The 144,179-nt window shown below is 36.2% G+C and overlaps 10 protein-coding genes and 1 long non-coding RNA gene across 19 annotated transcripts in view; 6 read left to right on the top strand and 5 right to left on the bottom strand.

The window, feature by feature from the left end:
- LOC140756641 (cilia- and flagella-associated protein 144-like) overlaps positions 1 to 267 on the top strand; it is a 14,224-nt gene extending 13,957 nt beyond the window's left edge. Inside the window, exon 3 of the mRNA XM_073092188.1 lies at positions 126 to 267. Within this exon, the coding sequence (XP_072948289.1) occupies positions 126 to 180 (55 nt within the window). The 3' untranslated portion in view covers positions 181 to 267. The remainder of the gene's footprint in view (positions 1 to 125) is intronic.
- Positions 268 to 539: 272 nt separating this feature from the next.
- On the top strand, positions 540 to 5,055 carry LOC140756692 (uncharacterized). Its single transcript, XM_073092248.1, has 4 exons — positions 540 to 766; positions 1,284 to 1,442; positions 4,161 to 4,297; positions 4,643 to 5,055. The coding sequence occupies exons 1-4, from the start codon at positions 587 to 589 to the stop codon at positions 4,788 to 4,790; spliced, it is 624 nt and encodes a 207-aa protein (XP_072948349.1). The 5' UTR covers positions 540 to 586; the 3' UTR covers positions 4,791 to 5,055.
- Positions 4,884 to 18,450, top strand: LOC140756673 (uncharacterized). Its single transcript, XM_073092226.1, has 15 exons — positions 4,884 to 5,116; positions 6,055 to 6,262; positions 7,278 to 7,452; positions 7,994 to 8,137; positions 8,474 to 9,207; positions 9,802 to 9,892; positions 10,896 to 11,059; positions 11,685 to 11,836; positions 12,110 to 12,198; positions 12,880 to 12,958; positions 13,835 to 13,940; positions 14,834 to 15,813; positions 16,654 to 16,759; positions 17,750 to 17,852; positions 18,268 to 18,450. The coding sequence occupies exons 2-15, from the start codon at positions 6,089 to 6,091 to the stop codon at positions 18,411 to 18,413; spliced, it is 3,243 nt and encodes a 1,080-aa protein (XP_072948327.1). The 5' UTR covers positions 4,884 to 5,116; positions 6,055 to 6,088; the 3' UTR covers positions 18,414 to 18,450.
- Positions 18,451 to 20,195: 1,745 nt separating this feature from the next.
- On the bottom strand, positions 20,196 to 21,773 carry LOC140756392 (uncharacterized). Its single transcript, XM_073091868.1, has 3 exons — positions 21,551 to 21,773; positions 20,907 to 21,079; positions 20,196 to 20,401 (listed from the first exon to the last, which is right to left on the bottom strand). The coding sequence occupies exons 1-3, from the start codon at positions 21,665 to 21,667 to the stop codon at positions 20,263 to 20,265; spliced, it is 429 nt and encodes a 142-aa protein (XP_072947969.1). The 5' UTR covers positions 21,668 to 21,773; the 3' UTR covers positions 20,196 to 20,262.
- Positions 21,774 to 22,477: 704 nt separating this feature from the next.
- LOC140756675 (uncharacterized) lies at positions 22,478 to 51,339 on the bottom strand. Of its 4 annotated transcripts, XR_012103910.1 has the most exons (17): positions 51,211 to 51,339; positions 49,534 to 49,684; positions 35,725 to 35,828; positions 34,935 to 35,039; positions 34,096 to 34,202; positions 33,422 to 33,563; positions 32,766 to 32,894; positions 32,242 to 32,404; positions 31,409 to 31,570; positions 30,637 to 30,722; positions 29,850 to 30,017; positions 28,491 to 28,601; positions 28,012 to 28,129; positions 27,236 to 27,417; positions 26,682 to 26,834; positions 25,493 to 25,658; positions 22,478 to 24,240 (listed from the first exon to the last, which is right to left on the bottom strand). XR_012103910.1 is itself a non-coding variant. In XM_073092233.1 (16 exons), exons 1-16 carry the CDS (start codon positions 51,250 to 51,252, stop codon positions 24,226 to 24,228), a joined length of 1,938 nt encoding a protein of 645 aa, XP_072948334.1. In that variant the 5' UTR covers positions 51,253 to 51,339; the 3' UTR covers positions 22,478 to 24,225. The 4 variants fall into 4 exon arrangements, 3 of the variants coding, with proteins under 3 accessions (XP_072948334.1, XP_072948335.1, XP_072948336.1); XM_073092233.1 differs by lacking the exon at positions 25,493 to 25,658; XM_073092234.1 differs by lacking the exon at positions 25,493 to 25,658 and having other exon boundaries at positions 34,096 to 34,172.
- A 649-nt stretch (positions 51,340 to 51,988) lies between these two features.
- Positions 51,989 to 78,117, top strand: Psi (P-element somatic inhibitor). Of its 6 annotated transcripts, none has more exons than XM_073092232.1 (16): positions 51,989 to 52,214; positions 52,489 to 52,619; positions 54,084 to 54,232; positions 59,850 to 59,988; positions 61,481 to 61,616; positions 62,096 to 62,224; positions 62,914 to 63,081; positions 65,483 to 65,613; positions 66,092 to 66,167; positions 66,535 to 66,688; positions 67,116 to 67,276; positions 68,301 to 68,462; positions 69,460 to 69,610; positions 70,406 to 70,578; positions 74,465 to 74,727; positions 77,605 to 78,117. In XM_073092232.1, the coding sequence occupies exons 1-15, from the start codon at positions 52,131 to 52,133 to the stop codon at positions 74,720 to 74,722; spliced, it is 2,202 nt and encodes a 733-aa protein (XP_072948333.1). In that variant the 5' UTR covers positions 51,989 to 52,130; the 3' UTR covers positions 74,723 to 74,727; positions 77,605 to 78,117. The 6 variants fall into 6 exon arrangements, with proteins under 6 accessions (XP_072948333.1, XP_072948332.1, XP_072948330.1 ...); XM_073092231.1 differs by having other exon boundaries at positions 70,391 to 70,578; XM_073092229.1 differs by having other exon boundaries at positions 66,532 to 66,688; positions 70,391 to 70,578.
- A 4,636-nt stretch (positions 78,118 to 82,753) lies between these two features.
- Positions 82,754 to 100,404, bottom strand: iav (transient receptor potential cation channel subfamily V iav). Its single transcript, XM_073092274.1, has 24 exons — positions 99,964 to 100,404; positions 98,762 to 98,916; positions 97,901 to 98,041; positions 96,893 to 96,974; positions 95,866 to 95,961; positions 95,338 to 95,555; positions 94,648 to 94,873; positions 94,259 to 94,374; positions 93,624 to 93,872; positions 92,901 to 93,052; positions 92,419 to 92,549; positions 92,256 to 92,341; positions 91,462 to 91,623; positions 90,964 to 91,152; positions 88,540 to 88,655; positions 87,724 to 87,857; positions 87,018 to 87,278; positions 86,511 to 86,659; positions 85,813 to 85,948; positions 85,296 to 85,392; positions 84,565 to 84,648; positions 84,138 to 84,241; positions 83,646 to 83,745; positions 82,754 to 83,112 (listed from the first exon to the last, which is right to left on the bottom strand). The coding sequence occupies exons 1-24, from the start codon at positions 100,094 to 100,096 to the stop codon at positions 82,962 to 82,964; spliced, it is 3,468 nt and encodes a 1,155-aa protein (XP_072948375.1). The 5' UTR covers positions 100,097 to 100,404; the 3' UTR covers positions 82,754 to 82,961.
- Positions 100,405 to 102,163: 1,759 nt separating this feature from the next.
- Positions 102,164 to 106,921, top strand: LOC140756359 (uncharacterized). The gene is made up of 2 exons (XR_012103882.1): positions 102,164 to 102,325; positions 103,106 to 106,921. It is a non-coding gene; the product is annotated as an uncharacterized LOC140756359 (long non-coding RNA).
- A 1,386-nt stretch (positions 106,922 to 108,307) lies between these two features.
- PheRS-m (Phenylalanyl-tRNA synthetase, mitochondrial) lies at positions 108,308 to 110,660 on the bottom strand. The gene is made up of 3 exons (XM_073091938.1): positions 109,995 to 110,660; positions 108,998 to 109,642; positions 108,308 to 108,515 (listed from the first exon to the last, which is right to left on the bottom strand). Exons 1-3 carry the CDS (start codon positions 110,502 to 110,504, stop codon positions 108,348 to 108,350), a joined length of 1,323 nt encoding a protein of 440 aa, XP_072948039.1. The 5' UTR covers positions 110,505 to 110,660; the 3' UTR covers positions 108,308 to 108,347.
- A 293-nt stretch (positions 110,661 to 110,953) lies between these two features.
- EndoG (endonuclease G, mitochondrial) lies at positions 110,954 to 115,305 on the top strand. The gene is made up of 6 exons (XM_073092032.1): positions 110,954 to 111,260; positions 111,574 to 111,776; positions 112,190 to 112,313; positions 112,964 to 113,076; positions 114,324 to 114,504; positions 115,131 to 115,305. The coding sequence occupies exons 1-6, from the start codon at positions 111,060 to 111,062 to the stop codon at positions 115,224 to 115,226; spliced, it is 918 nt and encodes a 305-aa protein (XP_072948133.1). The 5' UTR covers positions 110,954 to 111,059; the 3' UTR covers positions 115,227 to 115,305.
- A 1,034-nt stretch (positions 115,306 to 116,339) lies between these two features.
- Positions 116,340 to 138,908, bottom strand: LOC140756724 (uncharacterized). Its single transcript, XM_073092273.1, has 13 exons — positions 138,759 to 138,908; positions 134,002 to 134,257; positions 133,499 to 133,676; positions 132,803 to 133,146; positions 132,174 to 132,339; positions 131,332 to 131,474; positions 129,927 to 130,094; positions 128,319 to 128,400; positions 127,695 to 127,737; positions 127,140 to 127,347; positions 125,509 to 125,513; positions 124,642 to 125,451; positions 116,340 to 123,780 (listed from the first exon to the last, which is right to left on the bottom strand). The coding sequence occupies exons 2-13, from the start codon at positions 134,145 to 134,147 to the stop codon at positions 119,708 to 119,710; spliced, it is 6,366 nt and encodes a 2,121-aa protein (XP_072948374.1). The 5' UTR covers positions 134,148 to 134,257; positions 138,759 to 138,908; the 3' UTR covers positions 116,340 to 119,707.
- Between the last annotated feature and the right edge of the window lie 5,271 nt (positions 138,909 to 144,179).

Genomic DNA, 144,179 nt, shown 5'->3' with positions numbered 1-144,179 from the left:
CAACTTAAGACTATTTATTCGCCGTCCACAACACCTATATTATAAAAAAAAAACATTAAGTCGTGTCTGCTTGGTACTTACTTGGTTCGTGGAAGTATGCTCATAGTTCATAACCTATTATGCAGATACATTCATCGTTATTCTGACCGCGACCAGCTGTTGGTGCTTCGCGGGCTATGAACTATTTCAAGGATTCAATGCGACGTATCTCGATGTCACTACCACAGAGATGGCTCACCATACTTCTAGCAGTGTGACAACTTCTCAAAAGGTAAATTAATTTCGAATATAGCAGCTGGCACTTGATTCCGATTCCGAGGCCGATTTTGATAAAAACTAAAAGTACATAATTCGTTTTTTAAAATATCTTTTTACTTAGCCAGGAATCGAACGAGTTCATTTTGAAAAAAAAATACACCTCTATATTATTCCACTATCTGATAGTGTCGTTTATAAGGATTTAGGCGCACTTACAAAAAAACTAATAATTACTCTAAATAGAGATTTAATCTACATCAGGTAATTGTGTTCCCAGGCCAACACCACGAATACTACATTTGATACACAAGATCCAATTACAACAAACATGACCTCTACAACCACAAAACAACCATTCAAATGTGTTGAAGAAGAACGCCCTTCTAACATAGGACCTTACGAGGTCCCAACCCAACAGGACCTGGTCCTATTCACCAAGAATATGCTACTGGAAACCTTCAATAGTTATAATACAGATGCGTTCTATTTACTAAAAGATATAAAAGAGGTACACCTACAATTTACGTCTTCATCATGTCTTTATTCATAATTGCTTGAAATCATGGAAATAGTTGTGTCACTTTATATGTTTTATTTTGTACCTAATGTTTAAAGATTTTGTACTTATAATAAAAATAGATAAAACATCAATAATTATAAGTTATGAGTGATTATTTTGTAATTCGCGCTAAGTTCATTTAACGTGAATTTTATTTTTACAATAATAGCGCCTACTAAAATGATGACAGCAAAAAATAGTTTTTGTGACCCTGAGAACAAAGTTATTAATTCAAAACTATAAACTGTTAATGATAAATATTTTTAGCTGCTACTCAATAACGAACTAACAAAATTAACTAATAATACATACTTACTAACTAATATTATAAATGAAAATGTAAGTTTGCTAACTGCATAATCGATTGTCTTGAAATGTTGTACACACGTCAAAGATTCAGAAAAGAACATTATAGTAACTTTTATCCCCAAAAATTACATCCTTACCGGTCAATTTGTGTTTACAGGTTACAAAAACATCTATGAACATAGAAAACAAATGCCTTCATAACAAGCTAATGTACAGGCGATGTGTAAAACGTATTAGCACCCAATGTGAGCAAATTACTAAAAATCTTGTTAAAAACCTAGAAAATCAGAAACAGGAAATTTCTGAACTTACCGAAGTAAGTATCACATGAGTTTATGTCGTTTCTTTTTTTTTGGGGCAGGGGAGTAAATAAAGAACTCAGCTTCTTCTCACTCTCTCAAAATCTTTATTATTTTCTTTTGTTTTTCACGTTAATCCAGTACAAATTGAAATTAATATATATATCTTTACATACCTACCAATAATCTCTCCCGCTCTTATTGTTACCTCTCCTTTCTTTCTTTATCTTTTTATGGCACTGAGATATTCCAATTTTCGTAGTAAGTATACTTATTTAAGAATGCATTACTTCAATTTATTTATTTATTTATTTAATTATTACAAAATCCACAGCTCTTAAAATCATACAAATACATTTCTTATATAGTATTTCTTACAGCCAATTACGGATTTACAATTTTTAAACATAACAGCACGAATAAGTAAGTTTTATAGATAGGTATTAATATATATAAATACAGGTATAAATACTATAAATATATAATTAATTTTAAAGATAAACACACACACATGTATAATAATCTATATACTAAAGATGTTAATTATAATTTATATACCTACTAATAATATTTCAATTGTACGTTTACTTAGTCACTAATATGGAGATTATTAAGGACTTTATGTACCTCTTTTTTAAAACTATTTTTACTTGTATTGAAAATGTCTATTGTGTTAAATCTTTTATTATAATTTTTTTGTAATCTAATGACTAGTGAATTTTGTGCATAATTACTTCTCGTCTGAGCGACAGCGAATAAAGATTTTCCCGCGTGCCTTGTACGCTTTTTTGGAACATTAAAACTCAAAAATTTTGATAGCAAAGCTTGACAGTCTATGTACCCATTCCAAATACCATGCAAAAAGGCCATATCAATTACATTGCGCCTACACTCAAGAGGCATGAGATGATGATATAAACATGAATCCTCATAATTTAGGAATGTATGAGAACATCGATAGTTGAGGTGTTTCATAAATTTGATCTGAATGTTCTCTAATGTTTTAATATAAGTTACATAACTAGGATTCCAGATAGGACTACAGTATTCAAGAATACTTCTTACGTAAGAGTAATATAAGATTTTAAAACAACCTAAATCAGAGAAGGGGCGACTTACTCTTAGTATGAAGCCAAGGTTTTTATAAGCCTTATTTACAACTGTATCTATGTGGTCAGAAAATGTTAATTTGGAGTCAATAACAACACCAAGGTCCCTAACAGAGTAATTTTTAGTAAGGTCGACATTGTTTATTTGATATGAATAGTTAATGGGATATCTTTTTCGTGTGAAGCTTACAAAGGAACATTTATTTAAATTGATACCCATTCGGTTTTTAACGTAGTAACGACCCAATCTATTGAGATCATCCTGTAATGCAAGACAGTCTGTAATATTTCTTACGTTCATGTAAATTTTAGTGTCGTCTGCATACATAAGCAAACTTGCATTTTTAGTACAACTGTTAATATCATATAAATAAGACACATACAGAAGAGGACCGAGAATAGAACCTTGCGGTACTCCTGATGATATTTCAATAAAGTCCGAGCGAGATCCCCCTACTACGACTGCTTGGGAACGATTAATGAGGTATGACTCAATCCACCTGAGAAGGTTACCGTGTATACCCAATACTAATAATTTTCGTAGCAGTATAATGTGATCTACACGATCAAACGCCTTCTCAAAGTCCGTGTAGATCACATCAACTTGATGTCCATCATCCATGCCACTCGACACATGGTCAATGAACACTCCTAAGTTAGTGACTGTTGATCGACCTTTCATGAAACCGTGTTGTTCATTAGGAATAGAATTAGCAATAACTGGATATATATGTTTATAAACAACTTTTTCACACAATTTGCTAAGAACATTAAGGATAGATATTGGGCGATAATTTTCTATTGATGTTTTTAAACCTTTTTTGTGTATGGGTACAATATGAGCTTGTTTCCAGACTTTAGGAAAGTAACCATTCTGAAAAAATCTATTAAACATAGAAGCTATAGGGCTACATAAGACTTCAGCACATTTTACAAAAAATATAGGCGAGATGTTATCACTGCCTGAACTCTTTGATGTGTCCAATTTTTTTAATAGTTTAAGAATATATTCACTTGTTACATTAATGTCATGAATAGTGATTGTTTTGTCGTCTTCACCAAATGAGTCGAATTGGTATGTACTAGCTTGTTCGGTAAAATTTCTTTTAAAAAACTTATTAAACGCGGTACATATATCTGATTGTGTATTTAATAATATATCGTCATATATCATATGTTGAGGGTAGTTACTGTCATTTTGCTTTTTAGATTTTATATAAGACCAAAAGAATTTTGGATTACGTTTAATGTTTTGTTGTGAAAAAGTTACATATGAATTATAGCACTTTGATTGCAGTTCTTTAAGCCTTGATCGTAATTCTGAGAAATGATTGTAATCAATTGGATTATGGAAACTTTTCCAATTTCTATGAGTTTTATATTTTTCTTTTACAAGTTTAATTAATGCTTTACTATACCAAATTGGATATTGATAGGTGTTAGAGCAGTGGATTAACGGAACGTGGTTTTGTATGCAATCGTTGAGAATTGAGTAAAAAATATTTATTATAATATCGTCATCATAACTACTGTCATTTATAAAGGACCAGTCTTGTTTACTTTACTTCATTTCAAGTAATGAAATGTTTATATTAATATGCTTGTAAATGTAATTTTGAATTATAGGATAGAATATGTAATCTGGCAGATATGAAGACAGATCCTATACAAGTCATGATGTCATTAGCTCAAGAAAAAGTTTCCTTACAGTTTGCATTACCACGTTTTCTACGACTGCTAAGTGGTTGTTCTACGTATTGTGTGTAAGTATATAACGTAATATGTAATAAGTTGCAAGGTAAATGTTGATTATCTTATACATAGATTAGTAAAGATTACCCACTCCTAACAAGAAAATGTACCCAGTTTTGAGAATTGAGAATTGCGTAAAAAAGTTTTGCCACGTCTCCGTGCTAAAATGTCCCTAAAATATTTGAAATAATTATTATGTAAATTACGCAGCATTAGTTTATTATTCGTAAATTTTCTCTTAAAATGTTTTCATTTGTCAAGAATTCAAAAAAAGAACTTACTAATAAGCCGTTTGTGGCTTCATTCAATTTCAAGGCGGCGAAGTATCTTTACTAATCTATGATCTTATATTATTTTTATTCTAGGATAACCAATGAATACAAAAATAAACCCATGCGGCACATGACGGATCAAGACCTGGTTATTAAGCATTTTCTTACACATAAAAACTACCTCGAACTCATAATGGATTCCAGACACAAAACTATGGCGAATTCAAATTAAGAAGTGGGTGCGTTCATCCAGCGACGGATGTGTTCAAGAGACAACGATCGATCGAGCTTTCGCTTGTTACGCATACCATTCGCTAGATGGCGTGACGGCTTGTGAACTTTTGACGTGAACTTGATAGAGCCTACAATAACTTAACCAAAATATTTAAGCTTTTTGTACATAATGTGTTGTAAAACATGTAAATAGTTGTGTAAAATACTTCACTTATAGTAAAATAAAAGTTTGTGTGAGTTACGGTTATTTTAAAAGTTAGAAATGGTGTTTTATATGAAGTACAAGTGAACACTTTATAATCCAAAGAATTTCCCATGATTACGGTAAGTACGAATTGTTTTAAATAACATTAAGCGTATGACTCAGAAGATTCCTTTGACGGGTGCATAGTTTCGTGGGATTCTCAAAGGAGAAGAGTATGTAAACTTATCCCATTCAACTTTCTATTTTTTGGACAAAATCTGGGTGAACTTGTATATCAACTTAGTGCATCCTAACTTTCTCATAACAGTTTTTAATTATTATTAAACCATTTTACCTAAAAAGTTTATTTACTTATTAAAATATTAGTTTCTTATTCTAAAACTAAGTTGGCACAAAATCCATCCTGCCTCCTTGCATCCTTGCCTCCTGGAATGTAGTTATCTAAATTAAAAAAATGGAGAAATCACATATTTCAAAAATGGAACTCCGTTTAGTTTTAAATGCTTAGGCCATCATGGCAAAATGTAGAATGTATTTAAACCACCGCTCACACTTTTCTTAACATTCATTTTTCAAAATAAACTATTTTAAAAGGATTGAAGTAACACACAAGCACTGCCTCCCATGCACATCTGTAATGAACTACATATAGAACAGGTGTCTTGAGTCATTGTTAACTCTGTCACACTGAAGAGCACAGGTCTCTTCTCAGCATGAGAGATGTTTAACCCTTAGTCCACCAGGCTGATTAAGTGCAGATAGGTACACATAATTGCATGCCTAATATAACTTAATGTAACCGTACCGTTTTAAGCCAGACTCAACCTGTTATTTGGCTGTAATTCTGGGAGACATACTTTTCCAAGGTGACCCAGCTTAGTCCTCCGGAGTAGCGGCTCATCTGTGGCCGATCTCAAGTAGGAATATCTGGGGTTGATTACAGATGTCCATGAGTGGCAGTAGCCACTTACCATCATGTCGACTGATCGTCAACTACTCCTATATTATAAAAAAAAACCGTAACCACAAATTTTTTGTCAACTAATTTCACCTACAGATGAGTACTCAACACCATTAAGCAATGTACCAAAATGGCGGAGTTCCTGCCGTTGTGCGACGTTCTGTTCAACGTGATATCGCTGGCGGGGTACTTCTGCGACGTGGTGTTTGATGTGGTCATGGGGTATGCACTGCTGGAACGAGGATACAAGGCCACCTTCGCTGCCACCATATCTATTGTGCTCACGTCTCTGCTCATATCACAGGTAAGTTTTTAATATTCAGTGCACAAATTGCTAACTAAACTTATAAAAATAATAATAGTTTAAAAACTTAAAACCCCGCGAAAATTGCACAAGGAATCGTTAATCCTGATTCCTAACGATCCTGATGTAGTAAATGGGATATCATTATTTAAATTGTGTATTGTCATTGGTTCTTGATAATTTTTCAAAATTTGTAATTAATTGGACCGATCAAAGTGGGTAAAAATAGAGTTCAAAGATTCAGTTACATACATACATACAGTCAAGTTAATTTATTATGCATGCTTTTAAGCATGGTAAAAATATGAAAAAAATACTGTATATTCAAAAGTATTATATTTTTAAAAACCTTTAGGTTATATTCATAAGTATTATATTTATAAAAATTGGAAAAGTCCCAACAATAAATGTTAAAACCATTATTACAAATGACAAAAATTCCGTGACTACTGAATTATAAATAATTTATTTCAAGAGTCATTTTTAATGTTAATTATTGTAAAAATGCAATTCAAATGCATTAAGAAGCAATGTATGGTGACCGAGAATTTATTTGTGCCTATGATAGGCCGTCAACCTATTACTACCCCATTACTGGGAACGGGTCTCTTCTCACAAAGAGAAGTTAAGCTATAATTCACCGCGCTGGCAAATCAGAGGTTATGCTTCGGATTCGAACCTTGCGCCCCTCAATACTATCTGTGATATAAGGTTATGCCTAGGATTTGAACTTTGGACCCCTCAATACCATCTGTGATAAAGCTACACAACCGCTAGGCATTATAGTATACTTCGATCACAGCCACCGGGGGGGCGGTAAAAGTCCCACATAACCCCGTTTCGCTCCCACAGCACTGGGTACCTTTAGAAGGCTTCCCCTAAAAAAAAAAGGTATTATAGTATAATAGAATCACTGAAAATTCTAGGTTTATCATGCAAACCAGAGTTACACATCTCATCTCGACAAACAAATGAAGCCACAGAAATGTGTAAATATTTATTTCTTTTTCCTCAGGTCCTCTCCCTCAAATGGTACCTCCACGTATGGTGGGCGAGCGAGGGTCGCAAGGACCGTCCACCCTGGCTTCCCATACTGCTCCACTGTCTCCAAATGGGGGTGCTGTGGCGGTATGCGAGGCTACTGGTACCAGTCGAGCTTAGGAGAGTTAAACATCAAGTTCGGGATCTTTGTAAGTTTTGATAACAATCCTTTATCATCACTATCAAAATTATCACCATATCACCATCACCATTATCAACCCATCCTTTAGAGGAGTCTTTGTTTAGATTTTTTTTATAAATAATATAGGAGTAGCAGACGAGCATGCAGTCCACCTGATGGTAAGTGGCTACTGCCGCCCATGGACATCTGTAATCAACTCCAGATAGGATTAGGTATTCCTACCTGAGGTCGGCCACAGATGCGCCGTTCCCTTAAAGACTAAGCTGGAACGCCTCGGAAAAGTTTTAACAATCCTTTATTATCTCTTTCAAGATTATCATCATCAACATTCTCTATCCATCTTCAAAGGTGGTGGAAATCTCTGTGGTTTGATTTCAGAGATACCACTGTCCCACCTATTACTGCCTTATAGCAGCAGTGTTAAGCGCTGCTGTGTTCCACTTAAAGGGTTTGGTTAAGTTAGGTTAGGTTAGGTTAGAAAGCTTAAGCTTAAGAAATACAAGTAAGTTTTGATTACTTTGATAAACTCCGGTACATTTTGTTCCCAGGTATGCTCCGACTGGTTCACGCGTTCTGTGAGGCGGCGCCGATGCTTCTCCTGCAGCTGCACATCTTACTCAAAGATGCGGAACTAAGGGAGACTGCACACGAGCTCGGTGTCACACCAGAACCCAGTATCGACGAGCCGGCCGGTATGGAAATATATTAATTAAAATTTCTCTTAAAATAATTGTATTTTTTTTCTTTTGTTTTCTAGTTGTGTGTAAAACCTAACGACATGACGGTGCGTTGTGGGACAGGCTGTCGATAAGGTTCTACCATCATATCAAATTATAGTTATTTTTCATCATTATCATCAACATCACCATTGTTTAAATAGGCCAACATTTTTTTTTGTTTTGCAATCAATATATTTTTTGTTTTCGATTCATTAATAAAAAAATGTCTGTAATGATTATGGTCGATTGTGTACCAAACGGCAAAGAGAAGACTTAAAGGTAATTTGATATTTTCTTCAATTGTTCCAGCGAACAAAGCATTCGCGGAGCTGAACGTGATATCGGCGTCGCTGTCGCTGTTCTCGATGTGCTGGGCGCTGGCCAGCTTCAGCAAGAACGTGCGGCTGCAGAACGTGCACCGGCTGGTGCTCACCTGGCTCGGGGTCATCTTCCAGGTCTGTCTGTACCCCCACCTGGCACGGTGCTCCAGCAACCAGCACTCGCTGGTCTCGATGTGCTGGGCGCTGGCCAGCTTCAGCAAGAACGTGCGGCTGCAGAACGTGCACCGGCTGGTGCTCACCTGGCTCGGGGTCATCTTCCAGGTCTGTCTGTACCCCCACCTGGCACGGTGCTCCAGCAACCAGCACTCGCTGGTCTCGATGTGCTGGGCGCTGGCCAGCTTCAGCAAGAACGTGCGGCTGCAGAACGTGCACCGGCTGGTGCTCACCTGGCTCGGGGTCATCTTCCAGGTCTGTCTGTACCCCCACCTGGCACGGTGCTCCAGCAACCAGCACTCGCTGGTCTCGATGTGCTGGGCGCTGGCCAGCTTCAGCAAGAACGTGCGGCTGCAGAACGTGCACCGGCTGGTGCTCACCTGGCTCGGGGTCATCTTCCAGGTCTGTCTGTACCCCCACCTGGCACGGTGCTCCAGCAACCAGCACTCGCTGGTCTCGATGTGCTGGGCGCTGGCCAGCTTCAGCAAGAACGTGCGGCTGCAGAACGTGCACCGGCTGGTGCTCACCTGGCTCGGGGTCATCTTCCAGGTCTGTCTGTACCCCCACCTGGCACGGTGCTCCAGCAACCAGCACTCGCTGGTCTCGATGTGCTGGGCGCTGGCCAGCTTCAGCAAGAACGTCAAAATACATATTTCATACGAGATCGTGTTTATATAAGTCGAGATTCTCATAAGCAAGAATCTCCTTACTATAATTTCGTCGTGTAAACAAACAGGCAATTATCGCCGGGCGATAAATCATATGTAAGTCTCGTATGACATAATCGTAGGCGAGATTTTATTTCTCGCCTGTGTGTAAACATTTTGATACGATTATGTAATGGCGATTATTGCTTGTGATAGTTGCTTACGATTTCTCGAGCCGAAACGTGCGAGAAACTCTCTCCATCTAGAGCCATCTTTAGTCTGAATGAGATCCCATAAATAACCAATCAATTCCAACTGGGGTTAGAATCATAATCTGAGGTCACCTGCAGGTGCATAGCGATGCAGGGTAGCGACCCTTGTGGACTAAATTAGAATGCTTTGTGTGTCTCTCTCACAACACACTCTTCAAGGATTCTACCAGGATAATGAATCAAAATTTTGTATGTTATATTAAATTTGCATCATTTTATTTCAGTTTCTATGGCGACTTGGTACCATATCGGCGAGGATATGCGCGCTCACAGTGTATGCTCTAGTCTATGAATATTGGGTCTTTTTAGTTATAGGTGAGTAGAATATTATGACGAATACATAATTATTTGCCTAATAGGTCCATGGTTGAAATAACTTCAGTATCTTAAATATATATAACCCAAAGGTGACTAACTGACATAGTGATCTATCAACGCACAGCCCAAACCACTGGACGGATCGGGCTGAAATTTGACATGCAGGTAGATGTTATGACGTAGGCATCCGCTAAGAAAAGATTTTGATCAATTCTACCCCCAAGGGGATAAAATAGGGGATGAAAATATTACTTCGTAACGCGAGCGAAGCCGCAGGCAAAAGCTCGTTAAGTAATAAAACTTATTTGTGTAGAGAAAAAATCAACAAATTTGAATAGTAAGTCTGCTTTACTTTCAGAATAGAGCTGTAATTATTCCTTGCGGTTTTCATTGGGTACTTATTTTTAATATCGAAGTAGCAAATGAGCTTTGCCTTGGAAAAGTATGTCTCCCTTACCACACCTCAAATCCTGAACATAGCAGCATTTAACACTGCTGTTGTTAGGCAGAAATAGGTGTGGCGGTGGTTCCGCTGGAGTCGAACCATAGAGGCAGAGTGATAAGCGTTGATGTGTTCTGGTTTGAAGGGTGTGGTAAGGGAGACATACTTTTTCCAGGCGTTCCAGCTTAGTCCTCAGGGGTAGCGACGCATTTGTCGTCGACCTCAGATAGGAATATAATCTTACCTGGCTCGTCACAGATGTTCATTAAGGCAGTAGAGTCCGCGTCAAACTTATAGTTCGCTCTGAATATAGAACTGAGTCGTGTCGCAACAGCAAATTGTAGATATCAGCGAGACGTGCCCTTACGTTGCTACGAAGTATATACTTGTAATTGTAGTCAACCGCATTGGCTCTCTGACAATACCTGTGCGCAACAACTTCAAACCGGACTAGAAGTTTGGCGCGGACTATACTCACTTACCATCAGGTGGACTGCATTCTCCTCTGTTACTCTTATATTATAAAGAGATACAAAGCTTAATTATCCTTTTCCTCAGGTCTTCACTGGGTATCGATGTTCCTCTGGCTGATCTCGCCGAAGAACGTTTTCCATGGGGAGCGTATCAGCCGTCCCCGTAAAGCGTACCTCTCGGCTCTCATCGCCTTCGTCTATGTCTTCGCGTACGTTAACCTGCAAGAACTCAATCATAGGCAGAAGATGGTATGTATATCATGTTGTACTGAGACTTAGTGAACAGTGGTGTAACGTGGTAGTCGACTGAGGCGTAGAAAAACATTGTTGTGGCCTCGGAAATAGGTCGGAGAAAATATAAGCTATACAGTACGAAATATAATTAATGTTATTTTTAATTGAAATTTTATTGTTTTTTTATTTTATTGAAATTATCATTTTTTATAATGTTATTGTTGCAATTTAAACATAGCTAGTAATTGCGAAATTTGGGACCCTTTAAAAAGTGCCGTCCTAAAGCACTTCGTGCTAAACTTAATATTGTTTTTAAATATTGACATAATATTTCAAATTTACTAGTTGATGATGTATTTATGTCGACTAACACAAGCCACATATTATTCCACTCATGCGCACACACGCATAATCACGTACGAACGCACGTACGCACACACATACGTACGCATGCGCACACACACATACTCACGTACGTACGTACGCACGCACATACGTACGCATGCGCACACACATACACACGTACGTACGCACGTACGCACACACATGCGCACGCATACGTACACACGCACGCGTACGTGTATTATTCACGTGCGCACCAAACCACATTGCAATCACATGTTCCATATCGCGCACGCAGGTGATATTCTACTGCGTGATGATGGTGGAGAACTGGGTGCTGGTGACCGCGTGGTGGTGGTCCGGCCGCACGCCGCCGCCCGCCGCGCCGCTCGCCGCCGCCGCCGCCGCCGCCTTCCTCGCGGGGCTCGCCTGCATGCTGCTCTACTACCGGTAACTACCCTACCCGCATGCTACTCTACTGCCGTTGCGTACCCCGCCCTCGCCGACATGCTGCGTCACTACCGGTGCGTACCCCGCCCTCGCCGACATGCTGCGCCACTACCGGTATGTACTACCGGTACGTAAAGTCTCGTTTAATAGAATAAATCTGTGGCACTAGGTTCCCACTATCTATCATAATAAAATAATACATTTTGCATGTTACACTGTTATTTTTATTACGTCAGCGGAATCGATATTAAACTATCAAACATTCAATTTCAGGTACTTCCATGTTCGGAGACTCGGCTACATGCTCGGCGAACACCAACAAGGAACGAACAGCACTAATGCCTCCTCGCAAAACAAAAATGGTAACTATTATTACAACTTAAAATTTAAAAAAAATAGTTTTCTTCAAATTCAACTGTTCTTCCGGTTTACCATTCATCCAGTAATGCGGTTTTAGTTTTATCAAAATCGGCCTCGTAAATCCTTACAGCATTGTTCACTACCCTCGCACTTTTCAAAAATTCACTCTGAATAAATATGGGTGGGACTTTCCGAAAAAGATCGATTCTTGAATCGATTCGAATCGAAATGTGAAAAATCGATTCTTCGATCAATCGATCCCAAATCGCCATCCTAGAATGAACTGTGACGCAGTCGGTGTTCGACCGTCGACGCAAACGGACATGTCGATGTATTAACTAAATAAAATTGTGTTGTTATTGGTATCGGAGACACTACCTTTAATTTGTCACATAATATTACTTCCCAGAATTTGATCCTTATAAGCGACACTATCAGATAGTGAAATAATATAGAGGATGTATATTTTTTCAAAATGAACTCGTTCGATTCTTGGCAAGGGAAAGAGATATTTTAAAAAACTAATGAAGCAGTTTTAATTTTTGTCAAAATCGGCCTCGTAACTCCTTTCAACATTTTTCGCTAATCCTTATAGTTTCCGATTTGGCCCTGAAGGCGTATTTGAAAAATTCACCCTGTATATATTTTATTTATTTATTAACATTTTGTATTGCGTTTAACAGGAAAACACGGAAACCAAACGGATAACGCAGCTATTCCCGGGGTATTTAATTGCAGATTCTCCAACCCAGTTAATAACAGGTAAGAAATATATAAAACAACATTTTGTTATTCTTAACTTTATACTATGTCTTACGCTACTATATATTATAAGGTGATATAAGGTTTCACCGGGAAGGTACCACCCTCATGTCTAGTGCGAAGCAATTCCGCCCTTGGGTGACGAAAGATTTTTTTTTTTTTTTTTTTTTATAATATAAGAGTAGCAGACGAGCATGCAGTCCACCTGATGGTAAGTGGCTACTGCCGCCCATGGACATCTGTAATCAACCCCAGATAGGATAAGATATTCCTACCTGAGGTCGGCCACAAATGCGCCGCTACCCCTCAGGACTAAGCTGGAACGCCTCGGAAAAGTCTGTCTCCCTTACCACACCCTTCAAACCGGAACACAGCAGCGCCTAACACTGCTGTTATTAGGCAGAAATAGGTGTGGCGGTGGTGCCGCCGGAGTCGAACCACAAAGGGTTCTACCACCTTTAAGTGGATAAGATGTGGATGTCAGCGTCATTTTAACGCAGGTGGTCTTGTATTTGTATTGGAAAATACTATTAGCTGAGTTACGTGTAAGGGACAGCCCTACACGTTAAGGCTGCATCGCGCCAGCCCTACACCGTGCTCACGCTGCATCGTGTCTTCGCGGAACGGTCAACTGACGAGGCGCGTCCCACGTGCAGGTGGCCGTCCGCCATGGGAACAGTTCACCTCCATCGCGGAAAGTGACTCTATCTGTCATATATATTTTGTTAAAAAATTGTGAAAAATTTAAATAATATTATTAGTACATTAATGTAAATAGACTTTTCGATTGTTTCCTCGACGCCCAGCACCCATAACTGCTGGACTGTATGTTTGTTTGCTTCTTCAATTGAATAAGAAATGTTTGTTTGTTCCCAGCGCGGCGGCGGCCCGCAAGAAGAAGAAGCCGACGTCGTTCGTGCCGCCGCCCGCCGCGCCGCCGCCCGCCTTCTGGCGCCGCCCGCTGCCCGCGCACCACCACCACGTAACTGCACCGCACACACCGCACATACACACACAGGCACACACACACACACACACGCGTGTAGAAACGTGGACACACCACCACGTAACTACACCGCACACACACACACAGACACAGGACAAACACAGATATACACATAGACATGTGTAGAGACGTGCACACACCCTTACGTAGAGACGCGCGCTCACACGCCTACGCCATCACATCCGCGTCACCACCGCGTATTTACCTCACATGCACACACACCCACACACACACACACACACACAAACACACATGTAGAGACATGTAGATATGTGCACTCACCACCACGTAACTACTATACGATTGTATAGTGTGTACATAGGAGAGGTTGCATTCAACCTCTCCTATGTACACACGTACATATACTGACACACTACCGCGCGTGCAAGAATAAATGTAACATAAGTATAATCCGCGCCAAACTGCTAGTCCGTTCTGAAGTTGTTGCGAGCAGATGAAGTCATACAATTTACTATGGCGACGCGACTTATTTCTATATTCAGAGCAAACTAGCATAGCGTCTAGTCTCGCGCCTTATTTAGACTTAACTTCCCACTTACCTATTCCTTACATAACACCTCACTATAATCCCCTACTTTACTTTAGACTCAAATTTCAAACCCGCCTTATACTCCTCTTTGTATCGCCTCTCTTTCTGATCTCATCACACTCTTAACTTATATCGCAAAATCACCTCAATGTCTCACTTCTGGATTTGAGACCAAACCAAGCTAGCTTACTTTAAAAAAAAATCTCACCCTAAACGAATCTCATTCACTCTCCTGGCTGTCGTTTCTTCTATTTGTGACACAACACAAATTTAAAGGCTTTTTAAAATCCCACTGAAATAAAAACACTTTTACCCACAGGGCGGTTCTTCAGAAAACGAAGGCTCGAGCGTGGGCTCGCGGGTCAACATCCAACAGAAGTTACAAGAGAAGAAACAGAAGCAGCTCGCGGAGTTGAGAGTTATTGAAGAGGAGATCAAACAGGGCAAGTTGGCGAAGACCACGCCAGTTGCAGCCGAAGAAATCTACAGCAGTCTCCAGCGTCAGCCTATACCACGAGCCAAGACCCATGCGGAACCACCCGCCTGGCCGAGCATCGAAATGACGCACTCCTACCAAAACTACCCCGTCCTACCCCACACATGCAATCCGTACCCGACTTACACGGAAATTAAACCGGAGTACACCGTACAGAACTTTGCGACGGATACCGCAACGGCGAATGATAAACGAATGCCGATATATAATCAGGACGCGAGGACGTTTTACGAAAATCCAGCCAATCTCAGAGAGAACAGAGGGCCGATGCGCTCACCGAACTACTTAGCGTTGAACGAAGCTAGGAATTACGAGGCGAATGGGTGCAGATCGCCTCGTAACGTCCTAAATAGTAGCCCGAGAACAGCGTACATAACAGATGTTACTACAAATAATTATGAAACCACAGCGCTGGATAAGACTCGCTTACCGACTCAGAATAACACGATTTACTCGGAGGACCACAGACAGAATCTAGGGGAATTCTCCGGCTATTGTGACGGTAATAGTCAGAATGTGTACGGGAAGTATGGTGAAACGAAGGAGTATGTATCCGCGTTACAGAATGCCCTAGCAAATGTTCAAGGTATGGACAACATTCGAGGTATTTACAACGAAGTGGGCTCGTGTAACCAGTATAGCCAGAATTGTGAGAGGATGTTCCCGTATCCTGCCCTAGGGGTGAAGAAAATGGAGCAAATGCGAAAGATGCAGAGATGCAGGACGCCGGAGATACTATTGGCACCGCATTACTTGGAGGGTTGCAATCGACAAGTCTGCTGCCATTGGGGTGGATCCTACACGTGAGTTTATTTTGAATTTCTTTTCTGTTTTGTCATTTTCCTATTTTGGCGCGTTTGAGAAAACAAATCAGAGTGGATTTAAAAACGTGGATTTAGATAACATATAGCCATGTATCCACTGATTTATTTGCTTTTGCTGGAATCAGCGCCATCTACTTTATTAATATGACGATCCGCGTAGCGGAGCGGTCACCATCCCGATGTAACGCGTAGTGTCCCGGATTCGAGCCCCAGCCGGGCAGATACCTGGATGATGAATGTAAATTTCTGTTCTGTTCTTTCAGTGTGAGGATGTGAATGTAGAAATCATCTCTATATGAAAATAACAAACGTGTCTGCCTGATAGTAAGTGGTCACTGCAGCCAGGGCCGGATTTAAGAGGGCAACCGGGGCAGCAGCCCCGGGACCTCCACAAAAGAGCGGCCCCCACAATAGAGATGTCGGAATTTTCTTTTTTAATTCCGACTAGTAAACACTTGTCAAAAAATATATCTTTTCCTTTGATATTTTTTTCGCTGTTTTACCTTTATCTACAGTACTTTGTACATACATGAATACTAGAAGAATCTTACATGCGTTTCATAATAAAATAATTATTGAAAAACTCATCTGAAAAAATTGTTCATTTTATTCGAAAAATAATTTGGGGCCAGGGGGCCTCCACTCCTTTGTTGCCCCAAGGCGTCTAGACCTCTAAATCCGGCCCTGACTGCAGCCCATGGATATTTATAATCAAATTCAGTTACCATTTATTAATTTTTTAATTTTAGATAAATACTTTGATGAATATTATATTCCTAACAATAAGAAGAATACATATAAATTTACTCTTGTTCATAGCAACAGAAAGAAAGAAGATGGTGTAGGAGGAAGTAGCGGTGAAGAGTCCGCGCCCGACGGACCCGCGCGGGATACGCCCAGACCGCCCAGCGATATCGATAGCCAGGTATACACATACATAATTATAATTTAGGAGTAGCAGATATTAAGAAATATATAAAGAAACTAGTGGTAACCGCGGCTTCGCCCGCATTTTAAAGAAATAATATGACATACATAGAAGGGAAAATTTGTACCTGCATTGGAATGACAGTGGTGCCATCTGTCGAAAATTGATCTTACCAACTCCCAAACCCTCGTAAAGCGTACTTGCTAAAGATCATCACGTGATCAAATGCATAGTTTCCGATTCTATAACTACTTACGAATTAAAAATTAATTAAAAAAAACCTTTTTCCCACGGACTAAATTGTGAATTTAAACCATTCTCAAGTCCCCTTGAACACACAAAACAAATTTCATCAAAATCAGTCCAGTGACATACACACGCACATAAGAAATATATATATAAAGATAAACAATATTACCAGAGCATGCAGTCCATCTGATTGTAAGTGGCTCCTGCCACATATGGACATCTGTAATCAACCCCAGATAGGATTAGATTCCTAGAGGTCTGCCACAGATGCGCAGCTACCCCCGAGGACTAAGCTAAAATGCCTCAGAAAAAATATGTCTCCCATACCATACTCTTCAAACCAGAACATAGCAGCGTTTAAAAAGCACTGCTGTTATTAGGCAGAAGTAGGTGTGGCGTTGTGGTCGTCGGAGTGGAACCACAAAGGGTTCTACCACGTTTCTTATATGGTAACTTTAATAAATAAAAAACAATCACTTAAGCTGTGTAATTATATTTCCAGACTAGCAGCACCCGCGGCTTTTTGTTCAATCATAATAAAATATAGCCTATAGCACTCCTGAATAGTGTAGCTTTCTGATTGTGAAAGAATTTTTATGTTCGATTCAGTATTTGCAAAGATTATCCTTTACAAACAAACAATCAAAGTTAAGTTTGTAACTTTATAATATTAGTATAGATGTGCAAATTATTCAAGAAATGAAATTAATAACTTAATGTGTGTGATCTTTTTCCCAGATATCGTTGCCCCGTTCGTACACGCTGCCGCGAGAGTTCAGGTACTGGCGGCGGCGCCCGCGGCTAAGAGACTCGCACGTGCCCAGCAATAATAGTAGCGACGGTAAGTATTTAACAATATTGTAAAGAATATTAACCGGGCTATTTTTATAATATAGGTGTAGCAGACGAGTATGCAGTCCACCTGATGGTAAGTGGCTCCTGCCGCCCATGGACATCTGTAATACACCCCAGATAGAATTAGATATACCTACCTGAGGTCGGCCACATATGCTCTACTACTCCTGAGGACTAAGCTGGAACGCCTCGGAAAAGTATGTATCCCTTACCTCAACCTTTCAAAACAGAACACAGCAGCGCCTAACACTGCTGTTAGGCTATTAGGTAGAAATAGATGTGGCGGTGGTGCCGCTGGAGTCGAACCTCCTTCATTTTTCAAGATTCTCTTAGTGGTTCCCCTTTCAAAGCGGACTAGAAGTTTGGCACGAAGTCTACAGATGTAGCGTGTGTTGTTGCAGGGGACGTGGACAGCGGCGACAACGACAGCTCGCGGCGCTCGAGCTGCTCGGTGAGCTCGCAGCTCGCCAGCGGCTCCTTCGCGCGCCGCGAGCCCGAGCGCCGCCGCAACCCACGGAGACCGCACAAGCCCGAGACCAAGCTGTAGCTGAGACCGCGCGAGCCCGAGACCGAGCTGTAGCAGCGGAGACTTACCTGGACCGCACGAGCCCGAGACCGAGCTGTAACGCTGGAGAGCTGCCTAGACCGAGAAGACTACACAAGCCCGAGACCAAGCTTTACCTGAGACCGCACAAACCCGAGCTGCCTAAGCGACGTCGCAACCCACCACGACTCCACAAGCCAGAGACCAAGCTGTAGCACTAAGGAGCTGCCGAGACCGAGTAGACTGTATAAACCCGAAACCAAGCTGTAGCTGATAGAGCGTTACTTAGACCGTCTCAAGCCCGACACCAATCTGTAAGTGGTGGAGAGTAGCTTAGTCTACCTGCCGGAGCGGCACCGCAACTCACGAAAACCGCACAAGGGCGAGACCAAGCTGCAGAGTAGCAGACATGTGGTCGAACTCCGGTTTCTATAGAAGTCAGAGACCAAGCTGTAGCTATTGTTAAGTAACATCGCCTAAACCTGTATCAACAAGTAACTGATATGCGACGTAGTCGGCCTCCACCACCCTCAGAGACCTATAGATGATGCTGGATAATATTGTAGAAACAAGAATGAAAACGTAGTGGTCACTTTAGAACAATGTTGGTGTAAAGAATGATGGTGTGAGGTATTCTAGAGGAAAGTAACTAGATATAACAACGATATAGAATTCAGAATAAAATTCGGAAAATAAGGAACAATGTAGACAATTCTCCATGGCACCAGTCTCAACACTATTCGAGAAACATGTATATTGTATACGCGGCTTTATACTAACATAACTAGATAATAGGTAAATAAGTGTATTGTGTTCGTAATAATTTAAAACTGTACTTAACATTACAAGTGTAAAATTTGTATTATTGTATAATACTGTATATTTTTATACTAATCGAGTGTACATAGGATAAGAAGAGATATAAAGAGACATTCCAAATATTGTTTTTGTATTACCATCCAGTCATTTTCGTTACGTAAATCATAACTTCAATACTCTTTGACCTTTCAGTGCGCGTATAGAAAGTTTTACTTAAAAAAAAAACAAATTAATATAGTCTGACTGATCTGGATATGTGGGTAGATGTAAAAATCCATTAGTCTTCTACTGTCGTATTTCGCGACCAGTCGTCTTGCGCTCGGCGAGTTTACTAACGTTTTGTGTGTGCTCTCGTTCCTGTTTTCCACGACTACCGTGATAACGCGTGTCTGGTGAAGTGCATAGAGAATTGAAGACTACTTCTCAAGAAGACCAGGCCGTGCCTACTTCTTTGCACGATATAGCACCGTCGCACGTTATCCCTGGCACGATTCCAGTCGGCAAATCGACATTAAAGGCAAGTTTGATAGATTTATTTACGCAAATGCTGGGAGGATGTCATACCTCTTAGAATTCTATGCTTAATACAGTCCACTATATCGTTAACACGCATGCGAGGCTTGTGTGTAATGATAAATATAATAGTTTTCTTCTTCTTAGGTATAAAGACAATCTAGCAAACCAACTTTTCTGTGTTTGCGACAAGGGGCGAAAATTCTGACGAATCTGTTATTTTTCTACCTTTGCTGCATGTTTAATATTAAATTCTAGATATACACTTATCATGTGCCACTGTGTTCTTACACCGTAATTTCTGAAACATCTCAACTGATTTTAAGAAAATTTTCAATTTAGTAAGATTGACTCTGGATTGAAAAAAGGGCTGATTTTTGAATGAGACTGTTCTATTCTTGTTAGTTTCATCAGAATCTGATGGAAAAATTATTTAAATTTCAAACAAAAAAGCAATCCTTAAAAACAATTTATTCAGTCATTTAAAATTACATAATTTTATTACAACAAAGAAAAGTACTCATTTTTTACTTTTCTTGTGTTCTTTGTGAGATTTCTTCTTTTTTGACTTTTTCTTGTGCTTCTTTTTCTTTCTTTTTGAATTCGAATCACTGCTGTCTGAGGAACTACTGCTCGAACTTGATGATGTACTTGATGATCTGAAAATATAGATAATATTGAATAGTGATAAACTTACCCTACTTAAAATTTTGGGTAATTGACATATGCTTACACAACTCATGAGATTTTGCAATATTGAATATGCAGTATAATATATCATTTTTAATTAAAGTGGCAGGACCCTGTGACTTGACTTTTTAGCACCATCGCCACATATATTTCTGCTTAATAGTAGAAGTAATAAGTGCTGCTGTGTTCTGGGTGTGGTAAACAAGACATACTTTCTTGAGGCAGTCTAGCTTAGTCCTCAGGGGTAGCGCATCTGTGACTGACCTCAGGTGGTAGATGGCAGTAGCCACTTGTAGACCGCGCCCAATTGCTGGTCCGCTCTGAAGTTGTTGCAAGCAGGTGTAGTCATGGAATTTACTATGGTGACACAATTCATTGTTATATTCAGAGCGGACTAGCAGTTTTACACGGACTATACCATCAGGTGGACTGCATGGTCGTCTGCTACTCCTATATTATAAAAAAAATACAAACCTGGATCTTTTTCTTTTCTTACTCTTTTTCTTCTCTTTAACCTTTTGAAGCTTCTCTTGCAACTTTTGTTTCAACTCCGCTTCTCTTATGTTTTGTAGTGGAGTGGCATACTCATCCTCACTGTCACTACTTGTACTACTTACATCTAGAACCAACTCCTTATTTGGATCTACCTGTAAAGGAAGCACAATTGAAATTCACCATAAAGATATTAATATTTGGTCTTGTATAGTCTCACCAAACTGCTAGTCTGGTCTGAAGTTGTTGCAAGCAGGTGTAGTCATACAATTATGGTAACGCGATTCATTTCTATATTCAGAGCGGACTAGCTCTTTTACGCCGACTATTCTCTATATAAAGATATTTATTGCTTACACTATATGTATAATTTTCACATTTATTTGAATTTTTATGAATTAGTACAAAAATAGACCAAATTTAATAGAAGAATGTGCGACTAACATCAGGAGTATTTGTACTTTTTGAAGTTCGTTCTAAGTAAACATGGGCTGCATACTGACTTGAATACTTTCTATTACTGTAACATAACAGTGCATTCTATACCAATATTATTTACTTTTTCGAAATTAGATACAAATTGTAAACAACATTTATAAGTTTGTTTTTGTTAAAAATAAACTTACTTTGATAAAGTTTCGACACTGAAAAGTAAGGTGTCCGGCGTAACCACACTTCTTGCAGGCCGCTCGCGAACTTTCCTTGCCAATTTTACTAACAATATCCGTGTAATTATTAGACATGTTTGAAGTTTGAAAATAATCCTTTAAAAATAACTTTTAGAACGGGAAATTCTCGCATCTTACATTGCCAACGTGAGTGTCAATGTCAACTGTCAAAATGCCAATGCCAAATTGAAATGACTTCAACGGCCACAGACTGTTTATAACTCTGTGCACAGATTGCTTAGGGTTTATTAATATATACTACTTATGCAACATAACAGTACATACAAGACCAATATTATTTACAGTAAAGGTATAAGGTCTAATATATCAACAATGCTGGAAGGAATAACTAGGCTGATTTTGATAAAAACCAAAACTGAATCATTAGATTTTTTAAAAACCTACTTCCTAAGTCGGAAATCAATTGAGTTGATTTTGAAAAAAAAAGAAAATCGACACGTATTATTACACCATCGACCGATGGTGTAATAATGAGTGTCGCTTAAAAGGATCAAATTCTGGAAAGTAATAATACATGACAAACTTAAGAAAAATTCTTTCGAAGAAAATATATTTTATCCATATTATTATGATGTTTACAGCAAAGTCCCAGTCATTTTTTTAAATATTTAGCTTTTTAAAATATTTGTGGCATAATGTTTAATCATACAAAAGAAATGCTTTGGGACTCCCAGAATTAATATTTTGGTCAGGAGAAATAAATGCAACTGTGATCGACTTACGCATGGTAACTAAAAATCTTCTGAAGTACTGCAGACTATATAGGTTTCATTTTATTCTGCATTATTTACTTTAACTATCAATTATTAATCTAGTGTACTTATCGTATTTTCTATAGGGTGAGAGGATAAATAAAATGAGACATTCAAACTTTTATTTACTTTATTATCTATTTTCCAATTGTAAAAGGGAACCAGTCACTCTATCACTCCGTGTCACTACTTCACTACTGATCTCAGCCATTTACACAATATAAAGAAACATCAACCAAAATAAGGTTAAAATTCACAAATACACATTTAATGTTGATTAAAACTATCTTAGAATTATGTGGTTCGGACGTGCCGAGAGATTTTGAAAGGACATTGAACGTAAACATAACTCATTGCATTCGCTGCAACCCCATCATTTAGAGATGGGGGTGATATGGCAATCGAATGAATTCCCAAATAGAGATTATATCGAATATAGACATTAACAGGCCATCTCTATATGTGAACCCATTGGATTAAATAAGTCTAGGCGCGCTCGAACCCAGTAACCTAATACTAGCTCATCCACGGACATAGCGACAGTTCGGCCACAAGATACACCATGAAAAAATACAGTTCGGCGTAAAAAGCACCTAAAATTAATCAGTGAAAGAACAGACTGATTCAAAACTAATTTACACTGCTTCAAGTAATAAAATGTGGTTCGTGAAACACTGTTAAGCTAGGAAGATCACATACACTGGTGATTCTTCATAAAATTGAACATTCAGATTGTATTATATTGCACAAGTTAGTAAAGTATCTCCATTTACTAAGATATCATGAAAACAACAAAACAAGTTGCTAAACAATGTGATTACGAGCTTTTCAAACTACAATTGATTAATTTGAATATATTTATAAAGATATTATTATTATACGAAATACTCTTGCATTTTCGCAAGTTTTGCCATCTGCAAAGCTCGTCAAAGAATAATTTTGATAATTTTCACTTCCCGAACGATTTATTATTTTTGACAAAATTTTGCTTCCAAAATACGATATTGCCCCAAAACACTGCAATCCTGTGCATTTATTTACACATCTTAATAGTACACTTAATCAAACCCTAATCAAATAGTTAATTCTGCGATAGTGTCAAACTGCGAAAATACTATTACATCTTAACTTCACATTAAAAAAATAATATTAATCCGTAACCCTTCGAAACCAATTAACAATATTTGCTTTAACTTATTTTTACATACAGATGCCAATTCAATTTGGAAAATTAATATAGAAACATAATACAAATACCATTACCACATATTTTCTGTCACAAAAAGAGAAAAATATAAATTCATCTGCATAAATAGTCAAATTAAAGAAGTCACCTTTGTACAAGTATTCGATGCTTATGAATATATGACGTACAAAAACGTACATAACACTTGACCGGTGAGAGAATAGGAACGGCTCGCGTGTCGCGCGTACAACAAAACAAACATGGTCCCGACGCGGTACTCCTTGCATACAACCAAACCAATGGGGAGAAATCATATAACAAACTGCGAAATTTTAGGATTTTTCGTCACGCATCGCCACACGAGCCCGCTCAACATAACATCAAAACAAAAAGGAGGAATCGTGCGCGACGCACACCACATAAAAACAGGCACAGTGTAAATAAAACGCTCTTACAAATCCTACAGATGTTTCTCGGGTTATCCTTATACTATAGGGAATTATTCCTACAACATAAAATTACATAGATTCGTACCGCGCCCTATATTAAATAGCAGATTTCGTTATAGTGAAATGGTACGGGTCGCCGCACTGGGGGGCGCGGTGCCAGTAATTATTCTAAATTTTAAGTTGTGTAGCTTACTGACTATGTGTTTGCGGCCGAGTGGTCACTGCTCACGATGATATGAGCTGGAATTTAAAGTAATACGTTAAAAATGCAATGATTGTGATGTATTTCGCCAACTTTATGACCGCTTTTAACATTGCTCGTTATAAATATTTAATCGATGATACCTAACAGCGGAATCTCTGCGTCCGACGTACAACATTTTCGTGTAATGTATGTATATGTGTTAGGTTAACTTTTGCCGAGTTTCTCACAAGCATTTAAAGTGTTGAGTAAGACAAAAATCATATTTTCCTATACAATACTTTGACATGAACGGCGTGTCTTCGGGATTCTCTTACAGAAGATATAAATACTTTCATACACATTGTATAGAACGATATGATTTTGTTTTATCACAGACAGAGTCTGGTGCATACAATACCTTTAGATATAAATGCACTATATAAGCGGGCTACTCACACACTTGCCGCAAGGGCTGCCGCAGGGCAATCTAGGGTTTAAGAGTGGGGTTAACCCTTAATTGAAGCAAGTTCCTTTAATGTGAGTAGGCAAGCAGGGGAAATTTCCAAATTCGGCCTTGCGCCAGGTTACTATGGGCGCGAGACCACCCTTAGACCCGAGAATGCCGCCATGACCTAAGCCGGTCAGCATTTCTTTAACACTGCACGGCAGGCTAGAATGTACAGCTATACTCCCGATATATCCACGACCGCCATGCACCTTATATTACCCCTGCGGCAGGTGTCGCCCGTATTTAAACTACCATTTACACATGTTCATCCCTAATGATACATTACAGGAAATTGTTGCCAGTCAAACGCTACCTTCAACAGTGTAGCGAAAATCTACATCTCTGAACGATCACAAAGTTGGCAATATCTATGACACAAAACTCCAAACCAATGCATCAGAACCAGATTGTTACTAATTAGTGTAATAACGTACGTATACTGAAACGATTAACAGATCTTAGTGACAATTGTTTAGGGATTTATTTATCATTTATAAAAAAGTAGGAAAGTTAAATTCATTATATATTTTAATGCTATACATTAGGATGGAATTATTTTTAAAAATCTTTAAGAATTCGATACAATCGTAGGTTTTCTGATAACATTACTGATCTAAACCTTGAATCCCCAATGTAACTAAATACCCAATAATTAATATTTGAATAAAACATTATACATATAGGGCATATAAGGGACATGACGACATACAGATAAAATGTTACAAACTAAAGTACATAATGACATCAAAAACGCAAAAAAGGTGCATGCAAAACAAATAAAACAAAAACAAAATGGCTACCTTGTAAAGAAAAGCAGGCTTTAATCCATTCCACTTCACTTCAGATATTTATTTTTTCATAATATATTATTATTGTAATAATATATAACTATGTCCTTTTTATAAACTATAGGTATGCTATGTAGACATCTACACTCCTCTCTTAACTCCTAACATCTTAAATACACTGCAACAAAGAAAAAAGGAACAAATAAAAAAAAATAATAAAACATAAGGCATTGTATAAGCAGAAACATGCTGAAAATTATAAGTTTCTATTGTGTTGGTAGGTGGTTCTATAATTGCAAAATAAAAAAAAACAAAATAATTTTATTTTAATAGTCGTTATAACTTGTTTAAATAAAAAATGTGATTGAAAAGGCTGATTATGTATACAGGGTGAATTTTTCAAATGGGCCTTCAGGGCCAAATCCGAATCTATAAGGATTAGTAAGTAAGGAGAAGACTATATGTACTTTCTAAAAATGAGACTGTTCGTTTAGTTTGTCATTTAACATTACTTTCCAGAATTTGATCCTTATAAGCGACAATATCCGATAGTGGAATAATATAGGGTGGGTCATCTCAAAATGAACTCCGTCGATTCCCGGCTAGGGAAAAGACATATTTAAAAAAACTAATAATGCAATTTTAGTTTTTATCAAAATCGTAACTCCTTCCAACATTTTTCTCTAATCCTCATAGTTTCCAATTTGCCCTGAAGGCCCATTTGAAAAATTCACCCTGTATATTTCTCGCTTACACATAGAAAATGATAGACGCAAATAGAAATGTCGCAATTTTGGGTTAAAATCTTCATTAAATCAAGTTAAATGTAGATTTTAGTATTAATAGACCCGAACCGAGTCTGTCGGAGCACGGCTGCTCCCCGAGCATGATCACCTAGCCCAGCAGGAGATCTCTTTGCGAAACTTATCTATTTTTCTGTGTAAGCACTAAACCAACACACTACACGTGCTATTGATGATATTTCCTAAATGATGTGATTTTGACGATTCGTGTAAGATATATATTTGACTTTGATATGTAGAGTACTTAATTAAAGATTTAATAAATCATTGAACAAGATATATAAATTTTACATGCCCAATCTGGTAGAAATAGGTCGTTATAAATTTAAATTCCTTGTAAAATACTATGTTCTATAGCAAATAAATGATTCGATTTGATCATGGTTGTGTCCACTCACCGACTTGACTGTAGCCTTGATGAAGTCCTTCTTGTGCGCAAGGTCGAAGTCCGGGTAGTGGCTGTACACCTGCTTGCACACAGTCTTCATCGTGATCTGCTCGAGGTTGGCACCCTCCAGGATCTGCTTCACGTACTTCTTGATCTCCTCGTCCTGTTTTATTATATATTATTTGAAGGCGGTAGAAATATTTGTGATTCAACTGCGGCGGCAACACCGCCACACCTATTTCTGCCTCATAATAGCAGCGTTAAGCGCTGCTGTGTTCTGGTTTGAAGGGTGTGGTAAGGGAGACCTACTTTTCTGAGGCGTTCCAGCTTAGTCCTCAGGGGTAGCGGCGCATCTGTGGCCGACCTCAGGTAGGAATATCTAATCCTATCTGGGGTTGATTACAAATGTCCATGGGCAGTAGCCACATACCATTATCACTTTATGCTAGTCTGCACAGACCCAGAAACAGGAACCCAAAATCCATCATTAAGATATCTTTCTGCCCGGGGATCGAGCCCGGGGCCGCCTGCGCGTCAGACCCGGTACGGTCGTGTGCAACTCACAGTGGGCGGCCGCTTGGCCTTCTTGTCGGCGGGCCCGTCGGACTCGTCCCCGCTGTCCTCCTCCTCGCTGCCCTCCTCGTCCTCCTCCTCGCTGCCCTCGCCCGACTCCTCCTCCGAGGACGCCTTCTTGCCGCCCTTCTTCGCCGGCCTGCCCACCGGCTTGCCACCGGCCTTCTTCTTAGCTGTTACACAAATATTTAAATTATAGATAACCGCATTACAAAGAAACGAGAATAAATCTTAGCAAAAATTTACCTACTAAGTTAAAAATTGAGTATTGTCTAGAAATATAGTCAAATTTCAAACTTTGTTTAGGCAAGAATTACATTGAGATCGATTATTACTAACAAGCACGTAACAGATTTAATGTTTAAGTTATATATTGATACTTAATAATTTAACATCTTATGTGTTAAGAATATGCTCATGTGCAAAGGGCTAAAAGGTTCCAGAGATTTGAAGGTGGTAGAACCCTTTGTGGTTCAACTCCGGCGGCGCCACCGCCGCACGTATTTCTACCTCATGACAGCAGTTTTAAGTGTCGTTGTTCTGGTTTGAAGAGTGTGGTAAAGGAGAAAGACTTGTCCGAGGCGTTCCCGCTTAGTCCTCAGGGGTAGCGGGGCATCTGTGGCCGACCTCACTTAGGAATATCTAATCCTTTCCGAGGTTAATTATGGATGTCCATGGGCGGCAGTAGCCACTTACCATCAGGTGGACTGCATGCTTGTCTGCTACTCCTATATTATAAAAAAAGATTAGAAATGCTAAATACTGACCGGGCGGCGTTGGTGGTTTCCGCTTAACTGGCGTTGCCTTAGCGGCGGCGTTCTTGGCCACCGGGCCCTTGCGACCCTTGGCCACCGCTGGAGGCCTGCCGCGCTTCGCTTTTGGCTCCTATGTGGGAATCATAAATCTAATTATATTTTGTGTCTAACTTTTTAATCAACTTCTCTAAGGAAAGAGTTTATCTATTCAATAGTGTATAATTTTCTGTGTGTGATTCGATTTTGGCAGCATTAGTCAAATGTCTTGTAGAAGCTTAACTTATGGTTTCTTGGTAAGGTAGACCTATTTATATGAAGCTATCTATCTTAGAACTGGTAGTCATAAAGCCTTCATTTAGACTCTTCTTAGTTTGAGAAGAATATTTAATTAGTAAAATGAGGATTTTTCTGCATACTGGACATTATCAAATTTCAATTAAAAAATCAGATTGATTATTAACAACGAGTACGAGACAACAAAAGCAACTCACGTCAGACTCCTCCCCTTCGCTGCCGGACTCTCCTTCGCTCTCGCTCTCCGACTTCTCGCTTTCCTCGTCGCTGTCCGACTTGGCTTTTCTGCCGCGACCCTTTGTTGGCACCTGCCATTCACATGAAGTTGAAATAGATTGTCCGGTTTAAATTTCATGCAAATATAAAATGCAATTAGAAATTATGTTGTTGTTGAATAATATATGTTTGAAGAAGTGTAATGAATTATGTTTGATTTAAAATTGTATTCATGACTATCCGTCGACCTTTGAAGAATATTTAAGTTGCATAAAGGAGTGTTTGTGTACCTTGGTAATATTATCTTTATAACTAATAACTGATACATACGAATGATACACAAATTGATAGATGCTCGTATTCGATATTAGTGTTTGTGTGTACATATCTAGATAGTGAGACCTAATCATAGTTTGATTCATAATTAGGTGTTGAAAATGTAAACAAAGATATGTAATTGTCAAAATACGTCTAAATAACAAATAACATCAGCTACTAAAATTTAAAAATTACAGTTTAAAAATGTTTTGGATCCCGATTGTGTTACTATCATCACATTTTAATTTTCTGCCATAAAGCTTTTTTTTCCTGAATTAAATTGAGGTAGTATAAATATAGGAAAATGTGAATTTACTTTAATTTATTAAAATTATTATTTGAGTATCATTGTATTACTTTAATATCGTCAAAAATAAGAAACAACCGATTGAAACGTTTTTTTTTTTTGGTAGATTATCCTTTTTGTCGAAGCAGTGATAGTCTAGTGGTTAAGAAACTCGGCCTCCCGATCGAGAGGTCCGAGGTTAAAATCCCAGGCATGCACCTCTGACTTTTCAAGTTAAATCTCAAAGGTATGTGAAGTCTACCAATACGCACTCGGCCAGCGCGGTGAACTATGGCCTAATCCTTCTCATTATCAGAGGAGCCCAGTAGTGGGACAGTAATGGGTTGTTGATGATGATGATCCTTTGTTTACATTTCGGACATCTAATTACGAATGTAAGCAGTGATAGCCTAGTGGTTAAGAAACGCGGCCTCTCGTTCGAGGGGTCTGAGGTTCAAATCCCAGGCACGCACCTCTGATTTTCAAATTTATGTGCGTATTAGAAATTAATTATCACTTGCTTAAACGGTGAAGGAAAACATCGTGAGGAAACCTGCATACCTGAGAGATAAAAATCTTAAAGGTATGTGAAGTCTACCAATACGCACTTGGCCAGCGCGGTAGACTATGGCCTAATCCTTCTCATTCTGAGAGGAGACCCGTGCCCAGCAGTGGGACAATAATGGGTTGATGATGATGAATTACGAATCGGACTATAGGTGCGTCAAGCACTAACCGCGGCGGCCTTGCCCTTCTTGCCCTTGCGCTTGCCGCGCTTGCCGGGCTTGCCGGCGGAGCGGCGGCGCGCGGCGGGGCGCCGGCGCCGGCCCGCGCCCGCCGCGCTCTCGCCCGCCTCCGGGTCGAAGTCCGAGTCCGCCTCCGAGCCGCTCGGGTTGAACGACCCCTAAGGGAACCACCGAAATGTTTTACAAACTATGGATCGACGACAAGTTTCAATTAACGTTTCAAGGATAGATTTAGTAGGGTTTTGTGGATGGTAGAACCTTCTGTCGTTCACACACCACACCTGCCTAATGTCAGCAGTGTTAAATGCTGCTATGTTCTGGTTTGAACGGGTGAGTTTGAAGGGATGCCTCCCTTACATACTTATCCGAGGCTGCCTCGGCGAGGAATTCCAGCTTAATACTCAAGGGTAGCGACGCATTTGTTGGCAACTTGAGATAGCAATCTAATCTAGTCTGGGGTCGATTACAGTTGTCCATAGGCAGCAGCAGCCACTTACAATCAGGTGAACTGCATGTCTGCATTATCTACTCCTCACATGATTAAAAACAAAACATAAATCAACAACAGTATGATCAAAGAAATGTTTGAAATATAGAATTAATACTATGGTTGAACCAGGAAGGTACCACACCTATTTCTAGCATGTAGCAGTATATTTTATACTCCCATAGAAGAGCGTGTATGTATGCTGGCTGTATTACATGTTACCAACATTTTATAAATCTTGAAGTTATACAATAATTAATATATATTATAAACTATATTAGGAAACTTACATCTGAATCTTCTGATCCGTCCTTGGGTGGTTTGGGACCTTTGACCTTTGTTTCTGGATCCGATTCATATTCTTCATCTGAATAACCTAAGAAAAATATAGTTATTAAGAAGACAAATTGGGCAGTCATTTTGATGGATAACTTTATATATTTTTGACAACAATCCACAAAAAAGAGAAAAGATATTTTAAGAAAAAGTGTACAATGCAGATAGATCGTGCAAACTCGATAGATTAGTGCTGCACTTCTTTGCCTACTTGTCGTGTCTTATTAGTTATACATATGCTCCACTTAAAATCAATGAAGGGTGGAATTTGGGCAGGCAAAGATACTATAGTGGGGTATTCATTCACATGAGAGGGGCCAAATAGATAATTTTAAAAAATATTCATATTTTAAACGGTTTGCAGGTTTTAAATGTAAGAAGTTGATTTGATTTTACAAAATGACATTGGGATTCGGTGACCGCTTTTTTTTCGCTGACTGATACAGGCTGATACCGGTCTGACGCGCAGTGTCCCGTGTTCGATCCCCGGTCAGACAGATATCTAAATGATGCAATCAGATTCCTGTTTCTGGGTCTAGGTGTTTGTGTATTTGTCTGTGTGTGTCCATGGTATCCACGACACAGGGAATCCTAGTTTTGGGGCTATTAAAAAAAACCGTGTTGGTCCCGGCCGGTCTGAGGTCTCTTCCGCCCCCCTCCTTAAACCGCTAGAGCCGTCCACTTAAAATCAATGAATAATTAATGTATACAGTATACAGCACGTACCTCTGTTGTGCACCTTGACGGCGGCGGAGCGTCGCGGGCGGCCGCCGGGCGTGGCGGCGGCGGCGGCGGGCGCCGCTCGCGCCACGCCGCGCGCGTGCGGCGAGTTCGCCGTCGGCTGCTGCAGGAAGCCCACCAGCCGCGCCGCCAGCTCCGACGCTGAACCTGCGGGGCACGAGATGTGGCTTATTGTACGAACACACATCGACAGAGTAGAGTAGAGTAGAGTCCGCGCCAAACTTCTAGTTTTTTTAGGGACGCCAAATTTGAAATTGTTGCGCGCAGGTGCAGTCAGAAGGCCAATGCGGTCGAACACAACTACATGCATATACTCCGTAGCAACGTAATGTCACGCTAACGCAACTGTGTACCCGTGGGCGATATTACGACGCGATTTGATTCTATATTCGAAGCGGATTAGAAATTTGGCGCGAACTATACCAATGGTGACGTCACGTTATGGTATAGCTTCTCGTAGGACCAACGAGTACCACTACCATATCTACACGTGGAAAGATATAAGGCTGCTGCTGGCATATAAGGCAATTATTTAACTGACAACGAATTTATAACTAGCTTCAGATAGAACTTCAATTCTATCATCATAGTCATCATCGTCCCATTACTGTCTCACTGCTGAGCACAAGTCTCCACTCTGAATGAAAATAATTAGACCATAGAGCACCTCAATGGACCAATTTAAAAATATCACAAAGATCACTCATGCATGGAATCTTCACACAAGGTTTTCCTTAAATATCAACATAAGCATAACAAATAATGCTCACCGTCAAAATTTCATGAAATTTTAATGATCAACTGCAATATAAACATACCCTTCTTATCCAAATCGAGCATCTCGCACATAGTACGAAGCTGTTTGGGCTCCATCTTCGACGTCTCCTCAAGCTTGGCCTTGTATTCTGATGAACCAATGGCCCACTCGTAGCCTTTGAACTTTTTGATATTGCGCTTCACGTTCCGGTCTAGGCATAGTTGCTATAGGAAATAAATATAACTGTTAATATTTGATTGTTTAAAAAATTTATGATTGATTTGTTATGTTGTTATATGTTTTTGGACCATTATAAAACATTATTCATTTTTTATTCTGTAATTTAATATTAATATACTGTTAATTAAAGGTATCTCAACATTGACACCAGCATCAATACCACCAGACCTATTTCTGTGGCCGACAGCAAGTCTTATCTTACATTATTGATTACAGACATCCATAAGCAGCAGTAGCCACTTACCGTTTACATTTACTGACCATCACATGAACTGCATACTCGTGCATGCTGCTACTCCTATATTAAAAAAAAAATCACAATATTCTCGTTCAATAACAACTCACCCCATACAAGTATTGATGTAAGATCTTCTGGTCTTGAGTCTTGAAGCGGGATAGCGAAACCTCGACGTTGCTGATGTGACCGAGCGGGATCCCTTTGCCCGCTGGTAGAGGCACTGGGGGCTCCGTTGGCTGTTGGGATTAATGATGTTAGAATATGTTTGTTGATTGTCATTTTCATGTATTCGAATTTATTGAATAAATTTAAAAATAAACCCAATTGTAAGTAAAATTAAAGATACATTACAAATTTAGATCCATTTAGGCTGGATCATGCTAAAGAATGAGACATACATATATATGTTCGAAAACATTCCTCTCTACAGTGGGGTAAAAATGCAAGTACTTTCTACGTCTCGAATATTAAGTATTGTTAGGAATGATGGTTAGAGTAAGAAAATTTAATTGTCAAATGCGGGTATTAACTAGAAGTGGGGTATAAAAGGGCACTGTAGATCGTCTACTGGGTAGTTATTTTCCGATCTTTGTAAAGAGAGAATGTTACTCTGTCACTTTTGTTGCTCATTTGCGTTTAATTGTTTTTCTGTTGATTTATTTAGGAAAGTTAAGGATCTCGGCTTATAAAAAGTTGGTTTTTAAATAATTTCCTGACGAGATTATTATTAGTATTGTATTTACGTCACTTTAGGACTTGGTACCTCTTTTTTGGGTTTGGGCTTGGGCGCCTCCTCCTCCTCCTCTTCTTCCTCCTCCTCCTCCTCGCCCTCCTCCTCATCCCCCTCCTCTTCATCATCACCCTCCTCGTCACCCGTCTTCGGCTTCTTTACGGGTTTCTTTGCCCTTCAACAATATTCACATTAGTTGTTGAATGATAAAACTATAAGATTCTAACACAGGCCACACCTGTTCGTAATTTGCAGTTTCGGTGGAAGGGTGTGACTAATTTAACTTAGAAGTATTCTTCTCATATATAAGTTATATCTTAGTACTCAGGAGTGTCAACGCACCTGTGGTCAGCTTCAGGCAGAACCAAAACAGAAAGCGTATTTAAGAGCCGCGCTAGGCGGTAGCGCTAGAAAATAACCTGACGCCGCTGAGTTGTCAGGTCTTGTGTGGCCAGGCCTTGATAATCCTATATGGAGCTGGTTAAAATCCAAGTATAGTAACAACCATTTTCCAACATTTGGACATAATGTTCGTTTGCTTCCGTTTGACAGAAGTTGACATATTTCCATCTTTGGTAACAAAAACATTAGATATTTTCAATTGACTATAAATAGGCGTTAGTACATAGAGATCAAACTCACTCTCTTATATTCGGAGCGATAATATAAATTGTTACATAAAATAAGTCTAAGTGTAAAGTACTCACTTTGCTTTGGGCTTTTTCTCCTCCTTCTCGTCCTCCTCGTCACCTTCCTCTCCCTCCTCATCCTCCTCCTCCTCCTCCTCGTCTTCCTCATCTTCTTCCTCAGTATCCTAATGACAAATAATACAATTAAAACGGATCAAAAGCACTGCCTCTTGGGAGCAATCCTGAAAAAGTTAGCAGTGTTTCCATGTTGTACCATTCCACCTTGTGAAGTAGCGGTAGATATATTGACATTCAAAAAGAGCTCTGTAAAGAACCTATTTTGAATAAAAGAAATTGATTTGTATGCAAAACATATTCTTAAATCACAATATGCCTTGTGCCTTGGATAGGCTGTGACTTCAACTTGTACGGATTACAGATAATCATTTTCAATAACATTTTGATAATAATTAAGTTGGTAAAATGCATGTTACGTTTTACAATAATATAATCGGGTTAATAGATTTTAATTTATGAATCCGGGGATGATAAACATTTAACGGGTTCTGTAAGTACAACATACGATTTATTTAGCATTTATTACAAGGATATAAAAATCAGTTATGCTAGGTCAAATTCAATTTCATAATACAATTCACAAATTTAATGACATTTTGTATACTAGATAATGGATAAAAAATTAGGTTGCCTACTAAATCAATTACCGTAGAACTGTTTGGAATTAATGTTCTGAAATTTACTCTTCAAATTGTTTATTCGATAATTCGAAACTTACGTAACTAAAAATGAAGCCAGTTTAAGTAAAACAACATTATTTCCTTAGCAAGACAGGAGAAAAATTAAAATATGAAGGTCAAAAACAGTTGGGTTACTAAGGGTGGAATATTTGTTCCTACCTCTTTTTTGGGTTTTTTCTTAGCGGCCGCGGTCTTCTTAGCGCCCTTATCGTTTTCCTTTACACCTTCCTTGTCATTCTCTTCATGTGTTTCTCCATTTTCCTCCTAATAAAAAAGTATTGTTGTTATCAATTTATTGCAGTTAAATTAACATAGCAAAAGATTTATTTCAGACGAGCTTTTGCCCGCGGCTTCGCTCGCGTTACGAAGTAATATTTTCATCCCCTATTTTATCCCCTTGGCGGTAGAATTGATCAAATCCTTTCTTAGCGGATGCTTACGTCATAACATCTACCTGAATTCCAAATTTCAGCCCGATTCGTCCAGTGGTTTGGGCTGTGCGTTGATAGATCACTATGACAGTCAGTCATCTTTGAGTTATTTAGATGGAAAATAAATATGACAGCTTTTTGTACATTATAGTCAAACGTTTTAAACTATATGCTTATTTATCTTTTCCTATCACGCGTTTTATGCCGTACAATATAATCAAATGTTTTCGACTACAAAATATATGCTTGTTTAGGTATTTTCCTGCGGCGCGTTTACACCCTCACGCGTGCCCCTTGCATTCTATCGTATCATACGCACGCAGGCCGCGAAGAAACTGCACTTTAGTAAAGTGACTTTTACCTGTCGCGCTTGCAAGCGTAAACATGCGTGTCAGAGAAAAATACCTTAAAACACCACCATAGAATTCGCAGAATAGAAACAGCCTTACTTATGTAGAAGAAAAATTATAAACATGAATAAAATGATGTTGCCTTTTAAGGACTCCGAAATAACATACCTTTTTAAAGTCACTGTCTGCCTTGGCGTCTCTTTTGTCATCTTTAGATTCGTCGCCTACGTCATCGTCTTCTTTACCATTTGCCGTCGTTGATTTTGCGTCACCTGCAAAAGATATATATACACATTAATCAAATAAATATACAAAAACATTTTTTTAAATAAGATAATTTCTATACAGTATATTGTGTAGACTGACATTCGTTTAAGTATCTAGAATCAATTATATACATAATTTTATCTGTAGAATAATATTTACAATCTTCTGATTTTACGCACATAAGAAAAGCTTAAACTATTGTAAAATTAGCCTTATAAGCATTAAAATAAACGAGATAATTACAACAAAATGCATTAAAGTATTGCTGGGACATGAAATCCTTAGAAAACATGAGGATCAATATCAAACTGCGTGCAACAAGCGAATTCAGGATGTTAGCAAGATGGCGTTTTTTTTTTTTTTTTTTTTTTTTTTTTTTTTTTTTTTTTTTTTTTTTTTTTTTTTTTTTTTTTTTTTTTTTTTTTTTGTTTACGAGGGGGAAACCTTCAAAAGGTACCCGGCGCCGTGGGAGCGACGCAGGGTTATGTGGGATTTTTACCGCACTAAAACCCCCCCGGTGGCCGTCCTCGGCGCTGCGTTGAGGGCTCCGGGATCTCCAAAGGAACGCAACCGGAGTCCTCTTAGCGCGTTGCCCCGTCGGGCTCTGCCCAGGTGAGCTTGACGCTCGCCACACCGTCTGGTGCGTACGACGGTATGCGACCACACATACCGCCGCCCTTCCCGGGGTCGCTTACCGGGCGGTTCGAGCTACCCACTCTTGCCGCCCGCAACCCCGGAAGCCCCCTTTTAGTCGCCTCTTACGACAGGCAGGGGATACCGTAGCCCTATTCTGGTCCCGAAACTACAGGGACAAAGATGGCGTACCCCTAAACTCTAAAACATTCCCATCTCCGGCGAACATTACGCGAATAATAATGTTTCTGGGGCAACCCACGCCGTATTCCGATATATAATATTGATTACATTATCTCAGTACTAAATTAGTGATTCTCTCGAGAAAATAGTAACAACTAGTACCACGACGGCGTGCATAACAGTGCGCATGACCAATATTGACGAACTATGGATAGCAAAACGACGCATGTAACTTCAGCTCAACGTACACTGGACGCGCGATGTGACGGGGCTCGAAACTGTCCAGTTTAATTTGAACCCTTATCACGATTGCATTCGTTGTTACCACAGACCGGATATAAAACAGAAATGTTTTGTGTGTAGGCTCGGCACGCGTGCTTTAAATATAGCAAATCCAGCTACAAATACAAATAAACAGCGATAAATCATACAAACATGGAATACTCAAATGTACAATGCTTTATATTACGTTGCGTAATACTTATATTTTTTACTCGAAAAACGAAACATGACAATTTGAGGATTCTTAAATTTCTCGCATGTGAAAGCCAACATCAGTTCCGGGGTAACATATGAATATCTATAATTTATCTATTACAAAAGACATTTCTAACTGACATATGTTCTGTGGTAATTTCAATCGATACCACAGCGAACGTTGTCGTGCAGACAGACTTGTGAACATCTAGATATAGTTATGGATTCGCCCAACGTGAATATTTCACGTGCGAGGGATGCATTGATTAAATGACGTACGGACAAAGGAAATATGAAACTTTCCTGTGGACTGTAGCCGGTTGGTTACAGGGAAACGATCATTAAGTTATATCCGTGTCATTTTAGATATACGTACGATTTATGACGCTTTAACTTTTAGACATTAACTTGTTGATACTTTGGTGATAGTTTTAATTCGTGCGTATTGTATAATCGAGTTATGTATCCTTTATTTTTTGAAGTAACTTTAGTGAAGCAGATTTTTTCCTTAACAAAAATAAATAATTCGCCAAGTACGCGTCAAATTCGCACGTGGAGGCTTCCGTACCACCAAATTTCATTATATTTTACTTATTTTTATAAAGTAACCATATTAAAATATGTTTTATTGTTCTTATTTGTATTTATTATAATAGCAATTATAGTAGTAGTAGTAATGGATTGTAAAAAAATCAACTGGCTTCCTAGTACGGTTTAACAGTTAGATCGAAAACTACCGGTTGTAAAAAAATCAAGTGGCTATCTATTACGGTTCCAGAGATATAGCCCTGTGACAGCCGGACAGACAGCGAAGTCTTAGTAATAGGGTTCCGTTTTTACCCTTTGGGTACGGAACCCTAAAAACAAAAATAGAATTTGTAACATACTTGTATTTTTAGGGAACGAAAGACTACAGAAAGGAAACCTATTACGGAGCTTACGTATTTTTAGCTGGTTTGTTCTATTTTTAAATGACACAACTTTTGAACAAAGTAGGTCAGGTAATCGCATAGACATATTTCAATACAATTCAAGTATTTTACGTGTAACTGTATTACCATCTCGGGTTATACGCCTGCTTGGTTGTTTCTTTAGAAAAATACTAGCAGACATAAATAGACCACCTATTAAGGTCTGCTATTGATAATCGGTTTATCGAATTAACACCTACTAAATATTGAAATTTGACGACTTCTATTATGAATAAATTGTCAAATGTCCAATCTTTAATAGGCAAAATATTGGACAGATTTATTACTAATAACTGGCATTAATCGACCGTTATCAAACTGTTTGAAATGTTTTTAAGTTACTTTTCGATAATTCGAAACTTAAATAACGCATCTTCAACAAGACATCATTTTTAGACAGACAGAAAAAAACAAATAGAAGGTGGTAGAATTATTTGTTGTTACGACTCCGGCGGCACCACCGCCGCACCTATTTCTACCTAATAACTGTAGTGTTAAGCGCTGCTATCTTTTGGTTTGAAGGGTGTGATAACGGAGACATAATAATATTTTCCCGAGGCCTTTCAACTAGTCCTCAGGGGTAGCGGCGCATTCAGGTAGGAATATCTAATCCTATTTGGGGTTTATTACAGATGTCCATGGGTGGCAGTAGCCAATTACCATCAGGTGGACTGCTTGCTCGTCTGCTACTCCTATATTATTAAAAAAATCTTAATATGAAGACAAAACATGCACTAAAATGCAGTGACCTTTTTTGTCTGCTAGAAGGTATATTGGTTAATAAATTAAATTATGAATGTGTGATACGTCGTGTGTTACCTTGTAACTGGGGAAATCTGCCACAGTTACCATGCAACAAACTTTACAAACAAAGAATATGCACTGGAAATGCTTATTATCTAATTAAATTTTCAAAAGGTTGAAACCTCAACCGACTGTATTAATATTTTCTGATAATCAATATTTCTGTAAAATAAATTACGATCTATTTTTCAAACGATGGTAAAAGACGAATGCAGCCATTTTATAATATTAAGTAGCAAACGAGCATGCAGTCCACCTGATAAGTGGCCACTGCCGCCCATCTGTCATCAAACACCGATAAAATTAAAATCCTTCCATGTCCGGTCGGTCACAGGTAAGTTTCTGCCCTTGAGGACTAAGTTTGTACGCCTCGGATAATATGTCCCTCTTTAATCCAACACATCAGCGCGTAACACTGCTGTTATATAGCAGATTTATTTTTATAATATAGGAGTAGCAGAGTAACATGCAGTCCACTGATGGTAAGTGGCTACTGCCGCCTGTGAACATATCGATACCTTAATTCGCCAACTGCACTTTTTTCAAAATGTTTTTTTTATTTATTTTGACAGTAAATGGCGTTGAACGAAACCAACCCCATATAGGATTAGATATTCGTACCTGAAGTCGGCCACAGATGCACTAGTAAGCTGAAACGCCTCGGAAAAGCATGCCTTCCTTACGACATCTTTCAAACCAGAACACGGCAGAGTTTAAGTGTGGCAGTGGTGCCGCCGGAGTCTAACAACAAAGGGTTCTACCATCTTCAAAAAATAAAAATAGAAATAGTGGAATCTCGAAACATTCTACCAGCATCCAACCTAAGGTCTACTATAGACGCATTGTTATTCAGTTGGTAAGCGATCTACTTCACCCCGTTGTTCAAACCGAACTTGAATTAAACGCTGCATTTATACGACAGATTCTATCTAACTGTGGAACACCGTAACAGTCCTAATAATTCAGATGGGCCAAAAACTGATAAATAAACACAACACATACCGATCAATATTCGTGTTAAGTAACTGGATGTATATTAATAAATTTCTATTACGGATATGATCTCGTGCCTAATATGCATGAACTTTTGATATAAAAGACAGATTAAGGACGCTCATTAAATATATTTTTATTGCTACCTACACTGAACTCTAAGGATTCCTTCGTGTGGGTGTCATGGAGCTCACAGAGTAAATATAGAAATATTGGGGTTCGGATCAAATCGAAATTAATAATGTCTGCCAGGCCAGGAATTGAATGGAACCTTTTGGGTGATATAACAGCACACCAATTTATTTTAATTATCCAAGTGTGGAGGGTAATGTTCGAGCGTATGTATCTCATTATACTTGACGGATTTTAACATAATTTGCCATAGATGCGCCGCTATCCCATAGGTCTAACCTGGAACGCCTCGGAAGTATGTCTCCCTTACCACGCGTTTCAAACCAGAACACAGCAGCGTTTAACATTTATGTTATGGGGCAGAAATCGGTGTGGCGGTGGTGCCGCCAGAGTCGAACCAAAAAGGGTTATACCACATTAAAATTTGTTATTTCAAATTTTCACAATGATAAAATGTAAAAAGGAACGGGTGAATATAACGCTGCGATGAACCCGGCGGAGTTGTTATCAAAAACTTTCTTGGCGCGGCATTAGGAATTAATTGTTTCACATAGACCTTTAACTTATCTTAATTCGGTAAAATGGTCGCATTTACAGCATGTGATTTACGTATTCAAATGATTTTTTTTGATTAAAGTAATCAACTAAGGGGATCTAATTTATTTTTAGAGCTTCGTACAGAAAGGAACGCTAGGCTTCCTTCCTTGATTGCGTTCCTTTGGAGATCCCGGAGTCCTCTACGCAGCGCCGCGCCACCAGGGGGTTTGTTAGTGCGGAAGGAATCCCACATAAACCCGTGTCGCTCCCACGACACCGGGTACCTTTTGAAGGTCTCCCCCTCGATAACAAAAAAAGGCTTGGTAGCTACCGCAGCCGTCTAACTCATCTTCAAAAGACTATTAACCAAAAAAAATAGGCATTTAATCACAGAAAAAACAGACAATAGGTATTACGGACATCTGTTACGATTACTACTCTTACTGCTAACAGACTAGGTACGTAAAACATCATTAATTCAAGTACAATTTCAATATTGTATAATAAGTCGTAGGGGGCATATAACACTTGACCTGTGTTAACGGAACTCTTTGGTCGACGCCACAAGATTTAATTCTATTATGCACTTATGAGTCCCTGCGTCGGTTGTAGCCGTAACCACAGGAAACGTTGATAAGCCCGCGAAAACCAGTGACGCAGGGATGGGAGTTGATAAAAACTTAATCGAATCGACCGAAAAAGGAATCGATTTTATCAAATGACCATGACCGATCGTCGTCGTCGTCAACCTATTATTGTGCCACTGCTGGACACTCAGAGTGAGAGGGGGGTTTGTAGTGGAGGGGTTTATTATCGCGCTGGCCAACTGGGAATTAGTTGCACATATAACGGAGGCTGAACATCTGGAGGTACGGGTGCCTCCTCGGACGAATGTGCGAGTTCGACTCGTACTTGGTGAATCATTTTGAAAACTCAAGCGTGCAGATTTCCTCGCGATGTTTTCCGTTAAAAGCATAATTCACTTCCAATGCCGCGGCCAATACTCAACATCAAATTTTTCATCGAATCTACAACTACAACCTCAGTTATTTCTCTTATGCTGTTTCAATTTGCCAACAGATTTCACGAAATTGGTGTCAAATATCTAGTACTAAAATTGTACTGATAATTTGTTAATGACAAAATAATATGCGTTGACTGTATATTAGTATAGAATTTAGTTCAGTTACATTATTTAAGTGGTATACTGCAACCACATCCATTTTTTATAAGTTTTATCCCTGAAATCTTAAATATTTAGAGAATTAAAGGTTTGTTTTTTATGAAAAGTTTATTTATAATGTTTAATTAAATCAGTATTAAAATCATCATCATCATCAACAACCCATTACTGTCCCACTGCTGGGCACGGGTCTCCTCTCATAATGAGAAGGATTAGGCCATAGTCCACCGCGCTGGCCAAGTGCGTATTGGTAGACTTCACATACTTTTTGATTTTTTTTTATAAATCTCTCTGGTATGCAGGTTTCCTCACGATGTTTTCCTTCACCGTTTAGCAAGTGATAATTAATTTCTAATACGCACATAAGTGTGAAAAATCAGACGTGCGTCGTGCCTGGGATTTAAACCTCGGACCCCTCGATCGAGATGCCGAGTTTCTTAACCACTAGGCTATCACTGCTTGTAGTATTCAAATAGGTCGAGAATATTCTACGATTAGCCCGGAATTACCTTAACACTGTATTAAAATTATCGTGCAAATAAGTTGATTTATGAAATTTATTCAAAATTGCAGTAGACCGCTTCAATTTTATCTAATGTCTGTTTAAATCACTATTCTGTCAACATCCTGAGCGTCCGTTTAGAATACTTATATTATATAATAAGACAATCGTTCATAAAAAACGAATACAACACATTTAATCGATTCAAGTGAGCACGATTCGATTGTTTTCACCCATCACTACACCTCTATGAACCCTTAAACGATCCGGTTTCGTTCGGACCGGTTTTAATGCTTCGTTAAATGCCTTATCGTAAAGGCATTCTCAAACTATGGTAATAGATACAGCTTGAGAGTTCACTTGTTGAATCAATTGGATGCATTCGTCGGCGTTTTAGGCGAATGCTTTATCAAAGAAAAAAAATCGGTAATATCTTGTTTTACATTTATTGAGCGGTATTACATAGTCGGTTTAGTCACGGCACCACGGAAGGTTAAGTACGCACTGTTTTGCCTTTTAAACATTTTTTTTAACAAATTCGTTTTTTTTTATTTTCCCGACATTTTATTTTTACGATACAATAAATGTTATGTTAGTTAACATTAACTTTACATAACATGGAAGGTAACCTTCTGGTTTTCCTTTTAGTATCCGAACTTTCCATTACAATTACTGATCATTATGGTGACCACCATTTATACCACCTTTTGTCTTATGTATATTTTGTACAACTCCCAATTCCCTTTTATTTGGCCAGTATATTATTTTCTATCTAAAAATACCAATAATTTAAATGAAATTATACTTTCGTAAAATATAATACAACCTAATGTCGAATGTAAGACCTTCATATGTACATGTAAACGTAACTATGATAGGGCAGAAAAACTACCGAATTTCTGATAAACACCTAAACCATGGGTTAACATTTGGGTCATCAAGACAAATCTAAAAAAACCTTAATCATATATTTGAAGTTATGATGAAATACACTTCCTTCCAGTCGCTTAAAATATATAAAAATCCACGAATTCAAATCATTATGTAAATAAAATATTATCATATTACCAATTGTATATTTTATCAAAACAATAATGTAAACTACAGATTGCAATGACAAAAGTAGGTAGTGAACACGAGTCCCGAAAAAACTAAGATAGCTGATAGTACCGGCGCTACGCTAACTTAACCGATAACAAACAGATACGCGCAACATGTATTATATAAGTAGCTATCAATAAAGAATAATAAACGACCCTTTTTATTTATAGATGAACTTTTTTTAACTTGTATGTAAGTGACACCTTCAAATAGAGACACACGCCTACTCAAACGCTTACTAACAAATAATGTAGCAATGACTGGTTTATGTTTTAATATAGGTACTAAAATTATACAATTTGAACCCGGTTGAAAAATTCACCCTGTATTAGTATACACTAATACAGGAGGGTGAATTTTTCAAACGGGCCTTCAGGGCCAAATCCGAAACTATAAGGACTAGTGAAAAATGCTGAAAGGAGTTTGATAAAAACGAGGCCAATTTTGATAAAAACCAAAACTACCATCATTACTTTTTTAAAATAACTTTTTCCCTAACCGGGAATCGAATGAGTTCGTTTTGAAAAAAAATACACCCTCTATATTATTCCACTATCTGATAGTGTAGCGTATAAGGATCAAAATCTGGGAAGTAATGATAAATGACAAAAATGATAAATGACTTTAAAACTTAAGAATGTGGAAAATACAGACCGACAGACACAGTAACAATATTATTAATATTATTATATGAATAAATTTAGCAGATGGTAAACTAACCAATGAATTCTTGCTATACAAGCAAAGATGACAACCCTGCAGAACTTTCACGTCGTACCAAATCTATCCACCAACGTTACATCAATCGTGCTTCATAAATCTCCACTTTTCACCTCTCTTCGCGTAGATTGCGTTTTAGAATTACGTGCAACGTTTATAACGAGTGGAGTGATCGTGTCCCTTTCACCGTTCCACGTCGTATCGGCACAGTCCCGCCTAATGAAGTTTCCGCACCATGGCCACAGAGCCAACATGAATAGAACGAAGAGTTACAGACGATTATTAACAAGAGTTTTATCTTTGAACATAGATTAGTAAAGATACTTCGCCGCCTTGAAATTGAATGAAGCCACAAACGGCTTATTTTAGTAAGTTGTTATCTTGAATTCTTGACAAATAAAAACATTTTTAGAGAAAATTTACGAATAAATAACTAATACTGCGTAATTTACGTAATAAATAAATAATTATTTCAAATATTTTAGGGACATTTAGCACGGAGACGTGGCAAAACTTTTTTACGCAACCATTTATTTTCTCAAAACTGGGTACATTTTCTTGTTAGGGTTGCGTAATCTTTACTAATCTATGTCTTTGAAGTGAAAACTTCTTTAGCGGCGTTGTGCACTTTTTGTGACGGGTATAAATGTTAAACTCGAGCCAGGACACGGCCTGATCTAAAATTCATAAGACCGCAAAGCAAACTGCAAACGTCAAGATGTCATCCGGTGTCAGCATAAACAAAATATGTCGATGGGTGTCAGTTTAATTTCATATTCATTATATTTTATTATCCAGGTTAGGTTTCGAAAGTTTTCTCTTTTGCCGGCACTTCGTGCAACCCGTTATTTATTTTCTTTCATAACTAACGAGCTCGTAGTCCATCTGTTGATGATGCTGATGGTTAATGGTCACTACCGCCCGTGGACATCTATGATCAACTTTATATGAAATACGTTCTACTTGAAGCCGACCACGGATTGCCCCTCCTAACAAAGATATGTAACTCAACCGGCATTCACACCCTTTCACCGAAACTCAGAACAGCTTCTCATTAGAAATAAGTGTGACGGTGGTGCCTCCTTGTTGAACCATACGGGTTCTATCACCTCTCAACCTTTAATACTTCGATTAATAATTATAATACGGTTAATTTCGAAGGTTGTAGAACATTGTGTGGTTCGACTCCGGCGGCATCACCGCCACACCTATTTCTGTCTCATTACAACAGTGTTAAACGCTGCTGTGTTCTAGTTGGAAGGGTGTGATAAGGGAGACATACTTTTCAGAGGCGTTCCAGCTTAGACCTCAGGGGTAGCAGCGCATCTGTGGCCGACCTCAGGTAGGAATATCTAATCCTATCTGGCGTTGATTGTAGATGTTCATGGGGGCAGTAGCCAGTTAACATGAGGTGGACTGCTTGCTCGTTTGCTACTCATATATTATAAAAAAAAAAATAATAATAAATGCTTAATAACGCTACTGAAAACACGACACTACTTATTTGTAAGATGTTTAGATTTAAGATAACAATAATTTTGTTATGACAAAATAAATTAAGGACAGGAAGTGAGCAGATATGCACTTTCTTTTTTACTTTCTATTCTAGACATTGCAATTTACGTAGCCAAAACCAATGTTTGAGTAGGTACATTTAAGTTGGGTTGTACTTTCAGTGGATATCATATTTGGATTAAATATAATATTTTGGAATAAGCGAATGAACGTAAACCAAAAGTAGTTTTATTTCTCGTATGGATTCCATAATTGATTTCCATAATTCAGTGGTGAAAATCGTTGGAGCAGGGATTCTCAAACTCACCAACCCGAACCCCTCTAAGAAAATAACACATATTTTTGACGACACGCGTAGCGGAGAGGTCACCACACCGTCTACACACGGTGGGTTCCGGGTTAAATCTTCGGACAGACATGATGCTAAATGATGAATTTGACTTCTGTGCTGAGTCTGGCTATTTGTGTTTTCGTCTTCCTGTGAATCCGTGTGGTTCGGCATTCACGACACGAAAACATCTTAGTGTGGGGCTTCGATTGTAGAAAGCGTTATTATTTATATGATTGAAAGACTGTGAAAGAAATTGAGTATATTCCACATGTTGTTTTACTTTGATTTGCTTGCGCGTGTATGTGTTGCTTAAGCAGACAACATAGCGTAAATTTTATCGCTTTCCTCTTACAGTTCATTAGCGTAGCTTAGGGGGATGCGACCACTTTGGGAAACCCTGCTTTAGAGTAAGTTTTAAATATGAATTGTCTTTTAAACAGTGATCGTTTGTGCAACAGAGTAATGTTTCAGTAAAATTCATGATATTAAAACTAATTAGCTAACGGCTTAATGACCGTATCATTGCCACAACTCAAGAGAAATACCTTTTTCACCGTCATTTGTATTTTAGCTGATACTATTAACTATTCGTATTTTACTTTAATAAATGTTTGTATACGTTCGCCCTGTATTTTACGTCATGTAGTTTATAAAACAGCCATTGTTTTCATCTAATTCTCTAATATCAATCTACACGACTTCTTAAAACTATATAATGTGTCATAATATTCCCAATATAATTATAATAAAGCCTTAAAATTTATCATCATTAACGTTATGACTGAACACCTCGCAAGCCTATCGAGACTGGCACATACATAGAGAATTATGAGAACTTTATTACAAAACATACATTATTCAAAGCTGGTACAAATTTTCGTGGCTGTGACTTCAGCGCTAAACAAAAATGTCTTATAGCAGCAATATGCTATGTAGTAGTTTTAATTTGAAGGTGTGCTAAGGTTCATAATTATGTTCCAACTTAGTTCTCAGGGATCGCAATTAGCAACGCATCTATGTTGCACACGCGCCCTAGTGGAGTTCCTTGCGCCTTTGAAGTTAAACTTCTCTTATAAGTACCTGCTTTACAACACCCTTCAAATCTCAACAGAAAAATGATTGCACTGCTGTTGTGAGACAGGCATAGTGGTGGTAGTGCCACCGCAGTCGAATTCAGATGTTACCATCTTGAAAATGTAAAAATGTCTTTACTCACATGTTTTACTTGAGACAAACTAAAATTAACACAAAAGACAAAAATACATATAAATGTTGAATCCTGAATTTTAATGAAGACGAAAAATGAAAGCGATTATGCTGCGTTTATACCTAACAATAAAAACCTGTGTTTTAATAAATTATGATATATTAGGGGCGTATAGGAATTTTTATGTTGAATTAAGGTCCACTAAGCGAGATCGCCACAACTATATCCGCTTTATAACAGCTGTGATCGCAACCTAAGTATTAAGTTATTATAATACATATATGTAATATTATCATGTAATATAATAATAATGTGTTTACTTAATCTTCAGGCCCTGACGGTAGATGCCACTTATAGGAAACCGAATCTGATTAATTCTACATTATGAGTGCATCATAAAATTAGCCTTCAAGATCTTATTATAGTATCTAACTCATAAGCGCAAATTACAATTAGTCGTCACAGGTTAATGCGAACTAAATTAGCTTTTACAGCTAAATATTAATTACACCACTGGGTAGGAATTTTAAAAAATTTATTATATTACTCTCTAGGACTAGGACTTAGGACTAAGTTTAATTTAACTCGACTCATTTATATTTCTAAATTTACATATATCATATTTATTACACGAAACGGAAGCTTAGTCGCTGTACCACCGTCTAAATACAGTGTAAACGCAGCATAATCGTAATGTTCGTTTTCGCATTAGTCACATTATGTTAATTTGGATGTCTTTCCGCGGTGGGGCCCCCGCGTATGATCGGGTTTTTTGCAAACTTCGTATATAGCGCGTGATATCAGTGATATGCTTCAATTGAGTCCGTATTGAGAACTATTCGAAATTAAACACTTTTTATGCACTCCAAGATCCAATGTAGATTGATATTACGACTTTTAATAATTACCGCCTAGTTATTTTTAAAGGACAACCTGATCAATTATATGCTTTTTCAAGTTACAGTTTTTTAAATATTGCATCTGCGTGGTGTCCATGCATCTTTTTATTCTAATTGCTACTTTGATTTGAAAATTTTGGGGTGCCTCTTCACTAAAGACGTGCGAGGTAGCAAAACTATGAGTATGTTAAATCCACCGATAAGATAGTTTGATTTTCATTAAATGAAATTGCGTTCAGTTAAGTTCTAGCAATCCTATTTATTGGTAGTGCAAAGGCACCCTATAAGATCTCTTAATAGAAAAAACACATAAGTGAGTGTTTTACTTTTTAACGTTTAAAAATCAAGTAAAGAAGGAAGTGATGTATATCGAACTCACATTGCTATTGCCAGATGATTGGCTATTCAAATGGAGTAAATAATTAGGTCAAGTAACACACCTACTTTCTGAGCGGTGTAAACTCAAATGAGCTTTTGCTTTGATACGACAAACGTTCAGAATTTCAGACGTTCTACTAATCGAAGGCTCACTTCACCAGATCAGACAGAATGTCCGTTAGGGGTATTACACCGGCTAGCCGTGGTCCGTGGTCATCAAACCGTGACCACGGAACCGTGTAAATGGGCCATTTGCCACTCGGTCACGAGAACATGAACTTACAATTTTCAAGCATCGAGTTTCATGAATCATGTTTATTTTATTTATTTTATCATCTTTCATCTTTGTTTATTTTAATCAACAAATTTTACGTTAGTAAATAAATCGAAAATGAACCGGCTTAAAAGAAATTGTGGAATTTTATTAGTTAAATTTTATGTGCGAATGAATGAGGCGACGCGTTACGGACACACAGTGAATGATCCACTTAATCCATTCATCAAATACAGCTTAGAGGCGGCCCACTAAATATGCACGCTTAAGGGGCTCCGGGAAGGGAGAGGGGGATGGAGGGCGGACATTTGATGAGGCCAATTTGGTATTAACTAATATGATATCAGATATCCATTATATTTTTAACAGTACCCAATTTATATCTTATTTTTTGCTAAGTGTCCACTGCCACCCATGGACATTGGTGCAATTACGGTGATCTCAGTTTTTTCGTTTTAACTGAGTGTAAAAAAATAGCGTAACATATTTGTATGACATCCTTACTAAGCCGATTATAATTTTAAATTCCGTTATTATGTACTTATACAAAATTGTAATTTTATGCATTGAACGTTAACCTTTTTAATGCAATTAAGATGAATGGAGTAAGTTGCAAATGAATCGTGAAAACAAAATGTGACCCGTTTAACTGACACACACAACAAAATAGCTGAATTCCATGAAATTGGTGTTAAAATATTATACACATACAAACCGATAAATGCATCTTAATGACCAATGTATACCTGTGACATTTTTGTAACATTTAAAGTATGAGCAAACCGAGACATAGATTTCAACAGGTGAAAACAAACACACAAGCCCCGAGGTTAGTAGATGATGTAGACCACCAAAAAGATTGACGCTGACCTGAAGTATCTTCACCGTTAGGTGCGGGGAGATCTACATCAGCACTATCGCTGGCCGCGGGCTCCTGTGCACCCAACTCACCCTTAGAATCTTGCGAGGACTCATCTTCTGTCGTCTGACCGTCGCCCGTTCCGGACTTCTTGTCTTCATCCTGGATACACAAATTTGTATTAGAATATGGTCAAGGTACAAATACAAAAAATATTGTTCTGTGCTTAGTATCTTGATTGATAAGATGTAATCAATGTGTAATGTGTAGAATGATAGTTGTATATTAGATTAATTAGAAATCATAGAATCTTTTTTTATAATTTTTAAAGCTGTTTGATTACAAAAAAATGTTTTTAATGCAGAGGATATTGAAATATATGGGAATGTAGTCTGATATTGTTTTTTTGGATCAAATTGAAAACTTACAATGTTTGTCACAATTTACAAAAATAATAAAGATTACAAACATGGATGACAGTAACAAGACCTGTACATTTTTTATTAATGTAATTATGGAGACCAACAAGGTACAAACTCTTTTTTGGACTTTTCAAACATTTTTACAAAACCAAATGATTCAAACATAATGAGTTCTTATCTTCATTGTGTTTAGGAAGTCATTCAGGTCTCATAACAACTATAAATGCATGTTATAATTGGGCTATCTGTGTGTTATCAATTTTCTGTATCAATCATAAGGTGATTAGGCTAACTCTGACAAAACGCTAAACAGGCGAGATTTTGAGAAATATAGACTGAAATATCAAAAAAAGATGAAAACACAGACAAATCATGTAATATCGAAATTAATCGATTTAAAAATAAACTAGTTTTCCGACCATGTTAAAATCTGCGTCTTCTACTGGCGTCAATGTAGTGCGTCGCACAATTGATTGTGAACCTTAGAGACCAACGTATAAGATTTACAATTCAATGCGGCGCCACTACTCTCTACTACCGTATTGTCTATGTATCGTATGTATACACTTGTGTACATACGACTAGGAGTATTACCCAAAATGCATTTTTACCGAAATGTTAAGGTCAAATTGAGATGTAATACGATAACCACACCGAGGCAGTGAATTACGCACTTACCATGATATTGCTTAACAAATAAATCTTAAAGACGCAAAAAAGTCGGCAAAAAAATGAAGGAGGTCACCAATAAAGGCCCCGGACATCGGTACCTTAGCTTTTATTTACATCGCCCGTTAAGTTCAGAGTGTAAATAAGGACGCGCCAAGTTGCGCTTCGATGGAATAACAACATATTTCGATACCTCGTAACAGAAATTTCGCAAGAAACAAAATATCAAGGTCATGCGGATTTCCTATCAATGTCATATTATATCGTGCACATTAACAAAGGCCCTGCAACGAAATGCAAAGGGGCGGGGGTGCGAAATATGCGAAATCCTGAAAAATATCTCATTAGAACCAGTTTCAACAACTGATTAAGACCGCATTCACAGTTTTTGTTGAAAATTATTGACTAATATCACAACCCTCCGTGGCGTAGTTCCCGCGTTTAGCGGGAAGCAAACGTTCTGTCAGCCATGTTGAGACGCAGGCAAATATTAGTGATATAACACGGAAATAACACCACTTCACAGCTACAATTATTGTTACTAGACGCGCACTAATATAAAGAAAATTAATACAAAAATATATTTCACAACTATACCTGATTATCACTGATTTTTGCTTTATCGGTATCACCCGACATTTTTCCTACGAAGAAATTGAAAGCAAATTCCAAGCGTCTTCAAACACCGGACAACACAAATGCACGCACCCACAACATAGAAAAAAAGACCGCGTTTAGTTTCACAGAAGAGCAAATGCATTTTATATGAGTGTGATTATTTAAAATGTGTGTATTATTATCCAAAAATATTTCTTTTGAATATACTTAAAATTATTGAGTATTAATTTTATCTATAATATATAAAATTTGGGATAAAATGTAAAGACAAAATAATATTCCGAAAAACAATACCTATTTTTTATATTTAAACTAATTTATTCATAACAAAACTTGAAAAAATATATTTAAATCTGTATTAATAAGAAATTTGATTTAAAATGTTTAAATAAGTCATTATTATTTGGCGGCATAATAAGCAGAAACTAAACGTTTTGCCGCTTGGCGCATACTCACCATAGACAATCAAAAAAGGTTTTTAAACAATAGTGATAATTTTAAAATTATTTTAATGCCATCATAATAATTGCAAATATATTAACACTATATATAGAAAATTGAATACCAGTAAAAGAGGCGACCGTTTTATTTCAACACAGCTTGTATTTTAAAATATTTAGTCAGAAAGAAATTATTATCAAACTAAAACAAAGCATTGTAATTTTGACCAATCACAGCAATCTTATCTGATATGGTATTGGTGAAAATATTTTATGACTCATCCACGGGTCCACCGACAAGACCGACAAGAAAGCTTCTTCCTGGATAAAAGACTCTTTTAGTTTATGGTCAGCGTCTTTCTCGCAACTTGCGAGACAACAGTGAAATAATTTTTGGATCTTTTGATCCTTATTCATGGCTGCCGTATTGCGCGGTTGAATGTCCAGTATAATTTAAACATGAGTGATTATTCTTCTATGGCTACGCTCCAAAATAATAGCCAAACAGCAGGATATGTGGCTGCTGTACAACGTGCAAGATTGGTAAGGAGGATACCCGTAATCGCATAATAGGCACTTTTGACACCTATCGCGTCGTATTTACAGATAACATTTGTATAAATACCTTCTTTATATCGCGTTACCGTCTTTTTTTAAAGCAATCGACCCTCCTTAGTGATGTTTTACGTTTTCCCTCCAGTAAAAATTACACGACATTCACATAACCTACTTTTAGTTTGGCGTACTTTTGAATTTATTAGCGTTATTTTTGGCAAATTTAGCTCGTGGGTAGTGTTAATTGTGATTGTTTTCTTAGATCGCTGCTAAAATTGAGAACAGTGCTGGGAAAAGACCTTTGGAAGACGGATCGGAACCGAGTGCAAAGAAAATAGCGTCAGCCGAGTCGGCGTATCAACCTCAACAACAACAACCGACTCCGCCAATGAGGTTCGTCCGGTTACGGTACCATTAGATCGCAATTGGAAATCAATGTAGAAATTAGGACAAAATAAATTCGTATGCTCTTCAGAATTGGAATACCTTTGAGTGTACTTTATTTTTAAAATTATCAACTCGAAATGCGTGACAACTTGTCTTTTCAATTAGCTGTAGCAATTTACACCTTGTGAATATTATAAAAAGAAATAGTTATTCCCTTCCTATATTAGACTAATAAGTTTTAGCCAATATTTATGATAATGAAAATCATGATTGTTTCTGACATACTCTTGTAACTATGTTTTTGTCACACATGTTGTATGTTGTATTGAAACCAGTAATATACAATCTACATAGTTTATATTCAATTTCTTATTAACAATAACTAATTCACAATTTATAGTTGACACTTCTTATCTCTCTTTGGGAATAGTATTATTTTATACATCAGGTTTAGTAGTCATAGGAGTATGATTTCATAGTTGTAGTACTTGACTTGAATCTTCCCGATGAATATGTAATATCATTTATGATCATGCATATCATGGGATGTACAAGACTAAATAGCGAAATTCTAATATCCATATATGAAGAATAAAACATGTCGACGTGACCCATTGTAGGAATTTGGAGAAGCTTTTAAAGTAAGATAACTTTGTATATGAAGCCTCATTCAACTTTCCGCCCTGGGTCAAATTCACATTTTCAGACTAGGCTTCCTGTGAGCTTAGTCCACCATTGCCGCCTGTACTTAATGAGCTATTAGATATTTACACATTTACATTTTTTTTAAGTTTTATAAGGATGAGGTTACTTGGCAACGAAATTCATGGATATCTTGATTAGATAAATAATAAATTATTTTAAAGTAAACAATATTATCATAAACTAAATTTGGAGCAGTGTAACATTAAAATGATAAGTTACGATTTTGTCTCATGCGAACTTTTGTGTCATTGACTTTTGTCATAGTTTGCAAGTGAATTTATAATAATTTAATAATGTAGTAATCTATCTATCGACTTTTATACTTTTCTTGATGCAAATTCCATTATTGTGACGCTCTGAGGTTAACATTAAATGCCTAGTTTTTTAACGGACTTGTAAAAGAACTTATTAACTATTTAAACTTGTATGTCTGTGATTTTCTCGGAAACTACTGATCCAATTTGTATTATTTGAAATCATAATACATTTTGGTTATTTGTAACCATAATACTATGAAGATTTTAGTCTACACTAATATTATAAAGAGGAAAACTTTGTTTGGTTGTAATGAATAGGGTCAAAAACTACTGGACCGACTTTAAAAATTCATTCACCATTCGAAAGCTACATTATCTACGAGTAACATAGGCTATATTTTATTTGAAATATATTTGATAAATAGATTTTGAGGCGGTACAAAGTTTGCCGGGTCAGCTAGTATAGAATATGTTGATATTTGTACCAATGGTTTTTTGTGGTGCACAGTGGTATAGCAGCAGCAGTAGCGGCGGCGGCGGCCCGCATCTCCGGGCAAGGCAACCAGCCCGCGCCCCCGCCGCCTGGCGCTCCCCCCAACATGCCCGACCAAACCCTCAACGAGTACATCAGGGTCCCCGATAAAATGGTTGGACTGAGTAAGTATTGAACTGAGCGAGGATCTTGTTATGTATGATAGAAGTAGGATACACGCATGCAGTCTATCTGGTAAATAGTTGTGGCCTGTGGAAATCTGTAAACAACTCCATATGGGAAAGTGATTCTACTTGAAACAGATCATACATGCATTGTCACTTTTGGGGACTGAGATGAGACTTACATAATATGTGGTGAACATGTGTAAGTCAGTTGACTTCGTTCGAAACACAACAACTCGGAATGCTATTTGGAGCAAGTAGGTGTAATGGTGGTACCTCCCCAATCAAGTCATCTATCATTGGTTCTACTGTCATTTGAAATATGCTTATGATCTTTGGTACGTTGCAAATATATAGTAGAACAAAACACTAGTGTAATTAGGAAAATACAAAATAAAGAAAAGAATGGCTACAATTTTTATTTTTAATATACTGGTAAATATTTAGTTACTTACAAGAATTGAAATTACCAGAATTTTACCAAAAAAAAAAAATGAAATTGACCAAATTAGAATTAATAAGTTGACCTAATTATGTCTGTCTATATTGGTGTCTATATAAACCATAAAGTTACAAAACTTAAGGTAAGATGTTCCATAGGTAACTAGCTAGATTTTGTCATTGTAAAAGAACCTATCATTTCCTTAAGTTACTTGCCTCATTTTTCTTTGATCTGTCTTATTGCCTTTTCACTATTTTTATGCTTTCTCCCTTCCACGGTCACTGCCTCGATTCATTTTATTATGTTCCTAAAGCCTGTTGGCAATAATCTATCTTAATCAAATTTATCCGACTGTAGAAGGAATACTTTAGTGCGGTAAGAATCCCACATAACCCCATGTCGCTCCCACGGCATAGGATACCTTTTGAAGGTTTCCCCCTTGTAAACAAAAAAAAAGAAAAAGAGGGAATATTTTTGAAGTATATGTATGTTTCATTCTTCGGCACATGTATATTGTAACATATGAGGTGTCGTTGGGTTCGTCTAAATTGTGGGAGTAACAATTATTTTGTTTATGTTTTTATTATAATACTAGTCTACCAAAGTTCAAAAAATTTGCCTATTTTGGCTTCTTAAATTCTCAAATTTTGAACTGCTGGTTAATAATTGACTAAGATTGATTATGTGAATAGCGGGCGTAAGTTCTCCATTTACGTTTATATTTTCATAACATAGTATAATGTCGATAAATCATTATTATACATCATATGGATCCCATGTTTTTACCACGCTTTTATTAGCTTGACCTCTATGTATGTATGTATGTAACGGAATCTTTGAACTCGATTTTTACCCACTTTGAATGGTCCGATTAATTTAAAATTTTGAGCAATTACCAAGAACCGATGACAATATATGATCTTAATAATTTTATCCCATTCTCCTCATCAGATCAGGACGATTGGCGTGGTTTTAAGTTCTTAAACTATAATTTGTTTATAATGTCTCCAGTTCAAATCCTTAGATGCTAAAACAAATGTTAACAAATTGAGCTGAATTGGTTTTATTTTAGTTCAAAATTTAAAGGAATTTTTAGGAAGTATTTTTAGGTATTCAAAATTTTGATTAAATTATATTGAAAGCATTGGCATGTTAGATAGATATTTAGATGGGAACAAAGTAGATACTCTATCACAAAAAACATCTTTGGCTATTTCGATAGCATTATCATTTTCAAAAATAGCTGTTGCTATATTACTTAATTTTTTTAGTTGAAATCTATTTATTTCAGCAGTCATTTATTATATTATCTATTATTTGTACTTATTATTATCACAATAAATTCTAACAACAATTTTATGTAAATTGTTTTTTAATGATCTTTAATAGATTTAATAATTGTCGATGGATTTTAACTTGTGTAGTAAAGTTTTTGAATTTTGTGCCGCTAGTGGACGTAATATGTGAGCTCATTTTAATTATATATATGTCTGTATAATTAAAATAATATTTGTTGTTGTCGTTGTGTTAAAATTTATTTATTCATTTTGCTTATGTGGCTTTGTTATCTGCATGGAACAGAAAAAACAAGTGGAAGTGCTAAGTAGGCGTGGCGCGGCTTCCACTACTAGGCGTTGTTACTCTCACTTGCCTTCAAACGAGTCTACTCATGTTTGAGCGTCGGTTCGAGACAGATGTTTGTCAAATTCTATAAAATAAATTATTAAGACATATTATGCTATTTTGGAATGTAAAAATGATAGCAGAAAGAAGACAATTAAAAATGGAGGTATTTCGTACCATCACTGAGTACAATTTTATTTTATATTTCCTAAAATCTTAAAAATATCAAATTTAAAAATAATTTCCACATAGTCACGCTAACATCAACCTTAATGCTTTCAAATAAAGTTCATTTTTTAATTGATTCCACCATACCAAAACGTCTAGAAGAATCCACGCTACTCAATAAGTGATGGGGGCAAGTATAATTTTTCTTATCGATATTTTACAATATACATTATTATAAAGGGAAAATATTATATTTAGATAATAAAATTATATAAATCTAAAATTAGGTTCTTGCGGCAAAAAGTATCGTAATACCTACTACGTAATAGCTGTAACTCACATAGCTGAGGTGTACTCACATATCATATCTCTCATGACATAATTATCTCATTATTTTTCGATGGCTTGCATTTATGAGTGCTACTAGTAAGGAGAAATAGACCGATGCTATATAATTGTTAAGGATGCGAACAATTACTAAATGTTTAACATTTATATATTTACTTTATATCATTTACAAAATATATCTATGTACAAAAATACGTTAACTATGTAGTACGTAGTATTTAGAGTCTTGAACATTTTAACCTAACTATTTTTTTTTTATAATATATTTTTAAAACAAATTTAAAATCTGCGGCAGCTTAAATAGCTAAAAACTTCATCTGTTACTCTATATATGTAACAAAATCTTAAGCTGCCCTTTTCAACAGCATCGGTCTGCTTTCGGGAACATTTTCGTTTCGTGCATTCATTTTTAGGATGTAATACTTATGTTTTTTATTTTACTTTTTAATAATTAATCCTTGTTTAATTTTAATTCTATTCTACATTTATAGCTAGCACAGTAAATCGATGAGTATCGATAATTTTATCGTAAATAAACTCTTTTGTCACTATTCCAGTAGGAGAAATATTACGCAAGTTTGGTCCGTAAGTTTAAAGTGCTTAGGGCTATAATTGCATAAAGCCCAATCACTGCCATCTATGGTCAAGTAGCGGAACTACATTTTCAAATACTAAATGACGTAAATGCTTTTATGTGTTGTAGAAAAATAAACTTTAATATTATACGCGCCTAAGTTGTTTTTACATATTCATTCTGTATATTTTAGAATACTTTCGAGTTAACTATAAATGACCAATAAAATGATATTTACTTTAGTAGTGTTATATGTAACAAGAAAAACGCAAGTGTGAGTTTGGCGACAACGGTTCCGATACATTCGCTCGTACTTACCACTTCTACTTGATTTTCTTTTCTATGGTTATCTGCATATCTTGCATTTATTGCGTACTAAGTTCAAATTGATCAATACTATGTTTTGCGCTAAAGTGCTTACTGTGATACAAATTGTCTCATACAATGCTGTCAATGTATGACATGCCTATACTTATATTAATCAGCTCGTATTAGAAGATATGAATTAGTACATTGTTTTTGTAAGTTAAATAATTTCAATGTTAAATTAAAAAAATCTTGTAAATAAAAAAATATATTGAAATATTTGTTTAAGGTGCGATCAATATATAGGTGCATAATCTTATATATAAAATTCTCATGTCACAATGTTAGTTACAATACTCCAAAACGGCTTTACTGATTTTCACCAAATTTTATATGCATATTCAGTAGGTCTGAGAATCGGCTACTATCCTATTTTTCATACCCCTAAGTGATAAGGGTTGTTCACCCTTAACATTTTTTTATTTACATGGCAACACAACGTTTGCTGGGTCAGCTAGTAATGTGTAAAATAAATAGAGTAAGATTGGTCCATGAGTATAAGAAAGGTCTCTTTTTCAAACCGGGCGGTTCATTGGCGGTACCTCTGGTGTTGCCAATGTCCATAGGCGACGGTGATTGCTTTCTATCAGGAGGCATCTGCTGTATCGCTAGGTCAACTATAAAAAGGGAGATTTCATTTTGTGCCTGTCCTAATGATTCGAATTTTATTGCCAGACATATAAGCCCTATATTGGCGTCCTTTGGATTTCTGTTTTCTTCAGATTAGTCCACTTGGTCCGGGGAGACCTATGTTCTTTTAACCTTGCTAGTGACCAAATTTTTTTTTAACTCTACGACTATTTTATTTTAATTATATAAATGATAATGGGAGAGATACTTTTTCGAGGCATTCCAGCTTAGTCCTCAGGGGTAGCGCAACTGTTGCCGACCTCAGGTTGGAGACTAATCTGGGGTTAATTACAGATGTCCTATATTATAAAAAAAAATTAGGTAAAGAATTTGATTTTTGAATTTTTGCCATTTTTGAATAATTTGTTTCAAGGCTGATTCAGTGTGTAGAGTAAAATGTGAATGAAGCATGGAATGTTGTAATATGAGTGTAGTTCATTAACATAACGTTATAATTATATTAGTCGAAGTATCATATTACTTTGTGATACCTTATAAAAAATATTATATACTTAATATTTTTATTTTATAGAATATTGAACTAATATAGATTACTACATTAAGTCTTTAAGTTTTTTAACAGAACGATACGATATACAGGGTGAATTTTTCAATTGGGCCTTCAGGGCTAAATCCGAAACTATAAGGATTCGCGAAAAATGCTGAAAGGAGTTACGAGGTCGATTTTGATAAATACTAAAACTGCATCATTTTTGAAATATATTTTTCTCTAGCCAGGAATCGAAAAAGTTCATTTTGAAAAAAATACACCCTCTATATTATTTCACTATGTGATAGTGTTGCTTATAAGGATCAAATCCTGGGAACTAATGATAAATGACAAACTAAAGGAATACGATAAAAATCTTACAAGAAAAATATTTTTCGATGTGACTAACTAGAATTGAATTATGAAATTTGATTTCACTGTACCAAAACATCTACGCCTTACCTCGAATATTAATCTTTTAAAATAATAGTGTAGCTGATAAGCTGTGTAAGGCATACAAAATTCTATTTGTCTACATTCATTTTTCACGATTTTTATGATATCTAGAACATTATTTTTAGGTTAGGTTAAGTTTGTACAAGAAAGACATACTAAATATGATGGTGTTTATTATGTCTTTCTTGTACATAAATGTATGACAATATGACTATTTACCGGTTATTGGTAAACACAGACATACGAATAAATCTATTTTCGCATAGTAATATGGGATAGCATACCATGACCCCTCGTTATTTTTTTGAAAAAAGTTGTCTATATCTCTATTTTTTTTTTATAAAACGATAGTATCATCCTGAGTAATCATCGCAGAGCCTAAACTACTGAAGTTAGAACTGTGAAATTTTGGCACGAGGTCAATTTTATGATGTAGGCACCCACTAACAAAGGTTTATAATCCATGCATGCATACAGTCACGGGTGACATGCAGTACTAACATATTTTAATTTCACGCAGTTATTGGCCGTGGCGGGGAGCAGATCACGAGGTTGCAGGCTGAATCCGGTTGCAAGATCCAGATGGCGCCAGACTCCGGCGGCCAACCAGACCGCCTGTGCACGCTCACCGGCTCCCGGGAGGCTATATCGAGGGCCAAGTAAGTATAGCTGTGTTTCTATATAATAATATAACAGTGATAGCCGCGTGGTTAAGAAACTCTGTCTCTCGATCGAGAGGTCTGCGGTTCAAATCCCAGGCGGACCTCTGATTGTTTAAATTTTTTCAAATTTTATGTGCGTATTAGAATTTAATTATGACTTACTTAAACGGTGAAGGAAAACATCGTGAGGAAACCTTGACAGGTTTGTAATGTGATGAGAAAGCGTCTTGAGTTTAGAAGATATTACTACTTAAGTACCGGTTTCACAAAACGTGTAATTTACGCGCGACAGCGTTAGAGCGCTTGTGTTGTATTGGGTTAGTAGTGAGTGGTCATACAGATATGACTACTGCTACTACTACTAACCCAATATCGGTACGTTCTTTTTCACTGATTATGAAAAGATTTTTGCAAAATTGCGACCAAAACTAGTACGCAAATCTGTAAATTATAATAATCGGCGACAATAACGTCTAGCGCCGCGTCAGCTATACGCGTTCTATGTGACCGCTTATTACTAACTCAGTACAACAGATCACAACGGTGCGGCGTCAAGATTTACTCCTAACGCCTAATGCCTAGCGCGGCGCTAGGATACGCGTTCTGTGTGACCGGGCCCTAAGTGTCTCATAAAAGAGGCACACGATAATAGGCATTGTATTTCCCAACGTCTGCTTTAGTTCGACAATCAGTTACCATTGTTATGCTAACGTTACAGTATATGGATTTGAATAGCTTTTCAAGATCGGTCGATAAATACGTTGTGAGAAATATCTGCATGACTAAAATGAAGAGTTTGAGCAACTTTATTATTTATTAAGTAATATAAGTATTAATAACTTTTTGTATACACCTATATGATTAAAGCAATTAAATTAATAAATGTTGGCAAATAAACGCTTTCTACACTCACAGCCCCACACTAGGATTCCCTGTGCCGTGGGTGCCATGGACACACACATAGACAAATACACAAACAGCCAGACCCAGAAACAGAAAGCTAAATTCATCATTTAATATCTTTCTGGCCGGGAATCGAACCCGGGACCCTTTGCGTGTCAGACCGGTATGGTGACCGCTCCGCCACGCGGGTCGTCAAAATTTGTGAATTTTGCAAAATTCTTGGAATGTTCATTTCATTCATTCGTTCATTCTTGACTAGGGACAAACTTTTGACAATATTGATGTATTAAATATTGATATTTCAAATAATTCTCGGTACGGAAAAAACCATATTCCCATTGTACTTGCTTGTAAAAAGGAGTACTTTTGTATTGTCATGACCCTCCGCGACGATCATAGAATATCGTTATTCTAATAGTTCGATCCCAGCCGGGCAGACATAAATAATTCATGTAGATTATTTACTGGTCTGGGTTTTTCTGTATCATTATATACACATCTCAGTGCACATATCATTTGCAATACGAAATTCCGGTATAAGTTCCCCTTGAAGACTACAAAGTTCATAAATGTTTTTCTCTTCTAGGGAATTGGTTAACCAAATAGTGAATCACCGCGGGCGCGAGAACGCGCCGCAGCACCAGGACAGCCAGGGGGGCGGAGCGCCCGGCGGCATGCCCCCCATGGGGCGGAACTCTGGCGGCGGCGGGCTTGGGACCACGGTGAGTTGCATTCGGATTTTTTTAGGATTATTATTAGGATTTTCGGATTTATTTCTAGTCTTTAATTTGAGGGACTTGTTCTATTAGACATGTGTGAGGTAGCTAAGCTATGGACCAATAGTATTGCTACATTTACATTCATACATACATGGAAAGGCACCATACTTAAATTCAGTTCTACAAATTAGTTCATTTAAACATCGGGCTGAAAACATTATAACATATTTCTTTAGGTACTTACCTTAGTATTTATAGTCCGCGCCAAACTGCTAGTCCGCTCTGAAGTAGTTGCGAGTAGGTGTCATACAATTTGCTATGGCGACGCGAATTTTTAAATTCAGAGCGGACTAGCAATTTTACGCGGACTATACCTACTGACATTTTAATACTCACTAATTTTTATTACAATAAAGTGGCACTTAGTAATAAGTATCATAAATTAGTTATTAAGTTACACAACACAATCTTTTTATTCTTAGGAGGAGATCATGTTGCCCGGACCAAAAGTGGGTCTAATCATCGGCAAAAGCGGTAAGACTATCAAGCAACTACAAGAGCAGTCTGGGGCCAAAATGGTTGTGATTCAAGATGGACCTAACACAGAATACGTAAGTGTATATTTCTATTCATTCAGTATTTTCTTTAAAATGATAACACTCAATGATGCACGACGATGTCTGACGACCCGTGTGGTGGACCAGTCTCCATACCGATCTGACACGCAGGGGGTTTCGGGTTCGATCCCCGGCCTGACAGATATATAAATAACGCATTTAGATATGTGTTCTGCGTCTGGGTGTTCGTGTATTCATCTTTGTGTGTGTTCATGGCACCCACGACAGAGGGTACTGCAGTGTGGAGTTGCGAGTGTAGAAAGCGTCTTTTTTTAATCATACAGGGCAGCCGTTCATTGTTTTTTGTTGCTGTTATAAATTCAGATTCAGATACTGCATTTAAACTAGGGCAACTTCTTTCTTTCTGGAGTGGTTGACCTCTAATAGTAGTTCAGTCTTACTTATTGGAGATTGTTTATAGATATTTTTACAACAATGTTCAATTACCACTTACCACAATAATCATTGAAATAAAAAATAGTCTGTCAGGAAATTAAACTCTCAAATCTCTACATAAATCAAGGAAGACCTGTTCCCAGAAAGTGGACATTATTTTGTGAATATTACTATTTTATCTTTCATTGTATTTTGCATTGGACTTTAACTGTTAAAATTTGTAGTGTTGGTGTTAATTTCTTCTTCATATTGGATTAGTGGTGCAACTAAGCGGTAATTCTCAACAGGAGAAACCCCTCCGCATATCCGGCGACGTCGCTAAAGTGGAGCACGCGAAACAACTCGTCTACGAGCTGCTAGCGGACAAGGACGCCCAACAGCCGCCTCGGCCGCCCTACGACGATATGTACCCACAGCAGGAGCAGGGCAACGGTCTCGCGAGCAACTCCACTGAGGTCTGTGATCTCGAGGTTAGCCCCCTTCGGTTCAATATGGGATGGGTACACGCTAAAGACAGGGTTGGTGAGCATGCGTTGTTGTTCGGCAGTGGTTTTCAAAGTGTTTTTATGATAGTGAGGTTTTACGCTCGCATGCGTGGGATTGAGCCACACATAAGTCAATTAGTTGGGAGTCTCTTAGCGACCAATGAGCGTGGACGTATAAATCATAGAAACAAGTTATAGTCGTCACAATTTAATAGGCCCATTTTGACACATGCCATCCTAATGTCATTAATGTCTTAAACTAGCTTTTCAGTAGGCAGTTTACGACCACGTGACGGGTAGAGATTGCGGCTTTAATACATTCGAAAGAAAACGTAATCGATGAACTTTCAAATAATCGAAACTTAGAATTACCAATAACTAATTATTATTTATCGCTTTTTCATCATAACAACAATAACATAATCAAGACTTCGTTTCTTAGTGAATGATAAAACAAAAAAAAAATACAGTTTACGAGCGATGCTTTATGTAGTCTTGTAAACATGATTAAATTTTTAAATTACACTAGAATTTATTTTCTTTGGGTTGTAATTGATTTGTCGTAAAAATCGGTTTCTTTGGTTATCGATTTGTATGTCATATGCTTAGAGGAGCCTAGCGATGACATGTGTCAAAATGGGCCTATTAAATTGTGACTACTATACGCGCGTGCAATTGTAAGCAAATGCGACAGAAAAGCGCGCTTATTGTATAAAAATATTTCGCGACTGCTGAGGGGAACGAATATCTTCGCTGTTTCTAACTTGTTATACTTCTCTTATCGTATCTTGCAATAATGAAATTCGTACAGTATTTTTATTTTCATACTTACATATCTGTTGAACTCATAAGTTGATACGAAAACAGATTTATTTTAACAACTATTATATCTCCAAAAGCTTATAATTACAATTTTCGCGGGATATACGTTTCTGAAGATAACATTTATTTTATTTATTGCTGAGAGTACGTGACGCCTCACGGCCCTCTTACAAGGGGGGTTAATACCATCTCTTAAAAAAATATTATTTTAAACGCACTTTTACTTTTTTGCAGGAAATTTAACTTCTTAAGCAAAATATGACAATTTCAGTTGGTTTTATACAATGGATAAGCGAAAAATTAATAAGGGTTTAAGTTTGTTCAACTGTTGTATGACGGAATATTTTACTGTTTTAAGGAGGAAATAAAACTTTCCTGAATTATGATGATTTTTAAAAGATGGTGGTAGGCCCCCAGATGCTTTGAGAATCCTCAGGCGGTCGCGACTTACACTTTGAAAAACACTGTTGTTGATGTTGTGATAGCTTGTGTGTCAGTATTTGTGTGAGATGTTATTACAGATTACTTGTAGCATGGTTGTTCAATCTCAAATGTCGATTGTTTTCGAAATATATCCTTGGCATAGTCTGGTAGGAATTGTGATTCCAGAGTGATGGATAAAAGAAGGGACTTACTAAAAAGTAAAAAATAAATTTTATTTTAAAAAACTAAAAATGACGCTTTATAGTTAATCAAAAATAAAAAAAATAATAATTTAAGAATAGAATTATTTTTACTGTTTGAAAAGAGTGGGGTGTTTCATTATTTTATTAAGAATATTTGTAATTTATAGTTTGATTAACTATAGAAGCGTCGTTTTTCGTAAAAACCTATTAATTATTTCATGTGTTTTTTATTTAATCACCTGTGAGCATGAATTAGTTGTATTAAATTAATAATATATTGAATAATTTGTTTATCCTTCAACACTGTATATTCTTACAAGTTGACTGTGTCTATGTTCAATAGTAACTGTTTCTACTATTTTATATTTAAATATATGATATAAATTCATCAATTAACTTTAAATAATGCCTTTGCTGTATAAATGTCATGTCTATATTTGTGTCAGTGTTATGTATAAGATAAATAGATTTGAAGCATGATTCCTATAAACTGCTTTGTGTACACATATTCAAGATGTTAAAGTGTTTCCTTATCAACCTATTTAGTCTTCAGGGATAGTAACACAACTGTGGCCGATCTCAGATGGGACACCTATCTGGGGTTCTTTAATGATTTCCATGGGTGGCAATGGCCACTTAATAGTCGGGAAGACCGCAGACACGTTTGCTTCTCCTATATAAAAAATATCTAGTTAAAAATTGTATTTTTTTTTATAATATAGAAGTAGCAGACGAGCATGCAGTCCACCTGATGGTAAGTGGCTCCTGTCGCCCATGTACATCTAATCAACCCCAGATAGGATTAGATAATTCTACCTGAGGTCGGCCACAGATGCGCCACAATCCCTGAGGACTAAGCTGGAACGCCTCGGAATTTTTTTTCGTAAATCGGAAAAAGTGTAATAACACTTTCAACGCAATAGGTGTTGGTGCCGAAAATAGCGGTGGGCGTGGTGATCGGGCGCGGCGGTGACATGATCAAGAGGATCCAAGCGGAGACAGGGTGCAGAGTGCAGTTCCACCAGGAGAGGGAGGACGGGCCTGGGGATAAGAGGTGAGTGACCTTATGCTCATTTATGACGGAGAATATATTAAATTACATGCCTGGGGTTGAACGTAGGCCTCACTCCGTTGAGATGCCGATTGTTAACCACTTAGCTATCACCGCTATAAATAATGATGATTTAATTGCTCTAACAACTATTGATATCAGGTTTCTTTTATTAACGCTCGTTAAGAATTTAACCTTAGTTTTTTTTGGATTTTGTATTTAAAATAACAAATCTAAACTACACGTCTTATGGTTTATCTAATCATAGATAGGCTACTCTATGGCTTTAGGTTAAGAAAACCTGTAATGATAGTAACGATGATGTAACGATAAATAAACAACTAAAAATATTTACATAGAGTTTATTCACAGAGTAAATAAGTCCATTTTCTCATGAATACAATGGACTTAAAAATAATTGAGGTCAAAAGGCATATTGTCCTTCAAAATGGTTATCATGGTAAATATGTTATTTCTCTAGGTGCTACCTCCAAGGCAAGCCGCACCAGGTGGAGCGAGCCCGCCAGATGATCGAGGATCTGATCGCTAGTGTTAATGTAAGTACAATAAGTGGATCATCATCAACCCATTACTGTCTCACTGCTGGGCATGGGTCTCCTCTCAGAATGAGAAGGATTAGGCCAAAGGCCAAGTGCCAATTGGTAGACTTCACATACCTTTGAAAACTTTTTTTTTTTAAGATTTCTCGGGTATGCTGGTTTCCTCACGGTGTTTTCCTTCACCGTTTTACCAAGTGATAATTCATTTAGAGTACGCACAGAACTTTGCTCAAATTTTCTATAATTATTGATGGTTGCATTTTCGATCACCAGCCCTATGAATGACCGATCCCTAGCCTTCGGTATGAACTTGTAATGTAAACTTCGTACGTTATATACGTAAATTGTATTGTACGACCAGCAGCGAAGAGACCAAGAGGTACGAACGGGTAGACCGCGCAACGCGTCCGGCCAGAGGAACGGCGACCGCGGCGACTACCAGCAGTGGCAGGACGGCCAGGAGATCCGCGTCACCTTCACCGTGTCCAACGTCAAGTGCGGCCTCATCATCGGCAAGGGTGCGTAGTGGCTACGTCATTACTTAGGTGGAGAACCAGGAGGTACGAACGGGTAGACCGCGCAACGTGTCCGGACAGAGCGACCGAACGGTGATAAGTTACAGGACATATGCGTCAATTATGTCGTATATAGCCTCTAAACCCAAGACTACATGAACTTTTTATTTTTTTATTTAATAAGTTTTTGTATACAAAAAATCACATCAATACAGAAGTCATAGCAATAAGGTACGAAGGATTGCTTATTCCACAATGGAATTTCTTCCAGCAACCTTATTTGCTATCTTCGCTTACTTGTTATAAAATGTGACAGAAAGGCAAGTATACAATATATTAAGTTGTTAATTGGATGTATGAAAACATAAATTAAAGGCTAAAATATTTCCTATTAATCGCGAGTTCTACAATACGAAAAATGCATTCACAGGTGGTGAAGTAATAAAACAAATAAACGCCCAGTCGGGCGCTCACTGCGAGCTGGACCGCCGCGCTCAAGGGGCAGACCGCAACAACCGCACCTTCTACATCCGCGGACACCCCGACGCCGTGGAGCACTGCAAGCGGATCATCATGGAGAAAGTCGGCATGGTGAGTGGAGCGGAGATACGTTATATAGGCGCGCACAACTCCGACTGTCACTAAAAATATGTGTTATATAGGTGCGTAAATCTATGACCCTCTATAAAAATATGTGTTACAAACTCGGAAATTATGTGTAACAACGAGAAGCGCAACGTCAACCCGCGTTAAAATCCGTCAGTTACATAGGTGCGCACAATTTCATTCCGCGCTAAAAATGATGTGTTACATCGGCGTGCGTAAAAATATACCCCTCTGTTGTCGCAAACGCGACAAAAGAAGTATAAAACAAATAAACGCTCAGTCGGGTGCTCACTGCGAGCTGGACCGCCGCGCACAAGGGGCGGACCGCAACAACCGCGCCTTCTACATCCGCGGACACCCCGACGCCGTGGAGCACTGCAAGCGGATCATCATGGAGAAAGTCGGCATGGTGAGTGGAGCGGAGATACGTTATATAGGCGCGCCCAACTCCGACTGTCACTAAAAATATGTGTTACATACGCGCGCGGAAGTTCAACCCTCGCTGAAAATATGTGTTACAACGTCGCGTGTAACTTCGATCCTCGTCAAAAATATATGTTACATGGGCGCGGGAAACTTCGACCCTCGTCAAAAATATGTGTTACATGGGCGCGGGAAACTTCGACCCTCGTCAAAAATATGTGTTACATGGGCGCGGGAAACTTCGACCCTCGTCAAAAATATGTGTTACATGGGCGCGGGAAACTTCGTTCCGAGCGGAAAATGTTGTATTACATCGATAAGGGCTAACGTCATCCCGCGTTATAATCCATGTGTTATATAGGTGTACACAACTTTACACCACGCTAAAAACCATGTGTTACATCGGCGCACGTAAAACAAACACTGATCTGTTGTAAACGGGCCAATAAATTTATCAAAACAAATAAACGGCCAGTCTTAACTGCAATCGTAAAACTATATTTCTGACGTCATTTTTTTTTTAATTTATTTTACAGTTTTACTGTGTCGAGCATAATATATTGAAGTTCCTTGTGTTGTGTGACAGCCAGTGAACTTCATCCAAGAGGGTGGTGGCGGTGGCGGTGGCAACAACTCCGCGGGCGGCGGCGGCGCCGGTGGCGAGTACTACGGCGGGGGTGGGGGTGGTGGACCCCCCGCCTGGGGGTACAACCCCCACTGGCATCAGAACACGCAGCCGCAACAACAGGTCAGCACCGACTTAGTCTGTTTTTTTTTTTATAATATAGGAGTGTGGCGACCTCCCGCTACTCGACAAGAGATGGCGCCACGAGTATTCTGAATCACGCTATCGAAGTTTTCTAAATATCTGGCATATATACAAGTTCCAAGCTGAGACTGTCGGAGCACGGCCGCTCCCCGGGCATGACCACCTAGCCCGGCGGGAGATCTCCCTTTGCCAAAGAAGTAGCAGACGAGCAAGCAGTCCACCTGATGGTTAGTGGCTAATGCCGCCCATGGTCATATGTAATCAATCCCAGATAGGATAGATATTCCTACCTAAGGTCGGCCACAGATGCGCCGCTGAGGACTAAGCTGAAACGCGTCGGAAACGTATGTCTCCCTTACCACTCCCTTGAAAACGGAACACAGCAGCGCCAAACACTGCTGTTTGCAAGAACCTAACAATGCAAGAAATGGATAACATTATGATAATGTTTATAGGTATTGTAATACTATACTATGTGTTACTAATACTCGCTTCATTAAATAGCACAAACGAAATGAGAATAAGTGGTAATTTTAAATCACAACGTTCAATAAGACAATTTACAAATATCTCGATCGAATTCAGACTACATATCTGGGATCCGAATCTTGTACTCCTCAGACTGAGAGACTAAGTTTAAATATTTCGCATTTTTTTCAATAATACTTCTCGATATACATGGTGAATTTTTCAAACGGGCTTTCAGGGCGAACTCCGTAACTATGAGGATTAGCTAAAAATGCTGAAAGGAGTTTCGAGGCCGATTTTGATAAAAACTAAAACTGCATCATTACTTTTTTTAATATCTTTTTCCCTAGCCGGGAATCGAACGAGTTTATTTTGAAAAAAAAAATACACCCTCTATATTATTCCACTATCTGATAGTGTCGCTTATAAGGATCAAATTCTGGGAAGTAATGATGGAAGTAACCCTGTATATTACATTCATGTACTATAATAAATTTTATTTAAATAGCAACAAGTCCAAATAAACCCGAGCACGGGCCAACCGGACTATTCGCAACAGTGGATAGACTATTACCGCTCGCTGGGGTTGATGCGAGAGGCCGAAGCGGTCGAGCAGCAGGCGAAGCAGTCGCAGCAACAGCAGCACGCCGATAATAACGGTAAATATATACTAACGGTGAATTTACACTAACGGTAAATTCACACTAACGGTAAATATACACTAACGTTAATTACACTAACGGTAACTATACACTAACGGTAACTATACACTAACGGTGAACACACTAACGGTAGATATACACTAACGGTAAATACACACTAACGGTAATTACACTAACCTTAATTACACTATCAGTAGATATACACTTACGGTAAATGGACTAACGGTAGATATACACTAACGGTAAATACACTAAGCGTAAATGCACATTACTAATTCGTTTAAGGCTTAATGACTCACGTTTTGAGTCAGAGGGTGTTCGTGTTTTTGTGTTGTTTCAACTTTTTTTTCTCATTTTATAATAAAAGGGTAGTGGACGAACACGCAGTCCACCTAATGGTAAGTGGCTATTGTCGCCTATAGACCCACAGATGTCCTTGTCTGGCAGAATACGGATTTAACCCCAGATAAGATTAGATTCCTGTCTGAGATTGGCCAATGTGCCGGTACCTCTGAGGAATAAACGGCCTCTGAAAAGAATGTCATCTTCTGAAATAATAATATAAAGTATTACACAGAAATTTAGTAAAAATGTAAAAATACTTGTTTGTGATACATATCGTAAAATAGATCATATTTATATTCGGTATACATTTTGTAATTCAATTTTATAAATTGAATATTTTTCGTTAATTATTTAAACACTAATCGATATTTTTATTATGACTTCAATAGTTGTAACTGTTGGAAGAATGAATTTCTCTACAGTTAACAGTAGACCTGTATTCCCCAGTACCACCCTTCGACGGCGGCAACTCTGGCGGTGTGGGGGGCCCCGCGGGCGGCGGCGGCGGGGGCGGAGCGCCCGGCTCGGGCGGCGACTACAGCGCGCAGTGGGCGGAGTACTACCGCTCCATCGGGAAGGTGAAGGAGGCTGAGGCCATCGAGGCGCAGATTAAGATTAAGGTTAGTGGACAACAGCGCTGTTCACTTTGTAACTCGGGTGGTGTTGAAGGTTGTCTAGTGGAAGGTTTGGGCGCCGACTAAAGGGCGCAATAGAACAATGGAGGCTATCGAGGCCCAGACTAAGCTTAAGGTGAGTGGACAACGGCGTTGTTCACAGTCGAATAGATCGCAAATTCGGTAGTAATAACCAAGTAATATTGTTTTGGTTTTATTCATGACTCGAATTTTAAGAACGCACCCCTGTGTTTTTGAAGTTATTTGTGCGTATTTAAAGTTCATTAACTTACAGACAAAAATATTATAATGATCGTTTTTCGTCGACTTTCTTAATGATTTGTTTTATGGGTGGAAAAAAAAACATGGTTAAATTTGGATAAAATATCTGAAGTTTTCTATTTACTTACATTAAACCTATTCTTAGATTAGGTTATCTTAGATAGGTTAAGTAGATAATTCAAGTCGTACTTATTAATTGAGGATTGAACATTGGTTAAGAAATCACGAATTGCTTATACGTTATAAAAATTATATTATAGCCAGTTCATTCAACCGTAAGTCTGCAATTCATGGTGGTACCTTAATATTACTGAGAAATAATATTAAATTTAAAGAACGTGTAGACATTGTGGATCTTTCGGTTGAGCGTTCTATAGAATTGTCTTGTGTTGAGCTGGAGAAACATATTGTGGTTTGCGTATACAGGCCCCCTTGTAATGATAACTATTATTGTTTTGAAACTGTTATGGAGGATGTTTTAAACATAATTTCCAAAAGTAATAAATTAATTATAATATGTGGAGATTTTAATGTAAATATCTTGCACAATAGCTTATTAACAACTAAATTATTGTCCTTATTTAAATCATTTAACTTAAACAATGTTTTTTGTGAACCTACAAGGGTGACAACATCTTCAGCTACATGTATTGACAACATTTTTTGTAATTGTAATATTATAGATAAGTCCATAATAAATTGCATTCAGTCGGATCACAGTGGCCAAAGTGTTCATATTCTCTGTAATAATCACACAGAAAATAAAGTATTTTTGGAATATAGACTAATAACAAAAATGCGTCTAATAAAGTTTAACCAGCAGCTATTAAATAGTTTAAAATTTTTAAATTATAATAACAATGTCAATAGTGTTTATTCAAATTTCTTTAAAATAATAAATACGGAGTTTAAAAAAATATTTATACTTAAAAAATACCAGAAATCAGTCGGTTTTAAATTCAATGAATGGGCTACTAAGGGTATTCGTATAAGTCGGGAAACTCTTTTTGACTTGTATAATGAAAGGGCCAATAGTCCTAGCCCCAAGCTTAACGAGCATGTTCGAAGGTACTCTAAATTGTTTAAAAGGGTTTGCAAAATTGCTAAGTCAAATTATTATCATAACAAAATAAAATCATCCGATAATAAAATAAAGGCAGTATGGAAAGTAATAAATGCCGAAGCGGGTAAGTCAAATATGTATACTGACGATATAACTCTTAATACTGAAAAAGGCATTGTCACATCACATAAGGATGTGGCACAAGAATTTGAATCCTTCTTTACTAATATTCCCATGAAAACTACACAATTTCTAAAGCCTTCGCCTGCTCTTTCTGTAAACTTCCTTAAAGAAAATGTAAAAAGTTGCAGTGATAGATTTATATTTAGACATGTTAATAGCAAAGAAGTAATTAAAGTGTTCAAAGATATAAATATTAAAACTACTGAGGATTTATGGGGAATGTCTATGTCTAAATTTGTAGTTTTATTATTGAGACTATAGCTCCTTACTTAGCCAAAATTTTTAATCTATGCGTAGATCATGGTTGCTTTCCTGATCTAATGAAACAAAGTAAGGTCATTCCTCTATTTAAGTCTGGTGACAACAAAGATCCTAGTAATTATAGACCAATTTCTGTTTTGCCTGTTTTTAGTAAAATATTTGAAAAACTAATACTTAATCAATTATTAGTACACTTTAATTTTTATAATTTATTCCATAATAAACAGTTCGGCTTCACCAAAGGTAGATCAACCGTTGATGCGGGTGTTGAATTAATGCGAAACATTTTTGACGCTTGGGAAGATGCGCAGGATACTATAGGTGTATTCTGTGATCTTTCTAAGGCATTTGATTGTGTAGAACATAAAACTCTCTTGTTAAAGTTGGAATATTATGGTATACGCGGTACGTCTCTAAAACTGCTTAGGTCTTATCTAGATAATAGAGTACAACGAGTTAAGGTTAAGGGACACAAATCGTTAGGTTCTGGTGTTAAAGTAGGCGTCCCACAAGGCTCTATTCTGGGGCCATTCTTGTTTTTGGTATACATTAATGATCTACCGTATGTAATGCAGGACTTAAGGTTGTGTTGTTTGCTGACGATACTTCCTTAATATTTAAAGTTAAAAGACAATCTAACGACGTGAGCGCTGTCAATAAAGCACTTGACATAATTCACAACTGGTTTAGCGCAAACAATCTTGTATTAAATAATAAAAAGACTAAATGTGTCCGATTTGCTCTGCCTAATGTTAAAAAGCTGACGATGAATGTTACCCTTAACAATGATCACTTAGAATTTGTAGATGAAACAGTTTTCTTAGGGATAAATTTAGATTCTAAACTACAATGGAGCCCTCAGATAGCAAAGTTATGTAGTAGACTTAGTTCGGCAGCCTATGCGGTAAAGAAGATAAGACATCTTACCGATATACCAACCGCTAGGCTTGTTTACTTTAGTTATTTTCATAGCATTATGTCTTACGGTATTCTGCTGTGGGGTAACGCTGCTAGCATAGATGTCATTTTTATACTTCAAAAACGTGCAATTAGAGCCATTTATAGTCTTCGCCCCCGTGAGTCCTTACGAGAACTAAACAGTTCTAACAATCAATAAATATTTTGACCTAAACTACAGAACTAAACAATCTATAAATATTTTGACAGTGCCTAGTCAATATATTTATGAAAATATCTTATATGCTCGCAAAAATTATTCTTCTTTGGAAAAAAATTATAATAGGCACAGTCATAATACTAGAAATAAAGATAAATTGGCCATACCTCAATTTAGATTAAGCAAGGTGTGTAATTCTTTTATGGGGAACTGTATTCGTTTCTACAATAAAATACCAAAAGACATTATCGATCTATCCGAGAAAAGGTTTAAATCTACTATAAAATTAACTTTATGTAAAAAAGCTTATTATAATGTAAATCAGTATTTAAATGATAAATCCGTATGGTATGACAACTCCAGCTCCAACATCAAAAATTAATTATATGTACCACTATGTAAAATTGTATATTATTTACTCTTTAAAAGATGCAAATATGCACACGTGTGGAGTTTCTTGCGCCGCTTCTTCTCCATAGCGAAATACCTTCCGAAGCGGTGGTAGTTTGTTGACTTTCAAAAAGTATTCTATATGAATCAATTTTGAATAAATGAGATTTGAAATTTGAATTTGAAATTTTGACTCAATTCTAGCAATAATGAGCTGTTGTCTATGTAGTAAAAGTACTGCAGGCTTCTATTTATATAATTTATTGTATCAATTAGAATTCATTTCTTTAGTAACTTAAGTTATTTTTATATTCTGTGTTATTAGGAAGTAGTGATATTTTTTTTACGTGGTGGTGGATGTTACATATGTGGTATAAATGAGATAATGGAAATTATGCCTGGAAACTTAGTTATAATTTGATCACATGAAATGGTTTGAAATATAAAATGTTTTTCTCAAAATGAACAGAGACAAACATGTTTTATATTTCAAATAATTTAATGTGATACAATTATAACTGACAGTTTCCAGGCAACGTTGTCATTGCCTCATTTATCCAACAGAATATATTTACGACTATTCCTTGTGTCCGCAGTCGCAGCAGCCGCAGCAGCCGTCCTCGGGGAGCGGCGGCGGCATGTCGGGCGGGCCGGCGGGCGGCGGCGGCAACCCCACGCCGCCGGGCGCGGGCGGCGCGGGCGGCGCGGGGGGCGCGGGCTCGCCGATGCTGCAGTACGGCGCGCAGTACGGCGTGTACCCCGGCGGCGGCGTGTACCCCGGCTACCCGTACCCCTACCCCGGCGCGGTGCCGTCGCCCGCGGACCACGGACCCCACTCGCAGCAACACCAGTGAATGCGGTGAGTGGTAGGTGTGTGTGCGTGTGTGTGTTGTGTGTGTGTGTGCATGCGGGTTTAGGGAACTTTGATTTTAGGGGTGCTGATACTGATAATGGTTTAGGAAGTCATTTTTTTAACATAGAGTATACCTGTTGGGAGCATATTAGTCGATGTAATTGTAGTCTTGCTGATTGATCTTAGTTAAGGTTGCTATTTCTGAAAATGATATAAAAATTCAATATAAAAAATAATCTACACAAATGATATAGTGTTATAATGTAATAAATAATAATATTACATGTTATAACATGAAGATACACTTTTGTAGCAATGTAGTGTAAATAAAGACATCGTGGATTTCGGCCCAAAAAATCATGAACAACATAATTTATTATTAGTATGTCAGCAATTTATTTATAATTCTATACTTTTATTACATTTTGGGCCATCCAAAATAGATAATATTATTATCGCCAAGTAACTCTTAGTTACAATAATATCGATCATCAACCAACAAAATACTCGTTAAGCTACTTAAATTAATAATAATCAGTCTATCCTTTTTAACCCCACAAAAAGTAGGGGCGCCTACTAAAGATTGAAATTTTACAATTTCTAGTAGAATATCAAATAATAATGTTAGTCATTACGATTAATAAGTTAAACATAGTTTATATGGAGCAGTAGTTAGTAGTATTGGGGCTTTGTAGTTTATTTACCATACTTATCTTTATTTACTTACGCATATTATATAAAGTAATGCATTACTGCTTGCTTATTTCTATAACTATTCGCAATCATATAACCACCCCTTCAGATATTTTGAGGTGTTTGTAAATAATATATTAGATACAAACAAAAATAAGAATTATGGTGTATTTATATCTACGGATACCTTCGTACGAATAATATCATTAGATATGAATAAGAGTGTCTATGGACGTAAGGGCGGACCATCCACAAATTACGTCTCACGAACTTCTTGATTTTTTTGACCCCTTCCCCGTCTCGTCACATTTGGTCACATTTTGTGAAACTCCCCCCTAGTGTGACGTCATATATTTTGCAATTTTACATCTAAAAATTATTCAATTAGAACAGAAGTTCCTAAATTATTTTTATTTCCTACATACATATAAAAATATCGTAGATGTTAACATATTGAAATGTGATGTAAAGAAAATTAGGACTCCTCCCCACCCATTGTCACACAATGTGACACTTTGTCGACCCCCTCCATCCCCCGTAACGTGTGACGTAATGCATAGATCACCCCGTATTTATATATTCCGTATCGACATTTATTATGCAACTGCGTAGTCACAAGTCGTGCATGTCAAAATATTATATAGAAAAATATGTTTTTGGCTGACACGACGCGTAAACTGTCTGTAAATATAAATACGTGCTTATTATTCATTTGACGCGTATTTCTTGGAGTAGTTTATAAGCATCTCTATTTATCGTATTCATATAATGTTATAGAAATCCATAAAGATTTGCCAGAATCACGCCAAAATAAGTGTACTAATATTTTCTAAATATGTAGTTTTAGGTTTTATCCTTTTATTTTAAAGACTAGATACTTTTAACTCGTTCTAAATTTGTAGATATGTATTAATTTAATGTCTTACACTTATAAGTGTATTTTATATTATATTTCAATGTGATGATTTGCATTCCATTATTTTATTGTTATATGACGTTTTGCTAAATTTATTTTTTCATGCTTTCATATATTTTTGTGTTAATATCTAAGACTAATATTTGATAGTATTTATCCATGATAAAGTATAGAATGATTGTTTACTTAAAATATGATATTTTACTCTAAGGAAGTGATTTTGCTTTTTCAATCCGGTTTCCATTATGTTATAGGATCTCGTAGTTTTCAACTATCATTATTATGCTTCATTTCTACTTAGTTAATCATTAGGTTATATAATAGTTGCATAAATTAAAAAAATAGTAAAAAAGTTCATTAAAATTGTAAAAAATGAATCATAACAGCATTTATAAGGTTTGATGTTAACAATTTCAATTACTTAATTATCGCAGTACAGGACTTCTAGCATTTTTCATAATTCCCCATACTTTCGGATTTGACAATCCACCCTCAGTTAAATTAAATTGCTCTGCATATTATGCATAGACTGATTTCCTTTCATCTGTTTTTATAAAAAATGAAAGAGATAGAAATGTTACGATTTAAGTAGGAGTAAAAGAGAAGAACGGATTATTTTATTTTCTTCAATCAATTTTCTGGGCTGCAAACTGCCGCCCGGTGCGACATGTTTTAAAAGGGAAGGCATATATCTTTTAGTTTATTACGTCGACCTATTTTCAAAGGGCATCTAGAACCCATGGCCCGCAACTTAAAAGGTTGCCGATACCTGTTTTATATAATAACTTGTGTGTAATTTTATAGTATTCTAACAGACTCTTATGTTTTGTGTTATACTGTACTTATAACATGTCTTATATTTGTCTCCATGTACGGTTTATATTTACATAGAAACTAGTAAATATTTACAATGTATATTACCACGATATCAGCTTAATCATTCCTTTTCAGGGATCAATGGTTATTATTCAAAATATCGATATAAACGCATGTCGTAATTGTAATATTTTCTTTCAGTTTCTTGCATGTACTGTATTTTATTGGATTACTATATCATATGACGATTGAAATATTATTTATATTATATTATTTATATGCAAATAATCAGTGTCACATGTAGCTTTAGCCCACATTTGGTATGTGTTTTGGTTCGATTATGTAGTGTGTGTAGTGTTGCAGAGAGTGCAGGAGTTGCCGATCTCGAGGCCGCTAAATAACCCGAGAGTGTTTGAAAATATCAATTTTGCCATGTTCCTCTGTTTGTCTGCTTGCAGAGCGCTGGTGAAGCGGCCCTATCGCCCACGGGAAGACACCTCTCCATAGTAGATTATAAAATTTAATATAAGCTGAATCGTTTCGATATAACAAACAACCTCAATTATTCGCCGTGACGTCAACACGCCACCCACAATAAATAAAACAAATCGTTCGATTTAACAACCGTTTCTATCGATAATAAGTATTGTACGGACATATCACTTTATTTCTTGTGGGTCCGCCGGATACTGTCAAACTGTCCTGTATATGAGATTATAGTTTTCATTGACCGCTTTTTTTAAATATGCAACGTATAATTTTTGGGCCGTGTGGTATATTTTATGATCTGTGTACTATTGATTTATGTGTCTGAAACTATTGGTCATATTTTTTGCTAATCACATTGACGATTATTATGTTACGATATTTATTGACATGCCAGTTTGTCCAGGTGTAAACTATAGAATGCCACACTGCCTTTAAAGATGTAACAAAGAGATCCGACGGGGCTATAGAGAGAGAGAGAGAGAGACAGAAAATGAAAGCATAGTGCGAGACAGAGATACTTCGCCGCTGCGAGGAATAGAGGTAAATGCACTGTACTGTACTGAGTGACTAGTATACACCTTGAAAATGTGATTTCATTTATTCCTGGGTAATCTCAACTCGAAATTGAATCAATGGCTTTGGCGAGTTCGTTGAAACTGGCGCGTTTGCACGCAGCGGACAACCGCCGCGTTTAACACGCGATGTATGGTGGCGTTCAACTTATTGTTGTGGAGCGTTCGAACGCTCTACCGTCCGCCGCGCGTTTAAAAACCGATCGATTATTAAATACAGAAATGCCAGCGTGCACTCGCGTCAGTCAGCGGACGCCCTTAGACTTAATTAATATTTTACATTAAAACGTAGAGCGGACTATAATTATAATTGGTTCACGTTCGAATAAATATTATGAACTATGTCTTAGTTTTAAGATAGGGACACTCAATTATACACGTCGCGAACTCTCTCGCCAGCTCAATATACTAACAAGCGCCGTACAGAATCGCAGTTACATAAATTAGAATATGTATTTTTTAATATTAAATGTTAGGATTTGGTAATTACGAAATTAGGTGTGTATCGAGTATATATATATGAAAAAAAGAAAGAGTAACAAAACACGAAGGTAATGTAAAACGATCTACATTCCTCGAAAATTGTTCAATTCTATTATATTAACATATGCGTTACGGTTGCAGCACACGTGCTACTTTTAACATCGGTGATACGAAATTTGCGATTGCTTCGCCGCGTCACGTTTTGACGGCTGGCAGCGTACGATCGCGGTGTAAAAATCGCGCGATTATTCGACTACATTAATGTATTTTTGGGTAGAATGTAAAAGTAGCGACTGGCTTTCCAAGCGAGTAGCGTTTGATCGTTGCGTCTGAAATGCGACTAAATCGTCGATCCTAAAAGTAGCACGTGTGCTGTGTGCCCTTAACGATTACGTCACGGTAACCGTGCGTCGCTTCGCGGGTGATCCCCGAGTCATTGTATTAATGTTAAGGATATAAAGTGTATGTTAATTGACTTGTGTTCATTTTATTTATAATCATTGAATTCTATCCACAGACATGGAGGTAAGTTACCCTATACACTAAATATTTGATATAATACTGAATATTGATCATGAATTATTATTTTATCTGTTGAATGCATCGTTTGCAATTTTTTAGTCTGTGCTCCTATCCTATTGGTTGATTTTCCCACCTGTATCATGGGCCATCTTCATTATTTCGTTTATTATCATGTCCAAACGTATTTCTTGTTTTTTTTTTTGTGATTTATTATCAATTTTGTATCATCCTCGGCACTCTGTGCTGTCTTTTGTTTCATCTTAAAGGTGTATTTTTATCATTTCATATGTTACAATAGGTATTTATTTTAGGGTTGTGTACCGTTAGATTTTGATACTTAAAATAGGTTAGTATGAAGGCTATAAGATAACTAATTCCTTAGGATTATTTTCAAAAAGCGTTCGAATCTTCGGATATTATTTGCTTTAAAATTACAAGTTATGACGACAAAAAAAAATCGTATATAAGTCATCTAATTATTTTTTGCTGCATTATCCATATATAGAAACGCATGCATTTAATTTAATTAGTGAGCTGAATATCTTTAATAAAATAAATAAATGATGATTTTTAATTATCTTTACCACGTCATTCTTTTAATCCCTAAAAGTCGTTTATTCGTACATTAATGTCAATTGAAACATGTAGATTTTCAAGGCGTATGTACTGTTAAAATCTAATCTTAAGTAATATTTCGGTAAACATTAAGTTATTACTTATATACATACATATAACGGTTTTCATATCGTAATTTTATTCTTTTCTAGTGTAGTAAAAGGCATATATTTTCAAATATGACTCTAATTTTATGATATAACACATTAAGTGGTTTATGACGTGTAACATATTATATTATAGAAAATTATGAACAGGTCGAATTGAATGCATGGTATGGTCATGGTAATGTTATATCCAACAGCAAAGGACTTCATTACACCATTTGAGATATTATTCATATTACCATATAGCTTAGACTTTATATGTTTTATATTTTTTATGAGGTTTGCGTTTTGACCATGTGCTTTCACAGCAAAAACACATATTTGGCAAAGTGAAGAAACTATCACCGCATGAGATATGCACACAGGATACTCTTAATATATTACTGGTAATCTAATTGTATAACATTTAAATGTACTATCGATATACTGCTTATGTCCTGCTTCCTCTATATGATATGACGTGATTGTGTTATCTTGTATATTTGAACTGTATTGCAAATATTTCGCGTTTCATGCTGTGATTTTTCACTGTCTTCATTATTGTCGATCTGTTAAAGGTGGACCGTCACTTCACCATTTCTATATACCGTTACGAAAGTATAAAAAGTCCTAATTGGTTCCAATGGAACGACACGAGAGCCGCGATGGCGGACGGCGATGCGGACCAGACGGTAAGTAGCGCTGAATGAAAATAGAATTGGTATTTAACCAACACATAAAGGCAAACTGAATTAACCTATGACTATGGTGTGCAACTGGGGGAAATTTTATATTTTTCGCCTGAATTTTGGCTGTTAAATTACAATTTTGATTACTATATTTTGTACTGATGACTACAACGAAATATTAGTACCTCTATACTTTGTCAATATGTAAAATAATTGTTCCAAGACTATTATATTTTCGGAAAAGTTCAATGAAATTTGTCACAGTTGCAACTAACAACTTCTAAGTGCATTTAAATTGGTATCCTACGCTTATCTCAAAAAGTTTTGTGAATTCAAAGCTTTTTCCATTAGAATTTCCCCTCTTAAATATTTTATTATGTGTTAATAATAATTCTGGCTAAATTGACTAATATTTTTTTTGTATTTTCCATTTAAATGCACTTGTAACATGATGCGTAGACAAACTGATTTAATCGAAAGAGTTAGAATATTATTTTACTCGAAAACCTTGATGATAATTTGAGCATTGCCTAAGCATCCGACTGGGGTACATGAAGGGATGGTCCAAAAAATGAAACATTCGAATTATTAGCTTTGACATCTCGGCAATTAAGCATTATGTACAATAATATTTTTATTAATAAAGGAATGTCTTAATATAGTCTATAGTCTGATTCATAATTAGGTGTCCAAAATGTAAACAAAGGTGTTGACCTATCAAGAAAATACGTTTCAAATGGTAGTTTCTTATTTTTGTCGATATTAAAGTTATACAACAATAATAAAATAATAATCTAAATAAATTAAGATTAATTCACATTTTCTAATATTTATATCACCTCAATTTCGTTCCATACAGTAATAATAATAAAAAAAACAAAGTTTATAGTAGAAAATTAAAGTGTGATAATGGTAACACAATCGAAATCCAAAACATTTCTTGTGCCATCATTTTTAAGTTTCGTAGCTGATATTATTCATTTTCGTGATTGTGATCGAACTCAAATGTTTTCTCATTTTCATAGCGCGTTTATTAAATTGTGTATAGTTATTAATGTTTTCGTTTTTTGTTGAATTTGTTAAAGTTTTTGTTTCTTGCTAATTTTGTCAGTGACGCTTCTTAGTTTACATTTTGGACACCTAATTATGAATCAGACTATAGTCAACATTTTTTAATGGTGAAATATAGAGATAAAGCTCCTAAAAATCAGAGGTAGATCATTCGATTCAGAATGGCGTAGGTATAAAAAAATATATTACAAGAATTTTAGAGAACATAAATAAGAGTATATTTTTTAAACAAAATAAGATTAAATGAATTTTACTTAAGTTTTTCGGGAATAACTCGATTTGAAATTTCTTAAATCCTAATAATTGCGTTGCTAATATAAACTTAGTGAATTTGGTTATGAAATTAAACCTAAATTATATATTCAGGCAATAGAATGTTCCATTTTTAAGCCGGGGGTCAAAAATCACAGAGGCAATGAAATAGTGTTTCTTTTAAATGATGCTAGACATTTTAACAAGAAATCTATACAAATATACACATGATATACTTTTAACTGATCAATACCATTTTATAATTTGTTTTTAAAATATGCGGCAAATAGTTAATGAACGGCATGAATTTTCTTTTTATTTATTTTTTTGTTAATTTCTGTTTTACTTATAGTATTCCTTGATAGATTCCCAATTTAAAGCCTTTCTTTATGAATATCTTAATGTAGTGGAAATCTGTCTTTATTTTTATTACTTCACGCTTCGAGGCCCCTATGTGTAGTCTGTTATTTTTATTTTGAAAAAAAAAATACAAGTCAATATTTATATTGGGACTTGTATTGTTATATATTCTCGTATGTTTTCAGTTATTGAGATTATTTTCGCTATGTCCAAAGCCCTACAATTTTTATTTCTCTTCAATAAAATTATTTGTAGAAAATGATACATATCAATTGCTGATACATATCAATGCTGTTGGTTCTGAAATAATTCGTGCTTATTTTTATTTTCATATTGAATCACATGAATACTTTGAAACCTTTTATCTATTTGGAAAAGTACTTCTGATTTCTGATGCCAAATACTACTTTTTATGCATTTATGTTCGACAATGGGGTTAACGGGGTGTTAAACAATAAAACATTAAAGTAAGTTTGTTGTTTTATTTGTATATAATTGTTTTTAACACTTCCAATATAATCTCCATTACGTTGACAACATTAGGTACTTAACCTATAATAAATATTTTTATTAGCTACTAATACATACTAATACTTGATTCTCTTACGGGAAAATTAAAGCTATACACATTATACTTGAACATTGTCGGTTAAAATTATAATGCCGAGTGGCATGACTAATATCTTGGAGGTGGGTCTTCGTGCGAGGTGGCGGAGGCCAGCGAACTGGAGGAGCCGCTCGTGGATCGTATGAGTCGTGACAGTCGCGACAGGGGCGCTGTGGCCCAAGGTTCTAGTGGACTCCCTGTGTCTGGGATTGGTGATATTCTGCAAGAGGGAAAAATTGTGTTGCTATGCATAGCCCGAGATATACTTAATTTTTTTTGTTATCCTCATCGTCATCAACAACGCATTGTCCCACTGCTGGGCACGGGTCTCCTCTCAGAATGAGAAGGATTAGGCCATAGTCCACCGCGCTGGCCAAGTGCGTATTGGTAGACTTCACATACCTTTTAGAGTTTTTTTTGATAAATCTCAGGCATGCAGGTTTCCTCATGATGTTTTCCTTCGCCGTTTTAGTAATTAATTTCTAACTTATTTTTTTTTGTCACATTCACAAAATTTGGTAAATGTGTTGATGTTGCGGTATCACGAGCAGTAGCCGCTGCTCTTATAGATTGAAAGGTTTAAATTAATTGGTAAAACATTGTTTTTAGCAGGACATCTATTTTGTGGTTGCTTACAGATGCCGATGATGAACAATCCACTTGACATCAGCTTTATCACGCTTGCAAAAGTGACACATTATTTTCGAAACCAAAGATGTAGGAGAAAATTTTACCTATAATAAAGATTTCTACCTGTTTCTTCTTGGACGTGCAGTTTTTGGTCTAACTTTTCTGGTCTCCGGTTTAGGTCTGGGTGGCGCTGCACTTTCTACATCAACACCACTTCCAGGACCTAAATAACAATAAATTATATAGTAGATTCCCTACATATTCAATAGGAATATGCGAGTATCAGCGAAACCGGGAAAACACTCTATGGATTTTTTTTTATACAATGTTACCTATTACTTTTTTTCGAAGTTTCCCATAGATTTGTACTCATCTATGAAATTTCCACGGGACAAATAAGGAACATTAGATTGAACCACAGCGAGGCGTGGCTGAAATCTGCTGTTATTAATAAAAACTGACCTGAGATTATGTACGAGTAGGTACATGAAACTATTGAACTACACATTACAAAACCGCCGTTATTATTTAAAAAAAAAGACCAAAGTTGCCACCAAATACAAATTTTTCTTGTCCCTTGGTGGACATACAGTCAAAATATAATAAAATGTTTACCTGCTACGAACAATGAATGTTCTACTTGAGCTTGTCCAGTGGCGTATTGAATACAGAGAGGGCGTACGGCCTTTTTTCTGTCTTCTCTACCAGCACTTATCGCCCTGAAAATAGAAAATTCAATATCGATGTCCGTGTCACCTATCTCACTTGTAAACTCCTTTTTATGAAACTATGTTATAGTTTGTGATTGACCTACTGTGTAGTCACTGCCGCTCATGGATCTATAATCAGTCCTAAATAGAACTACTTTATGCAAGATTGGATATAGCTATAAATATTGCTTTACTACTTCTGAGGCTTTGTTTAAAAAACTTTGCGCTTATGGCTACCTTAACATAATTAAAATAGGGTAGTGTTCACTGCTGTAACAACGTAGATCTGGATAGGTTTCTACCATAGTATAACTCTTAGCTGGATAACTTACGAACTGTGTCCTGAACTAGGCTGATCTTCCCAAGGTGCATCACTTTCCACCGCGCTGCTTTCAGACGCCACTAGATACATAGATCTGAAAGAATTGACTTTAAATAGTTTCATACGAATTACCGAGTCGGTTACATGCTATATAGATTTGCGCTAATAATAAAACTGATATTGTAGGTGAGCGTATAACGATTATCATAAAATCCTTACTCTTACTCGGACAGAATATCAATTTTGGCAATTGGCGGGAAAGTAATGTCGCGCCTACAGTTTAAAAGTAGCCCAGGAACTAGTAGATAAATAAATGCCAGTATTACAATCAAACACTGCCTATCTTATTAAGCTACATTTTTTGAGTGTATCACAATAAAATAATTTTTATAGGAAGATAATATATTATATAAATAATAAATAATTTCTTTCCGCCAAAAGTCAATCTCTGTACGCCAATCTGTCACCGCACTTCGCCACAGATTAATAATACTTCGCTATTACAAGAGCTCTTTTTGAAGGTATCCATCGACATCTCGATAGATGTAGACTATATTGTTAATTAAGCGAGCTTAACATTTTTTTTTGCGACTGGAGCAAATTCATTTAAATTATAATAAAAAAAAATCAACTAAAAATACGGGTTAAACAGAAAAATACCGTGAGAAGTGACCTCAATGATTAATGAATTCTATATTTGAAAATTTAACAAGTTATGAACGACGAATATAATAGACTCACCGGGCGGGAACATAGAGGTGTGGCGGCGGCGGCGGCGCGCGGCGCGAGGCTGAGCGCGCGCGGCGAGCGCGGGCAGCACGCCCCAGCAACACTGACTCTGTCGATTGGCATAAAACATTTCCGTTACATTTCAAATATTATTGTGATTTGTAGTGCTGACTTATCTTTAAATTTTAATTTTTATAGCAAAGTTCATGATAATCAGATAAATAAATCAGAGGAAACATCACTAAACTTAAATAATTTTGAGTTTCAGGTTATAATAATATTATAAGACGTCGTATTTTGTGGTAAATTTGTGAAAGATCGCTAATTTCAAGTACTTTTAAACAGCATTGCCGAATATTTACGTAATATTTTTGTGAATGTTAGTATAATATTTAACAACCTAGCCACATTATGATCACCAGTAGCTCCCTTCAGTAGGAACAGAATTTTTTGGCGATTAAAAAAATTCAAGAATATATTGTTACTGCTTTAAGTTTGAACTATTGAGCTATTGAACGTTTGGTGTTACCGGAGATGGGGTCGCTGTCGCTGTGGTCGTGTCGCTCGCGGCGCCACGTGGCGTCGGGCGGCGGCGCGTCGGCCGCGACGCCGAACAGCCCCGACACCGCGCCCGCCACCATCTTGCGCGCGGACTTCGCGGCCGTCTGCACACATTCACGATTCAATTTATCATCACACTTTATTATAAAGTTGATAGATTTTTCTCGGGGACACGTTTGGTCCGGTGCAGGAATCGAAATAAATGATTAGAGATTTCGATAAAAATATAACGTATGATGACGTAGGTCCGCGACAAACTGCTGGTCCGCTCCGAATATAGAAACGAGTCGCGTCGCAATAGCAAATTGTAGATATTAGCGGGACGAAGACAGCACGGGACCCCTCCCCCCCGGTAGCTTCAGGTAGGTTCAGAGCGGACTAGAACTTTGGCGCGGACTATAACACTTCAAAACCTTACCTATACGAACTCGTTACGTTTCGTTTCCGTTTACGTCATGTTACGTTTATTTTTTTTTTTAAATAAATTAGGTAAGACACAGCTTACTTCTACATAACTTACTTCTTAGTCTAGTAAAGTACCATTATTATAATTATAATTAATTGATACTATGCAAGGAAAACAATTTAAGTATTCTTTATGTCTTACGTACCTATGTAAAATCCATAATTATTTTAGATCAGAAATAAATCATTAAAAATACATACAGATACATTAATGTCGATCTCGGGAACTCCACTGAGATCGGAGGCTTTATCAGCTAGTTCCTTTAGCTTGGCGTGGTTTGGAGCAGCCGTCTCCGATAGAGTTATCAGCTCCAACAGGTAGTCAGGGTATATCTCTTCTTTGACGACGGCTAAATGGCAAAAAAATAAGAACGATCGATCAAGGTGGTAGAACCCTCCATTGTTCAACTCCGGTGACACATCTATATATTTCTGCCTAATAATTGCATTGTTAAGCGCTGTTGTGTTCTGGTTTGAAGGGTGTGGTAACGGAAGCATACTTTTCCGAGACGTTCCAGCTTATTTCTCAGGGGTAGCGGAACAACTATGGCAGACCTCAGGAATCTGAGGTTGTTTACAGGTGTCCATGGGCGGCAGTAGCCACTTACCATGAGGTGGCATGCTCATCTGCTATTATTATATGAGTAAAAAGAAATCATTACAACATTAATTACATTTTTAAGTAAACATTCTGTTTAATGTACTTACGAGCGGGTTTCTCAAGCGATTCCGCTTGTAGTTTCAATATATCTATCGGCATCGGTGGCATTAGCAACTTCTGCTCCCCTGGTAGCTGTGGCACACTTGGTACTGTCCCAGTGACCAGAGGCCTGGGTTCCACAGGCTTAGTGGTGGTGAATAACTGTGTTTGGACTGGTGACGTTAGCTGGGTGGTGGTTGGAAGACCAGCTCTCAGGGTCTTGTCGTTTACGAGTAGATCTGGGGTTGGCTGCTTCTGTGCTTCGGTACCTTAAGATAAACATATTTGTAGGGTTAAGCCAGTCACGATTAACATTTTCAATCTATTGTTTGTTGCTGATTTGGATATTTGGGGATATTTTGTTAATTAGTATCTTGCATAAAGATTCTTATATAGCATTTTGGGTTGAACACTTAATTACTTTTCTATATCTAAATAATTTAATTTTTGCGTTACTTTAACCGTTGTATAAGTAAAAAACTTTCTATTAGTTCTTGATTAAAGTTCTTATAACACGTTTTATGTACGTTCAAAGAATTAGGTACTGGTATAAAAATAAAAAAATAAAATCATTTTGTTGAGAAGAAAAACATTGTTAGACCCAAAATATCACAAAGGTGGCTGGTCCAATATGCTACTTAGTATTTAGCATTAACTAAATCCACATTTTGTGTCCCTTTTCTGATAAATACAAAATAAATTAACAAATCTCACCAGTGGTGCCAAGATCGAGTTCATGTGTGAATGCCATGACATTGAGGGCGCTGGAGAGTGCAGTGCCCACTCCGCCGCCAGCCTCACTTGCGAGTGTTCCCTCAGTTGCTAAAACACAGTCTGGCGGTGGTACTCTTTAAAAAAAAAAACATTATACATTAGAAGGTGATAGAACCAATTGTGGTACGACTCCGGCGGCATCACCGCCACACCTATTTCTGCCTCATAACAACAGCGTTAAACGCTGCTGTGTTCTGGTTCGAACTGTGTGGTAAGGGAGACATACTCCTCCGAGGCGTTCCAGCTTAGTCCTCAGGAGTAGCAGCGCATCTGTGGCCGACTATTATTATAAAACAATTTAGGTACATAAAAATAGCATTATAACATAGGAGTACCAGACGAACATGCAGTCCATCTGATAGCAAGTGGCTACTGCCGCCCATGGACATCTGTAAACAACCCCAAATAATGTTAGATTTCTACCCGAGGTTGGCCATAGATGTGCCGCTACCCCTGAGGAGTAAGCTGGAATGTAATAAATAAATAATATTTCTCATGATACCAAAAATCCTTGTGATATGATGTTGCATGATATAAAAAGTCCCACAGGCATGTGTCTCCTTATCAGGCTTATCAGAGAGAGGCCGCCAAGTTTGGATTGGTAAATTTCAAATAATTTTGAGAATTTGATTTAAATATCTTTGGCGTAGGTACTTTAGGTTATCTCGCGATGTTTTCAATATAAATAAAATTAAAGCAAGTGATACTTAAACTGAAAAAGATTTATTTGTAAGTATAGAGGCACAGTTTACTCACTTCTTAGGAGCTTTAGTGGGAGTAGATATGGACACTCGGCCCCACATAAGCCGCCTTAACTCTTCCCCGCTGATGCCCCTTCTCCTCAATTCTGCGATGGTCACTTTTCCAACGCGCTAAAATGTTTCACACTTTTGAGAATATTATAGATACCTATACATCAAGGTTCTGGTACTTTTGTACTTCGGTACTGTTGTATATATGAGGTACTGGCAGCAACTCTTTGGCAAGTGTCAGACGTCAGTTATGATTTGAATATAATAAAATGGTTTGAAATATAAAACGTGTTTTTTCTCAATATAGATTGTATTAATTAATTACAAATCTAAAATATAACATTGGCGACGAGGAAAAACACGTACCTAGTGCCAGCAGCAAGATGAGTGCGGTCACCGGGCTAGATGTATTTAAAGGTTGTAACTGGAAGGCGTATCAACAACAATTTGAGTGTTTTATGCTAATAAATGAAATGCCGAAGAAAAATAAGATTCCTATACATTACCTACAATTAATAACATATTGACGAAAATGCAAGGAAATAATAATTTTTTTGAAGTAGACTTTCAGGATGCATATTTAAACGCTTCATTAGACAAAGAATCTCAGAAACCAGTAACAATAGTAACTGAGGAAGTTATCTACAAATATTTATATTTACCATTTGGTGTTAGTACTGACCCAGGTATTTTTGAAAAATTAATTACACGAAAACTAAATGGATTAGACGTTATTGTTTACATAGATAATATATACATATATGGAAAAACTTTTACAATTACATATGAGAGAATGAAAGAGATACTTCAAAGACTCAGTGACTCAGGATTAAAGTTAAAAGTCAATAAATGTAAATTTTTTGAAGAAAAGCTAGATATTTTTGGTTTTGAAGTAAATAAAGTAGGTATTAAAATTATTAAAAGTAAATTTAAGGAAAGGAAATTAAAAAAAAATAGGAAGAATTAATTATTATAATAAATTTCTGCAAAATATGGCAATTATTTTAAAGCCACTTTATGATTGTTTTAAAAAAATACTATTTCTATTCTATAATTATCTGAACTTATGATTCAGCAGACAGTGGGGTAGCTGCTGTATTATCTATAAAAGACAGTAATAATTTTATACGATTGGTTGCGTTTGCAAGTAAAAATTGAATGATACCAAATTAAATGATCCAATTTTATAGGCCTATGCTATTGTTTGGAAGCAAATTTTATGAATTATTATTTGAGCATAAGTTTATCTTACAAACTAATAATGAAGTATTGACAAAAATTTTAGGACCAAAACATGGTATACCAAAAATGGCAGCAAGGCGACTACAATATTGGCTAATTTAATTAATTTAAGTTAGTTAATTTGTCAAAAAATAATCCAGCAGATTATTTATCACATGTAGCAACTAATTAATTAATTGTCAAAATAAAGAAGGACAACATGAAATCATTGATAAAGGTTTTGAATGTAATTCTATTAACTTTAAATCAGACTTAAAACATAAGATTAGCAAATTGTTCAAAAAGAAACTAAAAAAAAAAATATTGTGTAACTTATTAAGATATTTTAAAGATATACTGCATCTGCATAAAACTACCGGCTTTAGTCTAGCAAAATTAATGTAAAGAAAGGAGTTGAGATGTCGTTTTTCATTAAGAAGACCGAATCCAGTAAATGTTAAGATATATGATAAGTAGATGGATTCAAGTGGAAGCGACATGTCAACCAACTTCTTAAATGTAGTTAAAGTTAAGAATAAGATGATTATAAGATGTTATTAGATATATGCATAGAAAATGTTTTAGTTAAGATAGAAAATCAGTTAATTTATTTTTTTTTAAGCGAGGGAGAATGTTGTATATATGAGGTACTGGCAGCAACTCTTTGGCAAGTGTCAGACGTCAGTTATGATTTGAATATAATAAAATGGTTTGAAATATAAAACGTGTTTTTTCTCAATATAGATTGTATTAATTAATTACAAATCTAAAATATAACAGGTACCTTATGATAATCGGTACATTTGTAAGGAATATTATGGTTAAGAGTATTTTTCTTCTAGCGTTTTAACTAGCACGATAATTCGGGATGGAAGTGCTGGAACCCTTATTGAGACCGTTTTACGCTTAAAATCCTAAAAGTTCAAATTATACATGGAATATTTTTTGTAGATAAAACTTAGCAAATGATTTTTGTTTGTACTTAATTAAGTAGGTATAAAATAATCTGTAATAATAATGTAAAAAAATATTAATTTTATTGACAAATAACATAAGTTCTAATTTTTAGAATCCTAATTTAATGTAGCTGACAACAAATTACTGTTTCTGAAAGCCGTCTTGCTCACAGGAAGATTTTACTGTCTATGAAAATAATACACCAAACTGCTGAACCTATTCTTAAAACATCAACTGCTCTCCACCTCACCTTCCAATTAGTCAAAGCACCCTTCCTCTGCTTAGCTCTAGTCTTGGCCTTGCTCTTGATGACCATGACGGCGCGCTGCTCGTATCTCGGATCGTCGGAGGGTCCCAGCCCGATGGAGTACTCTTGCAAGTACCTATGGGCGTCCTCCTGGGCCACTGATCTCTCTAGGGATACTACGATTTTTGCCCACTAAAAATAGTTTCTTAGGTTTTATTACTTTAAAAACTAGTCCTATATATGTATATAAATATAGAAATCTATAAATGTATATAAAAGTATAATAGATACTCTGTTTTTACGCTAAGGTGAGGTAATTCAGGCCTAAAATTGTACCTTGAAGTACACAAAAATGTACTTTATTAAGTACTATTATACTAATAAAATAAATTGTTCGTATCTATCGTACTATTATACTAATAAAATATATTGTTAAAAGTTAAGCTAAAGTATGTAAATTGATTTTTCAGGTCTGGGGAAGAAACTGTTCAGTTTACTTACTTGTTTAACCCATTCCTTCTCCGACTGTTCAATGACGTGTGCGTATGTGTTCCCCATCATAGCGATTAGCATGTTTAGGAGCAGGATTGGCACAAATACCATAAACAGTGCGAATACCGTCTTCGATAGGTTCGGGTACGTAGTTAGACCTAAATCTGAGTACTGCAGAACAGAATAGTAATATCAGATAAATAAAATAAGTGCTACAAGATGTCCATAATAGAAGATCGAAACATGGCCACTTCTCAAGCATAATTATCTCTATTTTTTAGGGTTTCGTATCCAAAGGATAAAAACGGTACCATTTTTCGGCATCGGCATTTTTCGGTCTAACTGTTAAACCGTACTAGGGAGACGGTTGAAATTTTTACAATCCGTTTACTACTATAACTGGTATTATAATAAATACAAAGGTCCATAAAACATATTTTAATATAGTTATTTTAATTTTATTATACGTTGTTTATGTATCATTCATCATCACCCCAACGCCATTTATAGTTGTTTCATACAATTAAGTGTTGTTGAAAAAAATACAATGAATAAAAATAAGTAAAAAATAATGAACATTTGGTGGTACGGAAGCCTCCATGTGCGAGTTCGACTCGTACATGGCGAATAATTTCTGATTTCACATAAGTGATGGAAAGACTCGAAAAAACATTATCCTTATGTCCTCCATAATGTGATTTTAGAGTTTGACCAATGAAATATCTTAGGCAAAAAAATGAATTGAATGAATTTAATATGCCTATGAAAATCTACTACCTATAATCTACATAGTTGGTACTTACACTGTAATCCCCTAATGTTATCTGGAAAAGTGCCATCCACGTACTGGGATAACTTGAGTATAACGTACCTTGTACATTTGGATACCCTGAAAAAAAAATTCTTCTTACCTTACCGATCAACACATTACAAACTCCCAGAAATAGGAAGAAAAAATAAAGTTACCTTTGTATAAAAAGTAGAAAGACTGCGAGAAGCCAAAAAGAACGATGGAGTAGATGATGCCGAATGTGAACATGTCGCCTGTTATCATGCTGTAGATCATCGTCACGAACGGACCCGTCAGCTTCACTGCGCTGAAAGATAGATTACGTCATTAACAGATTGTATTCTGATTGTCCATGCATTCAACCACCAGCCTTTTGAGGTCCAGTGCTGAACATAGGCCTCTCCTAATTGACGCCATTCCACTCGGTACCGTGCCCTTTGAATCAAGCGGTTTCCCGCCGTCTTCTTCAGGTCATCGGTCCACCGGGTCGGATTCTATTGTGAATTACTGTTTAAATAAATTGTGGCTATCCCTGAGGTGTAAGTTGGAACACCTCGGATAAGTATATCTCCCTTACCACCCCTTTCAAAACGGAACACAGCAACGTTTTACATAAGTAAATTGACAGTAACGTAATCTAGTTTTCATCAAATCTCACCCAGCAAAGAACATAAGCAGGAACCAAGAGCCAGGCAGCACAAAGATTAGGATAGCTTCCTCAAGCATGGTCTGTTTGCTCAACCGCGGAGGTATACACGCCAGTAGGAGGATGTTCGACGCCAGGAATATGAACTTTGCTGGCTCGTGGATCTGAAATAGTTGTCAGGAATGAGATAAATAATAAACGCTCTCTACACTCAAAGCCCCACTCTAAGATTCCCTGCATCGTGGGTGCCATAGACACACACATACACAAACAACCAGACCCGGAATAGATAACTAAATTCATCATTCAGATATCTGTCTGGCCGGGGATCGAACCCGGAACCCTTTCGTCACGCCACGCGGGTCGTGATAGATTTCTAACCGAAGTAGAGGATTATCAGCATTGGTTCTCTTCAGTCCAGAAGGATTATGACATTAGTTCTCTACATGGTATAGTGCAGCTTGGTACGCTTTATGATTTTCTCACATTACAGATAATTTCTTAGCATGTATTTTTTCATTAATACTAGTTTATTTTACCGTTATTGCAGATCGATACTAGCGAAATATAAAACTGCTTCTGATAGTAGTTATGTGAAATTTTGCTGTCCTCGAAACTAAGGAAATAAACTTGACATTTATTAACTTGAGTAATTTTCTAATTGTTCAAAATATGCAGCAAACCGCTTTTTCCTCTTCTAATAAATACCTATACTCTATTTGCTGATAAACTTACCAACTGCTTGAAATACGCGACCAAACCCTGATTCTTGATCTCGTCACCCTGCTGTAGGATGATATAGCAGAGAGTAGACACGATAGTTCCCAGCTCACAGGCCAACCGGATCCCACTCCTGGCATCAGACACCTCCAGCCCCCAGTCGGGGTGAGCGTCAGCCTCCGCGCTGCTGTGCCTGAGGTACACTGACACGGAGAGCAACAGGAGATGCAGCATCAGTATCATCAGCCGTTTGAGGAACTTTTTCTGGAATAGGATTTTCTTCTAAACATTTCATAAGAAATACGGGTACGAGTAACAGAATAATCTCAGACATTTTTGAGGATTCAATAGAAATTTCTCATATAGGTATTCAGTGATGTACTTATATAATGACTATTTTTTTATAATAATAGAAGGAAGAAGAATGTTAAACAGCACTACAGCTTTATAGTGACTACAGCTATATAGTGATATACCGTAACCAGTTTCAATTGAAGAAGTTTTGTAATCACAGATGTATTTCTATTCCTAACTAGTATTGAAACTTCAAATAAAACGGAACTTGAACATAAATTTTGCTTTGTTCTTGAAGGTCTTAAAAATGGTATCACTTATTTATATATTTTGACTCTTTTTTTAGAAATACATACCCTGGCAAAAGTTTTCCATTTCTCTTCAAGCAGTCGCTGGATAATGCCTCCGTCCAACATATTTAAATGCTCTTGTTTTGTACCATTGAGGATGATAAATAGCGCTGAATTCCAATCTTCAAATAAAAACATATATTTAACAAGAAAAACAATTTAAAACTACTTATGTAGATAAGCTAATTATTCAATCACGAGTTACACCATTCAGTCAAATATATGCGACTGCGCATTATAACGTGGCAATTGAAGCAATTTCTAAACGGTTATAAAATGACCACATCGAAATAAAGTCTAGGAGTGGAATAGTCACCGTGTTACCTATATTGTACCATTGACAAAAAAATGTACAGAAATTTTGCTTCGAGTAGGTATAGTCAAAAGACACTTACTCGTTCTACCATCAGGCAGCAACGTATCAAGGGCGTTGAGGGGATACGCAGAGCAGGTGATGTTGGAGTACCGCCAGAACTCCCTGGCGGAGAGCTCCAGCATCTCCCTGAACACTGACGCTCGGCCCAGCTGGCAGGCCAGCGTCAGCGGAGTGAAGCCAGCCCGGTTCAGCCTGCCATTGCTCGCTGGGACTTTGGGATGACGGAGTGCGTAGCCGAACATATCCTGGGTGGGATATTAAGTAAATTACAATCATTCGCAGATCATAGAGAAAATGCGGTCAGGAAAGTGAGAAATATATTTTTTTTATATAATAACGGAGTAGCAGACGAAAATGCAGTTCATCTGATGGTAAGTGGCTGATGTAATCAACCCCAGGCAGGATTAGATATTCCTAACTGAGGTCGACAACAGATGCGCCGCTACCCTTGAGGACTAAGCTGGAACGGAAAGTATGTCTACCCTTCAAAACAGAACACAGCAGTGCTTAACACTACTGTTATGAGACAGAATTAGGTGTGACGGTGGTGCTGCCAGAGTCGAACCACAAAGGCTTCTACCACCCTAAAATATCTTAATAGTCGTATTAAGTACCTATATTTGTTATGTACAAATATAATTATAACCCGAATTGTACCAGTAGTAAGTTGGTAGGTACTTTTAAACAAAGTTCTATAAAATTCAGTTACCAATTTATCGCAGACCACAACCATATGCAAAATCATATTTCCAAAAGAGTCCTGGGCGTCAGGATCGGCTCCGGAGTCCAGGAGGAGGTTGTAGACAGCCTCGTTGGCGCAACATGCTGTCCAGGCTAGAGGATACTCCCCCAAATATGCTAAACCTTCGTAGTTGGTCTGGCGGGCTGGTGGGACGCACTGCTGATCTCGGGGGAGGAAGAAGCTGCCTGGAAGCAATTTTGGGTTCAGATTGCTCCTCACGACAGATATAATAAAAAGCAACATTGAGATTATGCCGCGTCAAATTACAACAAACCGTTACGAACTCAAACGTGTGGATAGAGCGTTTGACTTGGTTTGTATTTTTAAAGGCGCTTGTAGCTAATCCAATAGAGCGTGGGATTTTTAGCAAATCAAACCAAATTAGCTGTCCACACGTTTGTGAGTATATATAGAGTTTTGGAGTTTGTGCCAAGTGGCAAGTGAATACGGCATTAATTTAGAATTTAGTTTTTCAAGAACTCTTCCCATAATTACCTATGGCTCTTTGATTAACATCAGCGCCAGCTTCCACCAGATCTTGTACCAGCTCATTGTTGCTATACGCTATTGCCAAATGTAAAGAACTTGCTCCTGGGGAAAATGAAAAATTATTTATTTTATTGTCTTTCCTGTATCTCTCTCTACGTCAGGTGACTTATTGAAACGTAGTATCCCGTATTATACTGTGTAGGTACTGTTCAGAGAAATCAGTGGAGTACCCATATTAAATAGGCTTTAATACAAATATGTAGTCCATGTTGCCAAAAGGCGATCGACTTTTTGGCAACATGAGTCATGCAAGCAAAAATAGTCTCTTCTGATATTTTTCGGCGAAAATATATCGTCAAGAATATGTATGTATACGTATATGTCTTTACAATTTCAAGTAATGACAAATTAGGGTCTACTAGACCCTAGGTTCTACTAGACCAAAATATCCCAACCTTTTTCAGTCCACGGACCCTTAGGAAATCAAGCACAGGACCCCCTTAATAAAATAAACAACAAAAAAAAACGGATCAGATATTTATTTTAGTTATTACAGATACAAAAAAAAACACAGAAGGTTAACGTTTAAGGAAAATAACTGTTTATTATGAAAAATATGAAAAAAAAATAATGTGAAGGTCGTTATTGCTTTTTGCAACAAAATCAGGGATATTCGGGTTGATATTGCTACTAAGCTGTTATCTCAAATCAGATTCTACTTGTAATCTGTTTCTGTATTTGTTTTTTGTATAAACAAGAGTAGAGAATGCCTTTTGATGAGAAAAAGCAGTAAAGCGGCCCTTTTGCATCTAATGAGCGATTTATGTATGGTCCAGAGATGACACCGCGGACTCCCATACATATACTCGCGGACCCCCAGGGGTCCGCGGACCACAGGTTGGGAAACGCAGTACTAGGCCCTAATTTGTCTACGGACCGCAAGAAGGTCACGCCACATGCGACAGTTGGTCACGGTTAGCCGATCGTTGCTGTAATAAATTCAATAATTAATTTCTATTTTTCAATCCTTTACCTAAGTATTCTTCTCCTTCAACCACGTCCAAAGATAATTTTGGAAAGCATTTCACAAGTGTTCTTGCCAATCTCGTGTGGATCTGAAAAATAAAATACATAAGAATAATTCTTGTTACCATTTAATTGTAATTTTTGCAACAACATAGACATCTTCTCCGTCTGCGGTGGCTGATTAGACTCTTGTGGTAAGGGAGATACATTTATCGGAGTCGTTAAAAAAACTCTTCAGGGGGCCTAACGCCCCCTTTTAAAGACCATCATAGTTCAGGAAAGTTTTATTTCAATTTTGCATCAACATTATTTTGTTTCGAATCACAACCTCCTTAAAACACTTGTTTTTTTCTGCCGAGTGATGTAAGTATTGAAATTGTACTGAAATTGTCATATTTTGCTTAAAAAGTTAAATTTCTTGGAAAAAAAAGAATAAATATTTTTTGACCGACTGCAAATACAAAACTGCTTGTAATATTATATCAATCTTACTTTACCGAGGTCGTGGTACGAAATTTCAATGATTGAAATAATATTGTTTTAAGAGATGATAGTAACCCCCAGGGGTAGCAACGCATCTGTGGCCGACCTTATGTAGGAGTCTAATCTCACCTGAGGTTGATTGTAGATGTCCAAGGACGGCAGTAGCCCCTTACCATCCACGTGGACTGAATGTGGATTTTTACTTCTATATTATTCAAAGATTTTTTTCTTTTTACCCCGCTTCTATTAGCTTGATCTGTATGTATGTATGTAACGGAATCTTTGAACTCGATTTTTATCCAGTTTGAACGGTCCGATTAATTCAAAATTTTGAACACTTATTAAGAATTGATGGCAATACCTACACGATTTCATTTTTTGTGTCCTATTGTTCTTATCATGATTATTGATTTTCCTTGTGCGATTGTAGTGTGGTTTTTAGTTTTTAAACCATAATTATTTAAGAAACAAAGGCTTTCTCACTTTTGACACATTTGTTACAACTTCCGAGCAAACTAAGTTTGCAGCCTACCTTAGTATCACATATAATGAGGACGTGTAAGAGAGACTCTCCTAGCGCCCCTCGGTAGCTCATTTGCCAACAGGCTGTGTGATCTTCCCATTTCGCCAGTGGATCATGAGGGGACAGCGATGCTTCTATTGGGAGGACCACCTGAGAAAAAAAAGAAGGATACAGTCTTAAGTGTAACCCTATCAATATATGGCACCTGTTTTTATTAAGTTGTCGTTAACCCTATCTTGGGCTGGGCTCAGGTCTCCTCTCAGAGTGAATGGGGTCAGCCCATAGTCCATCGCGCTGGCCAAGTGCGTTGAAATAGAATGGGTAGATTTCACAAATCTTTGTAAACTTTTTTTTAACTCTCATGCGTGCAGGTTTCCTCAGGAGGTTTTCCTTCGCGAAAATTAATTCTTAATACACACATAACTTTGGAATATCATAGGTTGCGATTCGACCCTCGGACCCCCGTTTGAAAGGCCGAGTTTCTAACCATTAAGCTATCATTGCTTGCTATTTGCATCTAAAAAGGCTAATCGTAGAAATGTTATAAATGATTTAATATATTATTTACGCGATGGTAGAAAACTCTTCCTTAAAAATGTAGTTTACGTAAAAATTAAATTACGCAGGTCTACACGCGAAAGGATGCCACCCAAAGGGACCTGAGCACACGCCATCAGACATCGACCTCAGGTAGCCCAGGCGCGTAGTAGAATATTGCTTACGCGGTTCGTTTAAATTAACTTTAAAATTTCACATAGCATGTAGGTGCCTCTATAGCTACCATTGTAACAAAATCTACATAATGAAAATTAAAATCGGTACGGAACGCGAATGGTGTGCGAATGCAACTTGTACTTATTTAATAAATACCTGTTCTTGATCCCGGAACTTCCACCGCAGGTACTCAGCCCTGTTGATGATCCTGCCTCTCCCCCCAGCGTACATGTACGCGGAGAACTCCTCGCGGATCAGCCGCTCTGCAGCCACCATGCCGCCTTTTGCGTACGTCTCCAGAAGCAGACCACCTGTTTCAGTTATCAATTGTAAGAAAAGAGTATGGGCGTATATTAGGGGTTTCCGAGTACGGACCCTCTTTAGCAAGGCCAAAAAAATTTTTAAATACCCATGAAATAGGTATTTATTTAATGTAAGAAAACAAAACAAGAACGACAAATCTCATTCAAATGTATGGATTTGTATCTGACGTATGATTTGTCTTATGATTCGAAGTATGAATTTTTCAGATTATTAAACTTTGGGTTTTTACAAGAACAACAAATAATTATAGCAGTCCTTCCGAGAGTAATTAGCTACTCCTGCCCATTGTCCCTGTAGTTTCGGGACCAGAATAGGGCTACGGTATCCCCTGCCTGTTGTAAGAGGCAACTAAAAGGGGGCTTCTGGGGTTGCGGGCGGCAAGAGTAGGAGCTCGAACCGCCCGGTAAGCGGCCCCGGGAAGGATGGCGGTATGTGTGGTCGCATACCGTCGTACGCACCAGACGGTGGGGCGAGCGTCAAGCTCACCTGGACGGAGCCCAATGGGGCACTAAGGAATCCGGTTGCGTTCCTTTGGAGATCCCGGAGCCCTCTACGCAGCGCCGAGGACGGCCACCGGGAGGGTTTTAGTGCGGTAAGAATCCCACATAACCCTGCGTCGCTCCCACGGCACCGGGTACCTTTTAAAGGTTTCCCCCTCGTAAACAAAAAAAAATAAAGCTACTCCTGCCCATAGACATCTGTAATCAACCGCAATTAGGATTGATTATTCTCACCTGATGTCCGTGATAATTACTTTGCTATCCCTGAGGACTACGTTAGAAAACCTCTTATAAGTGACTACCTTAAAACCAAAGCACTGCAACGCAATATTGCTCCTTGTCAATGCGTAACTTTGTAAATCGTACCCAATTGAAACCAACCAAGGCGGTATGAACTATACTATACCATATCTTCAATTTTTCTGCACATCCCTAAGGTTGACTAGGAGAAAATGCTATTTAGCATTAAGTCCGCCTTTTGCAACACACTGTTTTTAACATGGTCAATAAAGAGTAAATAAATAAACAAAATACCTTTCTTGTAATCAGCTAGTTTATAAAGTACGGTATGGTCCTCAGTATTAGGTTGTGATATGACTCGGTCGAGCACCGAACCCGCGGCTTGAACACTTGTCGCAGAAAACAACTTGATTAGCGCCGCGCCCATCGCACTAATATGTTCATTATTTACTTTGAAACCACATATTCAATAATAATATTATAGCACAAAAATCTTTTCGATAAATTGTTATTTTAATTTGATCCAATTTGAACTACTTATGTCTAACCATGTCTTAATTTATCGAATGAACACTTAAAAATAAGAATAACACCTCACTTTGATATCAAAAGAAAAACGAGTTCGAAATATGTATTTTCAAAACAAAAGAGTATTTATAAAATTCCATTTTTTATTGATGACTATTTGGTTGTTAAGGTAAATAACAAATCTGGTTTCTATGGATACAGTTCCTACATAAATAACTCAATTTGAAACATAACCGTTTTCAAATATGGTTCCGCTTGTAACACCTTTTATTTTATACTAGCTGACCCGGCAACCTGAGGCGGTACAAAGTCAACCGGTGACTTTGTACCGCCTCAAAATCTATTTATCAAATATATTTCATATAAAATATAGCCTATGTTACTCGAGGGTAATGTAGCTTTCGAATGATGAAAGAATGTTTAAAATCAGTTCAGTAGTTTTTGAGCCTATTCATTACAACCAAACAGACAAACAAAGTTTTCCTCTTTATAATATTAGTGTAGACAACTTAATTTTTATATCGTACAAATTTACTTAATTAAAAATGATGTATAGTCAATGCTATATAAAACCATATAGTATTGGTACCTTTAATATCTTTAACTTTTTTATTTGTATGTTAGTACTCAAATAGTAGCTACCTACAAAAAAATATTTCTTTTTACTAAAAGATCTAAGATTTAAGGCACCAATTAAGTATAAAAATAGTCAGTTTTCGTGCGTAGAAAGATTAATACAGATAATAAAGTGATGCATTTTATAATGAATTGTTAGCAAAATATTCAAATTATTTTATTATAGTATTATTTTAATTAATTATTCTGTGCTATATTCATGATATGTTATTTTTATAATAATAAGTGTCCATTTATATAGTCATTGGCTGTATGGGTTATACGATTGTGTGCATAAGCATAAAACAAGAAAGAGAACGCGCTTGGCGCGAGACTTGTATTTTACGCGGCGCGGGAATAATAAAAGTTGTAAATTGGGTCAAGAAAATAGTGTGTTATTAGAATAAAGTAACTTTGACGAGACTGTACTAGTATATGTAGTAGGCAACCTTGTTTTGGATTCAGTTTACATTTACTCTTGTTGAAAATACAACTAACGTGCATCTTTGTAAAATATCTATACTCTGTTACAGTGCAACCCGAACAAATTGAACCGTTATAAAGATGAGATACGATACAAACATAGATTAGTAAAGATTACTCACTCCTAACAAGAAACTGTACCCAGTTTTGAGAATTGAAATAGTTGCGTAAAAAAGTTTTGCCACGTCTCCGTGCTAAAATATCCCTAAAATATTTGAAATAATTATTTATTTATTACGTGAATTACGCAGACTTAGTTATTTATTCGTAAATTTTCTCTAAAAATGTTTTTATTTGTCAAGAATTCAAAAAAAGAACTTACTAAAATAAGCCGTTTATGGCTTCATTCAATTTCAAGGCAGCGAAGTATCTTTAATAATCTATGGATACAAAACATAAAATGCGACTTTAGGACAACACCATAAGGGTCAGAGTGGTTCGGAGTAGGTTAAAAGCACTCAACATAAAAGTCTTAAATTACAGTATGGTATTTATATTACGTAGATAGACAAACGAAAAATAGATAAATTTTCCAATTTTATCATTCTAGTAACAACTTAACAACTCAATGATAAAAAATATATTTAAAAAAACATTCTACACGTCACACATTCACACGATAATAATATGTAACATAAAGACAAGTGGGTTATAGCTTAATTACTATAATAACACGGATTTATTTCAGTAAAATATCTAAATAGGCTTGGAATCAAAGAGATAAAATGGATATAACTAAAATATAATTGAACGTATTTGCGTTTAGTCAGACTTATCGTTACGATATAACTGCGGGGAGGGGCGAGGGAATGAAAGGAAGAGGACGCCTCGCCCTTCACCCCGCTCTTACGTCAAGTCGCCGCGTGCCTCGTTGCCTCGTCCCCCGACCCCCGCGCGTACCGCTGTCAACCATCACAGCTCCGCTCGCGAGTCGCGACTCACTATCGAATCGCAAAATTCAGTGTTTATTGTTATTAATTGGTGTTTAGTGTTTTACGAAATAGTGAATCGAAGTGAACTACAAAAACAGGTAATAACAGATTTATTTCTATTTATAGTTTGGTATTCAATTAATGACACTTCTACTCGTATAAAGTGACAATCTTGCGGGGAAGCGGGCGGGTGGGGTCGAAGATGTTTTGTGTACACGAGTAGGGTTCCCACGTGCCAGATGATACCGTACCAATCGACTTCGTACATATACAAATGTATTGATGTAGCAGATCAAACAAAATCTTAATTTGATTTGATTTCTTAATGAAGGAACTTGAAGGAAGTTTGGCGTACTTTTGATTTCACAAACTGTTTTGTCGCTGCCTATCATTTTTTTTATTATAGATTTTCAGTTTGACATGAAACTGAGTTTCTTTCGTCTACAATCTGTGACTGAAGGGAGGGGAAGGGGGGGGGGATTGTATGAATATAATTATCACGGCAACAATAGTTTGTACAATACATTTGACATCTTTAAAATGCAGGGCTGGCTCGTTTGTGATTTTCATTTTCTTAATACTTTAATATTACGTCATTTTATGTCTTTGTCGCTTTTATTTCTTCAATTGTTATTTGAACGACATCAAAATGTAAAAATCAATTTACAAATACTGTTGTATTTACGTTTAAATACGCACTTAATTAATTTATTTACTTTATGTGACTTCTAGCTACGTTCTTATTTCTAATTTGATGATTTATTAATAGATTAAATACTTGCTACTTATGAGATGTATGTGTTAACATCGGGTGAACTGTGTATATCTGTAATTTTTTAAAATAATAGTCGTTGCTTAATAAGATTACTATTTCCCAGGTACAAATTCAGCAGATTAACGGCAAGATACAACAGCATGCAACACAAACAAACGTGGAACATGAGCGGTGAATTACATTCTTTGGTTAACCGCGTACCACTAGTATATACGACGCGATTAGAAGATATGGTAATTTTAAGAAAAGATTTCTGTAAACAGAAGTTTAAAGACAGTATAAAAATAATTATAGCGGAAAGCAAGCCAATTTATAAAGCTATCCTACGCGCCCAAAACGTATCCAATACAAAGCGAATGTGCTTCAAGAAACTAAACTTGTGTCGTCAAAGAAATAATATCACTAATATTCAGAAAAAAATAATGTTAAATAACGCTGATAAAAATGACGAAATATTAATGACGAATAAGTCAAATGATTTAATTGAAAACAAATCTGAAAAAGTGATAAAACTTAAAGAAGTAACAAATGAAACGACATTGAAAGCTCTAACCACATGTAAGCCTGTGCGAATCGTTCTCGAAGATATAAAAACAAAATCACCTAATCCAAAAGTTCATGAAGTTCACAAAGATGAAATGGAAGTTATTGAAGTACTATCTAGCGACGATGAAGAAGTCAAAATAGAACCGGAAATAGATAATTCATTCTACACAATAACAAACACGGATGAATACAAAGACTTACTCATTAACAAATATCTTGGAAACTCAGTAATTGTATTTTATAACCACTTTCTAGATGATTTAGATGCGTATGAAATTGACGAAACGTGCAAAGTTGTCAACTGTATAAACACGATGTGCAGTAAAATGTACAAATGCCAACAAAAACGTAGTTCAACATTTAGTGTTGTTATTTGTTGTTGGAGACAAAGGCAATATTACGTTTCATTACTACAGGCTGTTGAAAAATATCGTAATATCGCAAAATATATGCATAGACCTCACCCATGCGTGACATGTGCATGTTGTTGTAAGAATAACAAAACAAATTGCAATGACAACAATTTCCCACAAGTAAGAAAAGATAGTTATCCCCTTGAGGTTGAAAGTAATATTTTATCAGATGCCACACATATATCTCATAACACCTCACACGCTTCTAGTATCAAAAAAAGTAAGTTCATTTCAAAAGCTTCGGCCTTTAAAAAAGAGTCTAAATGGAATGGCAAATTAAACTCTACATGGAATAATATGTCGTCAAAAAAATTGGAATGCAATGCTTTGTTGAGACTATGCGATGAAAATGGAATAACAGAAAATTATGAATTAGGAGATGGAGACAAAATATACAGCAAGTTAATTACCAGGGGTAAGAACGATTCTAGTTGGTTATCATTAACTCTGAGTGTGCCTCGTACGATCACAAATGCCACATTTAATGGACCCTTGGAACGCGAATCTCAGATTCACCTTTTAAAAAATGATTTGAATAATTCCGTGTCCAATTATCTGAGAATCCCAGTAAAACGTATAGCCGATAATAATAAAAGTGATTTACGACAAAATAAAGGCATTCCATATCTATCATATAATATATCAATATATTCATGTAAAGTTGAATATAATAGGTGTTTTTTGGGAGCAAACAATAAACTAACACCAGTTTTACCTATTTTACCACAAGAATTCTTTAAAAAAAAGAAAGAGATAGGTCAGGTCAGTGAAAATGAAAGACATATAGAAAAAAATATAACTTCTACAGTATCAGATCAATACCAGCAGATAGGTCAGAACCTAGCATCAGCTCCAAATCAGAATGTGAACCAAACTGTAACTCCTGGAACTTCCGTTCAAATGGATAATCAGCACATAGGACCGTTATCACCAATAAAGGATATGGAGAAACAATCTTCTGAATGTGTTGATTCCATAATAAAGAATATCTTGCATAGGTTTCGTGATATAAATTTGACAATTAATTCCCAGGGAAAAATATCTGCATCATTAAATGCTCCACTGAGCAGTCTGTCGCCTTCAGAATTGCAAATTTTGTCCAACATACTTAAATGTGCTCAAAATCAGGTGGATGAACTAGGTTTAACAAATTTTAGATTAACTGCAGACACTGAAAAGTTACTTCAACTGACTCATTCGAAAAATTCTACCAATAACGGTGGTAACGAACAGGTTATTATTAATAATCAACTTATAACTCCGAATATTTCTAATCCAACTACTACTCATGGCCGCACTAATATCAAAGCCAATAGTAGTCGCGAAACGAAAAATATATCTGATGGTACTAATATCCATGACAGCACCGAATTCAAAGTGTATAGTTATCCCAAGACGAAGAATGCGAAAGAAGCTACCATGGATGTCAACACTAAAAGCAACGATCTTTCGAGGTTTTCAATGTGGATCAATAAAAAAAAAAATTGGTATGAAAGTGCATTTCGCAATTTTATAGCTGATACAATGAAGTTTAATTCGCCAAAAATAGTAGACGTTTTCTCATTACACATAGATAGTAATGAACACAGGCGCATACATTCAGAAGAGGCAGTAGAGCCGTTGGAGAAGGATGAGAATAATGAAAAGATTGAAGTAAAATCAGAGGATGTGGGTGATTTAACAGAGACAAAAAACAAGTGTTTAAATGAAATCCACCAGCAAATTAGTTTATTAGATGAGGAAATTAGTACAATCATGCAACAACCAACTGGACAAAAACGTCCAATCACTTCGAATTACGATTTAGACGCCATGATTATAAAGAAGAGCAAGAAAAGAAGCGGCAAATAAAAATATCGACGGAAATCTTAAAAAGCACTTAATTTGTAAAAAAATCAATATGAACCATCTCATACATTGAAAATTGAGGAACATTTTCGAGTGTCACCGGATCCTGGACATTCCTGGGTTAGAATTGACCACTGTTGTTTTTTAAAACAAAACCAAAAGAAATTGTACTATTGTCCATGCATGACAGACAACAATTTCTTCAACATCGTCTGTACGAAATAATAAGTCCATCTTCATTTATAAAAGCAGTACATATGTGTTTACTTATTTTCGCAAGCATAGATTAGTAAAGATACTTCGCCGCCTTGAAATTGAATGAAGCCACAAACGGCTTATTAGTAAGTTCTTTTTTTTTAATTCTTAACAAATAAAAACATTTTTAGAGAAAATTTACGAATAAATAACTAATATTGCGTAATTTACATAATAAATAAATAATTATTTCAAATATTTTAGGGGCATTTTAGCACGGAGACGTAGCAAAACTTTTTTTCGCGACTATTTCAATTCTCAAAACTGGGTACATTTTCTTGTTAGGAGTGAATAATCTTTACTAATCTATGTTCGCAAGTAAGAAGTTATACTTCTTTAGCGTAATTAATAATGACTTCAAGCAAATTTCAACAGCAAATGGAAATATATTATTTGTTACATCGGCACGTGTAAGTTTGTGCCAAGATAAGAAATGCTCTGTGATCCTTTTTTAATCCGGCAAAAGAAGTGTCTATAACCTGAATAATATTGGGATTTCGAGAAATAGTAAGAATAATTAGAAGTCAACACATAATCTTATATCTAGTTGTTCAAAGTGTTCAAACCTTTAAATTATATATAATTATGTATATTTTTATAACTTATGGACTTACTTTTGAAGTTATGGAAAAGTATAAGAAGTCTTTATTTAACTATTTATAATACTTGTATTCGTTATATTTTATTTCGTTATATTTTGTTATAGATGGTTTATGTGCATAATATTGTTAACATAATTCTTGTAGATTTTAAGTAGGTATGTGTGTTATTAGTTGTTGACGAACAATAAAGTACCTTCTGTGAAGCAAAGATAAACATAATTTTATAACTAATTATTAAAAATATAGTGTTATGTTGTCGCTCGTTTCATTTCTATTATTTACCTATGCTTTGTATGCACTGTTTACTATTTTTGGACAACAACAGGGGATTCTTACCGACCTTCCAACAGATCCGACATGTGGTGACAACCCTGACATTTCATCCTTTGAGTACTTTGAGTACTATAGAGCGCGCTCTACTCGAACACTAACTACCTACAGGTAGAAAGTAGTTATTATGAGTAAGCGCATATTGACACAATTCAAGTTAGAACCATAGACTTGGATTTTTTTCGCTACTACATCTATGGTTAGAACTTCAATATTCCTCTGACCTAAAATTCCATCGCTTCCCCTTATATACGCCCATGGCTATTAGGATAAGTATTTATTTTAACTTTTAAACTACCCTGCAGTAGGGAAACCGAAACACTTAGGACATGAAAATGTACGTAAAAATCCCCGCTGCTGTGCAATTGCTTGTGGCTCTGGCATTCACTTCACCCGACTGACTGCGCTTGAATCTATAATCAGGCTTGATGAGCCTGATTATAGATTCAAGCGCAGTCAGTGATGTACATAACAGAGAAATCCCGACCGGATTTCATAAACTTTATAGTACAGGCGCTTCTGTAGCGCGCGACTACGTTTTAAAACCTGCGTTTTTAAACCGTGTGCTCTTAGCCTTCTATTAGGTCTGTGATAATATCGTTCTTTATTTTTTTATAGTTTCCCGCTAGACTGCTACTCACCAGCAATTAGGAATATATGTATAAAAGTGATCTTTCCTGTGGAAAAAAACTAATGTTGTTGTTCTGTTAAATAGAGAAACGACATTTAAAGTTTTTTATTCCACTAAAACATTTTTCTATTTAAATTTATGTGACATTGAATCAAACGTCACAAATAAATAGACAATAGTAAAATAGTTCGTAGAGAAAAATAATAAATTAAAAGACTTTTTCTTTACATATGTTATACCTTACAATTATACTATCTACCCTCTCCTGGATGATCGGCTGACGATGCCTTGAAGCCAATACACTACAAAATGTCGGCAGGCGGTGAATTAACTAGTAGCGCATTAGAAATAAATATTTTTTCTTTTAGGTAATAATTTATTATTATAATTCATCTATACTTTGAAAATCATAGATTAGTAAAGATACTTCGCCGCCTTGAAATTGAATGAAGGTACAAACGGCTTATTTTAGTAAGTTCTTTTTTTGAATTCTTGACAAATAAAAACATTTTTAGAGAAATTTACGAATAAATAACTAATACTGCGTAATTTACGTAATAAATAAATAATTATTTCAAATATTTTAGGGACATTTTAGCACGGAGACGTGGCAAAACTTTTTTACGCAACTATTTCAATTCTCAAAACTGGGTACATTTTCTTGTTAGGAGGCATCTATCTCAGCTTTTAAAATTATGTTATATTCTTATAATTACTGATTTATCTGATAGAAACATTAAATGCAGTGGTAACAGCTTTTTCAATATCCTTGTGGACTTCATTCACTTCCACTTGAGTAAGAGTCCTTTCCAAATGCCTGTAAATAATGCTATAACACAGGCTGTGTTTTTTCGACTTGGGATGTACAAATTTGTCTTTGATTCTCACCTGAAATTATATCAAATGTTTAATCATTTTTATAGAAAGTAAGCATGCAGTCGATTTGATGATAAGAGGGAACTGTAACTCATAGACATCTGTAATCAACCTCAGATAGGATTGTTGTATCTGGCAACAAATGTGTCGTAAAGTTGGAATACCCCATGTTATTTTTTTTTTAATATTGAAGAAGTAATGAGCATGCTTTCCACCTGATGGTAAGTGGCAACTGCTGCCCATAGACATCTATATCAATCCCAGATAAGATTAGATTCCTACGTGAGTTTGACAATAGATATGTTGTTACTCCTGAAGACTGAGCTGGAATGTTTTGGATAAGTATACCACACACTTCAAAATGGAACACAGCAGCGTTTAACTTGTGCAGAAAGAGGTGTGGAGGTTCCTTTGGAGTCAAACCACGAAGAGTTCTACCACCTTTACTTACCCGAGCATACCTTAATCTGTCATGAATTCCAATAACTACTGACCTGTTCTATAATATCTCCTCCAACATCCCTGACTAGATCATAAAAGTCGTTATGAACAAATGTGTCTATTGTCAGACTGGGCGGTAACCAGAATGACAAATCATTGGTGCATTGAGGATAAATAGATACTGGCTTGTATGTGATTTTGGCATTCACATTCTTATTTTGGAATTGCGACACAAAGCCTGAATCTTCACTCCACATTAACCTTATGTCTGGAATCTTGTATAACGCCATCGCTAACCGTTCCAACCCCAAGCCAAATGCATAAGCAATGGAATTATTTGGGCCAGCGTTGGCCAAAATCTCATTCCTCACTATACCACAACCCAAAACCTCCATCCATTTATTGTCATAGAAGATTTCTAATTCCCATGAAGGGTGCGTGAACGGGAAGTATTCATCAACCCATCTATGCTTTATTTCGGTACCAAATAATGCCTTTACTAGACCCAAAAGATGGTTTTTCAACTGTGCCTCCATAAGCTTCGCAGCTTCTAACGTGTGGCAGCTTTGCTTGGCCGGGTCAGATATAGAGATGGGAAATGCAAAGGGATTGCTTGGATCAAACGTTGGGTCAAATATTTCTAATCCTGGGTGGTTTTCAAACAGTTGTTCTTTTCGTTGAGATCTCACTGCATCCACCTGTAACGAGATAGGGTTTATTATGGAATATTGTGCTACTCAGAAAAGTATGGGTAACGAGTATAGTAGAAATTACAAATATTGAAACCATGCAATAGGATAAACTGGCTACCTGATGTAAGTGTAAATACTATCACCTATGGATATTTTTTGTGGAGTGCTTTATGGACCCTTTGTAAAAAGCCCCTTTATACCTAGAGGTTTTAGATTTTCTCAGAAGGTTATTTCTCATATTATCTTTATATATGATTTATCTTTATTATGAGTTTTTAATAATAAAAATATTATATTAATTTAATACTAAAATGGGTTTAGTGTTAGGTTTTCGTCTGGATCTGGTCAATGTACTTGCCTGATGAAACACAGGGAAATGTGTAGAATCAATTTCATCTCGTCTATAAACATCTCCGATCATTAAAAAGTTGTCTAAGCCAGCCCTGAGGAGTTCGCTCTGGTGCGCCGTCATGTGAGCGCGGAGGAGCGTAGAGTTATTGACATAGTAGCAGTCGGACTTCGCCCTGCTTGGGTGGTCTACCGGTATGAGCAAATCGTCGAAGTTTTGTTTAATCGACACGACGGGCGAGAGGTTGTCGTACACGCTAAAACTTGGGTTACCTCGGTGCGTGAACGATGAGTAGAAATAGTTCACTATTCGCTGCCTGACTAAGGATAAAGGATTATCCTTACGTAGATGCAAATTCCGGTTCAAATAAGATAGGATTTTCGGTGTAACATTCGTGTAGTTATCCGTGAGGTACTCCTTCCCGGCTATTTGTATTGTAGCCACCGATTTCGGCGCAGTGCTGTATTTACATTTGAAATTGGGTATAAATCCACCAGTTCGGATTAGTATTCTTGTCATAACGTTATCTTTGTGACGTCTCTTTCTAAATTCAAATTAATGGAAATTATCCATCAAGTTTCAATATAATTCAGCTGGTTTTCGTAGGATACGATACAATATTTATTTTATGTAATTGTGATTTTAATATTTTTAATTTCAAATTGACATTTAACAGTTTTGACACCGTATGTCATTTGATAAGTAATTTATAATATATTATTTAATTTTAGTTTTTAAATACGGCACTGATTATTCAAAGTATTTTAGTTTTAACAAAATATTATTGTAAATTAGAATAACACGATTTTTAATACCTAAACTCATGAGTAATTGTAGTTATTTTTTATACTTATTTCAGTACGCAGTATATTACTCTGTGGACACTTAAAGAAAAATAGCTCATTTTATAGTATATAGTCTAGTAAAACGTCACTGTCGTCTGTCAAGTGTCACTTTGTCAATTACAAGCACAACTGTCAAAAGATAGACTATTGATCTGTTCTGTTATCACTTATCAAACAATTATAAAATTATCTAATAACTAACCTTAATTTAATATTAAATTAAAATCCAATGATTTCAAAGCGCCTCTTACAATTGGCGCAATTAAGCGCTGTGGGGCTGACGGGTTACTATGTCGGTGTGGTTAGTAAGGAGGAAGAAAATCATATTTTTGTGGATGGTAGACCTTTGAGGAGCATGCCGGCGCTGCCCATCTTCGGGACAGTGTCGGCTGCTGCACCCTTCGTGGACAGCGGGAGCCCAAAAGATAGGGTATGTTTCATAGATATTTTTTTAATTGAAGCTTAAGGCTTAGAAAACAAGTTATTTATATAAAATACGTATATAGTTAATATAGTTATACATTATAACAAACGTTTTACGTAATATATAGATCTAATTGACATTTTTCTATCATTGTTATTTCAATTTATCTGATTTTTATGTTAGTATTTTTCTTAAAAAATTGCAAAGAACATTTCTTAAAATTACATTATCTTCAGACCATCAAAAATCATATTTATTTAATTCTTTCTATTTAAAAACTGATATAAAATTAGTCATTTTTTTAATTTATTTGTTATAGGTGTCCCAAATAATGAAATATGGTTTCCCCGGGTTAGATAATGTGAGGTCATATGATGACTTTGTGTTGTCCTATGACCGCCGGACACGAGTACCACACTGGGTGTTCGAGCACTTAACTAAAGAACATGTCATGAAGAATGACCAGGTGGACAGGAGCAAGTGTGACTTCATGGCTGATGAGAGTATCCATCCTTTCTTTAGGTATGTTTATCTACTCTACACCATGGCTACTCAAGGTTAGGTGTGTATCACCTTTTTTTAGAGTCAATTATTTTCTAGTAATCCTCAAAGACCAAAGGTTGGCCAAGTCCAAATAATTTTCCATACGAGATGGTAGTAAATGGCACTGATATAAGTTGATGATGAAAAAAGAACTGTCCCTCTTTCTACTGAGGGCCTGCAAAGCTAATATTTCTGATGTTTGTATTTGGTCTATGTAGTAAAACTTTTGCCTATTAAAATGTTTTGATTTTTGTTGTGATTTTATGCATTTATGTGTTAGCTCTTTCCTGCCTCATTACATCTCCAGCACTCATAAGGGGATTTTAGTGCACTTCAAAAACTGCAAATAATGGTTGGATTAACTTTTAAGCAAATTGTAATTGTGTTTATAGATCACTGAACAGTGACTACAAAGGGTCAGGGTTCGACCGGGGTCACATGGCCGCTGCGGGCAACCACAAGATAGCCCAGAAGCATGTGGAACAAACATTCTTCCTCACTAATATGGCACCTCAGGTAAATTGTGACACACTGTCAACATTTTTTTTATTCTTTAGTCTTAAGTACAAGTGCTAGAGTGGTAATATCTGGTGGTATCTGTGGTTCGACTATAGGGGCTATTTCTGCCTGTTATTAGGCAGTGTAGTGTTAAGCACTGCTGTGTTTTAGTTTGAAGGGTGTGGTAAGGGACACATACTTATCCGAGGCATTCCACTTTATTTCGACATCATTTGCTCAAGAAAATCCCAAATTAAATTCCATCATTACTATTAAAATCAGAATTACCCTACATTAATATAGTTATTAAATTAGTAAAACATTGTTTTAAGTCAAGCGCCTCTGTTACTTAGGTATTATGTTCATTGCATGCAGTGTTTACCTATAAGTGATTGTGCATTTAGCTATATTATAGGTTATGTTGTGAGAAGTTATTGTAAGAATGTAACAATTGTTGGTAAACCAAATAAATAAATAAATTACACAGGTGCATGTGTGGCCGACCTCAGGTAGGAATTTAATCTTATCTGGGGTTGATTACAGATAACCATGGGCGGCAGTAGCCACTTACCATCACATCAAATGCATGCTTTTTTGCTACTTCTATATTATAATAAAAAAGAGGTTGTTAATATTGCTATGTATATAATTATAATTGTTTATTCTAGGTGGGCGAGGGGTTCAACAGACACGCATGGAACCGCTTGGAGAAACACGTCAGGAAATTAACTAAAGTATATGAGAATGTATATTGCTGTACGGGACCTTTATATCTTCCTAGGTATGTTAATATACTGATTTACCTTCTAATCGCAGACCAAAAATATTGATTTATATAGTATTGAAGAGGGAGGTACTGCATAATAGCATGCAGTGAACCTGACGGTAAGTGGTGGCTACAGCCGTTCATGGATATCAGTAATCAGTCTGTAATCACCGATAAGGACTAGGGTGTTTTTAATATCGTGCGGATTTCAACACGCACGTGGGATGGCCCCGCATGCGGAATTCCCGTAAATGTGCTTTTTATACAAGTATTTATTGTAACGCGTTGAATACGCATGCGGGACGCGGGGCAACATCCCGCGCGGGGACCCCGCATGCGCGAGCGCTTCTATGGGAGCAGTGTACATGCTATAATGTGTAACAAACGTTCCAGCAAGAATCCTCTTTTCAAATAACAGGCCATATTGCGACCTTGTCTTCTTATTTCGTCTTTTATAAATTAATTAAATTATATGATCAATAGTTTTTTGAGTTTGTTGTCCATTGTACATAACCACATAGTACAGCAGCCCGCAGAAAACTAGATCGTGGACTAGCGTGTCTCACGCTGCGTGAAAATTTCCGCGTGCGGGGCAATCCCGCGTGCGTGGTGAAACACGCACGATAATAAAAAAACCCTAAGCTGAAATGCCTCGGAAAAATATGTCTCTCTTAACACGCCTTACAAACCAATTTTGGTTTGAAAGGCGTATAATAGAGTGTATTCACAGCAGCACTAAACACTTATTAGGCGTAGGTGCGGTGGTGGTGTCTCCGAGTCGAAACACAAGTTTTTACAAGTTCCAAAGTTGATTACACAGTTCCATGGGCGGTAGTCGCTAGTTATAATTACCATCAGGTGGACAGCTTACTTGTTGCTACTTCAACAGTTCTAATTGTAATTCTTATATGTAACGGGTACTCAATATACCTACGCGGTTTTAATTTATTTATTGCTTGAATCATAGTCACGACGAAACTTATCGTTACATATTAAAATGGCGCAGTTCTGCCGTAATCTTATTTACATAAAATTCTTGTGTCACAATGTTAGTTACCGACTCCTCCGAAACGGCTTTACCGATTTTCACCAATTTTTGTATGCATATTCAGTAGGTCTGAGCATCGGCTACTATCTATTTTTTATACCCCTAAGTGATAAGGGTTGTTCACCCTTAACATTGTTTTATTTATATGGCAACACAACGTTTGCCGGGTCAGCTAGTATCATTCTAAAATCATATATGGCGCATATTTCTACAGGAGGGAATCAGACGGCAAATGCTACGTGAAGTACCAAGTGATAGGTGCGAACTCTGTGGCGGTGCCCACCCACTTCTACAAGGTGGTGGTCGGCGAGGCGGCGGACGGTAGCCTCGATATGGAAGCATATGTGATGCCAAACCAGAAAATACCTGATGATACACCCCTCTCTGTGTTCATGGTGAGTAGTACAAAGTGATTTTAATTCAATAAAAACACAGAAGCTGGAGCACAGAAAGTCAGGATACAGAAAAAAGTAATAACATTTTCTTACGTCAAAAAGTTTTTCATTGTTTTCTTTAAATAATTAACCTATTATTAAGATCCACTGAAAGATTATGTATTGCAAATTTGGAGACGAGTGGCGTAACAAAACAATAAATATTTTTATATACACCCCTTTGATTTGAAGCCCGCGATATGATGAGAACATCATGTTGTGTTTGAATTTTGAGTCAATTTTTGTTACTGATAGTAAAGATTAAACAAAGAACAACTAACTCTCATACTGTGACTTGGATCCTTTTCACTTGATAAATAGGGATTGGAGATAGGCTAGGCTTAGAGAGAAATGAAGGTCTGAGGTTTGACTCTCAGGCACCTCTGATAGTTCAAGGTGTGGCTCGTCATCCACCCATGGGCTCGTGGGCACCATACTGACTAAGTGCGAATTGGTAGATTTGACGCAAGTTCTCAAGAGATTTTTTTTAAACAATCTCTCAGCTGTACAAGTTTCCTCACGATATTTTCTTTCGCCATAAAATATTACAATATGGTATCCATTAACCTTTTTTGTTTTCATTCTAGGTGCAACCAGAGACAGTAGAACGGGCGGCGGGTTTGCTTTTCTTCGACAAATTACAACGAAATAAATTAACTAGGATCAATGGACGAAAATTATAAAATAGTATTTAAATAGTCAATGACGGATGCATAAGTTAGATAATAATACACCAAAACAACTAAAGTTCACGTACAATAGTGACATTAATTGAAATAAAATAGATTTAAATTTTACAAATATCCATTTGGCGCGATTTTCTTATCCAATATGGCCGCGATCTTTTGTCTCACCTGTGTGTGACCACATCTGATGAAATAATTATGTAATAGAGGTGTAGGAAGTTAGAGAAACTGTGATCTGAAGTATATCTGCTAAATTTTCTATACAAATAGACATAGTTTTCAAATATACGTATTCTAATACCAATAGTACAAAATATTTTTAAAATACTGACCGTTTATTAAAAGAATCTAGTTCAATTTCGATTTTAAATCTTGTAAATAATAAATATATATAAATTTTAAATTATTGACTTGTTTGTGAATGTGTAAATAGTAATGACTAATGATTAAATATTTTATGATTCGAATAAATGTCTGTTTTATTGTAATTTTATTATTCGATTTGATGTCTGTTTTTGTTAACTTCATACTAGCTTGTACCCGCGGCTTCGCTCGCAGTCAGAAGTTAGTCCATCTATGAGGAACGATAACTATAGTTATCGCTACACTGCTAGTCCACTCTGAAGATGTTGCGAGCAGGTGTAATCATACAATTTGCTATGGCGACGCGATTAATTTCTATATTCAGAGCGGTCTAGCCGTTTTACGCGTACTATACCTACATGCCATAATATTAATTTTGGTCATTCTATCCGAAAAGATAAATTATTATAGAATCGATTCGAATCGAAGTGCAATAAACCGATTCACAAAAAAATAAAGGCCGTAAGAATCGATCTTCGATCTTTTCAGCTAAAAGCGGAGAAGATAGTAAAAATAATGTGACCAGGACCAAACAAGAATAAAATATCGATTCTTCGATTAATCGATCTCAGATCGCCATCCCAACATATCATATAACGTAATACCCGAACGAATGCTTCTTACTTTACATCAGAATAATCGTTCTCATTAATGAAAACCTTATTAATAATTTCTGATTGCTTTCTAAGGTAAGGTCAAGATTACTATTATGAAGGTACTAAATACTATAATTAGTATACAAAAACATTCACGGAATGAAATAGATTTATTCCATTTTTATTGAAATATCAATATCAAGGAGACATTCAGTACAAATAGTTTTGTACAACACGAATTACAAATAACAGCTATTACAAATAATAATAACGCCTTAAACTGTGTAGAATAAACGTGTCATTTATTTGTTTTAAAAACACCGAGCTCAGACATTTGGATGATAATTTAGATTTTTAAAGTAGCGAAGGGAATGCAGCCCACGTTCTATTAAGTGGTCATTTAGCATCGTAGCTAAGAGCTAGCCTGACGGGCCAGACGTACATATGAAAAATAAACTGTGTTTATGTCTATAAATGTTTATTAGATATAAAGAATTGCCGAAAAACAAGTACTTCGTATACTATGTAAATACAATGAAAAGACAAATATAAATTATAGTTGTAGCTAGGACGCTGTTGCTCTTGAAGTGAAGTTTAAGTTCAGGGGCCTACTATCATCTCTTAAAACAATATTAGTTTTATCATACATTGAAATTTCGTACCACGACCTCGTTAAAGTAAGATTGTTTTTATATTACAATAAGCAGTTTTGTATGATGTAGGTCGAAATGATTCATACTTTTTTTGCTGGAAATTTATTTTGTTAAGCAAATTATGACAATTTCAGACGGTGTTATACAGTAGATATGCGAAAAATGAATAAGGGTTTACATCGCTCGGCAGGAATAAAACAAAACTGTTTTAAGGAGGTCAAACGAAACAAAATAATGTTTATGCAATATTGAAATAAAACTTTCCTGAACTACTATGGTTTTTAATAGATGATGGTAGGCCCCCAGTTGTTGCTAGTCTTGAAGCTACAACACATTATACGGCGTCATATCGTGATATTTTGCGATGTCGTGACGGCAATACTCACGAGGTACCGCTATTACACGTGTTTGTGTTTAACCCTCTTATCAAATATATTTTAAATGGTTTATGTTCACAATTTGAAACAAAAAACGAAAGTAATATTACATAAAGTAGTACAACTAAAATAGTAATACGCTTATAAATTACTTACATAGACACCTATGTACAAGAACAATTAAGCTTAGAAATAGAGTAAAATATTATACATACGTTCATACAATGAGTGTACTGTGTACCTACACTTCAAATTGTACAATTAGAGATAACAGTCTTTTTTTATGAATATGTGACCACATTAGAAAAAAGATAACTCAATATTTACATAACAAGAATAGGCATTATTCAATTATTTTTTTATTTGTGTTAAGTAATTCAAAGTACGCTTACATTATTAAATTCAACTACTTATTTATTGATACATGTATATTTGCTCTATTTTGTATTAAATTGACTTAATTGTAATAAATATTTTTAAGTTTTAATGGCAAAGTATTGTACCATTCGGACAGGTCATAACAGTGGTCACATTCATTTTAATAATTGAAATAGTAGATCGTTACAAATATATATTTATTAAATAAACAATTGTATCGCGTAGAATACATAAAAGTTATCTTAAATAAAGATGAGTTCATGAAAGATTGAAAGGGAACTTGAATAACTTGTAATAAATCGAATAACACTTAACTTTCTACTATGACAAGATTAACGGATATGTTTTTATTTATTTACCGTGTAATAATTGTTTATGAAGAGTGTTTAGGCAATGGCAAATCCAGAATTTTTTGTTTAAAACGAGCGTGACCCAGTTTGAGCTAAGATTAAATTTCTACACTCATTAGTGTCAGGCACGTGCCACACTTTCTTCTATACATTTTAACAGGCAAGGAGTAGACACAGTCCCACCCTTGTAACGTTACAATACTATTTTCTTATCAAAGTTTCTGTAAAATACTACGCAAATTTATATTATAAATAATATTTTTTGTCGAAGTCTTGTTCGAAAACCACACCTTGCGCCCCTGCAAGCTACGCCAAGTACCAAATCCTTTTTCTGGATTCGCTTTTGTACAATAGTTTTAAATCAGAGTCAATTACATAATTATATATACAAATTTATACATCACCATGTCAATTAGGTCTTATTTTTGACCCTTAGAAATAATAATTCTGAACCATTTTTGCCCGCCAAAGTACGAGAAAATAATAGTTGATTTTTTAAGTTTGGTAGACAAAGTTTGCCTCGAAATGATTTATTACGGGCGTATGCACTGGAGTCTATTTATCGATTTCAAATATTTAACGTATTATCATAAATGCGTATGTAAAACTAATTAAGTTAGTTGAACATTAAGAATTGAAGGAAGTAATACCCTTTGTGGTTCGACTCCGGCAGCACCACCGCCACACCTATTTCTACCTAATAACAGCAGTGTTAGACGCTGCTGTGTTCCGGTTTGAAGGGTGTGGTAAGGGAGACAGACTTTTCCGAGGCGTTCCAGCTTAGTCCTCAGGGGTAGCGGCGCATCTGTGGCCGACCTCAGGTAGGAATATCTAATCCTATCTGGGGTTGATTACAGATGTCCATGGGCGGCAGTGGCCACTTACCATCAGGTGGACTGTATGCTCGTCTGCTACTCCTATATTATAAAAAAAAATCGCTTAGTACTTGCGAAGGCATTGAAGAATTAATGAGTTAAAGAATAAAGAATGAAAATGTTTTCAACTAGAATACAATAGTCACTACTTTAATTATATCACAGTTGGAAAGATTTAATTTAATATCAACCTATGTTTATAGTTAAAATAATATACACCCATGTCTTATAACTATTTACCTAATACTGCTAATGTTTTACTTTTTCGGGGTAAAGTTTTTCACAACATCAACTACTGTTTCGATCATAAGAAAGTTAAAATTTTAAATAAAATACATTTGTTCTGTATTACAACGAATCACTAATTACATGGTACATTAAAATAATATTTATTACGTTGTTAATAATAATTTTCGTCGCTTTCCATGAAATTAAGTCGAATAGACATACTTATTCTGACATAAAGTGTAGACACTCATGTACAAATTATTTTTTGGCATAATCATAGATTAGTAAGGATACTTCGCCGCCTTGAAATTGAATGAAGCCATAGACGGCTTATTTTAATAAGTTCATTTTTGAATTCTTGACAAATAAAAACATTTTTAGAGATAATTTACGAATAAATAACTAATTTACGTAATAATTACGTAATTTACGTAATAAATAAATAATTATTTCAAATATTTTAGGGAAATTTTAGCACGGAGACGTGGCAAAACTTTTTTACGCAACTATTTCAATTCTCAAAACTGGGTACATTTTCTTGTTAGGAGTGAGTAATCTTTACTAATCTATGGGCATAATTAAAAACATATTTGTTATGAATTCCCAAAAAAATCACTCGAATCTTTTTCTCTAGTGCGCCATAAATTAAATTACCTGATTATACTCCTAAAATGCACATATCGTCCTCACTTTCGCTGCCTTCTTCAAATGCAACTGGATTTAATTCTGGGTTAATTCCTTCTATGTCCATGCTGTTTGAATCCATGTCCATATCCTCGCCTATTTCCGCAACCTCAGGATTTCCATACATGTCATCGTCAGAACTCTCTAGGTCCAAATATTCAGGAGTATCACACTTGTCGTCGGCCGGATTGATACGTTTACACTTTTTCGCAAGAGGTTCGTCATCCGATGAATCATAGGAATCATCCAAAGCTTGAGCAGGAACTTCTGGTTGATCAGTAGGTTCCTCCGTTAAAACAGGTTCCTTATTGCCTTGAGGAATTTGAAGTTCTTGTTTTCGGGAATGCATTTTTATACGGAACGTTCTCGTAGAGCCAATTTTACGAGTCTTTAGTAAACTTTTGCCACTGTGATCAAATATTGATGGACGAACGGATTTAAATAACTTAATCGGCTTTACTTTATTACTTTTTTCTGAGTCAGGTAAAGATTTAACTTGGAAGGTTATATCATGTTCTGCCTTATCGCTATTTGGGGCTTCACTATCCTCTTCTGTACATATTACATCGTCACCATCGTCAGTTAAATCAATAAACTCTTTAGGCTCCAAAGAACCTTGAGGTTTATCACTCTTCTTTATACAAACGTTTATTGGGACGATACTACCAGTTACCGTGTCCAGTTTAAAGAATTTACCACCGTGTTCATACGCGTACTTCAGTTCCAAAAACGACGTAACGGCGTTCATTTCTGGCATGACATTGCCGACATAATTTAAAAGCCTGTTGATAGAGGTGTTTGGCTCAAAACCAAGTAAGTTTGAGTAAGGCCCAACTATTGTAAGGTTTTCGGGTAAAATGTCGCAGGAAGTAGGGGCAGTAGGTGGGTTTAATGTAGTAACAGGACTTTCCGGTTTTCGAGTCACCGGAATTATATTAGGAGGCAATGGACAGAAGACTACGGGTTCGGAAACCACACTGTCTTCAGCTGATATGCCAGACATTTCCATTAAATCCGATAGAATGGTTTTACGTGGTCTGCTATTTTCAGTGTTAGCTGAATCTTTGTCGACACTGACTTGATTATCAGTCGCACTTACTTCAGCTGATGGTAATACTGTCTCGGTATTTTGAGAAGCATCTACCTGATTATTTGCACCAATTTCAGTATCAGTTGTTTGTTGTTCAGTTTGAACATTACTGTTGTTGATCTGAAGTTCCTCAATAGATTTATCACTAGGTACTTCTGTGTTCAATCCAACTGATTTACTCGCGTTTACACTGGAAATGTCTTCTGCATTTTCAACATTGACTTCATTGGAATCTCTATTTGTTGTCCCTTCTTGATTTTCGTTCGTATTGGACAAAATAGTAGGATTGTCAGAATTATTCGACGATTCAACAACCTTCTCCGAAGCTTCAGAAGTGACTTTATCTTGCGAAGTTTCGTCTAAATCACTGTCAATTGGAAAATCTGCTTGTATAGATACATCTTGAGTTTCTACGGAAGTATTTGAAGGATCCAAATTTACTTTTAATAAGTTAGTTTCCTTACTACTAATACTAGTAGCTTCCTGTTGAATATTGGCGTTTGGTAAATCCTTTATCAGTTGTTGTTGTATTATAGCCATGAGCCCTGGTAACGCGTTTAACTGGTCCGTGTCTAGTTGTACTCCTGGATCGATTGATACTGTCAACTCCCCGTTAGGCATAAGGATGAACCGTACCCCATTAGGCAGTTCAGACGGTGTTAGTACCGGTTGTGGTCTTTTAATACTACACAATAAAACTTTATTTTTACCCAAGTAAATCGGAGTTTTTAAGGGCTTGCTTATAATATGGCGACTGTTTAAAATCAACATACGTTTCGCATTTTCAGCGAGAGCTGCAGCGTCATTCTGTTGCTTTGTAACGTCGACGGGCTCAATACGAGGTCCTGCGCGTATGACGGTTTTGCACTTCTTCATGGGTTGTGCTTCATTTTGGGGTGACGTAATTTTAATTGTCCTATTTTGGTTCACGTTTGTATTACCGCTTTCAACTGCTGGCAAAATGTCGGACGAATCTTTTGCTTTATCGGTTGTTACATGAAACGTGCTTGTTACTCTGATTTTTTGCGCATTCGGATTAGAAACGACATGCGGAGCAATAGTATTTTCGAAACTGGTATTCGAATTATCATCGTCCGAAAGTACTATTGTTGAATTATTCGCAGATTCTTTCAATTTTGGTGCAACTTTAAGTTGTTTATATGTATTAACTTTATTAAGTTCATTACGACAGCAACAACTACAGCTAAATTTAAGGCATGGATGTGGGCCGATCTTTATGTTACAGCCATAAGTCATAATTTTTTCGCGCGCCCAACAACAAAAGTAACCTCTGTATTTTTTTGTTGGTTGAGCTCTGGATTTCCTTATTTTTTTCCGTGGTTCTTGTTGTGGCTCTGTCGCAGGCATAGGATTCGTGGAATCCATTTTTTTCTTATATGCCACACGTTTACGTCTACGTATTGTTAATTCATTGTTATCACAAGCTTCGCTAGATTCAACAGTTTGAGAATCATTTTGTGGATCATGTTGAGAATCATGTTTATCATTCGGTTTTACGTATTGTTTCTGTTTTGCTTTGTCTCCCTTGAATAAATTTAACATTTTTTGAAGTGTACCAAAAGTCAATAATGTGTCGTCTAGGTAATTTTTGGGATGTTTTGGTGTCCAGCTTATGTTGTTCTGGAATAAGGGAACGTAACTAGGTCTGTAGGTTGGAGTTGTCTTGGGTGGAGCGTCCCCAGTTTTGGTACTTTTCCTACCTTTCGTTTTTTTTACAACTTCAGGTTGACTAAAAACTGTTTTATCAACATTTACAGTGGGAAGTTCATTTGTTTCAACCTCAGATATCTGGTTACATATATTAATTATTTGGTCGTTAATTTTGTTAGCCATTAAATCCTTGGCCGAAATAGTTTTATTCACTCTTTTCTCAGGTTCAGTTTGGATTGGATTGGTTTTGTTGGTCTCTTTCCTCAAATTTAAATCAGGTGGCTCCTTTTTCACTTGAACTATAGGAGCATCTGGTGTAACTTCAGGCATTTCTACTGTAGGTTCTACAATAGCGGGTTCAGTTCGCGCAGGTTCAATTAATGTGGGTGTAGTCCCGTTGTCGGGTGGTTTAGAATTTGTACCGTTAGTATTACTATCAATACGAATTGGTGTTACTTCAGCTGTTAGTAAACTTTGATTAGTTCGACGAACTTGATCTATATCTGGTAGGTTGATGACTTTTCTCCTTTCATTAGGCACATACTTTTGAGAAACAGGTGCCTTAAGATGACTTTGACTTAAGATAGCTTCTTGGTCATCGATTTTATGTCTCCTTTCTGAACTATCATTAGATTCATTAGTGATATTATCTGAGAAAATCATGTCTTGTCCTGGAATAACCGAGGGCACCACAGTAGCCTGATTATTAATGTACTCTACTCCAGACTTTGCACTTTTGAAATCACCACCTTTGAGGTACAATGTTCCATCTACGAGTTTCGATTCAAACGCTTTGTGTAGGTCAATTGTTAATGGTTTGCATTCTTTTAGGAAAAATCTGTTCCTCGTTGAACTGAGAAAACCTGCCGTGAGTCTCTTTAACCGAGTATTGAAATCGGGGTTCTTGCACAACTGTATCGGATTGTAGCTACGATTTTTTGGTTTCTGTAACAACCAACTCGTAGATTTTACTCTGTATACATCTTCATATGACGTTTCATTATTATCTTCATCATTTTGGCCATCAGTCTCATTGTCCATGAGTAATTGTGAGCGAAACTTATCAATATCTTCGGCTCTTATAGCTTGTTTGTCGACCGGTTTACTTTCTGTTACAGCGCATTCAATCACTCTTTTATCGTTGACATGATAAAAATCGGTGAATTGAAATACTTCCATCTGATCTAATTTCATTGTATAAACGGTTGGATCCATCAATAATTTTAAATCAATCTTAGGATTATCATCCGTCTTCTCATTGGCTTCTTCTTCATCGCTTGTGACCTCTGAAAAAATGTTTTGAATTATTAAATATTTTAATTTTACAAATTACTTAAGTGTAACAAAAATAAATAGTCTTGAGGATCTGCAATCTATAGCCGATGTCAGGTGGAGCCCATATTCTGTAAGGAGTTCGTGACAATTGTCCATGAGCGGCAGTGAAGACTTATCATAAGGAAGACCACCTGATGGTAAGTGGATGGTGAGGTAGCAGATACAAACTTGTTTGTTACTTTAATATTAAAAAACGATCACGAACGAAGTACTCCGGTACAGATTGAAGGATATGGTGTAAGATTATGATGATGGTAAATGATATTTTCAAATCACAATCACATCACAATTCCGAAGGTGGTAGAACCCTTTGTGGTTTGACTCCGGCGGCACCACCGCCACACCTATTTCTGCCTCATAACAGCAGTGATAAGCGTTACTATGTTCTGGTTTGAAGGGTGTGGTAAGGGAGACATACTTTTCCGAGGCATTCCAGCTTAGTCCTCAGGGGTAGCGGCGCATCTGTGGCCGAGCTCAGGTAGAAATATCTAATCCTATCTGGAGTTGATTACGGATGTCCATAGGTGGCAGTAGCCACTTACCATCAGGTGAACTGCATGCTCGTCTGCTACTCCTATATCATATAAAGAAAAAGAACACAAGGCATTTAATAAGGTTCAACGACATCTTTCATTAGGTACAGCATAAAATTAAAAGAGGAAAATTAAATCTGCCCTCCGAAGTACGGAAGCGAGTGAGATTACCCATCCAATCCTTCCGCACCTGATATTGCTTCTCTGCTGCTGATCTTATAGATCAGCTATAATTGACTACTCAGCCGACACAAGAAATAATGTAATTACTGCACTTACCAATTTTGATAGCTTTTTCCACATTGCTATGTTCTTCAAATTCAATACCATCATCTTCAAACTCAATTCCATTATCCTCAAACGTAACATCAAATTCTTCATATTCGTGTTCCTTCTTAACCGCATTTTCTTGTATCCTAATTATATCTTCATCTTCATTTACGTCTCTATTTTCATCTGTAGTACTCCCAGATACATTTATAATTTGAGGAACTTCTTCCGTATTTTGAGGAACTTCATTGTTTCTAAATTGAGCGGCTTTTTCTTGTAAAATTCTATCCATTTCGTCATCGGAATCACCCAGTATTTCCTCATTACTCGTCGCAGTCGGTTCAGGCTCTACTTCAACGATATTTTCATTCGATTTTTCTAAATTAGATTCCTTTTCTATATGACACTCCGATTTTATTTGTGTGATTTCAATATTCATAAGATTTGCCTTGTTGGCCAATATTTCGTCCATATCATCATCTGAATCACACAGTACTGGTTCGGATTCTTTAGTTTGTTCATCCGTATTAATAGATGCTTCAAGCGTTGCTTTTTGTTCGTCGACCTTCTGTTTTAATATTTCGTTTACCTCATCTTCAGGATTACTTTCTTCTGTTTTAACGATATTCCCCATAACGCTGGTTATTTTCGGCAATGTTATTTCATCTTCGATCTTATCGTCGTTAGATGTTTCTGTAGTAGATTTTTCACAACTTTCTTCAGTTTCTTCGTGAGGTATATGCATTGTTTCGACGTCGGACAAGCCGTCCAATTCTAAAACCTCATCATCTGGTTCAGATTTGACTAAGGTAAAGTCACCTATTTCCGCGGTATTTTCACCAAAACTAGAAAGAGCGTCAAATATTAAGCATTTACTGCGGCTTAAAAAGGAATTAGATAATTTTATCAAAAGCTTTAGTATGTGTTCTTTTGAAATAGACTCGACTTTTTACGGTAAAATATTAATTTAAATGTGTATTTAAAATAAATATGAACCAAGTCAGAAAACCCTAATTCCGATGTAAAAATCCTTATTCCGATGTATTTGATTCCTAATTCCGAGTATACAAAATAAGGGAGTGAAAGAGATAGAACGACTGCTACATGGTGTATAAAAATAAATATTATTTATTTACTTAGGTTTCAATTTTTTTTTTTATTATTTAAAGAGTAGCTTTATGAAAAGTATTCTTAGCTAGGAATAAAGGGAAACTGCCAAAATAAAACTTTGTTACAATATAGTTTCTTGAATGGTTAATTTAACTTATGGATTTCATGTTAATTTGGTTAAAACCACGGTCAATTCGTGTATCTGCAATAAAATTTTGGACATTCTCTTTAATGTACTTTATACTAGGGCTTATAATCATACACCAGAAATAATAATAATATGGAATATCATATGCGGTTTGTAGAATTATTTTGTTTTGAGTAATTTAATCGAATCAAAACGTCGTAAAATGTTCTAGTTTTTAATTAAATAACTAATAAAGTCGTATAACAATGTTAATTATTCATTATTTAGGATTAAGCGAATTACTGATACAAACAATAGAAACGTTCTTAAAAACCGCTTAAAACTTTAAACACCCTGTATAGTATTTTGTCGTTATGCCGCGGATTAATGTGCCCATATAACCTAATTCCGACATATATACATCGGAATAGCGTTTCATAACTAAAAATCACGTTTCCAAATTCCGATTATTAAATAATAAAAGCCTTTTACACAATTTAGAGGCAGAAAGATGCTTTATTGAAATATGTATGTAATAATATACAATACTTGTTCAATATTACATCGATATCTGGATGAACTTCATTTTCTCTCCTTAATTGTCCCATAGAAAAAATTAGGAAAGTACATAGATAGGTCATCTTTGGTATTATATAATTAGGTAATGCAGTATAATTCAGTACCTCGGAAAATGATTTCAATATTAATTGAGTATTAAATTAGTCAAATCCCGAGTAAGACGTGCTTATTCATAAAAACAACTACAAAAATTGAAATTAAAAACAAGTCTATGAAATTGCTATTCCGTGGTATACCTCGGTTTAAGGGACAGCCTAAAATATTTGGCACCTAATGCCGCTGCATATTTAAACTTATTTTTACCCTTATCTGTTAAGAAATAAGCACAATATTTAATTGTTTTCGATTCCATATATAATCCATATAATGTTTTCATCGAAATACTATCACACATATGTAAATTTATCGAAATAATCACTATTTGAGAAATTGTGACATTCACGTGCAAAAGGCCCAAAATGTATGAAGCATACGTTTGAGTTAGTCACTAGTTCAAAACTATGAGATTATTTTAAAAATAATACACATAATGCTATAATGATGGGTATGTAACAATAGAGTGATAAATTATTTACTAAATGAGATACCTTTCAGTAAAAACGATTTCGTAAATAATTAGTAAAAGCTGTTTTACTAAATACCGCGGAATTTGGTGCCAATTTCAGAACCCCTCGGACTTAGGTGACTTTACCTTATTTTCTTTAACGTTGCCGCATCATCACTATTCATAATATCTGCCGTTTCTGAAGTTTCTTTTTCGCTTTCTTTGTCCTCGCTGTTATTTTGTTCGTCTTTAGATCCTTTGTCATCATCACTATCAACTGCTCCAGAGTCTGATTCGACTCCCAAATCTATAGTTTCAACTTGAGGTTCAATGAACTCGAGTTCAGTTTCATTTTCTGAAATATACAAATAGGTATTTATTTATATTTACATTGAAAAAAGAGTGTGTATGTATGAATGTATGCTTCTTTGGGGCATTTAATTACAATTACGAGACTATTACGAAACAAAAATAATACAAAATACGACACGACACGACCGTAACATAACGTGTCGTGTCGCATCGTATCATATGCCTAAAAAAATATATACTAAAAAAACTTGCAATATTTACTAGCCATTTTAACTGTTTCTCGTTTTATCTGTTGTTTTTGGAAAAAAATCACTCATCATTTCTAAGCGCCCCATTAAAGAATAGCTTAAAAAATTCTGTTCTAAAATAATTAAATTACTTTAAACGTACCGTCACGCCCCTTCTCCGCTTTGTGTCTTGCGCGATGCATCGTCTGAAACGGCAAAATACTATTTTAACTTTGGTTCTCATAAAGTAAATAAAAAATAAATTGGAAGTATCGTGATTCTTAGACATCACACAATTGTAAGAAAAAAAATTTCTTCTTCTGGCGTGCAAGTTTCTTCACGATGTTTTCCTTCGCCTTTTAATGATAATTAATTTCAAATAGCACATAGCTTTGGAAAATTAGGTGTGTGCGAGGAATTTGGAAGTCGGACTCCCAGATCAGAGGCCGATTTTTAATAACTCGGCTACATCACTTGAAGGTTACCTTTGAGGTTCGACTCCGGCGGCACCACCGCCACACCTATTTCTGCCTAATAACAGCAGCGTTAGGCGCTGCTGTGTTCCGTTTTGATGGGTGTGGTAAGAGAGACAGACTTTTCCGAGGCGTTCCAACTTAGTCCTCAGGAGTAGCGGCGCATCTGTGGCCGACCTCAGATATTAATATCTAATCCTATTTGAGGTTGATTACAGATGTCCATGGGCGGCAGTAGCCACTTACCATCCGGTGGATTGCATGCTCGTATGCTACTCCTATATTATAAAAGAAATCTTATTGAAAATACTTACAAACTCTTCGGATAGTATTACACGTCTCTCCTTTATCAAAGTTTCCCAATCTTGAAACTTTTGTGTTACAATATTGTTGTATCTGAAATAAGGTTTTATGAATGAGGCTTTCTTTTGAATTGATTTATATAATATCATATCGCTACTATGCTATGAATATATGGTATGAATAACCACACAAATCAAAAAAGTTAATTCCACAGAAGCATGAAAGTGCTTAAAATAAAACAATGTTTTTTTTCTACATCATTCTGATAAATGAAGTTTACACAATGAAAAACACGTTATAAGTAGTTATAAATGTAACCACAGACTCATGTGGTAAGAGAGATATACTTTTCCGTGGCATTCCACCGTTATGCTCAGGGGTAGCGGCGCATCTGTGGCCGACCGACCTCTGGTAGGAACCTAACTTTAGCTGAGGTTGACTACAGATGTCCATGGGCGGCAGTAACCACTTACTGGACTGTGTGCACGTCTACTACTCCGATATTATTAAAAAATATAAACTTAAATAAATAATCATCATCATCATCAACAACCCATTGTCCCACTGCTGGGCACGGGTCTCCTCTCATAATGAGAAGGATTAGGCCACAGTCCACCGCGCTGGCCAAGTGCATATTGGTAGACTTCACATACCTTTGAGATTTTTTTTATAAATCTCTCAGGTATGCAGGTTTCCTCACGATGTTTACTTCACCGTTTAAAGCAAGTGATATTTAATTTCTAATACGCACATAACTTTGAAAAATCAGTGGTGCGTGCCTGGGATTTGAACATCGGACCTCTCGATCGAGAGGCTGAGTTTCTTAACCACTAGGCTATCACTGCTCAATTATAATAAATAAATAATAAAAGTATCTAACTTATTCGTAAGTAAATGTATGTATGTAGACTTAGATGAGTAAAATACATAGATAGATCACTCCCAACAAGAAAGTGTAAACAGTTTTGAGAATTGAAAGTGTTGCGTAAATAAAGTTTTGCCACGTCTCCGTGCTATACTGTCCCTAAAATGTTTGAAATACTTATTTAATCTTTGCGTGACATTAGTTATTAATAAGTACATTTTTTCTAATTTATGTTTTATTTGTCAAGAATTACAAAATAACTGCCATATCAACCTTCATCAAATTTCAAGGCGGTGAAGTAACTCTTTATTTTACTTATCAAAGACTGTATATTAGGGAGAAAGATAGAATAATTTGCCAAGTATGAGTCGAACTCGCACATGGAGGCTTCCATCAAATGTTAATTATATTTTACTTGTTGACCATTTTAAAATATGTTTTATTGTCCTATTTGTATTTATTATAATAGCAGTTATAGTAAACGGATTGTAAAAAATTGAACTGTTTTCCTAGTACGGTTTAGTTAGATCGAAAAATACCGGTTTGTTGTATGGAAACCCCCTTTAATATTCGAATTTATTTTATTTTTAGTAATTGTTGTTATAGCAGCCACCGTTATGCATCATCTGTAAAATTTAAAGTGTCTATCTACTACGGTTCCAGAGATAGAGCCCTGTGACAGACGGACAGACAGCGAAGTCTTAGTAATAGGGTTCCGTTTTTACCTTACGGAACCCTAAAAAGCATGACTTACCGATGAGCTATCGCGGTCTGAAGCTCCGTCGGTTTCAGGTGCTGGATTTGGTACAGGACGCGCGCGTTGCCGCGGTACGAGAACCAGAAGTTGTAGAACCGCGTGCGGGAGACCTGCTTCAGTTGGTACCAGCGCCGCTGCAACAGCATCGGGGAACATTGGCGCCCTCTGGGGAATATATTTAAGTTTTTTTTATATAATACAGGTAGGTAGGAGTAGAAGATCGACTGATGCAGTTTTTTTTTAATCAAAATCGGCCTCGTAACTATTTTCAGCATTTTTTGCTAATCCTTAAAATTCGTCCTGTATAGAGAGATGTAAATTAAATAAAAATACTAATAGTTGAGGAGCCCAAGAGGGGATTTAGGGAGTGTCTCGAGCGCGGCAGACTAAGATATGGGAGATACCTTACATCCTGTAGAGTATTCTAAACCATAAATGAACTTTCTATGTCGGGTTTGCACAATCAAAAAATCGATCACTGGACATGCTCGAGCATGGTCAATTTTTTTTAATATAAAGGAAATAATGCTAGAAAACGGGAAACGTCATAATCTGACGTCGAAGTAGTGAAAAAATATAGTCATTTTGAAAAAAAAAAACCTTGTATTATTGTCTGATAGTGTCACTTATTAGACTCCCTGGGAAGTATCTAATGATGTATCACAAACTAAAGGAAAACACTAATTTTTAGGAAAATACATTATTCTTCATACATTCTCATACTATTCTTTTCAAATCGTCACAATAAGAAAACCCCTCGCTGAATCGACAAATATCATATAACCTTTTCTTTCTTCTAACGTCTAATCTACACAATCGTATAGGTCCCAATGACCCTCGAAGTAATAATGAGTAGTATTTTACGCATAAAAATACTAATCCTTACTAATAATATAAATCTGAAAGTAACTCTGTCTGTCTGTCTGGTTGTCTCTTCTTCTCGCCCAAACCACTGAACCGATTTTAATGAAATTTTGTACAAAGATAGTCTGAGACCCGAGAAAGGACATAGGATAGTTTTTATCCCGGAAATACCACGGGAACTCGGGATGGCGATCTAAGATCGATTAATCGGAGAATCGATCTTTTGGACAAAACATCGATTATTTTAATCGATATTAGTAAGGATTGAATCGTAAACTATGATTTGATCAAGTGATGATGTTAAGCAAAGTTGAAGGTACGAATTTTCAGTTTTATTTATGTTAGTATGTTATATTATTTTCTTTTAAACGCGGGCGAAGCCGCGGGCAAAAACTAGTATATTATAATTTAATTTAAAACGATCAGCTCGTTTTTCTGATAATTTCAATTCCTATTTTTCTGAATCCCCAGATTCTAGAAACGCGGCAGTGTGTCAGCCAAGTTTTTAGTAAAAATAATAATTACGAAAGTTACTAACCGGCTATTATACTCCAGAGTGACACGTATCCATGCTTCGACGAGGTCTTCCCCAGACAAGTACTCCACATGATGCGTATTCACCAGCTCGAACAGGTCGTGGAGGCATTGCCCCTCCTCCTGGTAGATCTCTTCAGTGTTGTCCTGGGAACAAAGTTAAATGCTTAGAGGCGTAGCGTATAGGAAGCTAGTGTCTCCCTACTTTCCACTGATAGCACTCTTAAGGGAAAAGTTCACAAAATAATTACGAATATTTTTATATAGCGATAGAAACTTTCCTAGAACGGCGAAAGAAAGGAAGATATTTTCCTACTTTTTTATAAAATTGAGTAGAAAACCAATATACAGTCTACCTGATGATAAGTGATCACTGCCGCCCATGAACATACGTAACTAAATCCATATAGAACAGCTGTTCTAACCGAAGTCTATTACAGTTGCATTACCACTCTCGAGGACTAAGATATCATTAGGATTGCACGGATTTTTAATAATATTTTAACGCTTATAGTACTCTACTAAGTACTCTATTATAGAAAAGAATAAAAGAATATACGCATATTACCTTATAAGTTTAACTTTTAATTATTTTATTTTTATCACAAAAAAGAACCATAATTTACGTGAAGTGAATGGGTCTAAGGGGCACTAAAGAACTAGACATTTATTATAACAAAAAGCAAACCCCACTTCTTAACAGCATAACATATGTTACATCCGCAATTTAGACGAATCTAATGTCCCAATGAGATACACATACATACATAGTCTCAAACACGAATATCCTCTGTAGACGGGTAAAGAAAGAAACAAATACATAGCAAACGTATTACAAGTACTTACGGGATCGGAGAGACTGATGACGTTTATTTTCTCGTGCACCAGTATAAGATCGAAGAGCAACCAGTCAGTGGCGGTGAAGCGTGCTACCTTCGTGATCTTGGCCAACAAATCGTCCGCGGGTAGAAGTCGTTTCAACTTCTTGATCGTGAGCGCTCTCATGTGCTGCCTGTTGACAATAACTTAATATGAATAACTTGAGATGGAAGTCTTCGTTGTCAAACTCTGGAGGCACCATCTGCTATAATAGTATTACTTAAGTGCTGTTGTCTTCTGGTTTGAAGGGTGTGGTAAAGGACAGACAATTATACAAAACATTTTAGGCCAAACGGAACGATGACTCCAATCCTATCTGGTAAATATTAGGAATTCATTTAGGCTTTATCCAAATTTGCCTGCCATTTGTCTAATTTATAGTATTATTGCTATAAAGTATAATTAATTCGCAACCTTGTACACAGCCCCCCTATAGTCGCAACAGAGGAGCGTATTTCTATTTGAAATAATCTACAGTCGTTTTAGACAGTAAATATATCTATTTCCCGTCCTAATTCAAGATCATAAAAATAAATAACTGAATTATTTTTAAAGATACACAATTACAAAAGGTACATAACTGAAACATTACTTACCACAACATCTTGCAATCACAGCCGATCACCTTCTTCAATTCGTTCCACATTTCGTTTTCAGGTTTCTTCTCCTGGATCATCCTCGCCACAGCTCTTATCAGACGTCGTTTAAACTTATCCAATTGTACCGGACCACTGTCTTTTTTCTTCTCCGCTTGTGTCGCGTCACTGGCCGCCATGTTGCCTTGAGCATCCATTTTGTCTTTATCGGCAGCCATATTTGCTTCAACGTCGGCAACCATTTTGGTTATCGCCGCCATTTTGTTTCCGTTACCTTGTGGTAGCGATTCTGGCTTACTTGACTCAGATTGGGTTATTTCTGCGTTTTGTATGCTATTGGATGCCTGAAAGAAATAATGAACGATGTTTTTGTAACTCTGTTAGTCCACTTGAGGTTTTACTTAGAAAAAATATAAACTGTTATAGGACTTCTGTGTTATATGATGTCTAATGCCAAAGTAATTTAAAAGATTAATCATTCGACAGATTTTTAGACAGATATATGTAAAAATGTAATTTAGTTTAATTTGAAAATGTTTAAACATGATTGATGTTTTTACTTGGTACATCTACGTGAGTTAAGGAATAGAATGATTCTTCAAACAAACTTAATTGTTATAAGTACAGCGAAATGTGGACAAGGGAAAAAATGAATCAACGAAAAATCTTTATTTTCAACATTTTATTTTTATTCACCTCACTTTCGCACAGATTGACTGGATTCGGTAAATTTGATTTATCATTTTGGTGTCGTACTGGAAATATCGTTGGAATGTAGCTAGGACTATTTTCGTTTTCAGACTTTTTCCCTCCAACGAAGTGATCGCTACATATCCTATGATGCGGTAGAGGATACCAGGGCAATCCATCGGCGCTAAAATATAATAATAAATAAATGATATTATAAATATATTATGCATAAATTATTTATGATGTATCATGTATAACCCGAATGAAATAAATAACGTTTAAGATAATTATTTTTATTTTGAAGATGAACAACGAAGTGTACGATAAAGTGCTGTAAATAAAGTATACGTGGTTTATCATTGGACTGTTGTTCGTGTAAATTTCCACAACGAGGCACAAACTGGCCGCGTCCTTTAGAGCGTCGATTTTAAACGTCACTAAAAAATCATCCAAGTTATTTCTGAAATGAGCCAAAAAAACGCGGTAAAAATTATAAAAGATGCACTTACTTTTTCATATTAATAGCAGCTATCCATAATTTCCGCCGTTTTATATTTTTCGCTATTGGAAACTTGTAGAATTCACATTCGCTCACCATATATGTATTTTTACACCCCTCCACGCAACATATGTCGAAGTTAATTTTGACACTCATTATAAATTTCAAGTTTCTTTAATAGTTTCGTTGTTAACCACGCGTTGCAATCGTTTTATCAAAAACTTTTCTCTGGAGAGCAATTATTAAGAATTGCTCTATCACACCATCTTAAACAAGAATATCAATTCTTTTTATATATTCAACATTAAAATAAATAGTTACATAAATACATACAATCAAATACAGAATCTCCTTTTCGAAGTTGATTAAAAATAGATTTGATCTTTTTATTATAATTTATCTCTTTTTGGTATGCGTAAACCGAATTCTACTTGGCTCATTGTAATTCCAATCAAATGTTTGAGTATAAATTAGCAAAAGGCTACGCTATGTTGCCCCATACTTACGGCAGAGTTTAGTCACACGGTAGTATGACAGCAAAGTTTCGAATAATTCGGTCTAGGTTCTGCCCTTAATTAATCTATTCTTTCCAGAATTTGAAATAAAAAAATCAAAAATGCTAAAAATGTCTCATAGATATTATTCATTCGATTCCTTAGTATTATTTTCAGTCTTTCAATATCGATAGCGATTGTGACTTTGTCATTGAAGATAACAATCTACTAGTAATATAAGCATAATAAAAGTACGAAAAGCACAAATAGTACATTACAATACGAGGACGAAAAATTTTTTTCTGACAAGTGTGAGTTTGCAGGCCGAGCCGCAGGCGAGGACTGCAATCACACGAGTCAGAAAAACATTTTTCGTCCGCGTGTTGTATAAAATTTTATATTACGGGGTCGGAAATGGGGGTTTTGCGCACGCGAAGCGTGCGTAAAACGTCCATTTACGCACGCCGTGATATAAATATTTTTTGGAATTATTTATGTCGATAGTAAAAATTATTTGTATTGTATAAAATAAGTATAGTAGTATAGTATATAAGTATAGTAGTAGTATTATACGTTATATACAGTGTAAACTCCATGTAACGTCACTCGATTTAACGACAAACTCTCTAAAGCGTCGAAAACAATTGGCTTAGTTGGTTTAGCTTGTATTCCATACAATGATACACTCTACATAGCATTACACCCACTCTCAATAACGACCACAATTGAGAAAAAAAGTACCTTTTAAGTTGTTAAAATTAGTAAAAACTGCGCACCTTTGTACGTTCTTTTGTCGCTTTATTATCCTAGCCCGCAATAAACTCGACTGTCGGCATCATGCATACGAAACTTTCTAAGAAATTCGTTATTTTGTTTACAAATTGGATTGCTTGCACGTGTAAGCAAGCAGCAAAATTATTGGAAAATTACTTCCTTTGTCACCAAGATGCCTCAATATCAGAAGATATGAATAAAATAATTAAAAAAATACAACAAAATTACTGGTGCAGCAAAAGACGTCAGACAAAAATAACAGACTACACGCAATAGCGATCAAATAAGATTTTTTTATGTACATAACTACTAACACTAGACTGAAATAATCTTTTTCTTTTTCTAATTCCGATTTTTCTTCTCTCCATTTAACGACCACTCTCTATAACGCCATAAAATGCACAGTCCCTTCAGTGCCGTTATATAGAGTTTACACTGTATTTACAGGTTAAGTTTTATGATTTTTCTGGGTACTTACAATGATAATGATATTTTAATTTTATGTCATATACTGTGGGTTATAACTAAGTTTCCTTTTATTATCTAAACAAGTGATTTAATTAAAAAATCAAAAACCCGACTGCAAAAAGGCCTAAGTAGAATTTCCAAAAACAATGAAACAGGCATTTCATTATTTTTATCCAGAAAGCCAAATACAAAGTTTCAGAATAGGTATCTGCTTCAAAATCAAAAGATGTTCAAAAAATATTATCCTATTTTATCCTCGTAGTGCTCATTTACGCTATATAAAGAAGCTATGTGTAAAATTACAGCACGCGTTCAGCGGTTTCCCTTTGGGTTGACCTCTGGCACAGCAACTTACTCAATATTCAGACAGTCACCTCGACGTGTTATACATGTACATATTACATGTATATATTATATAATGTATGTGTAATCTCCTTTTAATTTCCTTTGTTTTTATACCCTACTCGATATGTTTGGTTAACTTTTTTTAAAATGTGTTACTATCTCGCATAATGTCCACAATTTACGCTCTATAAAATATTTACCTAAAGTAATACAAAGTTCCAGTCATTATTATGCCTCGTTGGGGATAGAATTTCATTATTTTTATCCATCAAGCCAGATACAAAATTTCATAGTGTTTGCTTCAAAATTGACTGTTGTTCAATTGAACTTTTAACCCTTATTTTACCCTCAACGGGGTTGATTTTTCGGAAGGGGATAAATAAGTGGGTACTTGTTCCTATCCAGAAAGCTAAATACGAAATTTTATAGTAGTTGCTTCAAAAATAAGGGATTTCAAAAAAACTGACATCCCCTATTTTACCCTTTTAGGGGTAGAATTTCCAAAAGGCCTTTCTTAGTACTTATTCACGCTATATACCGAATCTATGTGAAAAAATTCAGAACTCTAAATTGAGCGGTTTTGGCTGTACGTTGATTTCTGAAAAATGAAAAAGTCGTTTAGTCTGTCAGTCAGTCAGTCACCTTGCTATTTTATATATATACAAATATGTTTTTATAATCTCCGTTTAATTTCCTTTCATTTGATACACTACTCAATAAGTTTGGTTAACATTTTTTTTTAAATATGTTCGTATTTCGCGCCAAAAATCCGCCATTTTGAATTTTTTCTTCTAACACCTATCTAAGGACACTCGGGTCATTGATATGAATATAATGACACATTAATTGTCGAAATTCATCCAGCCGTTTGTTAGATCGGATCAAATAAAGAAAGACAAACATACAAGATACGCGCGAAAAACATAACCCTTCCTTGGCAGTCGGGTAAAAATAATGAATTAACGTTTAATTATGCAAAATTATAAGTCGCTAAGAGCTTCTTCAACATCATTGTAATTTGCTTAATCAACATCAACAAGTAATGTTGATTCAATAACCTCATTTCTGAAATATGTAAAACGGAGCCAAGTTTCGTATAAGGATCAATCATATCTGTCAATAAAATTAGTGCGAAAAATGTTATGAAAAATTACATGTACAGTGAGTGTCAACTGATTGTCATAGTTTCTATAGTACTTTTCTCCAAACGCTCTTAGCTATAGATAAATAAATACTATCAATAAAACACGTTATTTTGACAATTCAAGACATGGAAATCACGCGGGTTTTTTATGTTTAATGTGGTTTTTCAATGAATTTTTTTTATTATATTTTTAAAACAACTAATTAATAAAATATTAATTTTTAATCATAAAGACTTTTGCCCATATTTCAATAGGGAACCTTGCGAGTTCGTATTAACTTATTATATTTTTTTAAACACATAGACATATAAATCAAGCGGTGAAATCTTAGGTTATGAAATAATGCGACGCGGCGAAATAATTATTGATTACAAAAAATATATCAATAAGTTTGTAATAATTAAACAAAAATCAACCTAATTCTGAAATCCATTTACGCAAGGTTGCAGGTATAAACATGGTCAAATCATCCAAAATGTTAAATAAAATAATTATAATTCGATTAAATACAAATTATTATAATTCGTCTATATGGAAAATGCTATTTGACATTACGGCTGTCTTTTATAATCCTTTTATGGTGAATTCTTATAATATACCCTTTATATAAATAAATAAATAGGGGGTGAGTTTTTTAACGGTAGTAAAAAATATAGTAAATAATCTAAGGTATATGGAACCTCCGTAATTTCAATGTTACAAATGAATAAGCATGAAAAAAAATATACATTCAAATGACATATGCAGGTAGGAACAGACAAATGTTACCGAACTTGACAGTAACACTACCGTGTTCCTTAAAACATTAAATATTTAAAACCGGTTATCATAATTGTTAAACATATTCTTGATTTATTTCCCTAAAAATATTGTATTTTATAAACATAATTTCAATTTAATTATGTAGTAAAAATAATTCAATAAGTAATAGATAACAAGGTAACCACGTAATTTATGTTCATTGTTTTCTAGTAACTATCAGAGACTACACGTGTCGACAGTTGGCCGGAGAATAAAATAAAATATTATAAGATTCTATTGTAAAAAAATATGTACAAAAAAATAACTTTGTACTCATAAATGAATACCTAATTTTAATAATTCAGTTATATTTCACTAAAAAACATAATTAAACGAAAACGCGTTTATAAAAACTTACGAATATTTAAATTACACAGAAACGCGTGAGCACAAAATGACAACACAAATTCGGTGGGCCGATCACTACGAAACCACTGATCTGTCCCGACTTTCGCATTCTACTATCAACCTCGGTCAATAACAGACGCCTCGAACACGCGGTGGAAAATTTTAGCCCACCGACGCGCCGACGCGTACCTAACTAACTGACAATCTTCACTCGACTCGCTCGGCGAGAGGACGTGGGACGCTTAGCTCTCTCTCGAATCAATACACATTCAATAACAATACGTATAGCGCAAAATAAATACATTCTGAAATATAACATAGACAACCACAACGTTTATATACAAGCGAACAATGAAAAATAAAAGAATTAAAAAGTATTTTGAAGTAGTTACCGATAGTGTTGTGCCGACTGATGATGTATTTCGCTGCATGGACGTCAATAATTCACTACACTTATAAAATTAGTACGTTTGTAAAGGTAAACAGCGCTTGAACGTAGCATTCATTTTTTCAATCTAGAGTTACTCTGAGGCGTGTACACGTTGACGTTTGAACACAAAATGGCGAAATTGGTCTCCGCGGGGTGGCGGGACGTAACGGCCATCGTTGGGCTGCGAGTGTGAGCAAGAGGGGCTGTGCTTTCTCTGTCTCGCCGTGGGTTGGGTGGGGGCGAGGTCGTGTGTGAACTCTACGCTTTACTACCTATAGCTATACGAGTTGACAACAACATTGATTTTAATAATTTGTTTCATTTTAGCCAGGTATGTTGAGCGCGGCGGACTTAACTTTAGTTAATTGTTTATCGTTCTATTTTTGTAAAATTTTGCCTGTGTACCTGCACATATATTTGACAGGTGGTTTATGATGTATTATTATAAATAGATATGGGGTTATTTTGCGATTTAAATACTCGTATTTAACTAAATTCAAACAAAAACATCATGGATGAATATTTTGATTTTATGAGTTCATATGGATTTCATACAAATTGTACAATTACAAATAGATATTTCAAACATTCTTAGATTCAAACCTAAATAAGGAAATGAAATAACAGCTACGACACGAAGTATATTCGAATCGTAAATATGGGGCCCCTACCTTTTGTTCTCGTAAACAAGTTTACTATAGTTCGAGCTCAAGGGTGCGAACCGCGTACAATGGGATGACATGAAAAAAAAGGTGAAGCTTTTTTTTATACATTAAGTATGGCAGATATATTTTATTAATAATATGGCTATAATAATTAACATTGTAATTAAATATAAACTTATATAAATTTTAGAAAATCTTCAATCGGAAGGTGGTAGAACCCTTTGCGGTTCGACTCCGGCGGCACCACCACCACACCTATTTCTACCTAATAACAGCAGTGTGAGGCGCTGCTGTGTTCCGGTTTGAAGGGTGTGGTAAGGGAGATAGACTTTTCCGAGGCGTTCCAGCTTAGTCCTTAGGGATAGCGGCGCATCCGTGGCCGACCTCAGGTAGGAATATCTAATCCTATCTGGGGTTGATTACAGATGTCCATGGGCGGCATTAGCCACTTACCATCAGGTGGACTGCATGCTCGTCTGCTACTCTTATATTATAAAAAATATATATATATCTCTTCATAACAACAAGTATATTAACATAAATAATCAATATAAATTAAATTGAGGTTAAATGGTACAAACTGTAGGTAATTAAATATGTATTATGAAGAATTATGTAAGTAGAACAGTAATCGTAACTTAATATGTACCATCTTTTGGAAAGAGTAGACATCAACTACGCATTCTCGGTTTCAGTGAGTTTTTAAGTTGTATTTATAATTGTACGTATGATTCACGCTCACCACGAAACATTTAGTAGGGGACGGATGCCATTTATATCTCTAGTGACGTCATGCGTCGGTGATAGCGCAATCCACACTACTTTATAACACCAACACAGACACAGTCGATCGTGCGTTGATGTAGTGTAGGCGATGTAGCTGTGTTCTGAAGTTAATTGATTTTATTTGTCAAACTCACACTCGGCCTACTGTTGTGATTTATAAAACAAACTATAGAAAGTAAAGGTTTTATATCTGTAGTTGTTCGAAATCAAAGCTGAGCAGTAAGCACACCTTTTATTTTATATAAATATAGTTCAAAAAACTAAAAAACACGCTTTTATCATAAAATCAACTAAAAAGTAGAAAAGTATTTCATTCTTTCATACATGCAGGGTAAGATAAGGATGTATATTGATCTCTTTCTACTGAAAAACAGTTACTCTAACTAAGCTAATATAAAGCGTGTAAAAATGTTAGAATTATGAGGCGAGGAAATTAGCTAAATAGCGATTACCTACATTACAAATTTTATTTACCGCATTCTGCACAATTTAGGGCAATGGGCACTGTTATCCATTACATTGGAATGAGTATTGTGACTTAACTGGTCGGTTTACTTGTTGTAGTCGCCATTTTGAATAACTTTATAAGCGGATTATGTAAAGTATTGTGAACCCCTATCACCTCTGTTTCTAACACATTACACATGTTTTATACCCTAGGACAGCGTTTCCCAACCTTTTTCAGTCCACGGACCCTTATGAAATCAAGCACATTTTCCACGGACCCCCTTAATAAAATGAAGAGCAAAAAAAAAAAAACAATCCCAGCCAAAACATAATTTTAAAGTCCGATTTATGTATTTTTTTTATATAGATTAATAATAGTGTTATACATCATTGGATGCATCTTTTTTTAATTTTTGAAAACTGGTTTGCTGATTTTTCGTTTTGCGGCCCTTTTGCATTTAATGAGCAATTTATGTATGGTCCGGAGATGACACCGCGGACCGCCATACATATACTCGTGGACCCTAGGGGTCCGCGGACCACAGGTTGGGAAACGCGGCCCTAGTAGATCGCAACCCACACTTTGAATAACACTGCCATAACCCTTTCAAACCAAACCGAGAATAATCTCTTGTAGTATTATTTTCTAGCATTCAATATCAATACTATTGTTAGTTTATGATTTAGGAGCTGCATTTTTATAAGATTAGAATAGCAAGCTCGTTTGCTATGCTTTACAAAGCCATATAAGATATGCCATATGTCATATAAGATGCTTTACTCTATTCATACGTACATGTACGCATTCATATGTATGTCTCATACGTATGGTTCGCTTCTCAGTCGTGTACTTGTAAATATATCTGTGAGAGAGGGGCTTGGGTAGAACAGGTTTAACTTGAAGCCGATTTTAACAGACGCATTATCGCTCGAGATGGTCTTATGTAACATCGTCCGCGTTCTCTATAAACATGAAAATCAAAATTTACACATGAATCAAAATCCATTGTAGATATATTTTCCCGACAAATTGTAGAGCCTATTTATTCCAGATTTTGAAAAGTAAACATACTTCGCCTCCTTGGAGTTGAATGAAGCCACAAACGGCTGATTTGTCGGTTATTTTATGAATTCTTGACAAAAAAAACATTTTTAGATAAAATTTACGAATAAATAGCTAATGTTGTGTATTGTGACATTTTAACATTGAGACGTGGCGAAACTTTTTACGCAACTATTTCAATTCTCAAAACTGGTTAAATTTTTGGAGTTTACTCCTTAAGAAACGATTTGAGTTATAAGGCCCGGTACGGAAATTTTATGAGGAGTAAAATCAAGTGTAACACAAAAAGTTGAGGCGTAACGTAGAAAGAGACAAACATATATATCTGTAGGATTGAACGTGTAAAAGAATGAGATGGAATACTTTACACAGCGTATCTCATTCTCGGGGTCTCCTCTTTGCACGATACTTCGTAGTCTCACTGTATAGTTCACTACCTCCAGTCTGAGAGTTGAATGTGTGCGTATGTTTGTACGTGTGTGTTGCGCGCTAGATATGGTACAACCATTGATGCGGTGTTTTCTAATGATGTGCCGAGTCGGGAATTTTTGGTATTCGAGTACTTTAGTACTCATAAAAAAAAGAATCGAGTTAGTACTCGAGTCCAGAGTACTCATAAAGTACTCGAGTACTCGTGAAGTACTCGAGTACTCATGAAGTACTCGAGTACTCATGAAGTACTCGAGTACTCATGAAGTACTCGAGTACTCATGAAGTACTCGAGTACTCATGAAGTACTCGAGTACTTTGTAACACACAGTCGAGAAAAGGGTGCTCTCTGTTACTGCTAAGTCTGCTCATATTAAATAAACTTAAATGCCTCTTCTGGTAAATTAAACAATGAAACAGAACAAACAATAATTAAACAAAAAATCTAATGTTCAAACATTTTTCAATAACCATTTATATCACTATATAAAAAGTAAATTATAATAATTACTTTTCTTACATGACTATTTTCAAAATCAGTCTCATTAATCAAGAAATAATAATAGTCTTTTAAAAAATCTCTGTTACTGCTAAGTCTGTTCATATAACATAAACTTAAATGCCTCTTCTGATAACTTAAACAATGAAAAATTAACAAATAATATTTATAAAAATAATCTAATGTTCAAATATTTTTAAAAACCTTTATTATCACTATATAAAAAGTAAATTATAATGCCTCCTCTGACAACTTCAACAATCAAATTAAAACACACACAAATATCTTCCTACATGACTATTTTGAAAATCAGTGTGATTAATCAAGTTATTTAGTAGTAATCAATAATAAAGTTATTTAAAAATCTCTGTTACTGCTAATTCTGTTCATATAAAATAAACTTAAATGCCTCTTCAGGTAATTTAAACAACGAAAAAGATCAGACAATAATTATAAAAAAAAATAACAATGTTAAAACATTTTTAAAAACCTTTTTCACTACTATATAAAAGGAAAATTGTAAAGCAAATTAAACAATCAAATAAGAAATAACAAATTATAAAAATATTCAGACAGTAAAATTATAAGTTTACAACTTGTTTCTGAGATGACTATTAAGAAATAATATTTGATCAACCTTTTCAGCTTCTAATCTATTTCTACGCTGATTGCACAAAAGTCCCGCTGTTGAAAAGACCCGCTCTGATGGTACTGATGTGGCGGGTATGCACAAATACTTTAGTGACATTTTGTACAAGCTTTTGTAAATGAGTTTTCTGGCCTCCCAAAATTTGTAGGCATCACCATTGCGTTCTAAATATGGCAACTGGATGTACTGAATAATTTTAACAATAGCCGAAGAGTTTGGCGTTGTCAGGTTTGCGTGTTCCTGCACTCTTTGGTCTAGAAATCCCCACAAATTATCAGCTGTATCAGTATTTGTTCTGGCAGACTGTTCGAGTAAATTTTGTGCCGTGCTTGTGGTACATAACTGATTTTCATAATATGTTAACTCCTCAACAATCCAATTTTGAGTATTTTCCGCATTCCTATCAACTCCAAAACCAGCTTTTTTAAAACGTGGATCTAGAAATGTGGCCTTAGCGGCCGTTTTGTTTGTTTCGTAACAACCTAAACGTCGGTCAATTGTTTCACAAAGTTTGTTTTTTAATGTTGTTGCTACTTCAGTACCCACCGCACAGTTCCGTAATGTCGTTTGTATTCCGCGAATAAGTGGGATGACGCATAATAAAGTAGGGTACTGTTGACCAGACAGGAGAGTAGTTAATTGTTCAACTGGTTTCAAAACATTCACACATTCTTGAACCACATTCCATTGTTCTGAGGTCAAATTTTCAGGAGAGGTATGCAAAAAAGTTAATGCAGCAGAAAGTGGAACTTTGACTTCATGTAGTCTATCTAACATTAAATAAGTGGAGTTCCACCTAGTTTGAACGTCCTGTAACACACTAAGTTTCGGAAGGGACATCTGCT

Source organism: Epargyreus clarus, unplaced genomic scaffold (genome assembly GCF_041222505.1).
Source record: "Epargyreus clarus isolate Ecla_fem2 unplaced genomic scaffold, WU_Ecla_fem_2.2 ptg000035l, whole genome shotgun sequence".
NCBI classification, from domain to species: Eukaryota; Metazoa; Arthropoda; class Insecta; order Lepidoptera; family Hesperiidae; genus Epargyreus; species Epargyreus clarus.
The sequence above is the reverse complement of the archived record's forward strand: the minus strand, read 5'-3'. Positions and strand labels throughout refer to the sequence as shown.

What these genes read in the sequence shown, in the direction of transcription:
- PheRS-m (XM_073091938.1), bottom strand. Translation starts at nt 110,504, where the DNA reads ATGACAAGAATACTAATCCGAACTGGTGGATTTATACCCAATTTCAAA. An exon ending in ATTTCCCTGTGTTTCATCAG is followed by an intron (nt 109,643 to 109,994) that starts GCAAGTACATTG and finishes ATCTCGTTACAG; the next exon opens with GTGGATGCAGTGAGATCTCA. An exon ending in GAGGAGATATTATAGAACAG is followed by an intron (nt 108,516 to 108,997) that starts GTCAGTAGTTAT and finishes ATATAATTTCAG; the next exon opens with GTGAGAATCAAAGACAAATT.
- LOC140756392 (XM_073091868.1), bottom strand. Translation starts at nt 21,667, where the DNA reads ATGTCTAATAATTACACGGATATTGTTAGTAAAATTGGCAAGGAAAGT. An exon ending in AGTGTCGAAACTTTATCAAA is followed by an intron (nt 21,080 to 21,550) that starts GTAAGTTTATTT and finishes CTTCCTTTACAG; the next exon opens with GTAGATCCAAATAAGGAGTT. An exon ending in AAGAAAAGAAAAAGATCCAG is followed by an intron (nt 20,402 to 20,906) that starts GTTTGTATTTTT and finishes CTATATTTTCAG; the next exon opens with ATCATCAAGTACATCATCAA.
- iav (XM_073092274.1), bottom strand. Translation starts at nt 100,096, where the DNA reads ATGGGCGCGGCGCTAATCAAGTTGTTTTCTGCGACAAGTGTTCAAGCC. An exon ending in GCTGCCTGATGGTAGAACGA is followed by an intron (nt 94,375 to 94,647) that starts GTAAGTGTCTTT and finishes TTTTATTTGAAG; the next exon opens with ATTGGAATTCAGCGCTATTT. An exon ending in TCGCGTATTTCAAGCAGTTG is followed by an intron (nt 93,053 to 93,623) that starts GTAAGTTTATCA and finishes CAACTATTTCAG; the next exon opens with ATCCACGAGCCAGCAAAGTT.
- Psi (XM_073092227.1), top strand. Translation starts at nt 52,131, where the DNA reads ATGAGTGATTATTCTTCTATGGCTACGCTCCAAAATAATAGCCAAACA. An exon ending in CGATAAAATGGTTGGACTGA is followed by an intron (nt 54,233 to 59,849) that starts GTAAGTATTGAA and finishes AATTTCACGCAG; the next exon opens with TTATTGGCCGTGGCGGGGAG. An exon ending in AGGCGCAGATTAAGATTAAG is followed by an intron (nt 70,579 to 74,464) that starts GTTAGTGGACAA and finishes TTGTGTCCGCAG; the next exon opens with TCGCAGCAGCCGCAGCAGCC.
- EndoG (XM_073092032.1), top strand. Translation starts at nt 111,060, where the DNA reads ATGATTTCAAAGCGCCTCTTACAATTGGCGCAATTAAGCGCTGTGGGG. An exon ending in GCGGGAGCCCAAAAGATAGG is followed by an intron (nt 111,261 to 111,573) that starts GTATGTTTCATA and finishes TATTTGTTATAG; the next exon opens with GTGTCCCAAATAATGAAATA. An exon ending in TCACTAATATGGCACCTCAG is followed by an intron (nt 112,314 to 112,963) that starts GTAAATTGTGAC and finishes TGTTTATTCTAG; the next exon opens with GTGGGCGAGGGGTTCAACAG.
- LOC140756692 (XM_073092248.1), top strand. Translation starts at nt 587, where the DNA reads ATGACCTCTACAACCACAAAACAACCATTCAAATGTGTTGAAGAAGAA. An exon ending in AAATTTCTGAACTTACCGAA is followed by an intron (nt 1,443 to 4,160) that starts GTAAGTATCACA and finishes TTTGAATTATAG; the next exon opens with GATAGAATATGTAATCTGGC. An exon ending in GGTTGTTCTACGTATTGTGT is followed by an intron (nt 4,298 to 4,642) that starts GTAAGTATATAA and finishes CTTATATTATTT; the next exon opens with TTATTCTAGGATAACCAATG.
- LOC140756724 (XM_073092273.1), bottom strand. Translation starts at nt 134,147, where the DNA reads ATGAGTGTCAAAATTAACTTCGACATATGTTGCGTGGAGGGGTGTAAA. An exon ending in TAATACTATCCGAAGAGTTT is followed by an intron (nt 127,738 to 128,318) that starts GTAAGTATTTTC and finishes TTGCCGTTTCAG; the next exon opens with ACGATGCATCGCGCAAGACA. An exon ending in GGAAAAAGCTATCAAAATTG is followed by an intron (nt 123,781 to 124,641) that starts GTAAGTGCAGTA and finishes ACATTTTTTCAG; the next exon opens with AGGTCACAAGCGATGAAGAA.
- LOC140756675 (XM_073092233.1), bottom strand. Translation starts at nt 51,252, where the DNA reads ATGTCGGGTGATACCGATAAAGCAAAAATCAGTGATAATCAG. An exon ending in TAACGGTGAAGATACTTCAG is followed by an intron (nt 35,829 to 49,533) that starts GTCAGCGTCAAT and finishes TATCTTTTGCAG; the next exon opens with GTGACGCAAAATCAACGACG. An exon ending in GAAACCACCAACGCCGCCCG is followed by an intron (nt 27,418 to 28,011) that starts GTCAGTATTTAG and finishes TTTGTGTAACAG; the next exon opens with CTAAGAAGAAGGCCGGTGGC.
- LOC140756673 (XM_073092226.1), top strand. Translation starts at nt 6,089, where the DNA reads ATGGCGGAGTTCCTGCCGTTGTGCGACGTTCTGTTCAACGTGATATCG. An exon ending in CGTCTCTGCTCATATCACAG is followed by an intron (nt 6,263 to 7,277) that starts GTAAGTTTTTAA and finishes CTTTTTCCTCAG; the next exon opens with GTCCTCTCCCTCAAATGGTA. An exon ending in TGCATGCTGCTCTACTACCG is followed by an intron (nt 11,837 to 12,109) that starts GTAACTACCCTA and finishes ATTCAATTTCAG; the next exon opens with GTACTTCCATGTTCGGAGAC.